Source organism: Dasypus novemcinctus, chromosome 3, assembly GCF_030445035.2.
Source record: "Dasypus novemcinctus isolate mDasNov1 chromosome 3, mDasNov1.1.hap2, whole genome shotgun sequence".
NCBI lineage: Eukaryota > Metazoa > Chordata > Mammalia > Cingulata > Dasypodidae > Dasypus > Dasypus novemcinctus.
In genome coordinates, this window is record NC_080675.1 from 143,787,024 (window position 1) to 143,900,507 (window position 113,484).

Sequence of the window (113,484 nt, forward strand, 5' to 3'; positions counted from 1 at the left end):
TTCCTGATTTTAGAGGAAAGGATTTTAGGATTTCTCCATTGTAAACAATGTTGGCTGTAGGTTTACATATATAGTCTTTATCATGTTCAAAAAATTTCCTTGTATTCCGATCTTTTGGAGTGTTTTTATCAAGAACAGGTGCTGTATTTTGTCAAATGCTTTTTCTGCATCTATAGAAATAATCATGTGATTTTTTCCCTTCAATCTGTTTATATGGTGTATTACATTGATTGATTTTCATGTGTTGAACCATCCTTGCATACCTGGAATGAATCCCACTTGGTCGTGGTGTATAATTCATTTAATGTGTTGTTGAATATGATTAGCAAGTATTTTGTCAAGTATTTTTGCGTCTAGGTTCATTAGAGAAATTGGTCTGTAATTTTCCTTTCTTGTGGTGTCTTTGTTTGGCTTTGGTCCTAGGGTAATGTTGGCATCATAGAAGGAGTTAGGCAATGTTCCTTCTGTTTCAATTTTTTGGAATAGTTTCAGCAGGATTGGTGTTAATTCTTTCTGGAATGTTTTGTAGAATTCACCTGTGAAGCCGTCTGGCCCTGGGCTCTTCTTAGTTGGGAGGTTTTTAATGACTGATTCTATCTCTTTACTTGTGATTGGTTTGTTGAGATCATCAATTTCTTCTTTTGTCAATATCAGCTGCTTATGTGTTTCTAGGAATTTGTCCATTTCCTCTGAATTGTCATTTTTGTTGGAATATAGTTTTTCAAAGTATCCTCTTATGATAGTCTTTATTTCTGTGGGGTCAGTGGTGATATCTCCTTTCTCATTTCTTACTTTGTGTATTTGCATCTTCTCTCTTTTTTTCTTTGTTAGTCTCACTAAAGGTTTGTCAATTTTGTTGATCTTCTCAAAAAACCAGCTCTTGGTCTTGTTTATCTTTTCAAGTGCTTTCTTATTTTCTATTTCATTTAGTTCTGCTCTTATCTTTGTTATTTCCTTCCTTCCTCTTCCTGTTGGATTACTTTGTTGTTTTTTTTCTAATTCCTCCAAATGTGCAGTTAGTTCTTCAATTTTTGCTCTTTCTTCTTTTTTGATGTATGAATTTATGGCTATAAATTTCCCTCTCAGTACTGCTTTTGCTGCATCCCATAAATTTTGGTATGTTGTGTTATCATTATCATTTGTTTCAAGGTAGTTATTGATTTCTTTTGAGATTTCCTCTTTGACCCACTGTTTTTCTAAGAGTGTGCTGTTTAATTTCCAAATCATGGTGTGAAATCTGGGCCTCTGGCCCTTGCAAATTTCCAGCTTCACTCCACTGTGGTCAGAGATATTATTTTGTATTATTTCGATCTTTCTGAATTCATTAAGCCTTTCTTTGTGGCCTAGCATATGGTCTATCTTGGAGAATGATCCATGTGCACTTGAGAAAAATATGTATCCTGCTGTGTTTGGGTGTAATGATCTATATATGTCTATTAGATCCAGCTCCTCTAATATACTGTTCAAATATTTTGTTTCTTTAGTGATTCTCTTTTGAGATGTTCTGTCCAGAGTTGGTAGTGGTGTATTAAAATCCCCCACTATAATTGTAGATGCATCTATTCTTTCACTTAATTTTCCCAGTGTTTGCCTCATGTATTTAGAGGTGCCCTTGTTAGGAGCATAAATATTTATGATTGTTAGATCTTCTTGACAGATTGTCCCTTTCACTAATATGTAGTGTCCTTCTTTGTCTCTCACAATTGTTTCACATTTAAAGTCTATTTTGTATGATATTAATATAGCTACTCCTACCTTTTTTTGGTTATTGTTTGCTTTTATGATTGTTTTCCAATCATTCATTTTCAGCCTCCATGAATCTCTGGGTCTAAGATGTGTCTCTTGTAGACAGCATATAGGTGGGTCATATTTCCTTATCCAATGTCCCAGTCTGAATCTTTTGATAGGTGAGTTTAATCCGTTGACATTCAGTGTTATTACTTTCAAGGAATTATTTGCGTTAGCCATATTTTGATTGGACTTGTGTTTGTCATATTTTGTTTGTTTGTTTGTTTTTTCCCTTCTCTTTTTGTCTTTTTTGTTGTTCTTCCACTCTCCTCCAACTCTGCCTGTCCTGTTTTTTCCTTTCTTCCTGCAGAACTCCCTTTAGAATTTCTTGAAGAGGAGGTTTCTTGTTGGCATATTCTTTCAGTTTCTGTTTATCTGTGAATATTTTGAACTCTCCATCATTTTTGAATGCTAGGTTAGCTGGATAGAGTATTCTTGGTTGGAAATTTTTTTCTTTTAGTACCTTGACTATATTATACCACTGCCTTCTTGCCTCCATGGTTTCAGATGAGAAATCAGCACTTAATTTTATGGAGCTTCCCTTGTATGTGATGGTTTTCTTTTCTCTTGCTGCTTTTAGAATTTTCTCTTTGTCTTGAGCGTTGGATAGTTTGACAAGTGTATGTCTTGCGGTGGGCCTGTTGGGGTTTATACGATTGGGGTGCGCTGTGCTTCTTGGATATGTACATCTGTCTCTTTCAGTAGATTTGGGAAGTTTTCAGCCATTATTTCCTGCAACACTCCGTCTGACCCCTTTCCCTTCTCTTCTCCTTCTGGGATGCCTATAATTCGTATGTTTGAGCATTTTGCATTGTCATTCAGGTCCCTAAGTCCTAGCTGGATTTTTTCTATCTTTTTATCGACCAATTCTACTATCTGTTTGATTTCCGATGTACTGTCTTCCACATCACTAATTCTCTGCTCTGCCTCTTCTAGTGTGCTGATATTTGCTGCAAGTGTATTTTTGATTTCTTGAACTGTGGTGTTCATTCCCATCATATCTGTTATCTTTTTGTGTATGTCTGCAATTTCCCCTCCAAGTGTTGTCTTCATATTGTTAACCTCTTCCTTTACTTCATTAAATTTGTCGGTAATAAATGTTCTGAGATCTTTAATTTCTTGTGTGAAGTTCTGCTCCTCTTCCTGGTTTTTAGTTTGTTCATTGGATTCAGCCATGTTTTTCTGATTGCTGGTTTGGTTTGTAGATTTTTGTTGCTGTCTGGTCATCATTTTATCTTGACAGGTTTAATCAGTTCCTTAGCTTCTTTGTCTAGTCTTGGGGATTAATTAGATCTTGTTTTTGCGTAAGTGTTATATCTTCTCTTTGTCACTTTGTTCTTCTTATTCTAATTTCTTATTGCTGGTTGAGTTCACTTTAAAGGAAAGTATTAGGGCCAGGGAAAGGGAAATGTGTAAGCAAGGTAAAAGTGTAAAGTAGTATTGGTGATAAATGTTAACAGAGCAACAATATGAGATCTGAGAGGATGGATATTAGATTCATGTAAGTTATGTAGAGTTATAGCAATAGGTAGAGTACCTATAATGAAGTAGTCGACTGAATATGGGAGGAATATAGTATGAATTAAAAAGCTATTGTTTTCGTGAGAGAGGGAAAGAGAAAAGAAAGGCAATAGTTTCAAGAGTGGATAAAAGACAGAAAACAAAACAAAGGTATTAGAAATTAAGAGTTAGACAATTTGGGGATCAAAGAAAGGGAGGTGGAATATAGGAGAGACAGTAGATGATGGGGGATATCAAGATGTAAGGGAAAGGGGATAGTGTAGGTAGCCAAAATCAATTCACACAGAAATGAGGCAGCGGAGGATGAGGAAACCCAGGAAATGTGAGGTGTTCCCTGCAGCACCTATTGTATAATTAAGATAAAATAAAATAAGAAGAAAATGAGGGACGAGAGAGAGAGAGAAAAAAAAGAAGAAAGGAAGAAAGAAAAAGGGGGTGGTAAAGGGAGGGGAACAAGTAGGGAAAAGAAGAAAAAGATATAGAACAATCACAACAGCAACAACAACAACAAAAAACCCTAAATAACTGAAAAAAAAAAAAGACTTTGGGGGATACCCTGGGAGAAAAGACTAGGAGATAATGCAATGTTAGCAATCAGGACATTAAAAAAAATAAAAATAAAAACAAAACAAAACAAAACAAAAAAGAAAAAACGCAAACGTTGAGGGCTAGGACATTCAAGGACCTCAGATGGACCTCAGGGCATGATGGATTCAGGGATGGAAAGTCTGAGATATTGAAGACTCAAGAGGTGTGAGTCTCTGGGTTGTGGGCCACCAGGGTTTAGGGGACTCAGACCTGGCAACCTCAAGTCCGGTTAACAGGGAGCCTGGGAGCACCACAGTGCAACACAGCCTTCAGGGATCCCTGCAGCTGGGTGCCAGCCCTAAGGGTGAGGTCACATCTGCAAACTCTATCCTATGTGTCTGAACCCCGCAATTCACTCACTCACTGGGGTCTATTCTGTGGATGTATCACCAGGTCGACTTTAGCACACCTCCCACCCTGTAAGCCCCGGAATGGCCACCTGGGGGCGCCTCTACACTGCAGCCAATTTAATGATGCAGATCAGTAGCCAGGCCTGGGGGTGGGGCTCCAGACGGAAATGCCGATAACGGAGTCCAAAACTGTAATTCCCATGCTTCGCAAAATATTCCCCTAATCGGCTTCCAGACGTCTCCCACCCTGCCAGACCCTGAGACAGCCTCCTGGTGGCGTCTCTTTATTGCTAGCAATTTAAGTCCACTGCAGATCGGCAGCTGGGCTTGGGGGGGTGGGGCTCTAGGCAGAAGCACTACTATTTGTGTCTGCAATCAAAAATTCCCCGCTTCACAATAAAACTCCCGTTTGTCTCCCTAAATCGGTCTGCAAAGGCCTCCTGTCCTGTTAACCCCCCAATAGCCCGCTCAGGGCTTATGAATTCTCCAGTACCGCAGAGCCTCCAGAAATTGCTGCCACAGCGCTGGTGCCACAGCTCCACCCACCCCAGTGGGGAGCCTCCCGCGTGCAGCTCTCACCTCTGTGTAACAGAGTCTCAATTATATCTTATAGACGAATTTTCTCTGTTACCTTCCCACCAAATCAATGTCCAGACACCTCCTGCCCCGCAAAAATCCTGAAACAGCCTGGTCCCGAAGAACCTCCAACGCTGCCCAGCCGCTTCTTTGCAGGAGATATTATCAGGAGCTCTCACTCAACCACCATCTTGCCCCGCCCCCCTGCATATATATTTTTATTTATTACATCTTTGTTTTGAATAGTTCCCTTTATCAGTATGGAATAATCATCTTTTTTCCTCATTGCTGTTTTTTACTTAGTCTATTTTATCTGATATTAGTATAACTACCCCAGTTCTCTTTTGGTCTACTTGCATGGGTATATATATTTTTTCCATTCTTTCACTGCCAACCTTCTTGTATTTTTCACATTAAGGTAAATCTCTTGCAGACAGCATATATTTGGGTCATGCTTTTTATCCATTTTGCCAGACTCTGTTTTTTGACTGGACAGTTTGATCCATTTACATTTAAAATCACTACTGATAATTCAGATCTTCTGCCATTTTGCTATTAAGCCTTTGTAAGTCATATATTTTTTGTCCCTAACTTCCATTAAAACTTACTTTTATATTTATATTCTATTTCTATCTGGATATATTTTTGTCTGTTTTCCTTGTTGTTACCATAGGGTTAATTTAACATTTAACATCCTAAATATATAACAGTTATATTTGGTCTGATACCAACTTAAATTCAATTGTATGCACAGATAGTTTTCCTATACCCCTTGGCTCCCCCACCATATTTTGTACTTGTTACCATTTATATCTTTATACAGGTATTTGCAAAAACTAGATTGATCATTACTTTTTATTCATTTGCATTTTGGCACCTATAGGAAGTAAGAAGTGTAGTTACATACCAAACAATACAAGACAATAATACTGGTATTGATAATTACCCAAATGATTACTTTACTACAGGTCTTTACTTCTTTATGCTGCTTCGAACCCTGTCTAGTGTCCTTTTATTTCAGTCTGAAGAACTCTCTTTAGCCCTGTATAGGCCAGGTCTAGTGGTGATGTACTCCCTCAGCTTTTGTTTATCTGAGAATGTCTTAATTGTGCCCTCATTTTTGAGAGTCTCACTAGATTTAAAATTCTTAGTTGGCAGGTGTTTTCCTTCAGCATTTTAAGTATTTGAACCATCTGCCTTCTTGCCACCATGGATTCTGATGAAAAAATGGCCACTCAATCTTTTTGGGATTCTCTTGTATGTAACCTGTTGCTTTTCTCTACAGCTTTTAGAACTCTCTCCTTGTCTTTTGCATTTGATAGTGTAATCAGTATATAAGAGGGTATGTTTTACTTTTTTTTTTTCTTCCATATAATAAACTTTATGTATAGGAAGTTTTAGATTACAGAAAAGTTACATCAAAAGTAAAAGGGGATGGCAGACTTGGCCCAGTGGTTAGGGCGTCTGCCTACCACATAGGAGGTCCACAGTTCAAACCCTGGGCCTCCTTGACCCGTATGGAGCTGGCCCACGCGCAGTGCTGATGCACGCAAGGAGTGCCATGCCACGCAGGGGTGTCCCGTGTAGGGAAGCCCCACACACAAGGAGTACGCCCTGCAAGGAGAGCTGCCCAGTGTGAAAGAAAGTGCAGCCTGCCCGGGAATGGTGCTGCACACACAGAGAGCAGACACAACAAAAAGAAACACAGATTCCCATGCCACTGACAACAACAGAAGCAGACAAAGAAGACGCAGCAAATAGACACAGAGAACAGACAACCAGGGTGGGGGGGGGGGAATAAATTATAGACCTTAGTTAGTAGGAAGGCTTCAATATATGTTCTTCAGGTGTAACAAATGTACCACAATGTTGTAAGATCTTATAAACGGGGAAAAGTGGGGCAGGAAAAGGTGGGATATATATGAATCCCTTTTACTTTTTTTTTTTTAAGATTTAATAAGTCTAATTGGTCCATGTTTGTATTCTCCCCTTATGTTTGTTCATTCCTCAGTCTTGAGGCTTTGGGATGGTGATGCCCACTCCACTTCAGACTGAGAAGAGGGTTCATATGGAGGGAATTGTTTTGCTTGCAGTTGCACATTTTATCAAATACAAAATGGTACAGGCAAAAGTGTAATGGTCTGTATCCATTATTGCAATATCATGCAGAATAATATCAATGCCCTATGTTCCACTTATTCTTTCCTTCCCCCTCCCCACAGAACCTCTAGTAACCACTGTCTTTATATCAATGTTACAAGTTCTTCCATTACAACAAAAATAATAAGTCTAATTGGTCCATGTTTGTATTCTCCCCTTATGTTTGTTCATTCCTCAGTCTTGAGGCTTTGGGATGGTGATGCCCACTCCACTTCAGATTGAGAAGAGGGTTCATATGGAGGGAATTGTTTTGCTTGCAGTTGCACATACTCTCTGGTTTGGGGGATGGGGTTAGTACATCGTCATCATTTTGTTACTTGTCCTGGGTGAGTCCAATGAACTGAAGGATAGGTGTTGGTTGCAACTCTACTGAGATTCAGGGCTCAACAGGCATGTGAACAGACCAAAGATTTAAGTCTCTGGGACATAAATGTAATGGGTATAGTACTAATTGTAGGCTCAAATAAAAGGGGTAGAAGAATTACGCATAGGGAAATTATAAGGGAGTCTAACTTTGTTATATTGGGGAAATAGATTATCATATATTCTAAGGTAAGTTCCTTGACTAGGTGCTGATTTCATGGGGTTCTGTGTTTTGCCCATAGTGTCTGAATGTCTCTAGAGCCCTTGGGAGCACCCCTGTTATGGTTTTGTTTACTGTGGCAGGTTATGAGAGGTGCTTGACATGTGCATAAGCATAACCTCTGAACTCTCCAGACTCATTTTGAAGTCTCTTAGCCCTAAAAACTTTTTTTGTATTAAGTGCTTCCTCCTTTTGGTCAAGGCCTTTTCCCAAATGCATCATTGGTTGGTATTTGGTATTATTCCCTCAATGCCAGGGAGGATCATCTCTGAGAGTCAAGTCCCACGCCAGGGGGAAGGTAGTGAATTTATTTGCTGAGCATGGCTTAGAGAGAAGCCAAATTTGAGTAACAAGGAAGTTTTCAGGAGTCAACTCTTAATCAATAGTTATGATCAGGCTAAGTTTCAATTTCACAAGAATAATGTTCAAAAGTACAAGTCTTAATATTGTAGGCTTGATATATTGGTCTGTTTTCCTTTTATTAAGTACTGACTATATACTCTAGAGATTCCTGCCACTCTGTTTGAGAACATAGCAGAACTCCCCAGGATGGGAATTTAATATTTTGTTGGTTATTGTATGAGTCCCCACTGAGATAACGAGGGTGTATTTTTCTTCATGTTTATCCTGTTTGGTGTTCTCAGACACTCTTGGATGTGCATATTCACATCTTTTGCTAAGTTTGAGAAGTTCTCTGTTGTTTATTACTTTGGCTACTCCTTCTTCACCTTTCTCTCTTCCTTTACCTTCTTGTACTCCCATAACATATATATTGTGTGCTTATTGGTGTCCCATAGCTCTCTAAGGCTATTTTCACTTTTACTACTTCTATTTTCTTTTTGCTACTCAGCTTGATTCATTTCAAGCGTTTTTTCTTCATGTTCACTGATTCTTCTGTCAGCTCCATTCTGCTCTTGAAACCCTCCTGGGCAGTTTTCATTTTTGAAAACCAGTAGTTGTGTTTGGTTCCTTTCTAAAATTTCTTTTGCTTAACTTATACTCTTATGTTGTTCATTCATTGCTTTCCTGATATCCTGTAGTTCTTTTTTTTTAAGATTTATTTTATTTCTCCCCACACCCTCATTTGCATTTGCTATGTCTGTTTGTTGTGCACTGGTCTTTTTTTTAGGAGGTACTGAAAACTGAACCCAGGACCTCCCATGTGGGAGGGAGGCACCTAATCACATGAGCCACCTCTGCTCCCTGCTTTTTTGTGTCTTTCATTATGTTTTCCCTTGTGTCTCTTGTTGCATCATCTTGTTGTGCCAACTTGCTGTGCCAGCCTGTCATGTCAGCTTGCTGCCTTGCTCGTCTTCTTTAGGAGGCACCAGGAACCAAACCCAGGACCTCCCATGTGGTAGGTGGGAGCTCAATCACTTGAGCCACATCCACTTCCCAGCTATAGTTCTTTCTCTGTACTTTCCTTCATCTCCTTAAGCATTTTTTAAAAGATTTTTATTTTATTTATTTCTCTCTCCCCCCCCCCCACAGTTGTCTGTTCTCTGTGTCCATTTGCTGCATGTTCTTCTTTTTGTCATCTTCTGTTGTTGTCAGCGGCATGGGAATCTGTGTCTCTTTTTGTTGCGTCATCTTGTTGTGTCAGCTCTCTGTGTGTGCGGCGCCATTCTCAGGCAGGCTGCACTTTCTTTCGCGCTGGGCGGCTCTCCTTATGGGGCACACTCCTTGTGTGGGGGGCTCCCCTACGTGGGGGACACCCCTGCGTGGCAGGGCACTCCTTGCACGCATCAGCACTGAGCATGGGCCAGCTCCACATGGGTCAAGGAGGCCCAGAGTTTGAACCATGGACCTCCCATGTGGTAGACGGATGCTCTAACCACTGGACCAAGTCTGCTTCCCTTAAGCATTTTTTAAAGATTATGTTTTAAAGACTTTGCTCAGTACATCCACAGTCTCATTTTTGCTTGTGTTTTCTGTATTTTTATTTTCTTCCTTTGGATGGGCCATCATTTCCTGTTACTTTGTCTTGTGTTCTTTTGTTGCACACTGCACATTTTAATATTTTAAAATGTTAACTCTGGGATTTACTCCCTGGGAAGCCTGTCTCCAGATGGTTGATAAGACATAGATTTTCTTGAGCTTCAGCCCTCCTATCAGGAAGGTCTGCCAAAGGCAAATGCGTATGTGCAGGGTTTTCCCTGTCTTCCTGGACCTCTGTCTTGTCCTGGGCTTTGCTGAGTTCCCCTGATTATAGGATTTTGGTTGTCCCACCCACATTTCCCAGGGGACAAACCTCCTTCCCTGGGTATCTGAAGCTGGGAGTTGTTTGTCCCAGACTGTCTGCCTCTATAGTTCTTTACACTCCTTTTGTTGTCTCATGCTGCTTTTACCGGGAGGGAAAAATCTGGTAGGAGGGACATCAATGGAGGACTTTCCCAATTTGGTCTTTCCCAGTCAATAGGTCCAGAGACCCATGAAAGGGATGCAGACAGGCTCCATAACCCCCTGTGGATGAGGTCAGGAAGGGTACCAAAATGTTCTCTAACGGTTCCCCAAAGCTGAACTTTCCTGGCCTGCCCAGCAAGTGCAATCTTTCAGCTAACTTTCCCCCACATCTCTGAGGAAACCCTGCCTGCATCTTTAAATCTGCACTGCCTCCAACCTTGTCCAGGAAACATTGAAACAATTGCTGCCACTTTTTTCCTGCACAGGGCTGAAACAATGCCCCATGTCTGTCCACAGCAGTTTGAAATAATATCTGCCCTCAGAGCTGGAACACAGCAATCCAAATTCCCTAATCAAAAACTGTGATTAGTGATTGGCTTTGCACCCCTCTGTTCTTGGGGAAAGAAGGTTTTAATGTCCTTTTCAGTCAGCAGTAGCTAACCAGGGACTGGTCTCCACAGTGCCCTGCTGCAAGAGTGGGAGATGAGCATTGGTAGCTCTTATGCCATGCACGTAAATTGCCAAAGGGTAATTTATATTTCTTCACTGTAGTTTATCAGCCTCTTCCTTCCACTCTTGCTTGATGCTGTACAGTGTTCTTCTGGCCCATGGAATTTCAAGGATAGTTGTTTCAGAGAGCTTCAAATCTGCTCTTTTATGAAGGTAGTATATTTTTAATCTCTACTAATGTGACTTTCATCCCCATATTTTCTATTATATTTATTTTTTATACTTTTAAATTCTTTCCACCCACACATAGACTTCTTAATATCCTTTTTATCTTTAGCCATATTTTCCTTCATTTTAGGAGATTTTTAAAAGTGACTTTGATTCGTTGTTCCAAATTCTGTGTCTCCTCTGAATTTTTTTTTCCCTTGAGATACCCAGTACTGGGAATTGAACCAGGGACCTCGTATGTGGGAAGTTAGTGCTGAACCGCCAAGCCACACTGGCGTCCCAAGGTAGTTTTCAGTTAGCTTGTTTGTTTGCTTGGCTGTTTTTCAGGAGGCACTGGAACCAAACCTGGGACCTTCCATGTGAGAGGTAGGCACTTAACTGCTTGAACCACATCCACTATCTCCTCTGAATTTTTAATTTCTTCTCATGACTGAGCCATATCATTCTGTTTCTTAGTACAGCTTGTAATTTTTTACTGTTGTCTAAGCTTCTGATTATATTAATAAATTAACCCTGAAGGTCTGTTTCTTTCTCGTCTAGTGTCTTATTGTTGATTGGATTTGTGTTAAAGCTCTTCTTTGACCCTTAGTCCAACTTATTCTAGACTGTTAAAATAGCCCATGTCAGCTTATCTCAGCTCTTCTTCATTTGTTTTTGTCCTGGATATAAGGAGCAATTTTTAAGATTGCTCTTTTTATGGAATTGTTTTACCTCCAGAGTAAACTTCCTTTATTCTGCTCCTTCTCTGGGAATCTTAAACTACTCTGTTTCTTTTTGTGCAGAATTTTCTCCACAACTCTTATGATTTAAATTCTCTCCCTCACCCAGCACCCATTTTCCTTACTCTTTTCAGTTCTGAAACCTACCTGTCTTACAGCAGTTCAGTTTAACCCCACTTTTTTGTCTGTGTGAGAATTAATTTTCTACCTCTTGTTTCTTCCCTGTTGGAGTATCTTGCCATGAGGAGCCACATGGGATCAATCCAGAAAGGTGGGTAACTCCCGAAAAGTCTGTTTTGCATTTAGGTGGTCCAGTCAACAGAAACTGGATTGAGTGAGCACAGCATTTTCCAAATTCCATAGGGCAAGCTGCAAACCAAGGGTTCTGATGAAGGTCCCTACTGAGTACCCAGGAGACACTGGCTGTCTTAAGTAGAAATGGGAATTCCCTCTCTGAATGCTGAAATCACTTACCTTTTTAAGACTTTCAACTGATTGGATGAGACACCACTCATTGCTGATGGCAATCTCCTTAGTTGATTATAGTTGTAACCAGCCATCTAGAAATCAACTCACTGATGATTAAAGTCCATGAAATGCCCTGTTTTACAATTAGACCAGTGCTTGCTTGACCAAACAACTGGGCACCATTACCTGTCCGAGTTGACACATTAACCTAACCATCACGGTCCACCTCTTGTCAACTTGTCAGCCATACACATCACCTTAAACCATTCATAATCTTTATTTTTTTTAAGATTTATTATTTATTTATTTCTCTCCCCTCCCCCCCCCACCCCAGTTGTCTACTTTCTGTGTTCATTTGCTGTGTGTTCTGTGTCCGCTTGTATTCTTGTCAGCAGCACCCGGAATCTGTGTCTCTTTTTGTTGCATCTTGATGCATCAGCTCTCCGTGTGTGTGGCACCATTCCTGGGTAGGCTGCACTTTTTTTGTGCTGGGCGGCTCTCCTTGCAGGGTGCACTCCTTGCGCATGGGGCTCCCCTACGTGGGGGACACCCCTGCATGGCATGGTACTCCTTGCATACATCAGTACTGCTCATGGGCCAGCTGTACACGGGTCAAGGAGGCCCTGGGTTTGAACCTTGGACTTCCCATGTGGTAGGCAGATTCCCTGTCCATTGGGCCAAATCCACTTCCCCGTAATCTTGAAATAAAACCAATAACAGATGAATATATATTTCTGCCTAACAATTTTCAACTATCCTACATAGAAATGGAAACACAGAAAACATTGACTCCAGAATCTCTGCTTCGTGGGCCCATATCAATAAGCTCAGCCTGACCCAAGCTTATATTCCTCCCACCATTATCCCATGCCCTTAATATCCATTCCCATACATATCCCCCTGATTCCTATCTATATAAATTGGAAAAATCATGCAGTTCTTTTAGAGTATAGCATACTTCCTTATGGGTCACACTTTGTACTTCACCGTTGGGGGCCTGTTGTGACTTTAGTCTAGTTATAGGTCTGGAAGAGAAGAGGGCTGGTGGGGATGGGTGTGGAGAAGAATTAGAATTGTTTTGCAAGCTAAGTATCACTTGCAGTTTCATCTGGTAAGACAGGATTCCTCTCTTCAGGTGGTGGTTGGATGGCAGACACCTCAGGGCAGGGTGGAGGTTGGTTGATAGTTTCTTTAGGGCAGGGAAGAGGTCTGGACTCCTTGGGGCAGATTGGTGGTTGAGTGATGCAAGTTTGACAAGCGTGGTCTCCACAGGGCAGACCATTACAGATTTATCTAGCAAAGTCTCAGCAGAATTTAGGGTTTCACTATCCTGACTGATATCATCATCAACCCAAATGTCTTCATCCCAATCCTCAGGGTTCCACTCCTTTCCAATCAGTGCCCTCACTTTGACAGGAGACACCATGCGAGGTTGAGATTTTAGTTTCCATTGTATCCATTGTATCTCTGCTACTCATACAATGAGACCTGGAGTCTGGTTTTTAAAGCTTTAAAGTCTGCAGCTGCATGAAAGAAGATTTTCTTTCAGAGCACACAGAAACTTTCAAATCATTCATGCAGTACTTAAGTTGCAAATATGAAGCCTTCATATAATCTCTTTCTTTTGTTACTGTATCCAGCATATTTAGAAAAGGCTGGCCAACATCACTGTAACTTTTATCTCCACAAAACTCTGTTAAGGTGTTAAAAACACTCTCATCCAGATCCTTGCTTCTTATAAGCATGGAAGTAGTCATATCCAGTGGTGATATTTTGCATATCTTTATTGCCAACTCATACCATGGACTGTCAGTAGCCTCTTAATTATTGGAAAGGGAGTCATTTGTGCTCTTGTCTAATTAGAGTAGAGAGCCAATTGCAAAAATCCCAGAACCTATTCAGAAATCCCATTTTTAAGATTTGTATTTCTCAAGAACCACTCTTGGTACCAAGCTGAATTAGTCAGGGTTCTTTAGGGAAACAGAACCAACAGGAGATATCTGTAAATAGTATGAGATTTTATAAAATTGCCTCATGCAGCTGTGGGGATGCACAAATTCTGTAGGACAGGCTACAAACTAGGGGCTCTGATGAAGGTCCTTGATGAGTTCCTAGGAAGCACTGACTGTGAAATAGAGATGGGAATTCTCTCTCTGAAAGCTGAAATCACTTCCCCTTTTAAGGTCTTCAACTGTTTGGATGAAACGTCACTCATTGCTGATGGCAGCCTCCTTAGTTGATTGTAGACATAACCAGTCATCTATGCAATTAACTCACTGATGATTAAAGTCCATGAAATACCCTTGTATTACAATTAGACCAGTGCTTGGCTGACCAAACAACTGGGCACCTTTACTTGGCTGAGTTGGGACATTAGCCTAACCATCACAATAGCAATCCTTATCTTTTTATTTTTGTAAGAATGGTAGTAATTACCATTCTTATATTCCTAATTATAGTAATTCAGATCCTCTCTTTTTCTTGGTCAATCAGGCTAAAGGTTTGTCCATTTTGTTCATCTTTTCACAGGACCAACTTTTAGTTCTGTTGATTTTCTTGATTGTTTTTCTTCTCTAAATAATTTTCTTTGCTATTTCATCTTTGGCCTATTAGTCATTTACGAGTACGTGGTTAATTTCCACATATTTGGAATTTCAAAAATTTCTTTTTGTTATGGATTTTTAATTTCATTCCATTGAATGAGAACATACTTTGCTTTAAATCTTGTTAATATTAACAAGATTTGTTTTATGGCCTAATATATGGTCTATCCTGGTCAATGTTCAAAGCGCACTTGTATATTCTACTGCTGTTGGGTGTAATATCCTATAGATATCTTTTTAGGCGTATTTGGTTTATAGTGTTGTTGAAGTCTTTTATTTCTATTACTTTTTTTTTAAAGATTTATTTATTTATTTCTCTCCCCTTCCTCCCCCCCCCACCCCGGTTGTCTTTTCTCTGTGTCTCCTTGCTGCGTCTTCTTTTTTGTCCGCTTCTGTTGTTGTCAGCGGCAGGGGAATCTGTTTCTTTTAGTTGCGTCATCTTGTTGTGTCAGCTCTCCGTGTGTGTGGCACCATTCTTAAGCAGGCTGCACTTTCTTTCGCGCTGGGCGGCTCTCCTTACGGGGTGCAATCCTTGCGCGTGGGGCTCCCCTATGCGGGGGACACCCCTGCGTGTCAGGGAACTCCTTGCGTGCATCAGCACTGTGCATGGGCCAGTTCCACACGGGTCGAGGAGGCCTGGTGTTTGAACCATGGACCTTCCATGTGGTAGATGGATGCCCTAACCACTGGGCCAAGTCCGCTGCCTATTTCTATTACTTTTATGTCTAGTTGTTCTACCTATTATTGCAAGTCAGGTATTAAAGGTAAACTATTATTTTTGAATCTTCTCTATCTACCTTCAATTCTGTCTGGTTTTGCTTTGTGTTTTTGGGAGCTCTATTGTTAGGTGTACATATATTTATAATTGTTATGTGTTCTTGGTGGGTACACTCTTTCGTTTTTATAAAATGTTCTTATTTGCCTCTAGGAACAATTTTTGTCTTAAACTCTAATTTTTCTGATATTGGTATAGTTGATCCAGCTCTCCTTTGGTTATGTTTGCATGGTGTATTGTTTTTATCCTTTTACTTTTAACCTATTTGTGTCTTCAGATCTGAATATGTCTCTTCATATTCTGAGTGTGTTTCAGCATATAGTTGGAGCATGTTATTTTGATCCATTCTGTCAATATTTGCCTTTGTACTGGAGTGGATAAGTCATTTATATTTAATTTAGTTACTGCTAAGGCATGCTTTGCATGTGGTATTTTTCTATTTTCTTTGTTTTATGTCTTTTGTTGCTCCTCTATTCTTTTACTACTGGTTTCTTTTGTGTTATATAGATATTTTCTGGTGTGCCATTTTAATTCCCCTATTTTTTTTTTTTTGCTACAGTTTTTAGTTATTTTATTAGAAGTTGCTTTGGAGATTATAATTAATATCTTGTAATAATGTAGTTCTAATTAATTCCAACTTAATTTCAAAAATATAGAAAAATTTTATTCCTACTTAGTTCTGCTTCCTCCTTTGTGCTATTAATGCTACATATTTAAGCCTATCAACACAGTTTTATATTTATTACTGTAAGGAATTGTCTTTTTTGTATTTTGCACATTTTTATATACAGTTGTCTTTTAATTCAGGTAAAGAAAAGTTTTGTAAACAAGAGTACTCTTATACTGACTTTTATATTTACATTGTAGGTATCTTACTGGTTCTCTTTATTTCTTGGATTTCTTGCTGTGAATTTCAGTCAGAAAGTGTCATTTCTCTCTCATAGTGTTCAAGAAGTTTTCTGTTTTCATTTTCAGAAGTTTAACTATAATGTGTCTTGGCTTGAATTTCTTTAGCCTAATTCTGTTTGGGGCATGCACAGCTTCTTGAATCTGTAGGTTTATGCTTTTGCCAAATATGGAAAATTTTGATCCCTTATGTCTCCAAGTACTTTTCTAACCCACCTTCTTTTTCCTTTCCTTTTATGACTGCAGTGATACAAGTGTTAGATTTTTCTTGGGTATTGACATTTATGCCTTTAATAAGGGTTGGGAAGTTTTGGGTCATTATTTCCTCAAATATTCTCTGTACTTTTCCATTCTCTTCCCCTTCCAGGACACTGATAAAGCCTATGTTTGGGGAAGCAGACTTGGCCCAGTGGTTAGGGCATCCGTCCACTACATGGGAGGTCTGCGGTTCAAACCCCAGGCCTCCTTGACCCATGTGGAGCTGGCCCATGTTCAGTGCTGATGCATGCAAGGAGTGCCCTGCCATGCAGGGATGTCCCCACATAAGGGAGCCCCATGCGCAAGGAGTGCGCCCCATAAGGAGAGCTGCCCAGCATGAAAGAAAGTGCAGCCTGCCTAAGAATGGGGCTGCCCACGCGGAGACCTGACACAAGATGATGCAACAAAAGAAACACAGATTCCCATGCCACTGACAACAACAGAAGGGGACAAAGAAGAAGATGCAGCAAATAAACACAGAGAACAGACAACTGGGGTGGGGGGGGTTGGAGGGGAGAGAAATAAATAAATCTTTAAAAAAAAAGCCTATGTTTGTATGTTTCACATTATCATTCAATTCCCTGAGACCCTGTTCCATATGTTTTCCATTCTTTTATCCTGTCTTTTCAAGTTCAGATGTTCTGTCCTCAGAATCATTAATTCTGTCTTCAATCAATTCAAATCACTCTTATGTGACTCCAATGTGTTTTTAATCTCATCCATTGTGTCTTTCTTTTCCATAAGCTCTGTTACTTTCCTTTGCAGGCTTTCACATTATTGTTTAGGCTCATCCAGTGTCTTCTTAATATCCTATATCTCTTTAGTTATAATTTCTTTCAATTCTTTGAATCAATTTAGAAGATTTATGTGATTATCATTGGTTAGTTGTCTTGTATTCTGTATCTCATCAGGGTATTTGGTTCATTCCTTTGGCTTGGCCATCTCTTCCTGTTTCCTTCTATGGCTTGTAATTTTTTGCTGATATCTAGGCATCTGAATATGTTGGTGAATTTACTCCAAAGGTCAATTTCTCTTTTAGTTTTTTTTTTTTTTTTTTCCATGGCTCTTCTTTGACTTTTGGTTCAACTTATTCTGGGTCTTTAAAATTGCACAGATTGAGTTATTAAAATTGGGCCAGGGACTCACTAATGTGGATCAGATTTTCTCCCAGGAGTTGGGGCAAAGAGAGACCTAAAAGTAGTTTTTCTGTTGCAGTTCCCTGGCTGGCCAGCAGATGGCACTTGTCATTGAACCTTTGCACAGAGGTGTTTCTTTCAACCTCCACTTGCCTGTGCTTCTGATTTGGCCAGATTCAAAGTGGGAGCTGATGGTGAAATTCACTGTAGAGAAACCACTCTCTTCCCTCCACCTCACTCTCCCCTTTCCAAGGGAGGAAGACATCTGTTCCCCAATCAGTTGCCTGCAGTGGGCTGTGGGTTTTATCCAGGCTGCTCACCTTGAAAATAGGGGATGGGTGCCCATCCAGGCCACCTCAGGGGTTTAGTAACTCACAGTTGTCATTTCAGGTTCTTTTTGTCTCTGTCCTTTTCCCTCCTGGGGATTGTAGAGCACTGTCCTGATTTGATAACCCACAAATCAGGTCACTCAGATAGCTTTTTGCCCCTTTTTCTATTGTTTTTATGAGAGAGCTGAACCCTACCTGCCTACTCTGATGCCATCTTCCCAGAATTTCATAAGATTTTTTATTAAAGTCTCTGAGACTGTGTTCTTTTTTTTTTTTTTTTTGGTCTATTTTTCAGATTGGCTCATTTATATTGCTTTATCTTCAAGTTCATTTATTCTTTCTTCTGCCCCATCCATTCTTCTGTTGATCCCATCCACTGAGCTTTTTTATTAAGTTAATGTATTTTTTAGCTCTCAATTTTCCTTTTGGTACTTTATTGTATCTTCTAATTCCTTGCTAAGTCTATTTCCTTGTGGAGATTTTCTATTTTTCATTTGTTTCAAGCATGTTTGTAATTGCTCATTGAAGCTTTTTATTTTTCTATTTTTTATTTTTTATTGATGGCTGCTTTAAAATCTTTGCCAGGTAATTCAACATCTCTATCATGTTGTTGTTAACATGTATGTATTGTCATTTTCACTGGTTAGTGATGAAAGTCCTGATGAAGAAAATCTTCACTCTAGTCAGGTGAGGGTAAGGAGGTGGCATCTCATTATTGCTAGATGAGGGTGGACATGCAGGCTCCACATGAGGTTTCTACTAACCTGAAGTGGGGGCTCAGTACTTCCCATCAGGGATAAAGATCCTGGCACCTTCCTTGGCCTTTTCTGACACCATGGGGAGGGGGGAGGAGAAGAGCATTAGGATTCAATAAATCTTCTAATCAACTAGAAGATATTCTAATTAGTTCAATTTGAGCTCTTGACATTTATAGCCTCTTGGTGTTTAAGAAAGTATCATCAATAGCATGCAGATCCTCTAACTGGATGTTCTATAGTCTTAGCAAAATAGAAATAAAGATTTTGCTTAGAGGCTAATATCCATTTTATTTGTGCTTTTTTATATATTTGCTCAGTCTATTTTCTAAATTTCACAATTAATCAAAGGACCTGACTAAAAATATCTTTTTTTTTCTTTGCAATGGTCCAGATCATTTGTAGAAATATAGTGTGTATTGGTGAATAGTCAGAGTTGGGTTTAAATTATGGTTCTGGGAGTGGATGTAGCTTCAGTGGTTAAGTGCCTGCTTCCCATGTACAAGGTTCCAGGTTTGATCCCTGGCACCTCCTAAAAGCAAAACAAAACAAAAAACAACTGTCATTAGGGAGCAGATGTAGCTCAGTGATTGAACACCTGCTTACCATGTATAAGGCCCTGAGTTCAATCCCCAGTACTTCCTAAAAAAAAAAGTTATGCTTCTGCCAGGGACTAATGTTATGACATTGAATAAGTTTGCCTTTCTGGTATCATCAATTCCCTTAACTGAAAAGTTGATATAATATTTTCCTGAGAAGGATGTTATTTCATTCATCCATTCATTCCTTCTTCCAATTGATATCCATTAAGCATCTATGTGTTGAGTGCTATTCTCATTGCTGGGCATATAGCGATAAAAAGAAGGAAATAATTCCTAGATCCACAGAGCTTAGCATTATTCTATGGAATATAGCCAATTGAATAAATAATGACAATAAATCTTGAAGTTCAGAGTTATCAGATATTCAGATATCAGTGGTATCTAATCTAGTTTATGGGTCAGGGAAGGCCTCACTGAGATAGATATTTAAGTGAAGGCCTATTTTAATTTGCCAAAGGTCTGCTGGTGCAAAGTACCAGAAATGGGTTGGCTTCTATAAAGGAAATTTATTTGGAGTAAAAGCTTACAGTTCTAAGGTCATGAATTATCCAAACCAAGGTACCAGCAGAGATGTTTTCTCACCAAAGTCAGCTACTGGTGATTCCATTGTTGGGCACATGGCAAAGCAAGATGGCCACCAATCTCTGCCCAGGTCTCAGCTTTCCTCTCTGGGCTCACTGTCTCCTCTTGATCTGTTCCATGGGCCCAACCTCTTGGGGGCTTCGTGCTTAAGCAATCCTCCAGCCTTCTCTCACAAGGCAGGATCAAACGGTGGTTTCCTTTTCCTGTTTTTGTGTCTGCCCATCTCTCTCTGTATTTTGGTTTATATCAGACCCAGCAAGGAGGTGGAGACTCAACCTGAGCCACACTTCACTGATGTAGTCCAATGAAAAGCTCTAAAGCAATCTTATCAAATATCTAATCAAAGGACCCTCAACCGAATTTAATGCACTCAAAGAGTATCATACCCACAGGAATAGTTTAAAAACATAATCTTTCTCTTTTTGACTTTCATAAAATAATCTCAAACTGCCGCAAGGCCTAAATGGGGAGTAGGAGTTAACCGAACAAAGAGAGGAGTAAAAGAGCAGTTTAAACAGAGGTAACTGCTTCTGTGAAAAAAGGTTTGACTGAAGATGAGAGAAAGCAGAAATAAAAGTGAAGTGATAGGCAGTGGCTAGATCTTGAAGTACTTTATAAGTTGTATTTAGGAGTTTGTATTTTATCCCAAGAATAACGAGAGAATTTTGAAAGATTTTAGGATTTGAGATTTAATTTATTTTGCAAACCACTCTGGCTAGCTGCTGTGTAGATAAAGGATAGGAGGGAACTAGAGAGGAAGAGGAAGCGAGCCAGGAAGACTTAGAGGAATTTGGTAAAAGACCATGATGTCCTGGACCTGGATGTAACCGAGGAGATGGAAATAAGTTGTTGAATCTGAGAGATATTTGGTAATTAAGAATCAATAGCATTTGGTGATTGATTTAGAGGTTGAAGATAAAAAGAGGAGTCAGGAATGTTTCTGACTTGAGCCACTGGACAGACGGTAGTGTTTCTGCCTTTTTCATAGCATGTATCACAATTATAATTTTATAAGTTATTTGTAAAATTATTTGTTTAATATTTATCTTCCCTCAGTAGGCTGTAAGTCTATGAGAGCAGGGGCCACAAGAGTTTTGTTCACTGCTGTAATCCCAGTACCTAGCAAAATGTCTGGTCTGTAATTATATGCTCAACAAATTAATTCATTATAGTATAATTTAAATGGAGAAGCATATTTGTGGTGAAGATGATTTTAGAAATGTAATTTTTGGATACATTAAATTTGAGGTTCCAATCAGACATGTCCTAATTAGATATATTAGTCTTGATCTTAACCGATAGTTGTAAAAAAAGATTTGAGAGATATCTGCATATAAATGGTAATCCAAGCCATTGAAGTAGAGTCTCTATAAAGTGTTGAGAGAAGAAAAGAAGGCCTAGAACAAAGACTTAAGGAACTCGAAATAAAAGGACAAATAAGGAAAAGGAACCTGTCAGAAGAAATTTAACGTGGAAGCACAGTGAGAGCATTTAGGGATGCGTGTACAATAATAATTCACTACTCAGTTTCATATACAGCTTTCTCCAAAACCTGAACATTTTTATTCCGTTGGCTCATTGTATTTAGAGCAATGTTACAAACTACTGGAAAACCAGTCTGTGTAGAACGGATAATTTTAAAGCTATATGCAGTGTATGTATCTTTTAATAGATAACTGTAGGCATCTGTGCATACACATTTGAACACAGAACTAAGGAACTAAGCTCCCCTGGGGAGCTGACTGGCAGCACTGCCTTTGCATTTGGCAAGGAATGTTCTGCTTTGAGCTTGACAAGTCAGATCATGACACAGGGCATGAAAACACTACACTGATCTCAGGGCAAACAGATACAACAGCTCTGTACCTTTGGCCATAAACTTACTTTAACTGCCCTGATTTTAAGCACCATTAAGTGGGTAGCTCTTCCCTCCTGTGTCTTTAATTTTCAGATGAAAAAAAAATAGCAGCAACTGAAGGAGTATGAACAATCATATATATATAATACATATAATTTTATTTTATTTATTTATTTAAAAGATTTATTTTGCTATGTCAACACTCCGTGTGTGCGGTGCCATTCTTGGGTGGGCTGCACTTTCTTTCGCACTGCGCGGCTCTATTTATGGGGTGCACTCCTTATGTGTGGGGCTCTCCTACGCGGGGACACCCCTGTGTGGCAGGGCACTCCTTGCGTGCATCAGCACTGCACATGAGCCAGCTCCACACGGGTCAAGGAGGCCTGGGGTTTGAACCGCAGACCTCCCACGTGGTAGGCAGATGCCCTATCCATTAGGCCAAGTCCACTTCCCTCTAGTGTAATTTTAACCAACTTGTTAATGATGTTATTAAAAGGCAAAATAATTGCAGTGTATTAGTAGCTAAGCACTACATTGAAGCTCAGACAAAATCCTGACAAGATAACAGGCCCCTTGGTTTTGATCATGTAGAAGCTTAGAAATACAGGTATATAAAAATGTAGCTGAAGATATTAATTCCAATTTTTAAGCCATGATTCTGTGATTTGTAATAAATGAAGCTGTGCAATTTAGTTTATGATAGCAGAACCTGAGCTGCTCCAAAAATATATATATCAACAGTAGTAAATACAGTAGCTTTATATATATATATCTGCAAAATATATATACACACACTGTTTTATGATGTCATCCATGACATTTTTTAATCTGTATATACTTTTTTATATGATTGCTTTCAACTGCTAAACATAATAAGTATATTTTGTTTTGTGTCTTTCATGTGCATTTTTTTCCCCTTAGAACAAAAGTGCTCTATCTCTTATGCTTCTCAGGCTAATTCTCTTCTGATTAAGTAAATACTGCCCAGTGTTCATCTACCTTATTTTAGAGTATATCACAAAGCTGTGTCACATGCTTTATTAATTTCCAGTAATACTATATTAAGAACTACATCCTCTTTCCTTGATTTTATTTAGTATGCCAGTGTTAATAGCAATATAGTATTATTTCCAGTCTTCCCCAGGATAAAATATTGCTCTTTTTTAAAAAAGAAAACTTAATTCAAAATTATTTTGCCACCACACAATTTTATTCTCCCAAACTTATCATTTAATAATCTACTGGTGAAATAATATTGGTAAAGTGGGACAAAATATGTTCATGAAACATATTGGGTAAGGATTTTAATGGTGTGAAGGTTGATTTTACTCTGTAACTGCATATACAAAGTATGAATATTTTGCCATTATTAAGTCTTTTCTTCCTGACAGTTTTAACACAATAAGCACTCTGGATAGAGTTTTAATTTTTTTAAAATTTAGTTTGAAAAGTTAAACTAGACTCTGTCTCACAAGAGTTTTTAAAGTTGGACTCTTTCAGGTGCTTATTTATTGGATGTTTTAAAAAAAAATTAGCAGCTTTTAAAGTTGGGTATGTTAAAATCAGATATTAAAGTAAAAAAAAGAATAAGGAGCTGAAATAAAAATAGAATTTTGATAGAGTTAAATGTAAAAATGATTAAACTCATACAAAAGGGCAGAGATTTTATCTCACAGAATTATATGTGAATGAAACCTGGGGTTTCAGGTAGCTAAAACATGAACCAGCTCCTAGGAAAACAAATGAGATTTAGACTGATTTTAACAAATCATAGGATCCATCCTGTGGAATAAAGTAGTCTCCTTGCTATCTGGGCAGATTGTTTGAAGAAATGGTTGGAAAAGTTTAACGTTTAAAAAAGATGACTTTGGGGAGATGGTGATATGTAATAGTTGTATTTATACCCTTGAAAGGCTATCCTCCAGAAAAGAGAATGCTCTTACTCTGTAATTCTCCAGAAGGAAGACTAAAAATCACATGATAAAAGATCGTAGATGACAGTTTGGTCCAATGTAAATTGTAAGAATTTAACTAAGATGACTATCTAACTGTTTTGCCATAAAGAGCTTTCTGTTATTGGAAATTTCAAGCAGAGAGTGGATAGCTCTCTATTACAGTCCTTTCCAAATCTAAAGTCCCATGCATTTTGTCCCAGAGTTAGTACAGGGCACATACTCCAGACTCATGCACTTCTCCTAGATGCAGTAGGACCTGCAGGTTCAGTGTGAAAAACAGACAGGCCAATACATAAGGACTTAAATTTTTTAAAAGTATTGATAATAAAGTGGGAGATCTGTAAGTAGGTAAGTTCTGAATTTGCAAGTATCCACTGACAAGTCTCTAACCCCACCACTCTTTTTGGCCCAGCTTATTTCCCAGTTCCTACAATCTTTGGTGCAACATCTTATCTTACTCCTAAGATGTGATCTACTCCCATCCCTCTCTCCAGAGACTAATTTGATGACTTTATTGAGCTTGACTGAGAGAGAAACAAGTAATTTCACCTCAGTGAAGAACTGGTGTTGGATGATGGTCAGTGGAGATCAGGAAGGTAGGCAAAATGAGGCCAGGGTCAGAGTAAGAGCAGAGAGAAGATAGAATAAGGTTATGAGGATATAAGACCCAAGTAAGGTGACCAAAGGGTAAAACAGCCATAAAAACAAAGGACTATAAATTGCAGGATGACTGAGACCAAGGTAGGAGTAAAATGAGGAGTATAATGAGGACAGAGTTAGGGAGGCTGCAAAATGAAGGCAACCAAACTGAAGTTGGATGGCATCATTCCCTTGCCCTTTCTTCAAGGCCATCATCCAGTGCTCAAGAGACCCACCAGCTTTGTCTCCCATCCTTGGGTGTCACAGATGATGCTGTGCTTCATAGATCTTGTTCTCACTCCATCCCAGGCTTACCCAACCATTGCCCTTTATTATTCACATTTTGCCCTCACTTTGGGTACATGCTCCACTCACCTGTGCTTTCTAGATCCTTAGTCTGCCATCAGTGGATTCTCCAGATCAAGTTCAGGTTCATCCACCCTCATTCTTACTTAGATTTACTCTTTATTTGCCTTTCATTTGTCCTCATTTTGTATTAATATTTCCTCCACTCTCCTTTACCTCCATTCAGCATCTTCCAGTCATGCCCAAATTCTGCCCTCGATTTGCCCACCAGCTTTACTTTCTTGGCACCCTGTCCTGATTTAAGATTGATGAAGCCATCACAGCCATCACTATAAGTGTTCTCAATTCATTCTAGTTCTCCCTTGCCTTCACCTTGAATAATATACCATGCCCTCACTCTCCCCTCACTTTGCCCAAGGCTTTCACTCAGTTCCTATGGATCAAAGTGTAGGAAGACAAAGAACCAAGGACAGGATCCCTGTAAACTCCAGATGACTAGGATCTTCCTTCACCTCACTCTGCCTGCCTTCTTCCCCGGAATTTAGCTCCCTCTCATTTATACATTTATTCTGCATTTACTCCAACTTCAGCCTCTGGTGAAAAGAACAAAACTGCGCAATCAACTCAGTCTGATTTCTGTCACTCTCTCTCATTCTATTGGAGTGCTGCTCTTCTGCCTCTTAGGGTTCAAACTTTTTTCTCTTCCCTCCCCAGTCATTAATCCCAGCTCCAAGTGTGTTGGGCTTAACCAGCTGCCCATCAGTCTCTCCCCGAGGTTTGTTGATAACTATGGAGTTGTTGTACTTTCCAGGAATATTTATATCTTAAAAAATGGTCTTTAGGGGGCTACCCCCATATTGGATCTCTCATGATATGGTTCCAAGATGTCTAAATGAGCAGGGGAGACCTTCCAAATAGATGGTGCAGGTCAGCCTATTGGGCTATGAGCAGTGTGGAAGAATGTGGAAAGTGAATTTGTAGATGCAAAGAGAAAATATCTAGCACATCCATTGCTTTTGTGCCTCAAGGTCCACTCTTTCCCTTCATTTGGGCGAAATATTTATGTATCCAACATAATGGACTTACAAAATCCCATTCCCTACCTCATAATGTGGTGATGTTAATTCTGTCATACTCTCACCTGAAAACTAAATTTAGCCACCAGTGTTATTTTTTTAAAGATTTATTTATTTTTATTTATTTCTCTCCCCTTTCCCCCCCAGTTGTCTGTTCTCTGTGTCCATTTGCTGTGTGTTCTTCTTTTTGTCCACTTCAGTTGTTGTCAGTGGCACCAGGAATCTGTGTTTCTTTTTGTTGTGTCATCTTGCTGTGTCAGCTTTCCATGTGTGCGGCACCATTCTTGGGCAGGCTGAACTTTCTTTCGTGCTGGGCAGCTCTTCTTACAGGGCACACTCCTTGCGCGTGGAGCTCCCCCACATGGGGGACACCCCTGCGTGGCATGGTACTCCTTGTGTGCATCAACACTGTGCATGGGCCAGCTCCACACGGGTCAAGGAGGCCCAGGGTTTGAACCGCGGACCTCCCATGTGGTAGGCGGATGCCCTATTCATTGGGCCAAGTCCACTTCCCACCAGTATTCTTCATACAAGATGGTAGGGAAAGGTGAGACAATTTAAAATATAGCTCCTGCAATACCCACTTCTGTAGCTGGTCACAAGGCCTAAAGTTAGTGATGGTGGCTGCCTTCTCCACCCCTATTCTACTATTCTATGTTTCCTTGTCCCCTGCCACATCTTTGTTTGTTTTTAAGTTTTTTTATTTTTTAAAGTTTAAAAATTATTTTCCATTTTTTAAAGAAACTTTAGACTACATAATCGTTAAATAAAAAATATAGGGAATTCCCATATACCACCCCCACACACACACACACACTTTCCTACATTGACAACATCTTTCATTAGTGTGGTACATCTGTTAAAATTGGTGGACACATATTGAAGCACTGTACTAACCAAGGACTATAGTTTACATTATAGTTTACACTTGCCCCGCACAATTTTATAGGTTTTGACAAAATGTATAATGGCCTGTATCCATCATTGCAGTGTCATGCAGGGCAATTCCAATGTCCCCAAAATGCCCCCATGTTGCACCCATTCTTCCCTCTCCCTCTCCTCAGAACCTCTGGTGGCCACTGCCTTTATATCAGTGATACAAGTTCTTCAATTGGTAGTATAATAATAAGTCTATTTTAGTCCACAGTTGCTTTCCCCCCTTATGTTGTTCATTCCTCAATCTTGAGGATTTTGGGATGGTGATGCCCACTCTGCCTCTGATTGAGAGGGGTCTTAGATCCCATGGGCAGATGGATGGAACTGTATTGCTTGCAGTTGCAGACACTCTCCACTTCCCAGGAGAGTTGTCCATCATCATCCTTTTTTTTTTTTTTTAAAGATTTATTTATTTATTTAATTCCGCCCCCCCCCAAGTTGTCTGTTCTCTGTGTCTATTTGCTGCATCTTGTTTCTTTGTCCGCTTCTGTTGTCGTCCTCGGCAAGGGAAGTGTGGGCGGTGCCATTCCTGGGCAGGCTGCACTTTCTTTCGTGCTGGGCGGCTCTCCTTATGGGTGCACTCCTTGCGTGTGGGGCTCCCCTATGCGGGGGACACCCCTGCGTGGTGCGGCATTCCTTGCGTGCATCAGCACTGTGCATGGGCCGGCTCCACACGGGTCAAGGAGGCCCGGGGTTTGAACCGTGGACCTCCCATGTGGTAGACAGACGCCCTAACCACTGGGCCAAGTCCATTTCCCTCATCATCCTTTTCTTAGTTGTTCTGGGTGAGTCCAATGAACTAGTGTTGCAACGATGCTGAGATTCCTGACTCCACTGCCAAATGAACAGACCAAACATTTAAGTCTCTGGGATGTATATTTAACATGCATAGTGCTAATTATAGGTTCAAATAAAAGGGGTATGAGAGCTATGTGTAGAGAAATTATGAATGACTCAAACTCAGTTACATTGGGATGCACATATTCCAAAGTAAGGCCCATTGACAGGGTGCCAAATTCCAGAGATTGTTTGTCCTGCTGTTAGGGTTTAGATGTGTCTGGAGCCCTCAGAGCCCTGCTGTTTAAGGCACTGTTCATTGTGGCAGTCAATGAGAGCCTGTTGAGATATGCATAATTATAACATCTGGAATATCCTCCTGACTTACTCTGAAATCTCTTAGCCATAAAAACTCATTTGTATTTCACATCTCACCCTTTTGGTCAAGGCCTTTTTCTAGATTCATCACTTGTCAGCTCTTTGTAATCATCCTTCAGTGCCAGGGAGGCTTATCCCTGGGAATCATGTTCCATGCTAGGGGAAAGGTAGTGTGTTTATATGCTGAGTTTGGCTTAGAGGCCTCACTTGAGCAACAAGAAGGCTTTCAGGAGTTAACTCTTAGGCAATATATAATATTAGACTAAGTTTGAATTTCACTAGAAAAGATTCATAAGTACAACCATTAATATCAGGGACCTGGTATAATGGTCTATCCATATACTTGGCAGATTCTTGCTGCTCTATTAGAGAATGTAGCAGAACTTAGCAGGATGGGAATTCAGTATTTTTTTGGTTACTGTGTAGGTCTCCACCACAGTGACAATGCCCAAGACCACTCAAACATATTCATATACCATAGGGGCATTCCCCAGGTGCACCCCACTCCACATATCCCCCCATCACTGACACCCTGTACTAATGGTCTTCCCCTGCCACAGTTGTGACCCTGCTGTGATCCAAAACCTCCCCCAAAACAAAACCAAAAATATAAACAAGTAAAATAATAAGAAAATAACATAATAATAAAAAATTACAAATAAAATACAAAAATAAAAAATAATAAAATTAAAAATTGTTTTCATTGTGTCTTTCATCACTGTGATCTGTTTTCTTTTATGTGCAGTGATAATTTCTTCTGTAAGTTTCCCAGTGTCTTTTTTTATTCCTTCTCTTCAAAGAAGCTTTATGTTACAGAAATGTCACATAGAAAATATAGGCGGGCCCCAAATACGCAAGTCCTTCTCACTTTCCCACTTTTCCTTATTAATAACATTTTACATCTGTATGGTACATCTGTTACAATTGATGCACAAATAATAACACATTGCTACTAAACATGGTCAGTGGTTTACATTATGGTTTACATTTTGCCCATAAACTTTTATAGGTTTTCACAAAAATTTTAATGGCCTGTATCCATCGTTGTGAGATCATGCAGAACAATTCCAATGCCCTATGTTCCATCTATTCTATTCTTTCTTTCCCTTCCCCTCAGAATCTCTGAGTTTCAATTTTTGAAGAATAAGGTTCATAGTTACATGCAGTAATATTGACAGCTGAGCATATTGGTCTGTTTTCTTTTATTAGGCACTGCCTATGTTCTCAAGAGATTCTTGCCCCCTAATTGAGAACATAGCAGGACTCCCCAGAATAGGAGTTTAGCATTTTCCTGTTTATTGTGTGGGTCTCCACTCACTGAGATAACACACGATGACAAGATGAGCACTTTCATATTCCACAGACCTCTGCCACTTCTTGACTCAATAGGATTCTTTACTTAGTAGCATGACCCAAACCTGCACTCTGTTGCTACAGTCCTCCACTGACCAAGACTACCAGACAAGAGAGTGGTAAGGGGTGCCCCAATGAATCTCTTTGGCCCAGACAGACTTAGGTCTGGTCAATGACCCCTTTTCTGCCAGTTGGGTTCCACAAGACAAGGAGCCAAATGGTCAAGTTGCTATTTCAGATTCAAATACACTGGGATCATAACTGTGTTCCCGGCTTAAACTGCTCCTCCCTTGGGCAATGCAGTCTATAAACCCATTGAACCCAGAATCATAGAGATAAGAAGCAAAAATTCTTTAGGTGAATTATAAAGAGGGGTTATTCCCACCACCACTAGTGCATTCTGGATATGAAGGAGACAGCACTTTATATTGGCTGCTGGTTTAAGGCATATATTTCATCCTGTAGTTCGGCAACCCAACTTTGCTGGGTTGTGTCTCTCAGTTGGCACCTGACTAACTGAGCCTTCAGCTTCGCTATGATGCTAACTGCTTTTGGGTAATATGGTCCTTAGGAAGATCAATAAATTCTATGGGTGTGAACCCATTTCTTTACTTCCTTTGCAAAAAAAATGTGTCCCCTGCTTGGAGGGGATGTTGTTTGACAATGCAAGACAAAGTACAGATAGGCACTGACGCCAGTTTGTAAACTGTTTATTGCCAGTCCTCATTAAGATAAGTACAGAAGCAAAGTATTTACAGATTTATAGTACTTTAACATTGTCATGACATTCAAGTGCATAATTATTTTCCTAACTATTTATTTTATTGTATTTTATAAAACTATTGATCCACAATGTATTGGGAATTAAAAAAAGACAACAAAAAAAACTGGTCCTTCCTCAGATAGTTTGAGAAGCACCAGGGCAATGGATCAGACATTCTTTTAGTCTATGAATGGAAATGTAGCAGAAACACTGCAGGTGAGGCAAATACATCCAGAATATATGTATTATCCCTGTAAGGTAAAATCTCTGCCCATTCTATGATGAGAGGAAAAATTTAAACCACCTGCCATTAGGTACCTGCTAGTCTTCCCAAGAAATAGTACTGTATCGAGGGTTCAACATTGGCCTGGTTGTTGGCAGTTGAGGCACTCAACAGTGATGGGAGCCAGAGTAGCCATGGTGAGGGGAAATCCATGTGGGGAGCCCAAGTATAATCTCCATTCCTGCCCCCAAGACACAGGGCCATGAGCAACCACCAGGGTAGCTGGGGCAAGGGCAGTTGACATCCAGATGACAGGTTATATCTACCTGTTGTTGTTTTTTTTAAAAAGAGATACCAGAAATTGAACCCAGGACCTCATCCATGGGAAGCAGGCATTCAACCAGTTGAGCCATGTCCACTCCCCCCACCTGATTATTGCAAGTTTCCTCTACAGCAGATGTCTCTGGTGGGAATTTATGTGAGACATAAATATCTTTACATTCTTGTCCTTTCCAAGAGGTCCATCTAAATACTTCTCTCCCAGATCTCCTCCTCACTAATTTTCCAAATCTGTTCTTGTCAATCCCTGAGTAGCCAACATATCTGATAGTCATTGCCCATGATTATGTATAGATCCAAATCTCAGACCATCTCTCCTTCTACATAAAGTGGGCAACCGGTGTACTGCCCAGAGTTCTGCCCACTGGGAGGATTTTCCCTCACTGCTACATTTCAGGACTATCCCAGAAAGGATATTCCAGAAAGGCTGCCTACTTCCAGCTAGTGGCAGCACACAATGCTGTAAAACAACCATGTTTTCCTTCTCTCACTAATGGATCTTAGAGAACACCCTGCCAGAGGTAGAAGCAGGTATGATGGGGGAGTCTGAACCACTTTCTTACGAAATGTACTTATGATTTCAGACCTGCTCAAGCTGGGACATCTGTAAATCATTTTCATTTTGTAATGGGGGCAGCTATGCTTGTCCAATTTTATGATTCTTGGATTATAACAATAAGTTCATGATAAATTCAGGTCATATAGTCACTTGGTGTCCTGGCATCACTCTCTACCAGGGCTCAGTTGCAAGCCAGGTGCTGCTTTCTCCACCGCCAGATGGCTCCCTCATCTGTTTGCTTGTTGTTTTTGCTCATTTTTTTATTTGCTCATTGTTTGCACTTGTCTGCTTGTTGGGCTTTTTTGCTCGTCTGCTTGCTGTCTGCTTGCTGTTTTTTGCTCATTGTCTGTTTGTTTTTTCTTGTAGGAGGCACTGGGAACCAAATGCAGGTCCTCCCATGTAGGAGGTGGGTGCTCAACTGCTTGGGCCACATCTGTTCCTTGCTTGTTTTTTTTTTTTTTAATTTATTGAAATATATCACTCATACATAAACAATAAGTGTATAATAGTTGTGAACTTACAAAACAAACATATATAGCATCAAACAAACATATATAACATCTCACCCTACCACCAAAAACTTGCATTGTTTTTAAACTAATGATTACAGAACATTGTCAAAATATTATTACTAAAAAAGTAGTTTTCCCCTAACCAATCCGATTGTTATTATCTTTATACCATTTATATATGAAAATACATGAACAATTAAGAGTATAGTAAAAGTTGTGAACTTACAAAGCAAACATGCATAACATCATACAGGAGTCCCATACATCAACTGTGCACCAACACCTTGCATTGTCACGAGATGTTTGTTACAAACTATGAAAGAAATTTGTCAAAATCTTACTACTAATCATAGTCCTTATCTTACATTTGGTGTATTTTTCCTCCAACCCACCCTATCATTATTTTTTAAATATTTTTTTTATGACAGAAGTTGTAAACTTATAAAACAATCATGCACATGTGGAGAATTCCCAAACATGCAGAACCCCTCCAGACGGAGGGGTGTTGTTTGGGAATTCTGCACATGTGCAACACAATGTGGTGTGTCATTTGCTACAGATAAATAATATCATCTGATTGTTACCATGTCCATAATGTATATTTGGCTCACATTTTCCATACTACCTCAGTATCAACACAGTATATCTTTTGCATAGATGCAAGAATATTATATTATTACTACTAACCATAGTCCATAGATCACTCCAACTGTATTTTCCCCATGCTTCTCCACATTCCAATCATCCTGCAGTAGTGATATACATTTGTTCTAGCTCACAAAGGACACTCTTGCATCTGTACCATCAACCACAATTCTCACCCACCTCTTGGTTTACTGTGCTATCCAGTTCCTAGATTATTCTCAAGCATTCTGTCAGTTGGCATTTACGTAACTAGACTACCATTTTCAGTCACATCCCCATTTATAAACTAGCTGTTACTCACTGTGTGTTACCATCCACTCTATACATTTCCACAATTTACAGTAAAGCTAATTAAAACTTCTACATACATTAAACATCAGTAGTCCACTTAGTCCTTCCTTTAATAATCCACCACCTAACACCAGGTCTTGAAGATATTTTCCAATAATTTCTTCTAGAAGTTTTATGGTTCTTGCTTTTATTTTTAGTTTTTTAATCCATTTTGAGTTAATTTTTGGATAAAGTGTGAGATAGGGGTCTTTTTTCCTTCTTTCAGCTATGGATGTCCAATCTTTTCAGCACCATTTGTTGAATGGATTTTTCTGCCTGAGCTGTGTGAGTTTGACAGACTAGTCAAAAATCACTTGACCATACCTGTGAGGGTCTGTTTCTGAATCATAGATTTGGTTCATTGGTCTATTGAGTCTGTCTTTAGGTCAGTACCATGTTGTTTTTACCACTATAGGTAGGTTTTATTATTTAAAGTCTGGAGAGGAGGGTTCACTTTTCCTCTTTATGATGTTTCTGGCTATTCAGGATGCCTTACCCTTCCAAATAAATTTAATGATCGTGTTTTCAATTTTTTCTTTAATGCTGGTGTTGTTTTTATCAGGATTGCATTAAATCTGTATATCAATTTGAGTAGAATTGACATCTTAATGATATCTAGTCTTCCAGTCCATGAGCATGGAGTGTTCTTCCAGTTGTTTAGGGGGTTAGGGTTTTTTGATTTGTTTTAACATTGAGTTGCAGATTTCTGAATACATGCGTTTTATGTCATTGGTTAAGTTTGTTCCTGACTATTTGAGTTTTTTCTGTCATATTTTATTTTCACTACTCTTTTGACACTTTTACTTACTTTTATTGATATAATCTTCATTTCTAGACTCTCTTCCAGGCCTCTCTCTTCTGACTTTTCTTTTCAGGCTCTAGTATTTCCTGAAATTCTGGTCTCTTGCTTAGAAATTCTCTCAGTTTCTGTTTACTGTGAATATTCTAATTTCACCCTCATTTTTGAAAGACAGTCTTGCTGGATATAAGAGTCTTGGCTGGAAGTTTTTCTTGTAACATCTTAAATATATCAGACCACTGTCTTCTTGTCTCCATGGTTTCTGGTGAGAAATCAGCACTTAATCTTATTGGGTATCCCTTATATGTTATGCATTGCTTTTCTCTTGCTGCTCTCAGAATTCTCTCTTTGTCTTTGGCCTTTGACATTCTGATGAATATGTGTCTTGGAGTTGGTCTATTTGGATTTTTTTAGATGGGAGTACATTATGCTTCTTGGACATGGATATCTATGTCCTTCAATAGGGCTGGGAAATTTTCTACCATTATTTCTTTAAATATTCCTTCTACCCCTTTTCCCATCTCTTCTCCTTCTGGGACACCCACAACATGTATGCTTGCATGCCTTTTGCTGTCATTTAGTTCCTTGATACCTTGTTCAATTTTTTCCATTCTTTTCTTCATCTCTTCTTTTGTATGTTTACTTTCAGAGGCCATTCTTCAAGCTCACCATCCTTTCTTCTGCCTCCTCAAATCTGCTATTATATGATTCCAATGTTTTTCAAATTTCATTTATTGCACCTTTCATTCCCATAAGATCTGCTATTTTTCTATGTATGCTTTCAGATTATTCTTTGTGCTCATCCAATATCTTCTTAATATCCTTAATCTCTTTAGCCATCTCATTGAATTTATTAAGGAGATTTGTTTGAACAGCTATAATTAGTTGTCTCAACTCTTTTATGTCATCTGGAGGCTTATCTTGTTCCTTTAACTGGGCCATAGCTTCCTGATTCTTGGTGTGGATTGTAAGTTTTGGTTGGTGTCTTCGCATCTGGCTTACTAGAGTATTTATTCTGGGTGCAGTTTTTCTCTTTAGTTTAGGGCTTTCTATAATTTCTCCCTTGCTGGTTGTACAGTAGGAGCCAAGCATGTAGTTGGTGCTGTAAGCTGTGGAGGTTCAAGCTGCCCTCATTGCACCAGGGACCAATGAAACTTCTTCCAACTTTACTCCTTTGCCAGCGGTAGGGACAGCGTCACAGCTATGTGGAATAATCCATGTGCAGGCCTAGACTGTAGTTGCCTAGAAAGACTGATGAAGCTTCACTTCCTTTTCTCCCCTGCCTGGGGCAGGGATGGAGCTGCAGGTGTGGGCAGTAATCTATGCAGTGCACATCCAAGATGACCACAGTTGCCCTGGTAGACTTCTGATTTTCAGTCTATGCAAGCCTAAGTTACCTTTAGTTCCCTGTATAGGCTGGTGCAGGGCTCCTCAGCCTCCTCCCTGCCAGAGGTGGGGCTGAAGCCTAGGCTAGGGCTGCAGGCTGATCTGCATGAAAGAAACCGGTTCCTGCAATACTGAGAGTTTCAGTCAGCCCGGCTTCCCCTCAGGCTGGGGGTGGAGTCAGAATGGCGGCTACTGGCCTCTTTCTGACTTGGGCTGGTTCACACTTCCCTGTTCCCAGGGTTATTTCTTAGCCAGCTAAGTCTACCAATCAGTAGCCGAAATCAGTAGCCAACGTCTCCTCCTTCCCTCTTTCTGGGAAATGGAGCTTCCAATTCCCATCACAGAACAGCTCCTGGGGTAGTTCGTGCCACCAGAGCAGGATAATCACTGGCCTCCGTGGCTTGGCCGGTAATTTCCCGGAGAGGCTGGCCCAGGTCCTGGCAGCTTCTTCCCTGCTGGAGGTGGCACTTGGGGCCTAGGCTAGACCTGCACTATGATCTGAATGGGAAGAAGCTGGTCCCCACCAGCACTGGGATTCTCAGTCCACCCCACTTCCCCTCGTGCCATACGCGGAGTTAAGATGGCAGCTCCCAGCCTCTTTCTGACTTGGACAGCCTCAAGCTTTAGCTGTTCCCAGGATTATACTGTAGCCCACTGAATTTCCTCATCAAGAGCTGAAACTGGTGCCCAATCGTCTCTTCTTTCCCCATTTTTGGGAAGTGGAGCTTCCGATTCCAGCCACAGAACAGCTCCCGAGTAGGCTTGTGCCTCCAGTGGAGGATGGGCACTGGCCTCCGGGGCGTGGAGCACTCTACTTACGAGTCTTCTCTGCAAACGGGAAGTCTCCTCCTTCCACTCCTTCAGAGATGTTCCAGGATGCTCTTCTGGCCTCCTGGAGCCCCCAAACAGGTGCTCCAGCTAACTCCAGAGATCTTTGGGTGTTTGTTAACTGCCCTATAGCAGGAGCTGACTCTAGGAGCTCCTTACTCCACCACCATCTTGCTGGTTCTGCTTGTTTGTTTTTGCTTATTGTTTGTTTGTTGTTTTGCTTATTGTCTGCTCATTGCTTTTTCTCGTAGTCTGCTCATTGTTCACTTGTCTTCTTTAGAAGGCACAAGGAACTGAACCCAGGACATCCCATGGGGAGGTGGGTGCTCAACTGCTTAAACCTCATTGCTCCCTGGGTGCTGCTTTTTAAATGGAGGATATTGTTGGCACAAGAGGACACAGTTAAAACTAGCAGCCTTAACTTTAAAAGTTTTTTAAAAAATAATTGTAGATTCACAGAAAGTTGCAAAGAAATGTATACAGAGTTCCCTTCAACCAACCTCCTGCAATGTTAACACTTTGCATAACTGTATCACAATATCAAAATATGAATTTGACACTGGTATAATCCATAGTTTGTAAATGACTGTATATGTATAGATAGCTCTATGCAATTTTATCGTACATGTAGCTTTGTGTAACCACAACCACCATCAAGTGACTTAATTGTACCATCACTGCAAGATTCCCTCAACCTACCCTTCAGAGCTACAACCACCTCCTGCCTTCACTCCATGTCTAATGCTTGGCAATCACTAGTCTGTTCTCCATCTGTAAAGTTTCTATTTTTTCATGAGTTCTATATAAATGGATCCAGAAGTATATATCCTTTTGAAGTTTGTTTGTTTGTTTTGCTTAGCATAATTTCCTTGAGATTCATCCAAGTTGTATATATCAATAGCTTGTGCCTTTCTGTTTTTGAGTATATGCCATGGTATGGATTTACCACAATTTGTTTAACCATTCACCCATTAAAGGACATTTGAGTAGTTTCCAGTTTCAGGTTACTATGACTAAAACTTCTATGAACATTTGTCTATAGCTTTTTGTGTGAGCATAAATATGTTTTCATTTCTCTGGGATAAATGCTCAAGGCTACAATTGCTGGGTTGTATGGTAATTGCATGTCGAATTTTGTAAGAAACTGTCAAACTTTTCCAATGTATGTGTAATCCAGTTCTTGTGCATCCTTGTCAGTATATTTGTTGTTGTCACTATTTTAGCCGTTCTGATAGGTTTGTAGTGATATCTCACTGTGGTTTTAATTTACTAATGGCTAATAATGTTGAACATCTTGTCATGTCATTTTACCCCTGTTTATCTTCTTTAGTGAAATATCTTGTTCATATCTTTCTTATTTCCAGTTGGATTATTTGTTTTTCAAATATTGAGTTTTGAGAGTTCCTTATATTTTCCAGATACAAGTCCTTTGTTGGATATGTAATTTTCAAATATTTTCTCCCAGTCTGTAATTGTCTTTCATTCTCTTAACAGGGCCTTCTGCAGAATAGGGTTTTTTGTTTGTTGGTTGGTTGGTTGGTTGGTTGGTTGGTTTTATGGAGTCCAATTTCTCTATTTTTCCTTTCATGCATCACACTTTTTGCGTCAAGTCTAAAATTCTTTGCCTAGCCCTAGGGCCGTGTAAGTCAAAACCTCTGTTTACCAGTCCATCCTTGTGCTTATTGTGATCATTGTGCCCACCTTGTCTCTGGTAGTTAAGCACTGACATGCTGTGCCCAAATTCTCCCTTGAACAATACATACATCAGGGATTACGTTTTTAGTTTAGGGATAAAGGGTGGAATAGTGTGGATGTGTGTAGTCTTTACAGATGAGATTGGAAAGTTCGGGCAACTTGGCCAATCACTTTCATGGTATGACATAAGATGAGGGAGTTGGACACAAGATGTCTGGGGTTGAGGGATTCTGTGGGCTGTGACCTCTCCAACGCTCCTGTCGACATTTGACTTCTCACGGAGGTTTCATCACTGCTGCTATGGTAGTGTTTCTCTTGCTATAATCTACAAAATGGGGCAACCACTGCCCCCTACATCACTGGGAGGCTGTGCGAGACATGTTTTTGGAGGTGTTTGTCAACTGGAAAGCTCAGTACCTGTGCAAAGCATTAGTCAGATGTGTGCCGTGATTCTCAAAAAACGTGGTTCTTGCCCCTCTGCTCAAGCCAGGCTGTGCATTCTTAACTTGCTTCTGAACCTCTCCCAGACCAAACTTCCTTATCTTTGTCCCATGCTTGCAAATTGTTAGCTGAGCCTTTAACTTTCCTGCAGAAATCCGAATCGCTCTAGCATTCCAGATCTCAATCTAGCAGTGCCAGTACTCTCTGGTAAATGTGACTCAACATTCCTGGGGCGGGGACCACTGCACTGATAGGCCAATGATCTTACCGGCCATCTGAAGATAGAATCTACTCCTGCATTCCTTTATTAAGAACACGCATGCACTCACTTCTGGAGCATCTGTCACATTTTTGTGTGTGTCAGGCCAAGATCTCGCCCTTCCAAAGAATCTCCTTTAATTTCATTTCATTTCTGACCACATGTAGTTTCCAGACATGGGACTGATTTTTCAGTCCCTTGGTGAGCTGTTGATATCTCCAGCTGGCAAGGATTTCACCCAAATTCCCAAGAAACTTGACCTGCTGCTGGTGCCAACAGCTAACACTCAGGAAGCTGCTAGTGTCTATGCAGGAAATATGCCTGGAGACCCCTCAGGAGGCCACAGGCAGGTCCTGCAGGAGGGCTCTGCTCCCTGCCATTCACACTCAGGAGCCCCAAAAAGGGCTAGAAGAGTGAGAGCTACCCGTGTCCAAGTAGGGTGACAACTGTCTTGGTTTGCCTGGGACTGAGGGGTTTCTGGAAAAGCAAGACTTTCAGTGCTAAAATGGAAACAGTCCTGGCAAACCAGGATGAGTTGGCCACCCTGTGCCTGGGGCAGCTCAGCCTCAAGAGCCCAAAAGGAAGCCCCTTTTCTTGCTGCTTGGCATCAAGGGCCCTCACACTGATTTTGCTTGATTGATGAGGGTGTAAGCAGTGGTTATGCCTGAGCCCAAGTGCTCTGTTCCTGTCCCAGAGTAAATGGTAGCAAGAGACAGACCCAGGCATGCCCATGCTTGCCCTCTGCAGACTGCCTGATGATGTGGGTAAGCAAGACTCGTGCACAGAGAGGACTCAGAGAACAGCCACTTCTCTTCTGGTGAAGGTGGCATGGCTCCATCTAGGTAAGAGGAGCCCTAGGAAGCAATGATAGAGTGGGTATGAAATAGATTTGCTGTTGACTAATGATTTCCAGGGGGTTGGGGATGCGGGGGGGGTGTCCTGAAGAAAGTAAAAACAGACCTTTTCTTCAGGAGGGCACAACAGGAGAAGGGTTTGGGAATGCCCTAGCACCTTCAACCCATCCTATCCATATCATAGGCCCTTAGCTGCACACATACATAGCCACTCTTTCCTTCCCCCTTACACAACCCTTGACCCTTGACCTTCAGCTCCTTGACCTCTGCTGCTCATCTCTCCCAGACCACAGCCCCTTCCAGGGTCCCAGATCCACAAAGGAGACCTGAGACTTTTGGTAAGTGGCTTCAGTCCTAACAGCCTCCCCTAGTGTTGGGGATCTCCTAAAATGGCCCTTCGTAAGTGATTGCTTACAGAGACATGCTGGTGTGGAGGGGGGACTGGGGAGCCGTTCAGATGGAAGAGCATAGAGCTACTTCAAACCAGAAGACCCGACAGAAAGCCAAGGGCAAGGCCAGCCTTCTGTGTAGACAGAACAAGGCTCTGTGAGTGCCCACCCCAGCCAGAGGGGTCCCACTAGGATCGGCATATGGTATAGTGCTTAGGAGCACACATTCAGGGGTCAGACAGGTTCAAATCCTGGCTCTGCCACTTGCTGTATTTGTGGCCTTGGGTAAATTGCTTAATCTCACTGAACTTCATCTGTGAAAAGGGCTGTTATCAGGAATGCATAAGATGAAAGGATGTGGGTGATGTCCCTTGGCCTGCTTTCGAAGGACTATTTCCAAGTGCTTGTTTTATTTATTAAATGTCTATCTGGGAAACATTTTTGTAAAGTTTAAGTAGACTGTATTATTTGCCATTGTTAACCATTTTATACTTTTGTTTTGGGCTGTCTGTGTGCCAGCTGGGTCCTGAATCTCAGTGGAGTTGCAGCACCTACCCTCCAATTACACTGGTTTCACCCAGGACAACTAACAAGGAGGTGATGATGGACAACCACCACACCAAGGAACTGAAAGAGTCTACAACTGCAAGCAAGAGAAGCCCATCCATTGGTCCTATGGGATTGAAGCCCTCTCTCAAGTAGAGGTGTAGGAAACATCACCATCCCAGAATCCTCAGGACTGGACAATGAACTATGGACTAAAATAGACTTACTGGTATTCTACTATAGACTCATTGTGATTCTAGCAATAGAAGTAATTATATCATTGATGTGGAGGCAGTGGCCACTGGAGGTTCTGAGGAGTGGGAGAGGGAAAAACATGCATAATAGGGGGGCATTTTTGGGAGCTGGGAATTGTCCTGAATGATGCAGCGACAGATACAGGCCATTATATATCTTACCATAACCTACAGAATTGGGTAGAATAGATTGTAAACTACAACATAAACTGTAATCCATGCTTAGTGGCAATGTTCCAGAATGTGTTCCTCAATTGCAATAAATGTACCACACTAATGAGGGATGTTGTTAGTGTGGGAAAGTGTGGGAGATGTGGGGAGTGGGGCATGTGGAAATTCCCTATATTTTTAATGTAACATTTATGTATTCTAAGTACCTTTAAAAAAAACAAAAAAGAATTGTGATCTCATGACTGGGTGAAGTATAGATATCTTGGTTATAAAGGATTGCTGTGAGGTTTAAGTGAGATAAATGAAAAGTTTCTAGCACACAACAAAAGTTTTAACACTTTTAAGTTAGGTATATTTTACTACAATTAAAAATAAATAATGAAAACACACACACAAAGAGATGCCATTTCATACTCACTAAAATGGCTACTATTTAAAAAGTAGAAAGCAGGTATTGAAGAAGATGTGGAGAAAAAGGAATACTCATTCTTTGTTGGTAGAATATAAAGTGGTGTAGTCACTGTGGGAAACAGTTTGGTAGTTCCTCAGAAAGTTTTAGCATAGAATCACCATATGACCCAGCAACCTCACTTCTGGGCATATGCTCAAAAGAACAGAGAGCAGGGACTCAAACAGATATTTGCACACTGATGTTCAAAGCAGCATTAGTCACAGTTGCCAAAAGACTGAACCGACCCAGGCATCAATCAAAGGATAAATGGATTAACAAAATGTGATATATACATACAATGGAATATTATTCAGCCATAAAAAGGAATGCAGTTCTGATATACGCAACAATGCAGATAAACCTTTAAGACATCATGTTGAGTGAAGAAGCCAAAAAAGGATAAATATTGTATGATCTCACTGAAATGAAATAATTAAATCAGCAAACCCATAGAGTCAGAAAAAAGAATGCTTAATTGGTACAGAATTTCTGTTTAAGATAATGGAAAAGTATAATAGTGGATGGTGGTGATGGTAACAGAACATTGTGAATGTAATTAACACCACTGAATTATATATTTGAATGTGGTAAAAGGGGGAAATTTTAGGTTACATATATGTTACTAGTATAGAATAAAAACTTTAAAAAACCAGGGAAGCGGACATGGCCCAGTGGTTAGGGTGTCCGTCTACCACATGGGAGGTCCACGGTTCAAACCCTGGGCTTCCTTGACCCATGTGGAGCTGGCCCACGCGCAGTGCTGATGCGCTCAAGGAGTACCGTGCCACGCAGGGGTAACCCCATGTAGGGGAGTCCCACGTGCAAGGAGTGCACCCCGTAAGGAGAGCCGCCCAGCGCGAAAGGAAGTGTAACCTGCCCAGGAATGGCGCCACCCACACGGAGAGCTGACACAACAAGATGGCACAACAAAAATAAACACAGATTCCCGTGCCGCTGACAACAACAGAAGGGGACAAAGAAAGAACACACACCAAACAGACACAGAGAACAGACAAGTGGGACGGGGGGGAAGGGGAGAGAAATAAATAAATCTTTAAAAAAAAAACATTAAAAAACCATACAATACAAATAATGAACCCCAATGTAAACAATAGACTATCTAATAGTGCTGTAGTTAACAGCACTACTATTATAATATTCCTTCATTAATTGTAAAAACAGCACCACACTAATGCAAGATGTTAATAATAGGGGTGTGTGTGCATATTCAGGAACTCTGTACTTTCTGCATGATTCTCCTGTAAACCTACAACTTCTCTAACAAAACGAACAAAGAATGAGGTGGCCCTTAGTGAGGTGATATAGAATGATCTTCAAAGTAGATGGTGAAAGGCAAGGGACTAGAGTAGAATCCTGTGTGTATAGGTGGCTTTGTACTCATATATGTTATAAATGTGTACATAAACAAAAAGAACTGCTAATGCTGTTACCTTTGGAAAGTGAGCCCAGGGACTAAGGAAGGAGGAGGACTCTCCTCCTTGTTATCTTTCTCGAGCTATTTCAATTTTCACTACGTGCTGGCTTGCTTTTATTAAAAGAAAACTAAACCCTGCCTGGGCCTTCCTTAAGCAAGCTTGATCACAGGTCCTGTGTCCGCATCTCGTGGTGTTCCCCTCTCCCCTGGGTTTGCCAAAGGCCTACAAGGGACCTTGCAAGACCCCCTCTGGAAAGGGTGTCTTGCAGCCTCTAGTGGCCATGGAGGCCACTGCGCCCGGTGGCCACACCCCAAAAGGCAGACCTTGCGCTCCCAGTACTGCGTGCGGGGGCTCAGGCCACACCAGGGAGACCAGCATCCCTGCCCCAAGCAGGGGTCCTGAGGGGTGCCTCGGAACCCCTGCCACCTCAGAGCACCAAGTCCCCATTCTCCTTCCCCAGGGTAATCTGGTTTAACTGTTTCAACTGGACCCTAAACACTAAGTCCTGTTTACAACTTGTCTTCGGGATAAGCCATTTATTCTCATGCCAGAGTCCCTTCTCACCTTCCTCCCTGAGGCTCAGAAACAGGACGAATTTATTGCTTCTTGGGGGATGGAGAACTCTTACTGACTAGGAAGAGAGTCAGGATATATACCAATGGGCATGAAATTGCCAAATGGACAAAAAGCTCCACCACTTCACTTGTGACACCAACATCCTGGGAACTGTTGCCCCTAAGTAAGGTCTTGCCATTTAGCCTATGATTCCTGTGGATCTAAACCAGATAAGGTTAAAAAAAAAAGGAAGGGGAAAGAAAGGGAAGGCAGGGCAGGGCAGGACAGAGCAGGGCAAGGGAAGGCAGGGCAGGGCAGGGGACGGGAGGGCAGGGAAGGGCAAGGTAAGGTGGGGAAAGCCTGGTTTGGTTGAAGAGCTCAGACCAGGACTCACAGGGGAACCAGAATCAGACATTCTCCAAGGTCTGGCATCTGAAACACACCCCTTCCTCTTGTTCTCCCCAAGGCCCAGTCATTCTTGGTAACTCTTAAAAACAAAAGGCAAGGATAATTTTTCTATTTTGTCAAACAAGAAGTCTGGGTTATACCTTGGCCTTGTTTGTAGGAGAACCTGTATGAACGCAGAGGTGAAAAGAAAGACACAACACAACGGGGTTTAGGGGACCATCAACTCTAAAGAAATGAGGCAATTTTTTCCTTATTAAACTGTCCTTTTATATCTTTTTTGCTGACCTACTTAATAAATTCTCCTTATCCAGCTCTGGCAATGATTGTCACTCCCACCTCCTCTCCCTCCTGCTCTTAGACACAGAACAGGAGTTAGGAGAATGCTGAGTTCCTCTTAATCTCAAGCACACCCGCTTTTATTCTCGGGATCATCACTCTTTGTGCCCTTTTCCCAGGTAATGACTGCGCCTTAACCCAGGCCACAGCATCTCACAGCCTTGTTCTAAGAACCAAGCCTTAGGAAATTAGATTCAGGCCTAATCTTATAGAGTTCCAGGATCAGCCCAGGCTTCTTTTCCCACTTCAGCCACAGCAGCTCCACCTTGTTTTCTTCTTCTTTTCAACTGAGACACAGGGCAGAATCCCTCGTTAGTGTAGAGAGTGGTGCAAAGCACCCTGAGGTGAGGGTCCTGGTCTCAGCACCAACTCCTGAGTTACCTGGAGGCGGCCACATCCACTCTGTGGGTTTCAGTCTCCCATCTGGGAATGAAAGGTTGCACTAGATTCTTCATCTGCAGAAAAAGATTGTAGACATGTTTGGAGGGGAACAATTAAAATTTTCATGTGGAAAACAGAGATGTCTTACCTTTGTAACTGAAAATTAATTTTAAGTGTTTGGAAGCCAACGGGATAAGCAATCTGCAAGGCTGTGCCCAGATTTGATTCTATAAGTTTCTAGACTCCTCCAAGCTCAAAAGTGGGGGCTTAGGGGGAGAGGAGGGAGGCTGAGAGGGATTTTCTGCCATGTGGTCCCCCAGCAACTTGCCCCCCTTCCTAGAGCACAGTGTCTCACATGTGGCAATAACTTTAGGGTGGGGCAGTAAAGGAGACTCTTGTGCTCCAGGAGGCAGGTGAAGAGGGTGGCGAGGGGAGTGAGGTGGCCACGGAGGAAAGGGCTCGCCCAGCTCTGCTCTCCCCCTCTGGAGGGCCAGTCCCTGCCCTCAGCAGTAGGACCTCTCCAGGGACGGCGGAGAAGGACAGGAGGACAGGAACCACCGAGTAATCCAGGGCCGAGGTCCTCCTGGCACATGCTGGGGCCCACCCTGGAGGTAATGGGTCTCACCACCGCCTGGGGTAGAGCTGAGCAGCTCCTGTTCCCACAGAGGAAGAAGGAGCACCAGGGAGAGGAAACACGCAGGCCTCAGCCACTGAGCGATTAACCCAAAGCGCCCTTCCGTGGGCGCGGTGGTGAGCTCCAGGATGATAGCCTGGGCGGGGCTCAGCCAGGGTCACGTGCACCAGGAACTCCAGCGGCCATTCTCTTTCTGGAAGCTGAGGAACAAAGGAGGTGGTTCAGAGTAAGGAAAACCAGCTTCTGAACCAGTGGGCCTGAGTGTTGTGGGCCAGGTGCTCTCTGCCGGGTGTTTCATGGACTCCTCTAACCACGTGAGCAGGTAGGCAAGGCCCGCGGGATCCCCATTCTACCAGGAACCCCGGCTTAGGGCGGTTCAGGGACCTGCCGGGTTCCCCAGCCAGGGAGGGGCAGAGATGGATTTGGGGCCACCCTTCTCTCTCGCCCACATGGGGTGCTCTAGCCACACCGGCTCACAGCTAAGGGCCCCGTGTGAGCTCTCTGAACATAGGCCCGTGTGCTAGTCGCGCTCTTTCCCAGTCTAGCCCTCCAGGCCCTGAGCGCAAGCGGATTCCAGGCCCCCGCGAAATATCTGAAGCCTCGCTGTGAACTCTTTTCTCTCCATCTCTTTTCTTTTTTCCACCTGTATGCTCCTTGTGTGTCACAAATGCTCCCGACGGCTGAGCAGGGAAAAAACCCCTCCCCTTTAGCAAGAAATCAAACCTCAGCGGGGCACTAGGAGCAGAGCACTGTGCGAGGAGTCCAGGACCGGCTCCACCGCAAGCGCTCCTGAGCCTCCCTTTCCCTGTCTGTGCGGTGAAGGGGTCCCTGGAGCCTGGAGGCCTCTCCAGCGCCTCAGGGCTCTGTCCCCCTTATGGGTGGGGCTCCTGTTCTAGTCCCAGAGCAGAGGCCTGAAGGAATTCCTTTCTGGGCTTCCCGGAGTTTGGAGTCGTTTGTGCTTTTCTACTTTAAAAAGTCCCTGCTGGGCTTTCACAATACCAACGGGACAGGCACTGCTGGGACTCGCTAGCCAGAGGCTGCGGCTGTTAACTTTTGCCTGCTGGTTACTGCTGAGTTATCCTGGGCCTGTGGGAATATAAAAGATCAAAAAGGATTATAGGGAAGCAGACTTGGCCCAGTGGATAGGGCATCCACCTACCACATGGGAGGTCCAGGGTTCAAACCCCGGGCCTTCCTGACCCGTGTGGAGCTGGCCCATGTGCAGTGCTGATGTGCGCAAGGAGTGCCGCGCCACGCAGGGTGCCCCCGCGTAGGGGAGCCCCACGCACAAGGAGTGCGCCCCATAAGGAGAGCCGCCCAGCGCGAAAGAAAGGGCAGCCTGCCCAGGAATGGCGCCGCACACACGGAAGAGCTGACACACAAGATGACTCAACAAGAAGAAACACAGAGTCCTGTGCCGCTGACAACAGAAGTGGACAAAGAAGAACACGCAGCAGATGGACACAGAGCAGACAATGGGGGGTTGGGAGGGAGGGGAGAGAAATAAATAAAAAATAAATCTTTAAAAAAAAAAAAAGGATTATAAGCTCCGTGAGGACAGGTACCTTATTTCCCTAGCTCAGTAGAGGCGTAGAATATTTCTTGAAGAGTGCATGAATGAACTAGTGAATGAGCGGAGATGGTTCTTGCCTAGAGCTGACAGGCTAGTGGGGGAGACAAAATGTACAGGCACAAAAAAGTTAAACAATGACCTAAGAAACAAGATACAAAGCGATGGTATGAGATGTTGCAAGGCAGCACACCATCTGGATCAAATATGTGATCCTGATGTAAAGGTTCTGGGAACAGAGAGCATGACTCAGGGCTGGGGGAGGCAGGAAAGGCCTCCAGGAGGAGGTGGCAGGGACTTGAGGCATGAGCAGAGAGCTCCCAGAGACTTTCCTGCAGAAAAGGCAGTTCCTGGAAATGAGCACTTTCAAGCTCACAGAGGTTGCATCCCTACCACAGAGAGAAGGTGCAACTAGGCAGATGCTTGTGGGCTCAGAAAATTCTGGTGCAGAGTCCGCCACTCACCTAACTCTGTGACCCAAGGACTGAGGGCTGACTCAACAACCTGCACTCAGTTCATCTGTCTGACAGAGGCTTGGAATTTGACACTACTGGTTCTGATTGGGGTTTCCTGGGATGTGTTTGCATAAGCGCTTTGCCATCTGAGTGATGTTCTGCAGAGGTTAATGCTCATCGTGATCCCAGGGCTTCCGGGGCAGCCTTGATGTTTGCCCTCAACAAGTTCTCCTTAAGTTGAGGGTCAGCGACCCGGCGTCTGGGGAGCGCACAAGAACCAACTCAGCAGCTTCTGGCGGTGCTGCTACATGTGTCAAACACGGCGAGGATACACCAAGGGGAAGACTTCCAGGACTTAAGCAGGAGATAAGACAAAGACAGTGGAAACTCAGCGGCCTCTGAAATTTTATATATAAGTTCAAAATGACAATACGGCTTGCTGGGAATGATGTTAGATGACCTTAACTACTCTGTTTTACATGAGAGGGCCATTTCAACCCCAGGAGAATGGGAGGGGACAGGTCATACTTAATCTCATTGGAATAACTCCGAGTTGCATCAGCAAGAACACAGAGCCTCTGCATATTTTTCCTGGCCCCAGGGGTGCCAAACAAGTGGGCAAGGCTTCATGGAAGAATTATGTTCATCAAATAGCCAGGAAACAGCTGCTCTGAAACTCTCTCCTAGACATGAACTACATAATGTAGATGAGAAAACTTTTTTGGTTATAAAAACAAATATCCCTGTGTTTGCTCTCACACTCTGTCCTGAGGCAGGGAGCACAGGGACAATCTTCTTCATTTAGGCAAATGAGGGGCTGAGTCCTGCAGAAAGGGGGTGACTTTTCCCAGGTCATACAGCGAAACCCCCTCTCTGGATTTCTGCCTGAGCTGGCTGGCCCTTGGCTCTGGTGACCTTCCTAAAACCAGAAAGGAGGATTATGAACGACTGATTGGTGGCGTTTGCCCACTTCCGTCATTCACTAAATCTTTATCATCTTTGAATAAAACAGACACAATTCTCCACCCTCATGGAGTTTACATTTTAGTGGAGGGAGGCCGACAGTAAAGAGAAATATAAATGAGTCAATTATATATATATTTAGTTAGTAGATGATACATGCTATGGAGGAAAAAAAAAGTACAGCAAGATCATGGGGATTAGTAGTTTGGGGTGGAAAAAGATGCAATTTTAAAACAATGTGCTCAGGGTCTACCTTATTGAGAAGGTGAAATTTGAGCAAAAGCTTGAAGGAGATGAGAGCCCTGGACGAGTGGATCGCTGAAGGAAGAGTGTTCCAGGTAGAGGGTGACAGTGTAAAGGTCCTGAGGCAGAAATGTGTACGGTGCATTTAAGAAAAATTGAGAAGGCCAGTGTAGGTAGGGCTGAGGTGGGGAAGGATGGGGCAGGAAATGAGGGCAGACTTGGGGCCATGTCACGGAGGGCTTGTAGGCCACGATAAGGACTTTGGGAGTGATTCTAAGTGGAATGAGAAACCATCCAAAGGTTTTAGGCCATTGTGGGAACTGCATCTGACTGACATTTGAAGGGGATCTCTGGGGCAGCTGTAGAGGATAGACTAGGGTGGAACAGGAAGGTAAGATAAAGGCTTTTGGAGCACTCGAGGTGATGGTATCCTCGGTGGTAGCTGGGGTAAGGGTGAGAAGAGGTCAGATTCTGGATCTGTTTCTAATATAGAAACAACAGGATTGGCTTGTTGATTGGATGTGGGGTATGTGGGGAAAACAATAATGAGTATTCCAAGGCTCTTAGTCTGATAAATTAAGTGGCAGGTACAGGGTGAGGTGGTCATTTACTGAGATGAAAACACTGGGAGGCTTAGGGTTAGGGACACCGGGAAGCCAGTTTTGGACAGGTTAGGTTTGGGATGCTTGTTAACATTCAGATGGAGAGAAGCAGGCAGCTGGATCTGTTAGATCACATTTTAGTGTAAGTTTGGGCTTGAAAATGTAATTTGGAAACATGATTTTGAAAATCATGGGACTAGATGAGCTTACCTAGGAAGTCAGGTTAGACAGAAGAAACAAAGAGGTCTGAGGACTGGGTCCTTAGGACACTACAACCTTTAGAGTTAAGAAAGAAAAACAAAGAATCTATCAAAAAGTAAGATACTAAGAAGGAGACAGTGAGGAGTTGGAAAAGAAACCAGGAGAGGGTGGAGTCCTGGAAGCCAAGTGAAGACAGTGGTTCAAGAAGGAAAGAGGATTCACCTTTGCCAGATGCTGGTGAGAGGTCAGGTTAGATGAGGCTCAAGAGTGACCATGAGGACTGAGTCTGGCCACGAGGAGATTATTGTTAATCTTGATAAGAGAGGTTTCTGTTTGGACAAAAAAAGTCTGATTGGAGGAAGGGGGGTGTGGAGGGGAGGAGAAATTAGGAAGTAGAGACTGAGTATAGGCAACTCTTTCAAGAAATTGAAATTCTCATAAATGGGATTGGCCAAAAGCTAGAGAAGAGGTAACACAGCAGAAAAGGGAGCAATGAAGGGAAACGGACTTGGCCCAGTGGTTAGGGCGTCCGTCTACCACATGGGAGGTCCACAGTTCAAACCCCTAGCCTCCTTGACCCGTGTGGAGCTGGCCCATGCGCAGTGCTGATGAGCGCAAGGAGTGCCCTGCCATGCAGGGGTGTCCCCTGTGTAGGGGAGCCCCACGCGCAAGGAGTGCGCCCGTAAGGAGAGCCACCCAGCGCGAAAGAAAGTGTGGCCTTCCCAGAATGTTGCTGCACACACGGAGAGCTGATACAACAAGATGACGCAACAAAAAGAAACACAGATTCCCGTGCTGCTGACAACAGAAGCGGACAAAGAAGAACACGCAGCAAAAAATAGACACAGAACTCAGAGAACAGACAACTGGGGGGAAGGGGAGAGAAATTTTTAAAAAAAAGGGAGCAATGATGTAGAAAGAGAGGATAATTGCAAGGGTTATATCCCTGAGGGAGCAAGAGGATGTGAGATCTGGGGCACAAATGGCAAGGTAAGCCTCAGGTAGGAGCACAGACACATCGTCCATTGCCTTCTGTGCCATTTGTCCACATCTGATCTACAGATCATCTGCCTTTCCTGATGCATCTTGACAGCTGGAGTTGACTGCAGTAGAGTCTCCACCCAAGAGCAAACAGGAAAAACAGGACTTGAAGCCAGGCCCAAGGATCAACAAATAATCAGGATAGAGAGAAAACATGCCATGCTGTTGAAAAAAGAAACAGAAATGAAGGACTTTATTCTAACAAGCAACCAACTAGGAGCACAGTTTTACAAAAGAAGCCTTTGTCCCCTCTCTAGCAAGATATAGATGAAAAGAGGATTTCAAGGAGATTTTTGTTTTTATAATGACGTTTCACTTCATTAGTGATCAGAGAAAGGCAAATAAAAACAGCAAGAGAGCTGTTTTGCCTAATGGATAACTTTTTAAAAAGTCCATTTGGTAAACATGCATTCTCTTAAAACATGGGTGGGAGTGAAAAATGCTTAAGATTTTTGGGAACCATTTTGGCTATTTGAGTGCATCAGAGGACTTGAAAAGTTGAAACTTCTTTGCTCAGTAATTCCCTTTTGGGAATCCATTCCACAGAAAGCACTGGAAACTTGGATAAAGATTTAATCACAGGATTTATTACAACCTCATTTATGGTAATTAATTAAATATAAGAGAATTCAGTGTCCAAATATAGAAGATTTATTTTCAACACTTTGACACGCTCAAATTTAATATATGGGGAAATGTATATAAGATATGTTGGTAAGCGAAAAAATTTACCAAGTTATTCCAGGTGATTTCTGCATTACTTACTTAGGGATCATACATTTTCTCTTCAACTATGTCTAGTCTATCGAATATCCTACTTATTGTGTTTTTTTCAAAAAATTTATGACCTTTCTTTTTCTACATAATTTCTAAATGGGGTTTCTTCACTTCAACTGGGGCTGGTATCATTTCTGCCCATTTTTGTTTTGTCTTTTTTTCTTTAATGGATGTTTTCTTCCTTTCTCTCTTTGAGAATTCTAAAATTATGTTAAGGTCTATTTTCATTTCATACAGAATGAATTCTTCCTATTTTTTTAGCTTTTAGTTTTGTCTGATATTAACATTGTGTAGTATTGACTTACATTTGTTCAGCTTCAGGGAAAAATGGTCTTATATATGCAGTTCTACCTATATTCATATTTCACATAATATATTTAGATCATAATAGGGCAATCATACAGTATTTTTCCTTTTGTGTCTGGCTTGCTTCACTCAATATAATGTCCCCCAGGTTCATCCAAGTTGTCATATGTTTCACAAATTCATTTCTTCTTACCGCTGCATAACATTCCATGTTTGTGTACTCCATAATTGGTTTATCCATTGATCAGTTGATGAACACCTGGGTTGTTTCCAACTTTTGGCTATTGTGAATAACCCTGCTGTGAACATCAGTGTGCAGATATCTATTTGTCACTGCTCTCATTTCTTTTGGGTATATACCTAGCAGTGGTATTGCGAGGTCACATGGCAAGTCTATATTCAACTTCATTAGGAATTGCCAAACAGTTGTCCACAGTGGCTGTACCATTCTACGTTCCCACCAACAGTGGGATCATACGTTCTTATCTCCCCACATCCTCTCCAACATTTACAGTTTTCCAACTTTTTAATAGCAGCCTGTCAAATAGGTGTGAAGTGATAGTTGATTGTAGTTTTGATTTGCATTTCCCTAATTGCTAGTGATGCTGAACATTTTTTCATATGTTTCTTTGCCATTTGTATTTCTTTTTTGGACAGTTGTCTTTTTCAAGTCTTTTGCCCATTTTTTAGTCAGATCATTTGTCTTTTTATTGTTGAATTGTATGGTCTCCTTCTATATCATGGATATTAAACCCTTACCAGATATGTGATTACCAAATATTTTCTCCCATTGAGTCAGCTGCCTTTTTACCCTTTTGACAAAGTCCTTTGAGGTGCAAAAGTGTTGAATTTTGAGGAGGTCCAATTTATCTATTTTTTTCTTTTATTATTCATGCTTTGAGTATAAGATTTAAGAAACTACCACCTACCACAGGATCTTGAAGATGTTTTCCTACATTTTCTTCTAGTAGTTTTATGATTGTAGTTTTTATATTTAAGTCCTTGGTCCATTTTGAGTTAATTTTTGTATAAGGTATGAGATAGGGGTCCTCTTTCTTTCTTTTGGATATGGCTATCCAATTCTCCCAGCACCATTTGTTGAATAGACTGTTTTGGCTTAGCTGGGTGGGCTTAACAGCCTTGTCAAAAATCACTTAATCATAGAGGTGAGGGTCAATTTCTGAGTTCTTTATTTGGTTCCATTGGTCAATCTGTCTGTCCTTATGCCAGTACCATGCTGTTTTTACCACTGTAGCTAAGTAATATGATTTAAAGTCAGGAAGTGACAGTCCTCCAACTTTGTTCTTCTTTTTTTAAGACATTTTTTGCTATAGAGTCCCTTACCCTTCCAAAGAAACTTGATTATTGGCTTTTTGCTTTCTGCAAAAAAAAGTTGTTAGGATTTTTAATGAGATTGTGTTGAATCTGTAAATCAGTTTTGGTAGAATTGACACCTTAATGATATTTAGTCTTCCAATCCATGAACATGGAATATCCTTCCATTTATTTAAGTATTCTTCAGTTTCTTTTAGCAATGTTTTGTAGTTTTCTGAGTACAGGTCCTTTATGTCCTTGGTTAAGTTTATTCCTAAATATTTGACTATTTTAGTCGCTATTATCAATGGAATTTTTTTCTGATTTCCTTCTCAGATTGCATATCAGTGCTGTATAGAACTGCTGTTGATTTTTGCATATTAACCTTGTATCATTGCTGAACTTTTTTTAAATTCTAGTAGCTTTGTTGTGGATTTTTCAGAACTTTCTAGATATAGGATCATGTTATCAGTGAATAGCGTAAGTTTTACTTCTTTCTTTCCTATTTGGTTGTCTTTATTTCTTTGGCTAGCCTAATTGCTCTAACTAGAACTTCTAGCACAATATTGAATAATAATGGTGACAGTGGGCATCCTTGTCTTGTTCCTGATCTCAGCAGGAAAGCTTTTAGTCTTTCACCATTGAGTGCAATGCTAGCTGTAGGTTTTTCATATATGAACATTACTTTATTGAGAAAGCTTCCCTTCTATTCCAAATTTTTGAGTATTTTTATCAAGAAAGGGTGCTGTGTTTTGTCAAAAGCCCTTTCTGCATCAATCCGATTTTTCTTCTTCAGTTTATTAAGGTGGTTTATTATGCTAACTGATTTTTTTGTGTTGAACCACGCTTGCATACCTGGGATAAAACCCACTTAATCATGGTGTAAAATTCTTTTTTTTTTTTTTTTACCATTTATCTTATTTATTTATCTCTTCCCACTCCCTCATTGATTGCACTTGCTATGTCTTCTTTGTTTCTTTAGGAGTTACCAGGAACTGAACCCAGGACCTCCAAAGTGGGAGATAGGCACCTAACCACATAAATCTCCATTCCCTGCTGTGTTGTGTCTCTCGTTATATTTTTCCTTGTTTCTCTTGTTGAATCAGCTTGTCACATCAGCTTGCCATACCTGCCTGTCATGCCAGGTTGACATCCTGCTCATCTTCTCTAGGAGGCACTGAGAACCTCTGCTCCCTGCTTTGCTCTGTCTCTTATTAAGTTTTTCTTCTTGTATCTCTTTTTGTGTCATCTTGTTGTGTCAGCTTGCCACACCTGTACCATCATACCAGCTTGCTGTCTTCTTTAGGAGGCACCAGAAACTGAACCACCAACCTCCCTTGTGGTAGGTGGAGGCCCAATTGCTTGAGCTACATCTGCTTCCCTATAATTCTGTTGATGTGCTTTTGGATTCTGTTTGCAAGTATTTTGTTGAGGATTTGTGTGTATATATTCATTAGAGATATTGGTCTGTAATTTTCTTTTTTTGTAGTATCTTTATCTGGTTTTGGTATTAGGATTATGTTGGCTTCATAGAATGAGTTTGGTAGCATTCTTTCCTGTTCAATTTTTTGGAAGAGCTTGAGCAAGATTGGTATTAGAACGTCTTTGAATGATTGGTTGAATTCACCTGTGAAACCATTTGGTCCTGGGCATTTCATCTTTGGGAGGTTTTTGATGACTATTTCAATCTCTTCACTTGTGATTGGTTTGTTGAGGTCTTTTATTTCTTCTCAAGTCAGTGTAGGTGATTCATGTGTTTTCCAGGAATGTGTCCATCTCGTCTACATTTTCTAGTTTTTTGGCATACGACTGTTCATAGTATCCTCTTATGGTCTCTTATATTTCTACGGAGTCAGAAGTGATGTCCCCCCTCTCATTTCTGATTTTATTTATTTCTCTCTTCTCTCTTTTTACTTTGTCAGTCTAGTTAAGTGTTTGTTGATTTTGTCGATCTTCTCAAAGAATCAACTTTGGGTTTTGTTGATTCTCTGTATTTTTGTTGTTGTTGATCTCAATTTCATTGATTTCTGCTCTGATCTTTACTGTTTCTTTCCTTTGGCTTGGTTTGGAATTAGTTTGCTGTTCTTCTAGTTCTTCCAGGTGTGCAGTTAGCTCTCCAATTTTAGCTCTTTCTTCTTTTTTAATGTAAGCATTGAGGGCTATAAATTTCCCTCTTAGCACTACCTTTGTGGAGTCCCATAGGTTTTGATATGCTGTGTTCTCATTTTCATTCATCTCCAGATAGTTCCTGAATTCTCTTGCAATTTCTTCTTTGATCCACTGGTTGTTTAGAGTGTGTTGTTTAATCTCCATATATTTATGAATTTTCCCTTTTTCTGTCCATTATTGATTTCTGGTTTCATTCTGTTATGGTCAGAGAAAGTGTTTTGTATAATTTCAATCTTTTAAAATTTATTGAGACTTGTCTTGTGACCCAACATATGGTCAATCTTGAAGAAGGATCCATGAGCACTTGAAAAAAATGTATATCCTGCTGTTTTGGGGTGCAGTGCTCTATAGATGTCTGTTAGGTCTAATTCATTTATCATATTATTCAAGGTCTCTGCTTCTTTATTTATTCTCTGTCCAGATGTTCTATCTAATACAGAAAGTAGTGTATTGAAGTCTCCAACTATTACTGTAGAGATGTCTATTTCTCCCTTCAGCTTTGCCAGTGTATGCCTCATGTATCTTGTGGCACTGAGGTCATGTGCATAAATACTTAGAAAAGTTATTTCTTCTTATTGAATTCACCCTTTTATTAATATATAATGACCTTCCTCATTCCTTATAACAGTTTTTCATTTAAAATCTATTTTGCCCGATATTAGTAATACTACTCCAGCTCTTTTTTGGTTACTATTTGCATGGAATATCTTTTTCCAACCTTTCACTTTTAACTCGTTGTGTCCTTAAATCTGAGGTGAGTCTCTTGTAGACAACATATAGATGGGTCATATTTTTAAATCCATTCTATCAGTCTGTGTCTTTTGTTTGGGGAGTTCAAGCCATTAACATTCAATGTTATAACTGTATAGGCATTACTTACTTCATCGATTTTGACCTCTAGCTTTCAGTTGTCATATCATACTATAGTCTGTTTTTTACCTTTTATAATATTCTTCATTTCTACACTCTTGTTCAAGTCTCTCACCCTTGTTTTTTTCCTTTCAGGCTGCAGCACTCCCTTTAGTATCTCTTGTAATCCTGGTCTTTTGGTAACATATTCTATCAGTTTTTGTTTGTTTGTGAAGACTTTGAACTCACCCTCATTTTTGAAGGACAGCTTTGCCAGATATGGAATTCTTGGCTGGCAGTTTTTCTCTTTCAATAACTTAAATACATCTTACCATTTTCTTTCTCTTCCAAGGTTTCTGATGAGAGGTCAGCACTTAATCTAATCGAGTTTCCCTTGTATGTGATGCTTTGCTTTTCTCTTGCTACTTTCAAAATCTTCTCTTTATCTCTGATATTTGTCATTCTGAATAATAGGTGTCTCAGGGTAGGTCTATTCATGTTTATTCTGTTTAGAGTGCATTGTCCTTCTTGGACATTGATATTTATGTCTTTTATAAGGGTAGGGAAGTTTTCAGTCATTATTTCCCCAAATATTCTTTTTGCCCCTTTTCCATTCTCTTCTCCTTCTAGGGCACTGACAATATGTATGTTTTTGCATTTCCTGTCTTCATTCAATTCCCTGAGACCCTGTTTCATTTTTTCCCCCATTCTCTTCTCTTTCTGTTCTGTCTTCCAGTTCAGACGTTCTGTCTTTAAAATCACTAATTCTGTCTTCAAGCATTTCAAATCTGCTTTTATGTGCCTCTGATGTATTTTTAATCTCATCCATTGTGTATTTCATCCCCATAAGGTCAGTTTCTTTGCAGATTTCAAATTGTCCTTTATGCTCATCCAGTGTCTTCTTAATATCCTTTATCTCTTTGGTCATATTTTCTTTCAATTCTTTAAAATGATTTTTGAGTGTTGTCTGATTATCATTGACTAATTGTCTCAAGTCTTGAATCTCTTCAGGATATTTAGTTTGTTCTTTTGTCTGGGCCATCTTTTCCTATCTCCTAGTATGGCTTGTAATTTTTTGCTGATGTCTAGGTACCTGATATGTTGGTGAATTTTCTCTGATGGTCAACTTCTCTCTCTTGCCTATTTTTTTTTTTCACACTTCTTTGATATTTGGTTCAACTTATTCTAAGTCTTCAAAATTGTCTAGCTTAGGGAAGCGGACTTGGCCCAATGGATAGGGCATCCGCCTACCACATGGGAGGTCCGCAGTTCAAACCCTGGGCCTCCTTGACCCGTGTGGAGCTGGCCCATGTGCAGTGCTGATGCGTGCAAGGAGTGCTGTGCCACGCAGGAGTGTCCCCCGCATAGGGGAGCCCCACATGCAAGGAGTGTGCCCCATAAGGAGAGCCACCCAGTGTGAAAGAAAGTGCAGCCTGCCCAAGAATGGCACTGCATACATGGAGAGCTGACACAGCAAGATGATGCAACAAAAAGAAATACAGATTCCCGGTGCCGCTGATAAGATAGAAGCAGTCACAGAACACACAGTGAATGGACACAGAGAGCAGACAACTTGGGGGGAGGGGAAGGGGAGAGAAATCAATAATTTAAAAAAAAATTGTCTAGCTTAAGTTACCAAAAACTGTGCACACTAATGGGGTCCAGACTTTCTCCCAGGGGGGTGGATAATGAGAGCTCTAAAAGCAGTTTTGTCCATGTAATTTCCAGACTGGCCAGCAGATGGCGCCTGTTGGTGCCTGTTTTTCTCTCTGTATTCCTTTGCTTCCATCTGGCCAAGGCTGAGATTCAAAGTGGGTTCTGCTGTCTAATTCACTGAAGGAAAGCACCCTAACTCCCCCTCCCTTCTCCCTTATAACTGCTGGCAGGGAGGAAGATGTCTGCTACCTCTCAGTCAGCTTCAGTGTGCCACAGGTTTTACCGTGCTGAATATCTCTGGGGTTGGGGAGAGGAGCCCTTCCCTGGGGCTGGGAGGTTTAGTAACTCACAGTTTGTTGTTTTGGCTTCTTCCTCTCTCTCTCCCTCAAGACCCTGGGTGTGAAGCGCTGTCCAGGACTGCTGACCCCCAAAGCAGGTCCCTTTGGCAGTTTTAGATCTTTCTTTGTTGTTTTTATGAAAGTGCTAGGCCTTATCTGCTAATCCAACACCATGTTGCCACAATTCTTTATATCTCCCTATTTTTAATTTGATTGTGTTGGAGAAAAGGGGGGCACTCACTGGGACATGGAGATTGATTGCAGGCAGAAAGTTTATTTGGAAGCTCTCCCAGTGGAGGAGGTCTGAAGAATAGACCAGCCCCCTCGCAGGCATGTTGGGGGTCTAAAGAGAGACTTCAGCCCCTTCTGGAAAGGGGGGATTTGAATTTATACAGTATATTCCCAGACCGGGAAATGATAGTCAGTGGGAGGGGGTCAAGGATCCGAGTGAGGTGCAGGGCCAATAGGAAGCCCTAGAGGTGAAAATTTTCCTTTGTGTGGCTAGAGGATAGTGAGTTAGGGAGTTTTGTTTTCTCGTAATGCTGGAGGAGCAGGTGTTGCTTTGATCTGCAGGAAGTGAAGGTCTCTATCTCCCTTTCCACTTTTCCACGTGGTTTCTTTGTTCAAACTTTGGGGAAGTGCCATGGTTTCAGACACGTAGGCTTATGAGGGGGGCTTGTCTTTCCTCAATGCATGCAGGGCAAACTGTGTCACAGCTTGTTAATTATTGCAAATTTAGTGAGAGGGAACCTCTAACAGATTTGCTGTCTTTTTTTTAGCATTCACTCTTGTTAAGTCTCTTGGAATATCAGCTTGCTGGCTCTTCTTCTTTTTTAAGATTTATTTATTTATACATCCCCTCCCCCCACTGTTTTGGGCTTACTGTCTACTCTCTGTGTCCATTTGCTGTGTGTTCTGTCAGCACTGGGAACTGATCCTGGAACCTTCCAGAGTAGGAGAGAAGCACTAATATCTTGCGCCACCTCAGCTCCCTGGTCTGCTGTGTCTCTTTTGTCTCTCTTCTCTTTCTCTTTTTGTTGCATCATCTTGCTGTGCCAGCTCTCCATGTGGGCTAGCACTCTGGACAGGACAGCATTCCGCAGGCCAGCTCATCGCACAGGCCAGCTTGCCTTCACCAGGAGGCCCTGGGAATTGAACCCTGGCCCTCCTATATGGTAGATGGGAGCCCAAACTCTTGAGCCACATCCGCTTCACTGCTGGCTCTTCTTGATTGGTAATTGTGTGTGTGCATGTTCAGCCCTCCTCTAACAGGGAGCTTCCCCTCAGCTTTCTGGGCTGCCCAGTCCAATCCTGGTCTTATATTGGTTGTCTGAGTCTCCTGCTCAATGGTGAGCCTGAGGATATATTATAGATGCAGTCCTAGAGGCAGCGGTTGGCTTGGCCCAGCTTTTGAGTTGGAGACTGTGTCAACTTCTCTTCTAGATACAAAATATAAGTCATAGTCCCAGGTCATGGTCAGTCATAACTTTTTCCAGCCCTCTCCCCTAAGAAGGGGTCCCACCCCAGCCAAGAGTTTCTCACTTCCCAGTAGCCAAACTCCTAGCAACCTCTGCTTGCTTCTGTACCCATTGCTGAGCAGGCTTCAGTTTTGCTCACCATTGTGTGTTTCTACTTTATCTGGTCCACTGAGAGGTCCATCTTATTTTTGAGAGCAGCTAGTCATTTAAAAATTTAATAGTACTTTGTCTATCATTGCTTTGTGTCTGGCAAGAACAGGTGCCTCAAAGGGTAAACTAAGCAACACTCTTTTATCCAGAAATCCCAGATTGTGACTTCTTACTTTATTGATTCGGGCTCATGGGTGTGAAGGAAGTTAGCATTATCCCCCTTTTGCTGACTGCAGGATCTCAACTTCCCTCACCCCACTCCCAGGTGCCCGCAGTTGTTTGTCGGGATAACTCAGCCGTGCTCACAAGCCAGATCTGCTCAGACCTGGCGCTCTGTTCCTGAGCTGTCTACCGCCTGGTAGCCCTCTGAGGACATCCCTTCCCCTATTCTTCCTACAGCTCTCCCTTGAGAAAGCACCTCCCAGTGCAGGGGCTATCTCTTGGGTCTCCAAAAATTCAAGAACCCCCAGAATGCAAACAGTACCAGAGCCGCCTTGAATTTCCTGCAAAAATGGGGAGAATATCCCCTCCTCTCTCGAAAGAGTTCAGGTCAGAGCTGGAAAACAGACCCATGCTCTCCTCTTCCCAGGGACCCACAGGCCCTCCACCTTACAACTTTCTCTTCATTGGGCCCTTCTCCCATGAGGCAAACCAACTCATGCAGAGTTCATCAGACTAAACCCCACTCTGAATCCCATGCTGAGTGACCCTCTGCATGTGACCAGAGAGAAACTCTCAGTTTCATACTCTGAAACTCTGCTCGGATTATTCACGTCCATTGGGAAGTTCTCCAGATGATCCCTTCTCTGTACTCCCTCTTGACCATGTACACACTTATGTATCCACATTTATCTGGATTACTTTGCTCATCTCTGTATATCCAGACCTAACACTGATAATTTCAGTGACAATGGGATACAGGCAGTTCTGTCTCAGCTGTTCTCATTGTTGCTTTTCCCCTCAACTGGCTATAACTTGAAAGCATAATTCATATTTATTGCAGGGTTTATTTCTTCAACAGAATTTTTCATTTCCTATATTCAGTTTTTAAAGTTTGAACTTTTCTATTTCTCTCTTCACTCTAGTATGGTGAAGTCTTTTGAAATAGTCAAAGTAGCTCCCAAAGTTGCCACTTCCCAAGAAAGGGAGGTTCCCATGATAGAGATGTACAAGTCAGGTCTGGTGACTACAGGCATGGTTGGAGAAGGGTGGAAGAGAGATTAATGCCTAAAAAAGACTGATGGAACTAGATGACCTTGGAGGTCTGTCCAAGCCTGATTCTAAGAAAAATAAATCAAACCTAAACCAAGACCATGAGACTGAACTTGTAACATGCTGTCATCTGCTCAATCCCTGGGCCAAGGGCCCTGGAGATAAAAACAGACCCTCTTCATCCCTTCCAATACTCTCTCTCAAACTGTTTTACCTAATAGATTGGATCTCTTGCCAAGTCAGATTGGGAGCATCTCCAGGGATCACCAGATCATCCCAGTGCTGCAGACTTTATCTTTGCCTTGGGATGGCCCAAATGAAAATCAGCTGGGTCTGCGGGGAAAGGAAGATGTGGGTGACAGCAGAGGGGCTTCTGGTGAGTCCCTGCTCGTTCAGGAGTCCTAACAGAGACCACTTGAGGACCCTTCAAAGTACTCCTACCATGGGTCTAATACTTGGGGAAATTTCTTCTACACATCTGTGTAAAATTTCCCTTATTTTGGAAATTAATCAGAGGCATCTAAAATCACCACTAGGCGTTCCCAATCTGCAACAGCTCTCCAGGGTTCTCCTCTTGCCAGGCTGCACAAAACTTAAAAAAGCACTTAGATTTTCGTTGCAGAATGGCCTTATCTAATTGTACAATATGTCTTAGGTTAAAAAGAAAAACTTTGTTAAGTGTTCCCCCCTTTTCCCCAAAACCCTGCTCTGCGTGTATCTGTTCCAATATATGTTTACGCTGAATATTGGGACTCAGTTTACCTCCATGGGCAGTTAAATGCATGTCTCTAGAGTCAGTCCAACAAGGGCTAAATTCCTGCAGTGCCAACTTCACATCTCTGAACTTCCCTTTCCTTACCTGCAGAATGTTGGTAGTAACCCCTACCAGGCAGGCTGTGCTATGTATTAAATTGAGTAATACATGTAAAGTTCTTAGCACAGTACATGGCTCAGAAGAAGTACTAAAACATTCCTGTCATTAGTTGACAGTATTGTTATCAATGAAGTCTCGCTGTCTGCAAATTCAGCCTCATTAGGCGCCCAGCACGGTCCGCCTCAAGCTGTGGGTGACTTTCTATGGAAGTCCTGGCTTCCGGGTAGTCTCCCTGAGGCAGGGAAGGTGGGAGGAAGAGAGCCAGCGTCCTCCCCAGTGAAAGCCTGGCCCCCACCCTGCTCCAGGCTTCCTCGTTGGAACTCCCCTGGATCGTGGAGTTAGCCAAGCTGACCGCTGGTCAGCACGTGGGCCATGACGGCACCGTGGGGCGTGAGCAGGTCTTTAAGAAAGTGAGCCAGGGAAGGAGCTGGGGAGAGGCCCATGGCAGGCGTCCTGGCACGGAGTGCTGGGCAGCAGCCTTGCGGGCGCCTGTGGTCTGGAGGCCAGGATAAGGGATGAGTCCACCAGCGGACCCAGCCCCACCGGACCCTGAGGGCCACAGAGGGTGAGTGGCTGGTGTGTCAGGCTTTCCGTGCCAGGGCCAAGGTTAAGGCAGGGGTTCTTTCCCTTTTGGGCATCTACAGAGGAGAGCTGAGCTCTACTCCTGCCCTGTTACTAGTAAGCTGTGCAATCCTGAGCAAGTCACCAGCTCTCTCTGGGCCTGTTTCCTCATCTGTAAAATAAGGAACTGAGCAAATCAGTCTAATAGCAATATCTAGCATTTGTACAGTGCTTTACAGTTGCACTTTCTCAAACAGTGTCTCATTCGGTCCCGGTGCTCATTTCCATTTTACAGATGAGGAAACTAAAATCTAGCAGGGCTAATTCAGCTAGAGCAAAGCAAGACTGGGCCTAAAATCCTGGCCTCCTGGCACAAACTCTGGCCTCTGCTGATCACCCCGTTCCCTCCAGCTCTGAAATCTAGCAGTTCCCAGGATCTCTGCCACCTTCAGTGCTACTTTCTTTTTCTCTTGTTCTCAGCCCTCTGTGTCCCTCTGGCTGTCCTGGTCTCTGCTCTTTCCAGAGTGACCTTTCTCATTCTGGCAGACCCACAGCACTAATTTTGTTTTCTGAGAAGAGATGAATACCGAATACCCCATCCCTCCCTTCCAGGGTTGGTACTTGACTGCTCCTTGTTTTCTAGAATTCTCTGTACTTCATAGAAGTCGTCCCATGGGGTCCCAAGAGGAGAAGTAAGGGGGTGGGGTGGGGGGGTTGCCTCAGAGCAGTATTTTTCCATGTGTGGGCTCAGACCACCCATGCAAACACCCAGGATGCTGGGTAAATTTGCAGATTCCTGACACCACTCCAAACACAATAGCAATGTACTACCTTTTGGAAACCTCTGCTCTTAAAGAGACAGCACCTTTGGGACATGGAGGGCTGCCTGGAAACTGCTGCAGGGAGGAGTGAGGAGCCCTGGGTGGCAGTGGTGAGGAGCTGCCTTCAGCTCTGGGGCACCAGGAAGCAGGCACTCCAGGCTTGGCTGCTGCGGAGACAGCGAGCACCTAGGCTGAGGCTATGGGGGAGGGGCAAAGGGGAGGAGGGGGCGCTGTTCTCTGGGGCTGGTGTGGAGTCACCTGGGAAGCTCAGGCAGCCATACCTTTAAAGAGGCTACCTGGCTGGTGGTGCTGAGAACCACTAGGGATGAGAAGGTAAATTTCCGATGTCCACCTTTACAAGCTCTGCAGCTTCGGGCTATATGGTGTAACAGGGATAACGAGGGTGGTGGTGATAACGCTTGCCTCATCGGATTGCCCCAGTGGAAAGGATTAAACTGGCTGGCACCTCAGAGGGCACGGGGGATGACCTGTGTTGGCGGGCGGCTGGACTCGGGGATGGTCAGCACCTGTACATCTCGCTGCAGGCATTCTGAGCCAGACACAGAGCCCCACTCGGCGCCTCGTGCTCTCCCGTCGCCTTTCCGCCCTGCGGCGGCTCCAGGCAGGGGAGGAGCGAGGTCCTGCAGAGAACCAGACGAGCCCCGAGCCCCGACTTAGGCTTGGTTCCACCCCGACAAAAGAAAAACTTTTCATGCAAATTAGAATCTCACGGCTTTATTGAGCAATTCCTGAGTCGGGCAGTACCCCATTCAGAATGTAGCAGGGAGCTCCCTGAGGGGGTGCAAAGGGGACGCTCAGGTGAGGGGAACGTGGGACAAGTGAGGAAATGCTCTGATTGACTGACGTTGTTTCCCTTTTACATACGGCGGCCTCCGAGTGGGGAGAAGACAGACGATATATCTGATAAGCTCTCTCTACTGGACCAAAACTAGTTTTATCACCAGGTCTTACCTATCAACCACGCCCTATCAACCACGCTGTCAGTGTGTTCCATTTTCTTGGGAAACCTCCTCAGGTCAATTGTTTTTTTTCCTCTGGAAAAACCTTCTCAGAAAGAGGTCCACTCCTGGAAAAGCCCAATGCAGTGACCATTTTACTTTACTTTGCCCCAAGGCACTGCAGGGTCAGACCCTGTCGGGGCATCTCCAGTCTGTGTGCCCTCTGGGAAATGGTTGTGATATTGTACCATAGTGTTCTTACAACTGCAAGTGAAGCTACAGTTTTCTCAAAATAAAGAGTTTTAAAAGATGTTATTTTGGGAGCAGATGTGGCTCAAGCAGGTGAGTGCCTGCTTTCCATGTGGGAGATTCCAGGTTTGGTTGCCGGTGCCTCCTGAAAACAAAGACAAACAACAAGCAGTCAAAAGAGAAGACCAACTCAGGGGGACCTATGTGGCTCAGGGGTTGAACACCAGCTTCCCACTTGCGAGGTCCTGGCCCCAGTACTTTAAAAAAAAAGAAGGAGATATTGTTCTAAAAATAGGGAATGCTGAGAGTAGTCATCTGGCCCGTAATAGTGAGGTGTAAAGCAGGATCAAGCTGAACCCTTTCCCCCCTCTAATTCCTTCTCTTTAAGACATAGTACTAACAGCATGGTAAATTTCCTTTCACACGTTACTACTGTATTTAATCAAACCTATGAACCATATAAGTGACTTGGTACAGTCTTTTTACTTTTTTTAAACAAAGATGTGTTCATACCATAAATATTACACTGCAATTTGCCTTATTCACTCAAGGATATAATGGACATCTTTCCAGGTTGGCACAAGGAACTAGCTAGTTCTTTTTAACAGCACAGGTTGGGTATTCTCAACGACTTTTCTTTTGATGGATCTTTAGGTTTTCATGCTTGTTTCAAATATCACTGTAATAAAGCCACTGGATGATAGATACTTGCCATTATGTAATTCTGATTTTATTTCTGTAGGATAGAGTCCTAGAAATGGCATTGCCTAAAAGATTGTACAATTTACATTCTCACCAGCACTCTATGTACTGGGTATTACAAAGCTTTTGAATTTTTGTCAGTATGATGCTTCCCCCACCAAGAAGTATAATTGCTATAATTTGCATTTCCCTGAGTCTAAGAAGTAAGTTGAACATTTTCACATATCATTTCTCTTTTATAAATTACCCTTTCATATCTTTTGCTATCTTTTTATTGCTGGTTTTTGTGTTTTTGTTTTCAAGTTATAGGATTTCTACGTTACAAAAGATAATATGAATAACTATTGTTCATCATTGGCACAGAGCCTGGAACTTATCCTATATGCAAAAGGCATTGATTTTGTTACAATAACATTCTATCATGTGTATTGCAAATATTTTTCTACAGCTCATTATCTTTTGAATTGTTTACAATGTCTTTTGCCATGCAGAAAATGTTAATTTTTATGAATGCAGATCTGTCCATCTTTTTCTTTAATGGTTTTGGGATTCCCATCTTTGCTATTCTCAAAGACTATACAAGTAATCTCCCATAATTTCTTTTAATTTTTAAGCTTTTATTTATTTTTACATTTATATCTTTATATTTAGATCAAGAAATGTAAATGAAGTTGTATATAGTAGATATCTAATTTTTTCCATTTAGACAGTCATTTTGTTGAAATATCCAAGTTTTTATAGCAATTATGAATCGGATTAAAAGAATTTTTAGAATTTTCATTTCTAACTGCTATGGCTAGTGAGGTAGATAGATAGTTATAGATGTATATAAAGATGGATATAGATATATATCTATATATCTATAGACAAAGATAATTATTTGGGTCTTTTATCTTGAATTCAGAAACTGGATATCACTATTATTTAAGATTTGGAGAATGGGACTAATGCAATAAACTAAGGAAACTAAATGAAGATTATGACTTATTTGTAAATAATCCATGTTATGTTTAGGTAACGTCTTTCAATTTTCCTAGAGTTTTAATTTAAAGTGGCTGCTGAAATTTATTAGATGATTGTTTCAGCATTTAGTGTCATAAAAAAATGATTTTTCTCCTTTAATTTGCTGATATGAAGAATCATGCTGATAGGCTTCTTAACACTGAACTATCCTTATATTACTGGACTTTGCAGGTAAAGGTAGATTATTATTTTTTAAAGTAAACTTGTGGATTCAACTTGGTTATATTTTGTTGAGAGTTTTGCATCTTAATTATTCAACTTGTCTAGCATTTTCTGTTTGGTATGTTATCTTCTTCAGATTTGGATAATGCTAACTTTGTAAAATTGGCAACCTAACCATTTTTTCTACAGTCTGAGATAGTTTGACATTGGACTTATTCATTGAAGATTAGATAGAAACCAGCTAGGCAAGCAATCTGGGGCTAACATTATTTTAAGTGGTTCATGTTTAACTCTCCTTCATTATTTAAGCTTGTTCAAGTATGTCACCTCTTTCTGAAATTAATTCATTTCTCTAAATTTCACACTTGCCAAACATTTGCACATGATAATCTTATATTTTGATAGCCCCTTCCTTTTCTAGGCTTCTGTTGCTTTTTTGTGTATAGTTTTGTTTTATTCTTTTCTTTTTTCCCTAATCATGCTTTTCACTTAGTCTTTTCAAAGAACTGACTTGTTTTTTTTTCCAGCTCTACTGAGATATAAAATTGATACACAATAAACTGCATATTTCAAATGAACAATTTGATGAGTCTTGATATATGTACATCTGTGAAGCCATCATCATATCAAAATGATTTATATTTTTATTTATTTTAGTTTTCCATTTCCTTAATTTCAGATTTTATTGTCTATCCTATTTTTATAGGTGCATATTTTATTCTTTTCTTAGTTCCATAGGTGGAAGTTAGCTCATTTATTTTTATTTATTTGTTTTATTCCCCCTCCCCTCCCCCCGCAGCTTTTTGCAGCCTGGCTGCTCTCTGTGTGCATTTGCTGTGCGTTCTTCTGTGTCTGTATTTATTTATTTCCCCTCCCCCCTTGTGGCTTGCCTGCTGTCTGCTCTCTGTGTCCATTCACTGCGGGCTCTTCTGTATTCTCCCTTGTCTCCCTTCTTTTTGTTGAAGTCACCGTGCTGAGTCGGCGCTCCGCAGCGTCTGCGGGCTGGACGGCGCTCCACAGCGTGTGGGTGAGCAGGGTTCACAAGGAGGCCTTGGAACGGGCACTGTGGGCCTCCCATATGATAGACGGGAGCTCATCTGATTGAGCCACAGCCGCTTCCCTAGTTAGATCATTTATTTTTAATCTTTATTTGTAAATAGCTAAATAATTTAACATTATATTAAACGTGGTGTTCAGTCAAAGTATATAAAATTTATAGCAACAAGACTCTAAGTCCTCACTCGTCTCAATTTTGTTTGCTGGGTCCCACTGCCAATAAAAAGTGGTGTCCTAATTTCATCACTGAAATTCCTGAACAGCACCTCTGTTCAGATCACAGTATAGACAGTCCGTCTGTGAAGATTTTAGGTAGCTGATCCCAGTGTGGCATAGCAGAACACACCCTGAGCCTGGAGAGCAACACTCGAGGTCCATCTCATGCTAGAATTGTTCAAGCAGGGATTGGAGGTTCTGGAGTATAATGGAGAAAGCGCTGGACGTGATTGAGCTCTAACCAGCTGAATAAATTTAGCTAAGTTATTCAACTGCTCTGAGCCTATTTCTTTACCTGTAGGAGAGTGAGGCCCACCAGGTTGTCACAGAAATCAAGTGCCATAGTGGATCGAAAGGATTTGGAAAAAAGCAAAAGGGTGTGTAGACATGAGGTGGGAAAATCCTGCCATCACGATAAGCACGCTAACGGAGCATGCCACTCTCTGACCATGTCCCGCTACTTGCCGTGCATCCCGCTGCAGCCCTGTCATCTCAGAACCGAGCGAGACCAGAGACGCTAGATTAAAGGATGAGACCAGGATTTACAGAGTGAAGAGGAGCAGCCGTGGGGAGGAGCCACGTCCCCCACGCCACCTTGGGAGCCCTGGGCCCCCCACACTCGTCAGCCTGTCTCCTTTGCTCCCCAGCACCATGAGTGTGGAGGAGGACGCCAAGTGGCTTCGGTGGGTGACGCACCAGTTCGAGATCATTGCAGGAGAAGACCGGGAGATCAACCTGCAAGAATTCAAGGCAGCCCTGAAAGTGAAAGAGGCAAGTGTCTACCCCAGCAGGAGGGGCTCTGCATTTGCATTTTATAGAGAAAGAGCAAGCTGGCCCTCAGACCACAGTGCCTTACAAGAAGGGGAAAGGGAAACTCCCCGGGGTTCCTTGAGGCTTGAGGCCCCACTTTTATCAGGGCTGGGAAGATGTTTCTGTTTCGCCCGCTGGGTCCTTCCCATCCCCTTTCCTAGCAATGGCCCCCTGGGGGCTCAGAACAACACATGAAGTTGGAAATCAGTAGCTTATTCCATCTTAAGAAACACTGTGCTCACAATTTCCACTAGTGGGCATTGCAGATGCTGTGACAATCTTCCTTCCTAGGAATGCACTTTCCAAGGGATTGTATCCTTTAATGGAAAGGATGAGCTCTGTGTGCACTGCCGCACCATTCCCTGTCCTTTCTCAGATTCCTAGGTCCCCCGCCCATCCCTGTAACAGCCTGTGCAGCCTGGCAATCAGGGGAGGCATTAGCAGAGCAGTGGGAAGAGGGAGCCTGCAGAGCCAACCTCTCCCCAAATTATCCTCTGGGCTGGCATCAGGGCAGCCTGTGTCATTGATAGGGGCTAGATGATGAGCACTGGAGTACCCCTATTTGCACGAATACTGTGCAGAACTCTAAATGCCACACCTCTTGCCATAGCAAATACAGGGAAAGGGAAAAAAGGCCCATTCTGTCTAATGATATATTCCTATAAAAACAGGAGGCTATAAGACATTTTAAGGCAAAGGCTACTTAGGATGCTAAAGAGTGATAAAGGCATTATCTCAGGGAACCAGGGGAAGAAATGTGCAGCCAAGGCAGGGCTCACTGTCCACTGAGGACTTCTGTCCCCACCTCATCCTTGGGACTCCTCAGGCTTTCATTAAATCAGGCACTAAAGGCCTGCAAGCTCCTCCCCCTGCCTCCAGGGGAACAGCCCAGGGCTCCTCAGGCCTGTCTGGTCTGTCTGGTTAATTTCTGCTTCCAGCGCCTAATACCTAGCCTGGCAAAGAGGGACTGCATAGGACATAAGTTTTGAATGATGACTGAATGAATGAGTGAACGAATGAGTGAGTGAAATGGCACTTAAGAAAAAGCCTTAAATATAGACTACAGGCAGCCTAGGAAGGAAAACTGGCATATCCTACGTAAGTCCTTCCTAGATTCACTTTCCCCTTGGGATGACCCTGGACATAGCCTGCAGGAGACCCTCTGTCTGACCCTTCCCGCATGTTGAGTAAGGGGCCACCAGAGTGTTGGACTGCAAGGCAGATAAGGTGGTGGTATGTGGGGGCAAATTGCCAGGCCCAGGGGGCTAAAAGGGAACTGGGGCCCACGCATAGATCCATCCTTGCTGAGGGACCTGAGCATTTCTCTCTCTGGAGCCCAGACTTGCTCTCCACCAGGCCTGATGGGTGGGGACACTGCCCCACACTGTGGCCTCGTGGGTAGGTCACTCTCTGTGTTCAGGCACCTGGATACCGAATTCCACCGCCTCTCAGTCCCCACCCCACCCCACACGTGTGGAGACAGTGAATGAAATCAAAGCCGAGGCCCTGTGGCCACCCTTGTGAGTGTCTCCTGCCCTTCTCTGGCCAGTCCTTCTTTGCTGAGCGATTCTTTGCCCTGTTTGACTCCGACGGAAGCGGCACCATCACCCTCCAGGAGCTGCAGGAGGCGCTGACCCTGCTCACCCACGGCAGCCCCATGGACAAACTCAAATTCCTCTTCCAGGTGTACGATGTTGATGGTAGGGGCTGGTCCTGGCCATGGGCTGGGGGAGGGAGGGATGGGATTCATGAGCAGGTGACAGAGAGAACAGGCCTGTCCCGGTCAAGTGCTGCCCTGACCCTCCGAGGTCCAGCCCAGGACTGTCCTCTCAAGGCGATGATCCCTACCCACCTGCTGGGGGGGGGGGCGTCCCCTCTGGGGCTTCTGGCCCAGGAGACAAATGCCCTTGACTCAACCCACCATAAGCCAGAGTTTTCTTCCGTTCTTTTCTATTTTAGGAAAAAACAAATTGCGTTATTGCTTTCTCCTTATTATAATAATATTATAAACTCATTGTGAACATTTTCAACAATGCAGAGTGGTAGAAAGAAGAAAGGACAAAACCCCCAGAACATTTTGCTATACTATCTTCTAATGTCACATACACACACACCATACACACATTTTTCAAAAAACAAAAATAGAATTATACTATACACACTGTTTTTTTTTCACTAAACAATATAAACATTTTTTTCCATATCAATTTATAGCATCATTTTTAGCAGCTGCCTCATATTCCACTCTAGGTATGTGATCATATGTGCTCTACCCCATAGCCTAAGAAGGAGCCCAGACTCTGAGGACAGGCTACCTAGGTTCATATCTCAGCTCCACCACTTACTAAATGCGTGACCTTGGGCAAATTACTTAATTTTTCTGTCCCTCAATTTCTTTATCTATAAAATGGGAAAGATAATAATAGTACCTGCTCTAAGGTTGAAATGAGGATTAGATGAGTTCACTGGTAGAAAGTCCTCAGAATAGTGCCTAAGACGGGATGTACCCTTTGTGTCAGCCATTAAGACTATTTTCCTAAAGTCTAGCTTTTGGAGAAATCCATTGTTTCCCAAGGGTGGGAAGAGGTCCTGTCAGTGAGCAGGAGAGTGACATGAGAAAATTGCCAGGTAATTTTCACAGCAGGCCTTGCAGTCATTGGGGATCAAAACTTATGGATCTTTTGGGTACTTTTTTTTTCCCCCAGCAAGGCTCATTTAGTTGCTGTGGTTCAGGAAGGGAAAAAACAGGTATTTGGTTTCACCCACAGACTGGATATTTTTTAGGTCAGTGGGAGAGAAGGACAGAAGGACAAGGAAAGAGAACGTGTGCATTCGAGTGATTGTGAAGGAGAACTACAGACTGAAATTGGCCAAGGAGAGAAGAAAGCTGTTTGGAGGAGAGGGAGTGAAGGAGGCGGGGGATGGGTATTCTGGATGAGGTCGGAAACCTGCTGCCCAACAGCACAGGAAGTGTGGCCAGAGAGTGCTGTGTTAGACTCTGACTTTCGCATGGGCCCAATGACGATCATAAAACTAATAACATCTATTCATGCAGTCACCTCCTTCCAGATACTATGTTAAGAGTTTTACAATGATTTATAATCCTTGAACTAGTTCTGAAAGGGAAGAATTACGATCTTCATTTTACAGATGAACAAAGTGAAGGTACTACCCTAAGGGACTTACCCCAATATCCCACTGTAAGGGACAGAGGCAGGGGTGCCACCTCAGGTGTGTCTATATCCAATAAGCATCCGTGTTCAACTAGGTTACATGGCTGAGCTCAGCGCCCAGGTGTGGCCCTTCTCTGGACAACATCCGTGAGCAAACAGTCTGATATAAGTTGGGAAACAACAGGAAAGGCCTGTCACCCCCACCCCATATACAATTTGCCTCTGAATAATTCAGGCTCTAGGAACACAGCTCCCTATAGATTAAGCAAGCAATTTCCTGGGCAAATGGTTTTGGAGGTTGGGTGTACTTAAAAGACACGGCTGGAGACTCTGAGATGTTCGTCTTTGATGACCTAGGCAGTAGGGAGCCATGGAAGGTTTTTGAGCTGAGGGTGACATTTTTTCCTTTGGTCGCTTGTGGTGTACCCCAAAGTGGAGTTGATTGGCAAATAGCTGGGGGGAGATGAACAGGAACATCTCTCATCCCACCTCACCCTATGCGAAGTGTGTGCAGGGCAGAGAGAGTCTGCAGGTACAGAGGTGGGTGCTGGGGCCGATGCCGACCCCACCCAGCTCCGTGCACCCCGGGCAGGCAGCGGCTCTATCGACGCGGACGAGCTGCGCACTGTACTGCAGTCGTGCCTGCGCGAAAGCGCCATCTCGCTGCCGGAGGAGAAGCTGGACCAGCTGACGCTGGCGCTCTTCGAGTCGGCCGACAAGGATGGCAGCGGCGCCATCACCTTCGACGAGCTCCGCGACGAGCTGGAGCGCTGCCCCGGCGTCGTGGAGAACCTGACCATCAGGTACGGCCGGGTCGCGGGCACAGTCATTGCTGGCCGCCCAGGACCCCTCGGCACCGGTGTCACGGTAACACTGCAGGCCGGAAGGTGACCGGCCCGCGCCCGCGGTCCCTCCTGGCAAGGTCTCGCGCCCGCCCATCCCCGCCCGTTCCAGCCCCAGCGCCGCGCAGCCTTTCACGGCCCATCCTCACCCCGTCCGACCCTGCCCCGTCCAGCCACCGCAGTCCCGCGCAGCGCAGGTCCACCCGGCCCAGTCCCACCTCTCTTCTCGTAAGGGGCAAAGGTCTGTCTTGCAGGGCAGCTTTCTCATGCCTCTATTTTCTGCAATTTTGCTTCTTCGGAATTAAAGCACAGTATCAAGTACCTACTACATTCTGGGCACTTTAACATATACCCGTGCATTTATGCAACACCAGATTTACAAAAGGAAATTGAAGCTGGGAGGTGAAGTAACTTGCCAAGGACCACACAATAATTAGCAAAGGCAGTTATTCATTCAACAAATATTGGTCGAGCAGATGCTGTATGCCGAGCACTGTTCTGAGCCGTGGCCTCGGCCTCTTCACTGGGACTGCACTCCAGGCAGAGAGGCGAAACTTACACCAGCCAACCAAGATATAAACTAGAGCAATACACAATCAACAAGGGTTATGGAGAAAATAAGTAAGGTGTGACAACACACCCAAGCAAGTCTGACTCCAAGCTCTGAATTATGTCAGGTTTGTAGTTGATTTTTTGTTTGTTCTTGAGGGACCGGGGACCCGAAATTGAACCCGGGAACTCATGTATGGAAAGCCAATGCTCAACCATTGAGTTGGTTTTTTCAGTGCTCAACCACTGAAGCTCAACCACTAAGTTGGTTTTTTCATTTGTTTTGCTTGTTAGTTTTACTTATTTATTTTTTAGGAGACACGGTGGACCTAATCGGAAGCAGACGCTCAACTGCTTGAGCCACATCTGCTCCTTGTTCATTCTTTTTATTCGGTAATTTTCTTGTGAATTATTTGCCACTACACATCTCAGCTTCCTTGATCCTTTTTGAGTGTGCCTTTTTAAAGAGAAGTAAGGAGAGAATGAAAATAGCCATGGCCGAGGCGTCAGACAGACCAGTGTCAATCCCAGCTCCACACTTTACTGTGTGACTGTGAGCAAGTTCCTAAACTTCTCTGTTTTCTAGAGTAAAAGAAAGCCGGTCTCTTTGCCATAAGCCTCCAAAGACTTGGTTGGGTGCTGCAGGAGATAGGACTCTTAGTTGGGGCTGCGGTGGTCCCCACGCCCCGCGCGGATTCCTCCCCTCCCCGGCCCGCCTCCTGCCAATGTCGCTAAGCGGAGCCCGCCTCTCTCGCAGCGCCGCCCACTGGCTGACGCCCCCCGCCGCCCGGCCGCGCCCGCGCCGCCCGCGCCCGCTGACCGCTGCTTACTGGCACAACCACCGCAGCCAGCTGCTCTGCCTGGCCGCCTTCGTGGGCCTCCACGTGCTGCTCTTCGCGCTGGCGGCCAGCGCGCACCGGGCCCTCGGCGCCAGCGTCATGGTGGCCAAGGGCTGTGGCCAGTGCCTCAACTTCGACTGCAGCTTCATCGCGGTAGGGCTCCGGGGGCTTGATACGTGGGAGGGGACAAGGGGGAGGGTGGGGCCCCTCGCAGGCTAAGGGAGCCCCACTGGCATGCCAGGGCAGGATGCCAGCGGAGAGATCAGCTGAGCGGGCCGACACTCGGAGGGGGTGGCCGAGGCCCATGCACACACAGCCAGTGGCAAAAAAGAACACCGCTGGCGTTTATTGACCACATTTGTTGTGCTGGACGGAGTGCTGAGCATTTTTCACTTGATCCTCACAATAACCTAGGGCAGGCAGAAACCGGAGAGGGAACACTTCCAGAAGCCTCGAATGCCAGGCTGCGCAGCTGGAATGTGAGCCTCTGGGCCAGGGAGTAGTCTCCAAGCTTTTTTTTTTTTTTTTAAATCAATTTTATTGATCTATATTAATAAGGCCTAAATCCATTCAAAGTGTATAGTCAATGGTATTCGATGTAATCACATATTAGTGCATTCATCACTTCAGTCATTCTTAATGCACTTCCATTATTCCAATAATAATAATAATTAGAAACAAAAAATAAAACCTATCACCTCTCAACCTACGCATGCTTCTCCTGCTGTACATAGATGCAATTCTTTTTCCTTCTCTCTAGTATATTTGTATTTATATTTTATAAAAACAGCCTTATTCAGTCCCATGTTACAGTTTTTAGCTTCCCTTCTAGTTACACATAACCTTAGATTTTTCCTTTCAACCGCTGTCATACCATACTAGTTACAAGCATCATGATACGCTTTCTACATTCCCACCTACAATGATTGTGTTCCTATCTCTCCACATTCTCTCCAGCATTTACAGTTTTCCAACTTTTTAACAGCAGCCAAATAAGTTTGAAATGATATCTCATTGTAGTTTTGATTGGCGTTTCCCTAACTGCTAGTGATGTTGAACATTTTTTCTTGTGTTTCTTTGCCATTTGTATTTCTTCTTTGTACAATTGTCTTTTCAAGTCTTTTGCCCTTTTTGAAATGGGCTTGTTTGTCTTTTTATTATTGAGTTTTGTGATCTCTTTGTATATCACAGATATTATACCCTTATTGGATATGTGATTTCCAAATATTTTCTCCCATTGAGTCAGCTGCCTTTTCACCCTTTTGAAAAAGTTCTTAGAGTGCAAAAGTATTTAATTTTGAGGAGGTCCCATTTACCTATTTTTTCTTTTGTTGCTTGTGCTTTGACTTTAAAGTTTAAGAGACTACCACCTATCACAAGATCTTGAAGATGTTTTCCTACATTTTCTTCCAGGAGTTTTATGGTTGTTGCTTTTATATTTAGGCTCTTGATCCATTTTCAGTTAATTTTTGTATAAGGTGTGAGATAGGGGTCCTCTTTCTTTCTTTTGGATATGGCTATCCAGTTCTCCCAGCACCAGTTGCTGAATAGACTGTTCTGGCCCAGCTGGGAGGACTTGACAGCCTTATAAAAAATCACTTGACCGTAGATGTGAGGGTCAATTTCTGAGTTCTTGATTCAGTTGCATTGGTCAATGTGTCTGTCTTTATGCTAGTACCATGCTGTTTTTACCACTGTAGCTAAGTAATATGCTTTAAAGCCCAGAAGTGAGAATCCTCCAACTTCATTCTTCTTTTTTAAGACCTTTTTGGCTATTCAGGGCCCCTGTATTAGCCAAATACAAAGTACCAGAAATCTATTGGCTTTTATAAAGGGTATTTATTTGGGGTAGAAGTTTACAGTCACAAGGCCATAAAGCGTAAGTTACTTCCCTCACCAAAGTCCAATGCCACATGTTGGAGTGAGATGGCTGCCCCTGTCTGCAAGGGTCCAGCCTTCCTCTTCCTCTCAAGACCCCATGGTCCCAGCTTCTTCCAATACCAGCTGTAGGCTGGGATAAGTCTCGTCTCTATCCCAGGACTCGTTTCTCTCTAGGCTCAGCTGCTGTTCTCTCCACAAGGCCAGCTGTAAACTATCAGGCAAATGACTTGTCTCTCTTCCTGGGGCCTCTGCCATGTCTAATGGAGCTTCTCTCTTTCCTCATGTATCTGCTTCTCTGTGTGTTTACTTCCTGGGGCTCTAGTATTAAACTCTACAACTGTCATCTCTGCCCTGTCATTTTCTTTGTGAGTCCCTGCTCACCAAAGGGGTGCCGTCCTACTGATGTGGCCCAATCAAAACCTTAATCATAATTTAATCAGGTAAGAGTGAAACCTCTGAATCCAATGCAATCTACTATACCCAGAGGAACAGACTAATTTACAAACATAATCTAACATCTATTTTTGGAATTCATAAATAATAAAACTGCTACAGCCCCTTACCCTTCCAAAATTTTTGATAATTAGTTTTTCCATCTCTACAAAAAAAGGCTATTGAGATTGCATTGAATCTTTAAATCAGTTTTGGTAGAATTGACATCTCAATAATATTTAGTCTTCCAATCCATGAACATGGAATGTCCTTCCATTTATTTAAGTCTTCTTCAGTTTCTTTTAGCAATGTTTTGTAGTTTTCTGAATACAAGTCCTTTAAGTCTTTGGTTAAGTTTATTCCTAGATATTTGATTGTTTTTAGTTGTTATTATAAATGGAATTTTCTTCTGATTTCCTCCTCAGATTGCATATCAGTAGTACATAGACACGCTACTGATTTTTGTGTATTAATCTTGTGTCCTGCCACATCATCTATTATGTCAGGTATCCCACCACATCATCTATTACATCAGGAACCTTTGTTGTTTTTCAGGAGATTCTAAATATAGTATCATATCGTCAACAAATAGTGAAAGTTTTGCTTCCTATTTGGGTGCCTCTTATTTCTTTATCTAGCCTAATTGCTCTAGCTAGAACCTCTAGCACAATATTTAATAACAATGGTAACTGTAGGCATCCTTGTCTTGTTCCTGATCTTAGCAGGAAAGGTTTCATTCTTTCACTGTTGAGTACAATGCTAGCTGTAGGCTTTTCACATATGCACATTACCATATTGAGAAAGCTTCCTTCTATTCCTATATTTTGGAGTGTTTTTATCAAGAAAGGGTGCTGTGTTTTCTCAAATGCCTTTTCTGCATCAATCGAGAGGATGATGTGATTTTTCTTCTTCAATTTATGAATATGGCTTATTACACTAATTATTTTCTTGTGTTGAACTACACTTGCATACCTGGGATAAAACCTACTTGATCATGGTGTATAATTTTTTTTATGTGCTTTTGGGTTCTTTTGCAAAGTATTTTGTTAAAGATTTTTGCATCTATATTCATTAGAGATTTTGTAATTTTCTTTTTTTGGAGTATCTTTATCTAGTTTTGGTATTAGGGTGATATTCTCTTCATAAAATGAGTTTGGTGGTATTCTTTCCTGTTCAATTTTTTGGAAGAGCTTGAGCAAGATTGGTATTAGATCATCTTTGAATGATTGGTAGAATTTGCCTGTGAAGCCATCTGGTCCTGGGCTTTTCATTTCTGGGATTTTTTGGTGACTGTTTCAATCTCTTCACTTGTGATTGGTTTGTTGAGGTCTTTTATTTCTTCTAAAGTCAGTGTAGGTAGTTCATGTGCTTCTAGGAATTTGTCCATCTCCTTTACATTGTTTAGTTTTTGTCATACAGATGTTAATAGTATCCTCTTATGATCTCTCTTATTACTGTGAAGGTCAGTGGTAATGTCCTCTCATTTCTTCTGATCTCATTTATGTACATCTTCTCTCTTTTTTTTGTCATTCTAGCTAAAAGTTTGTGAATTTTGTTGATCTCAAAGAACCAACTTTGGGTTTTTTTGATTCTTTTAATTACTTTTTTGTTCTCAATTTCATTTATTTCTGTTCTGATCTTTACTATTTCTTTCCTTCATCTTGATTTGGGATTAGCTTGCTGCTCTTTTTCTAGTTTTCCAGATGTCCAGTTAGCTCTTCAATTTTAGTTCTTTCTTCTTTTTTAATGTAAGCATTGAGGGCTATAAATTTCCCTCTCAGTACAGCCTGTGTGGTGTCCCATAGGTTTTGCTATGTTATGTTTTCATTTTCATTCATCTCAAGATACTTTCTGAATTCTCTTGCAATTTCTTCTTTGAACTACTGATTGTTTAAGATGTGTTGTTTAATCTCCATATAGTTATAAATTTTCCCTTTTTTTTTTTAAAGATTTATTTATTTATTTATTTATTTCTCTCCCCTCCCACCCCGGTAGTCTGTTCTCTGTGTCTATTTGCTGCATCTTCTTTGTCCGCTTCTGTTGTCGTCAGCGGCACGGGAATCTGTGTGTTTCTTTTCGTTTCGTCGTCTTGTTGTGTCAGCTCTCCGTATGGGTGGTGCCATTCCTGGGCAAGCTGCACTTTCTTTCGCTCTGGGCGGCTTTCCTTACAGGGCACACTCTTGAGTGTGGGGCTCCCCTACACGGCTCGGCACTCTCTGCGCGCATCAGCACTGAGCATGGGCCAGCTCTACACGGGTCAAGGAGGCCCGGGGTTTGAACCGCAGACCTCCCATGTGGTAGACGAATGCCCTAACCACTGGGCCAAGTCCGCCGCCTAAATTTTCCCTTTTTTGTCCATTATTGATTTCCAGCTTCATTCAGTTATGATCAGACAAAGTGTTTTGTATAACTTCAATCTTTTAAAATTTATTGAATCTTATCTTGTGACCCAGCATATGGTCTACCCTGGAGAAAGATCCATGAGCACCTGAAAAGAATGTTTCTCTTGCTGTTTTGGGGTGCAATACTCTATAAAACTCTAGATCATTTATTACATTATTCAAGCTCTTTGTTTCTTTCTTTATCCTGTGTCCAGATGTTCAATCCAATACTGAAAGTGGTGTATTGAAGTCTCCAACTATTATTTTAGAGACATTAATTTCTCCTTTCAGTTTTGCCAGTGTGTGCATCATGTATCTTGGGGCACTCAGGTTAGGTGCATAAATATTTAGAAAAGTTATTTCCTCTTGCTGAATTGCCCCTTTTTAAATATGTAATGACTTTCTTTATCCCTCATAACATTTTTACATTTAAAAAATATTTTGTTGATATTAGTATTGCTACTCCAGCTCTTTTTTGGATACTATTTGCATGGACTACCTTTTTCCAACCTTTCACTTTTAACCTGGTAGTGTCCTTAAGTCTAAGGTAAGTCTCTTGCAGACGATATATAGATGGTTCATAGTTCTTTATCCATTCGATCTATGTCTTTTGATTGGGAAGTTCAAACCATTAACATAATGTTGTTACTGTAAAGACATTACTTACTTCATCCATTAATCCTTTGGCTTTCTGTTGTCATATCTTACTATTGTCTTTTTTTTCACCCTTTGAGTTACACTTCTTAATAATCTTCATTTCTGCATTCTTCTACAAATTTCTTGCCCTTTCCTTTTCTTTATGGGCTGCAGCACTTTCTTTATTATCTCTTGTAATTCTGGTCTTTTGGTAATGTATTCTATCAGTTTGTTTATCAATGAAACCTTTGAACTCACCCTCATTTTTGAAGGACAGTTTTGCCAGATACAAAATTCTTGGCTGGCAGTTTTTTAATCTTTAAGTACCTTAAATACATCATACCACTTTCTTCTTGCCTGCATGGTTTTTGATGAGAGGTTGGCACTTTATCTTATTAAGGTTCCCTTGTATGTGATGCTTTGCTGCTTTCAGAATTCCCTCTTTATCTGATATGTGTCATTCTGAATAGTAGGTGTCTCAGGGCAGGTCTTTTTGGATTTATTCTGTTTGGGGTGCCTTGTCCTTTTTGGGTATTGATATTTATGTCTTTCATAAGGGTTGGGAAGTTTTCAGTCATATTTCTTCAAATATTCTTTCTGTCCCTTTTCCATTCTCTTCTCCTTCTGGGACACTGATATGTGAATGTTTGTGCATTTCCCATTGTCATTCAATTCCCTGAGACCCTTTCAATTCTCTTCTTTTTTTGTTCTCTTGTCTTTCCCAGTTGAGATGTTCTATCTTTGAAATCACTAATTCTGTCTTCAAACAATTTAAATCTGTGCTTATATGCTTCTAATGTATTTTTAATCTCATCCTTCATGTCTTTCATTCCCATAAGGTCTATTACTTATCTTTGCAGGCTTTCAAATAGTTCTTTATGCTCACCCAGTGTCTTCTTAATAAATATCCTTTATTTCATTAGTCATATTTTCTTTAAATTCTTTGAATTGATTTAGGAGAGTTATGTGATTACCACTGATTAATTGTCCTAAATCCTGTATCTCTTCAGGATATTTGCTTCGTTCCTTTGGCTAGGCCATCTCTTTCTGTCTCCTAGTTTAGCTTGTAATTTTTTGCTGATGTCTAGGCATCTGAATATGTTGGTGAATTTACTCTGCTGGCCAATTTCTCTCTTTTGCCTATTTTTTTCCACAGAGTTCTTTGATATTTGGTTCAGCTTACTCTAAGTCTTCAAAATTGCCCAGCTTAAGTTATCAAAATCAGGTCAGGGACTCACTAATAGGACACCAATTTTTCCCCAGGGGTTAGGATACAGAGAGAAACACAGTTTTTGTCCACACAATTTTCAGATTGGCCAGCAGTTGGCATTCATCAGTGCACCTTTCATGCAGGTGTTTCAGTCTTGGCTTTCCTGTGTTACTGTGTTGAATCTCCAGAGTAGAGGTTCAAAGCAGACTCTGCTGGCTGAATTCACTAAAGAAAAGCCCACCTACTCCCCCTCCCTTTTCCCTTGAAACAGCTGTCAGGGAGGAGGATGTTTGTTCCCCTCTCAGTCAGCTGCAGTGAGCCAGAGGGTCTACCCCAGCTTAATATCTTGAGCATGAGGGAGGGAAGCCCCTCCTGACCACCACAGGGGCTTGGTAACTCATGTTTATTATTTCAGGTTCTTTGTCTTTCTGTCCCTCACCCTCCTAGGAGTTGTGTAGCAGTGTCCTGGTCTGCTGACCCTCAAACCAGATCCTTCAGGCAGCTTTTGGCTCTTTCTCCATTGTTTTTGTGAGATCACTGAGCCCTACCTATTAGCCTGACACCATCATCTCCAAGCTTTTTTGATCACACACTTCTATAATTAAAAACAAAAACAGAACACTTCAAGAACCATTCAACATGCCCATCTGACATATGAACAACAAACAAACCCTCCCACTATTCCAATATATGTTTGTTTATTTATAATTATATACATGCCCTATTATCATTAGCTAATAAAATTGGGACACAATATAAGTATAAAGTGAGAATCATCATTAAGGATAAAGGATGTACTACATCTGTGGTTCAAATACTCTTCTTGATAATATCAGCTTCTTGTCTGAGGTGCTTGTATTGTTAACCTCATAACTGGCTTATAAAGTGATCATGAGTGGTAGACATGTCACTTATTTTTTTGATCCCTTGCTTTTGCATTCTTAACACTATCTTCCATGTGCAATTTCTCTGCAGGGAATCTTTTAATACTACTTATCCTTTAATAGTGATGGGTAGTTGGCTAAGTTTTAAAAACTAGATAATGTAATCCGCAAGCTCCCATATCTGGGCACACATAAGTACGTTGAAAGCATATGAGTAAGTGAGAGAGCCCCCATCAACTGCCGTGTGTATTGGAAAGCCCAGTCTTCCCCAGAACACTTCAAGAACCACACAAGACACACATGCCCATCTGACATATGAAATAATGAGGTACTATGTCAGTGCACATATTAAATATTAGTAAAAGCATATGTTTTTCTTATGTGTTAAGATAAGTAATACAAGCAGACATTTTGTAATATTTCTTCTACCCACCCCAGTGGATTCTGGGGACCCCACTTTGGAGACCCCCAGAGCAAAGCAAAGTCTTGGAGGAGGAGCTCATGAAGATGGGGCCACTTCAGGAAGCACAGCCAGCCCAGGAGGAGACAGGGGAGGGGAGGACAGGGTGAATGGGTATCTCTGCCACTTTGCCCGGCCAGGTGCTGATGCTCAGGCGCTGCCTCACGTGGCTGCGGTCCACGTGCGTGGCCCAGGTCCTGCCGCTGGACCAGAACATCCAGTTCCACCAGCTCATGGGCTACATGGTGGTCGGGCTGTCCCTTGTGCACACTATGGCCCATGTTGTGAACTTTGGTGAGTGACTGGGGTAGGGAGATGTACCTGGGCCTTCTCACTAACCACTCAGTTATCCGCTCCCCAGCCCAAGACTCGGGCCACAGCCCCTCTGGGTCCTGCCCACCTAAAGGGCAGAGACGGGGTGCCCTGGGTATGCTGGCCCTCTGGCCAAAAGCCCCTGCTGGTGCTGGTGCCCAGTAGAGAGGGTTGGGGACTCATGGGGAGGAGGCAGAGTGGGAAGAGCTTGGCTTGTGCTTGTCTCCAGCACTCCAGGCACAATCCGAAGCCAGCGCCTTCCGGTTCTGGGAACTGCTGCTCACCATGAGGCCTGGTATCGGCTGGGTCTATGGCTCGGCCTCCCCAACGGGTGTCGCTCTGCTGCTACTGCTTCTGCTCCTGTTCGCCTGCTCCAGCTCCTGTGTGCGCAGGAGCGGCCACTTTGAGGTGCTGCAGCCCCTGCCCCCTAGTCTCTCCCCATCCCGGGCTCCCACAGTCAGTTCTAGCTGCATTCCCCCTGACTCACTCCAGTGCCACGGCCCAGGAAGGTCCCAGCTGGTCTGCATATTATTTTTAAGTGATTTGAATTCCACCACTTCATCTGCAGTTCAAGTGAAAATATCTTGCCTGAAGATTCCCCTTGCCCCAACTAGATGAAGCTGGGCTCAAGACAGCACTGGGAGAGGAAGGAACCCAGGCTCAGCAGGGTTCAAATCCCCCTTCCCACTACTTACTGGTCATTCAACCTTTCTAAGCCTCGGTTTTCTCATCTGTAACAAGGGGGATGAAGTTCTCTACCTTTTGAATTTATTTTGAGAAGTAAATGAGGTAATATATTTAAGCCACTAACTATATACCTGGACATAGGTGCTTAGAAAATATTAGTTCCACCTTCCCCTTCTTCTCTCTGGCCTCTGTGGTCTATAGAGGCACAAACACCGGTGATCACAGAGGACTTGTTTGGAGAGCCTATCTCCTGGACTGGCCTGGCCACACTAGAAATAGATGTATACTGACACCTACTCTGGGGCCAGCAACAATCCTTTGAAGCAGGAATCAGTGTCCTTTGACTGATGAGGAATCTAATGCTCAGAAGTTAATTGCTCACCTAATTTTCCATAGCTAGTTGGTAGTAGAACAAATATTAAAATTCAGTCTTCCAATCAAATCCCCTGCTCTTGCTTCCTAGGAAGCCATTGTTGTCCTTTGTTTTTTCCCCCTGAGAAAGAGTCAGTGGGATGGGGACGGTGCTACCCCTTCTTCTCCTGGCACGTGCTCAGAGCATCCCCAGGAGACGGCCCAGATGTTTGCCTTTGGCATCAGGAATGTTCCTTACAGTCTCCCTCAGCCTAGCCTCCAGAACAGAGCAGCAGCCTGACCCGTCCCCAGCAGAGGGTGGGTATGGCAAGGTTGTGCGTGCCACCCTGGCTTTGGGGATGGCCCTGGGCCCCACCCCCAGGCCTCGCGGCTGGCTGTTTACTACTCCCCTACAGGTGTTCTATTGGACCCACCTCTCCTACCTCCTCATGTGGCTCCTGCTTGTTGTGCATGGGCCCAACTTCTGGAAGTGGCTGCTGGTGCCTGGCCTCTTGTTCGTCCTGGAGAAGGCCATCGGTCTGACAGCGTCCCGCATGGCGGCCCGGTACATCATGGAAGTCAACCTCCTCCCCTCCAAGGTGCAAGGCGGGCCCTTCCCCATCCCACCCTGAGAGGCTAAGGGGAGTCGCAGGTGGCAGTGGACAGCTGGGTACCTGTTAGACTCCCGAAAGAAACAGTGTTATCTGAAGCTCGAGTACTGTGGAGGAGACAAGCAAAGTGTAAGCCCTGGTCCAGCCCCCCAGGAATGAATGACATCTTAGGCAGAGAAGTGGCAGGGGCAGGCAGGATACCACTGAAGGCCAGGTCTGAGTAGGACACTGTCCTCAGCAAGCGAGTTAGTGCCTAAGAGGTGCTGGGCCCTGCTCGAGCTGCCAGAAACTCAGAGCAGCCTCAGGAGCTGACCTGCTCCTGAAGTAGTAGGGATTCGGCCCTCTTGTTACAATGCAGGCCTGTGTAGGTACGAGAAGCAGGAGAGCATCCGGAGTTACTCAATCCCTCGTCTTTGCGAGGTCAGAGAAGGCATCAGATGAGGGAGGAGATACCACCCGAGGGTTTTGAAAGATAAATAAGGAGTTTGTTACATAGACCAGACGGGGAAGTGTATTCCTGGGAGAAGGAACAGCAAGAGCAAAGGCACAGAGATATGGAAGACTATGTTATGTTTGGGGACCACAGGTCGTCTGGCACAGCTGGAGCCAAGTTGCCAGGGAGAAACTGGAGGGGCAGGTGGGGGCTGATCATGAAGACCCTTGTAAGCCAAGCTGGGAGTCCTGCCCTGCAGCCAGGGGCCGCCACTGAGCAGGCAGGGGGCCGAGGTGGTGGGATTAAGGTGGGACAAATATGACCAGTTTATAGTCTAGTTAGGTTCCCTTCGATGTTCTGTGGGAGATAATCTGGTGAGGACCAGTTACAGCTGCAGGGATGGGGGCCCGTGAGCCCTGCGGCCCAGGCAGTGGCCCTGGGATGAAGAGGGAATGCCCAGCAGAGAAACACTCAGGGGGTAACTGGCTGCATTTTTGGATGAGAGGGAGAGGTCTAGGCTGCATCCCAGTGTCTGAGTGACAGGTGCCATCTATGGAGAAAGAGGAGGCAGCTAGGGGTGGGCTCAGCTCTGGACAACTTGAACTCGAGGGCCTAGGAGGCTGCGGTTTATGTCTTGGCTCTGGCATCCTAGCTGATAGCCTTGGCAAGTCATTTAACCTCTCGGGGCCTCCGCTTCTCTCTGTAAAGTGCAGAAAGACAGACATCGATCTCAGTATTGCAGTGAGGACTAGAGATAACACTTAAAGGGCGCCACGCAGCGCAGAGGAAGCGCTCCATCGACTGAAGCTATTGTCCAGGAGGAGACTGCGATCCCCAGCGAGATGCCGCTTAGGCCGTTGGGGTGCTGGCCGAGTACTGGCCGGAAGTGCTGCAGCAGTGTCCACAAAGGGGCTAGAGCAGTTGGAAGGCTTCGCAGAGGAGGGGTCCACTCAGAAACAGTGTTTATACCCTAAGAAGTGGGATAAAAACCCAATCCCCGCTTCAGGCACAGCCTGCCGCTCCCCTCCTCTGCTCGCCACTCCTCTGCCCTTCCCAGTTGGTCACATGACCCCCGCCCCCTGAGAGCGATTGGCCATATGGAAGGAGCGTTGCCTGAGAGCTGCCCTGCTGGTTGGGAGCCGGGCTGCAGGGTGAGCCCCCACTCAAAAGCACCCAAGGGTCTCACGGCTCAGGGCCTGCCAGCTGTATGGTGGAGGAGGACGGCTCAGCCTCTGCCCCCTTGCCCTAGGGCCTTTGGCAGCTTTGGACCTGCAGGGAGCGCCCCGATCTCTGCCCTCTCTCCCCAGGTCACTCACCTTGTCATCAAGCGGCCCTCGCTTTTCCACTATAGACCTGGTGACTACGTGTACCTGAACATCCCCACCATCGCACGCTATGAGTGGCACCCCTTCACCATCAGCAGTGCCCCGGAACAGAAAGGTGTGTCCACTGCGCCCAGTCGTTCTACAAATCCTTACTGAGTTTCTACTATGCGCCAGGAACTCAGTGGGAATCAAGGCAAGGGAAGCAAAGTCTGCTTCTGAAAAGGGAGGCAGACGTGCAAACGCTTCTTAAATATGATGGCGAGGGCTGTACAAGCTGTGGTGAAAAGCTACAGGAGAGCGCCTGGCACGGCGGCATGCGGAAAGAAGGCTTCCCGTGGACATGGTGGCATTTCAGCCTAACGTTGAAAGGTTATTAGGAGGCATTTAACAGAGAGTAAAGGAGCTGGAGGAGGAGGCAGAGGGAAAAGCATAAGCACAGAAGGCTGGCAGACTCAGGTAGAGCTAGGGTGAGACTGAGGCAGACTTTGAATGCAGAATTGGAATCTGGACGGACCATGCAGGCAGTTGGGAACCATGGATGGTTCTTAAGAGGAGTAGCCAGCTCAGAGTGCGGGTTCCAGGGCATTCCCAGGAGAGCTGAGATGGGAGGCCAGGCCTCCCCACTCCCACCTGTGCACGAGCCCTTGTGGAGTCCCCAAGGCAGCAGAATCCCTCACACCCATCGGCCCCATCCTGGAACCATTCCCATTTCTCTCTTGGGTCCCCAGCACCCATTGAACGGCTCAGCTGACTCTTTCTTTGCCCAGGCATGCTCTGACTCTCACTCATGCATGTGGCTTCTTTCTGGTCCTGGGCTATTGTTGGACCTGGCTTCTGGACCTCTACCCTCCTGGTCAGGTCAGAGTGTGGCCTTCTCACCACAAGGGGTGCCTCCAGCATGGCCAGAGGGGCTTGCTCAGGGGCCTCTGACAGCCCTTGGGTGACCTATTATGGCAAGATCCTTGCTCAATTTAATGGTTCCTGGGCGCCAGTGGCCTCTCAGTCTCATCCCCATTAAAAACTTGAGCTCCACGCAGGATGCCTCCCAGCCCTGCAGCTCAGGGTGCGGGCCCAAGCAAGCCCTCCCACGTGAGGCTGCACACCACATGTCCTTGAATAATTTGGATTCCTACAGGGGGTCCGTGAGCTTGAAATGAAAAAAATCAACTTATCTTTATTTTCTCTGGCCTCTAACTGAAATCTAGCATTTCCTTCACTGCTGAATGTATGCGATAAACAAATTACAGTAGTATTCATTTCACCTGGCTGGCAAAGGGGTCCATGGAACTAAAAAGGTTAAGAACCCCTGTGCTTGAGGTAGTTTCTGGGACCCCACTCCAGACTCAATGAATGAGTCTCTGGGGGCCAGTCTGGGCATCTGCATGTTAGCAAACCTCCCCAGGTGATTCTGAGGGACATGGAATCCCTGATTTACAGCTCTTGGTCTCCTTTGGCTGGACTACAAAAGTAAGCTTCTGTTCACTCTGCTATCTTCCTTTGCCTCTCCCCTTTCCACCCTCTGCCCTCCTTTTCTGTCACTCAGCAGCACATAGACATAGCCACTGAACAGAGCTTGACCTGCAAGCAACTGTGGCCTGGATGTGCAATGGAGCAAAGTGGATGAGACGGGTTGGAAAGGGTGGGTTATTTCCTCCTATTTTACTTTTCTTTCTTTTTTTCTGTCTTGTAAAGAATGTATATGCTCTTGGAAAATTCAGACAATATCGAAATAAGTGCAGAAGAAAATAAAATTCCCCCAAATCACTTCAGCCAGAGAAAACCACTGTCAATTTTTTGGTGAAACACCCTTCCAGATCTTTTTATATATATACCTACATGGTTAATCAGATGTAGAGGTAATTTTGCATACATATGATCACACTGTGCACACTCTTTTGCAGCCCTCTTTTCTTTTCCTCAAACTGTATGTCATGAAGATCTGGGCAAGTCAGTGAATAGAGAAGTAGGTTATCCTTTTCATGGCCACGTCATATCTGAGCATATGTATACTAATATGATGATAAGAACTATATTTACGATATGGATGTGTCATGTATCTAACTGATTCCAAAAGAGGTTTCTTAAGGACCTCAACTTGGAATCTGCCTATGTTTGTTTCTCGGGCTTTGAGTCTTCTGCAGTGAACTGAGCGAATCCATGTGGGGACTGGTAAATGCTTGTCTTTGTTTAGAATGTTTGCTTATTGGAAGTCAGGAGCAGGGCTGATTGTAAGCAGCTGAACTGAATGAATTCATCTGACATTTAGGGAGGCCTCCTGGCCTGAGTCACAGTGGGCGGCCTTTCAGGGCACATTTATGAGGATGACACAGAGCCCAGCTCTCCCGGAACCTCAGGAGGCAGATGGAGCAGCGCTCAGAGGACCTGAGCTCTAGCCCTGACTTTTCAGTTCAGTCCTCACCAGCTGGGAGAACACAGCCATACCTCTCTAGGCCTCTGTAAAGCACAGGGTTGAACTAGGTCACGGGTTCGTAACCCTGAATTCTAATCATGAACTTGGATGGGGACAAAAAATGACATCTTTCTTATTAACCTCTAGCATTTTCTTCTATTATGAATGTAAAACCACAGGGTCAGTAATGGGACCTGTGATTTGCTAAACAAAAACTATAGATTGTTTCCTATCACATAACAGTTGCGGGTGACACCTCAGAATATCATTTATACTCCTCTCCTTTGAAAGTTCAGTGGTCATTGGCCTCCTGCTAGAGCTTGTTATTTAATATGTTAGCAAAGAAGCACATCTAGTCTTAGATGACAAATTTTTAAAAATATTTTGATAACTCATTAAAATTGGTTTTATATGTAATTCTATGTATTTTTAAAATGTATTTAAAAATGTTTTTCTGAGGAGTCTATCCATTGGCATCACCAGTCTGCAAAAAGGCTGCAAGGTTTTGTAAAAAACAGAAACAGGGTAAGGGCCCCTCGACCGGGGACGCTGTCAGGGACCTCCTCACTGGAATGCTGTGCGATGTTTGGGAGTAGAGAAGTGAGGCAGAAACAAGCAGAGTTCTGTGCTGTTAATCAGGGGGAACTTCCTGAAGGAAAATGGACTTTTTAAAACCAGGGAAAGCATAGCAAGCTGAGGCATTGGTGGGTAGACCCATTGTGGCATCTCTTTGGTATCTTTGTGGTTCTTTTTGGTGTCCTCCATCAGAGGGGTAGTGCCACTCCACACCACCTTCCCACCAGTTATTCAACAGAGCCCCCTCTGTAGGTTGAGCACCTACTGTGTACAGAGCCCTTCCAGGCACTTGGACAGTTACCATTGAATATTAGAAAGGTGAGATGCTGACCTGATGGAGGAGGAAGGGTCTCCACCCTTATACAGCTCTGGCCCCCTTCCTTGGGAGAGGAAGCTAAGCCTTATCTTGTAAGCTTGAATGGACTTCAAAAAAGACTAAGAGGTCTGCACCAGAAAGATCAGTTCCCTGAGTTGCACAGTTGTGGCTACCAGTTTCATGCTGAAGATTTTCATACTAGGACTTCAGCAGTTGATGCTCCAGCAAATTCTTCCAGTGAGACAAGGTCTGCTCCCTTCTGGAGGCCAGTGCTGATCCTCTTGTCCTTTTTGGCCCTGTCTCTTGCATAGACACCATCTGGCTACACATCCGGTCTGAAGGCCAGTGGACTAACAAGCTGTATGAGTCTTTCAAGGCATCAGACTTGGTGGGCTCTGGTTCCAAGAGGCTGTCGAGGAGTTTGAGAATGAGGAGGTGTCAGAGTAGGCCCCAGGTAAGTGGGCGCCATTATGGCACACCCATGGGGACCAAGTCAACTTCTTGGTCAGTGGGTGTATAAGTTTCCTATCGCTGCCATAACAAAGTACCATAAAATGGTGGCTTAAACAATAGAAATGTATTCTCTCACAGTTTTGGAGGCTAGAAATCCAGAATCAAGGTGTCAGAAGGGTTGGTTCCTTCTGGAGGCTCTGAGGAAGAGTTTATCCCATACCTCTTTCTAACTTCTGGAAACTGCCAGCAACTTTTGGTATGCTTAGCTTAACATCATTCTCTGCTTCCATCTTCATTTTGTCTTCTCCCCCTTTGTGTCTCAAATCTTCACTTCTCACTTATGAGGATTCCTGTTGTTTGATTTAGGGTCTACCCTAAATCCAAGATGAGCTCATCTCTAGATTCTAACTTAATTATATCTGCAGAGACCCGATTTCCAAATAAGGTTACATTCATAGGTATGGGGAATTAAGGATTTAGACTTTTTTGGGGGTGGGGTGGGGAGGTCACAATTCAGACCTCTCCGGTGAGCATCAACCATTGAGCAACTGCTTCGTGTGGTCTTCTTCAAATCCTGAAGACCCCAGGTTCTCCCCAGTTTGATGATAGCATTCTTCTATTAGATGATACAACGGAAAAGGGGAACTCAAGATCAGAATAACCCACCTCCAAGACTCTACTCCAACACTGTCTAATTGTACGGCCCTGGGCATGTGATTAACCTTGCTGGGCCTCAGTTTCTTCTTCTATAAATGGGGGTAGTACCATCCTTGGCTTCCCTTTTATCACATGGATCTTTAAGAACCAACTGGATGAGTTTGTGTAAAGTATTCAGTGAACTGGGCAGTTCACTTCATCAGCATCATCTTCATGAGTGTTATCCTTGAGCCCTGATGAAATCTATAAGGCTGAACTGTCACTGGTGCCATGGAGTGAATACAGGGTCTGGGAGGTTTGATAGGTGAGTGGAGGGAGATCAGAGGAGCTCCTGAAGGAGGAGGATAGATGATGTGACTGAACACAAATCTAGCAGGCTGTACCTCTTGGCTGGGAAACAGGTCAGTATAGGGAACCCTGCTGAATGTTAGAAGAGAAGCCCCAGGCCTAGCTCAGGCCTGCCTTGCCCTTGGGGAGTTTAAAACCAAAGGAGAAAGCCAGGTGGATGCCTGCTGGCCAGACCAAAGGACCCTTCCAGATCCAGGACAAGAGCAAAGCTTTGGCATATAGATGGGATAGGTAGAAACAAGCAGTGTTCTCAGCTGTTGCTAGGGAAAACTCCCAAGGAGAAAGCTGACTTTCAAAAGCTGGAATTCATAGCATGCTAGAGCATTAGTGGATAGACACATTGAAAGCTGTGTTTCCTTGGATCCCAAGTACCACTCCAGAGAATAAATTGGCATAATCTCTCTTGAGGGCAGTTTGGCCATATGTGTCAACATATTAAATATATATACCACTGCCCAGCAATTTTATTTTTAGGGATTTATCCTTAAAAGCTAATGTGTATAAGATGTATGTTAATTATTTTTCATTAAGTCATTTATTAAATATTTTTTGAGCAAAGCTCTTAACTGTTTGCCAGGTACGGTTTTGGTGCTGGAGATAAAGCAATAGGCAAAATAGACACAATCCCTGCTTATGTTCTGGTGAGAGAGAAAGACAATAAACACACAAACAAAATTCATTTATAATATGTTAGGTGATAATAAATGCTATTTACCCTCAGCACAGGGTAAAGGGATAGAGACAGGAAAGGTGCTATTTTATTTAGGGTAGTTGTTCACAATAATGAGAAAATAAAAATAATCAAAACACCCAATAATAGAGAATAGCTAAATAAATTAGGGATCGCCCTTACAATGGAAAAGTAAGTCACCTAAAAAGATCATATAAATTTATATTTATTAACCCAGAAAGCCATTCAAGGTATTTTAAGGGGAAAAAAACAGATTACAAAGCAGGTGTTCCTTTTCTGTAAAAGAAATGTGTATGTGTCAGAAAAAAAGTCTGAAACAGCATAGAGAAAATTATAAGAGCAGTTATGTCTGATTCATGGTGCTTTTTCACTTTGTTCTTCAAACATTTCTGCAATATCTGAATTTTTTAAAACTAGCATGTATCAATTTTGTGATTTAAATAATAAAGTAATTTCCCTTTTGAATTAACCGGTATGTGCAGCCCCAGCCCATCCCCTCATGTGCCTCGTCACAGAGCGTACTGGCCTCCGATAAGGACTTCACCGTGGACCTGACGACCTATGGGCCCCGGGAGTCTCCGTGGCAGGGAGGCGAAGGGCTCGTGTACCTGGGAACAAAGAAAGGAAGGGCGCAGTGGGGAGCCGCCGCCCAGGACCACGGTCTGGTAAGGCTGAGGAAGCGGCGGCTGGAGGGGCCCTGGAGGCAGGGCTGTCAGCTGGTTTGTTTTCCCAAGGACAAGGATGGAGGGTCCTTGGAACACGGGAGAGAAGGCAGGACCAAGACTCCACCAGTGTTTCTGCGGCGAATCATTTGTGTACCACCATACTGTCGCCCCACTGGTAGTTTCCTGAAAACGTAATATTTCTCTTTACATTCCAACATCACTTTACACTTAATTGTATTATGAAAGGACTTTTTATATTGTTATCTTTAATGGAAATCCAGTACCATGTGCCATCAACAAGATAGCTCTAGAAGGAAACATGGAAAACCAATGTAATGGAATTCTTGCTGGTATTTCTGCCTGAGGCTGCGCTCCACAGCTCTTTCCCTGTCTCCTTATTAAAGTGAAAGAGAGAGAGAGGTGGGATTAGCAAGTGTTTTAGGTATCAAAGATAGAGTAACCATAATCTAAGGCTTTCTGCTTGCAATTGGAAGGACTAAAGAAAATGGGAAGGGGATTAGCTCTCGCACGGGGCACCTTCTAACATCACAGGTAGTTGGCGCTCAGCGTGGGAAACGCAGCACGCGCCGGGCCCAGACGCAAGCAACACCGTGTGAGGTGGGGGCAGGATCTAGCCGAGCTTGTGGGAAGTGGGGACAAGTCACCTCCACTCTCCGACTCGGAGCCTCTTCTGTGAAATGAGGGGGTGGCCAGGAGGACTGTGAAGGGCGCGCCTCACTCTGCCCTCTGTCTCCGAGGCCTGCTCCGAGGCGGGCTCCCTTCACCCGCGGAAAGGAAGCGTGCCCGGGCCCGGGGGCTGGAGAGGGCGAGTGCGGCGGGCGCGGCGAGTGCGCCCCGGCCTCGGGCAGCGCCCACTCCCGGGCGCAGAGCCGAGGCCCCAGGGCGGGGGTGGAACTGGAGCCCCGGCGGCGCGGACTTTGCTGCGGGGACACCCGGCAGGGCTGGGGGAGGAGGAGCGGGACACTGAGGGCCGATCAGGAAGCCTCCGGCTGGGGAAAGGAAAGGGGGTTTTAGTCAGAGGGGAAAGAATGTTCAAGGACTGCAAGTGTGTCTAGAGATGGGAAAGTTATTGACCGTGGGCTGGAGACCGAGCTGAAGATGTGGGGGTGAATTTCTCCATCCCTGGAGCCGGGGAGAGCCATTGGTTAAATTGCCAGGGATTTTTCCATCCTGGTGTTAAATAGTCTTAGGGTGTAGCTGTGATCCCCAGAAATCAACAGATGCTGCAAAACTGGGTTTTTTGTTTGTTAGTTCTTTTTTTTTTGTTTTCTTCTGGAGCGTCAAATTACCAGCACACTGAAGTTCTCCCTCAAGAGGGCTCCAGGTCCACTGGAATGGTTTGGGCAGGAAAAACAACTCCCCTCTTATAAAGTTGTTCAGACTGGCAAGGGCTTAGGCTCCTCTGGGTGCCCTTCCCAGAGACCCATAACTTTCTACTCCCACAGGCCCCTGAGGTGCCCTCCGAGAACCACCAGTTCTGTAACATCAAGGTAAGAGGCTCCAGGGAGCGGAATGCCCAAGAGCCCCCTGCCTCAACCAGAGGAAGCGAAGGCTTTGCCGGGGGAGGGGTCCCCAAGCTCCTCGGATTGTGTCCAAATAACTTCACCAAACCCTGCCTCCTGCTTTTTATAACTGCAGATGCCCAGCCTCATCCCTTGCCTGCCTCTTCTCCAGGAGCAGGAATGGGGCATACAGAGCCACGTGCATGCTTCCCAGTCTCCCCGGCAGTCAGGGCACATACTTGACTGGGACTGGTGCACATGAGGGACTCTGGCTGGGTCCTTCTCACCAGCTCAGCATTCTGAGCCCGCCCTCGACAGGCTAGTGCACTCCCAGACTTGTGCTAAGAGCACCCATGTGGAAAGACCACTGGGCTAGGAGTCACTTAGACCTAGTGTTCTAGCCCAGGAGATGACTGCCTGCATATAAAGGTGGTTCCCAAAGGCTTGGGGGACATTCCCCAGTAGGAGGGGATCCAGCTATCACCCCCCCCCCTTTCCTCCAACCCCCTCCTGTGCTCAGTGCTACATCGACGGGCCTTACGGAAGCCCCACCCGCAGGATCTTCGCCTCTGAGCACGCTGTTCTCATTGGGGCAGGCATCGGCATCACCCCCTTTGCTTCCATCCTGCAGAGTATCATGTACAGGTGGGTGGAGAGTGTGACCCCTGCCCGTCCTCCTGCTCCAGTCCTGAGAGATGCCCTCACCGCCTCCTCTCCTGCCCCCTGTCCTGTTTTCTCCCTTTTCACCTGTCTCTTCTCCTTCCCTCCTTTCTTTTTTTCTTTCTTTCCTCTCTTCCACCCCTTTTTTCATGTCTCATCCCTCCTTCCTCATTGGATTGGCTCTGCTACTCCATCTTCCATCGCTGTCCCGTGCACTGTGCTCTGGGATCCTGAAAAGTTTGCTCCAAATTTGAAACCCCCTCCTCTCGCCTCCTCTCAGGCACCAAAAGAGAAAGCGCCTTTGCCCCAACTGCCAGCACTCCTGGACGGAGGGTGTCCAGGATGAGGAGATGAAGCTCTGCAAGGTGAGTGCTGCCCCCTGCAGGCAGGGCTCTCCCCAGGCACCCTCAAGAACAGATGGGGGAAGTGGATGTGACTCAAGCAGTTGAGTGCCCACTTCCCACATGGGAGCTTCCAGGTTTGGTCCCCAGTGCCTTCTAAAAACAAAAGCAAACAAACGAAAAAAAAAAAAACATGTGCCAGGAAAGGAATAAGATGACCTCTCACCTGTGGGGGCCCTCTTGCTCCCTACGCCCTACCCTCGCTCCTTCCCCCAGTGCCCAGTGTTCTCCTGATGCCTCCTCAGTGCCCAGGCCTCCTCTGCCAACAGTCCCATCACCGCCAAGAGATGTTCTTACCTCCGAAGACAAGCATCTTGCAAGGCTGTGTACCTTGAAAGTCAGGCAACCTGGATTTCCTTACAGCCATGAGGCTTACTATCCGTGACCCCCAAAATGAAAACGTTTGCCATTTGAAAATTCATCATTCTGTATAGGCCACGTAGGAGAGTTTCAAAAATAACAAAATGCTTTTTTTCTGGCTACTCTAAGCGGATATCTCAGAATACTGCTTGTTCTAAACAATATATTGGTAGAGAAAGTCCTGATCTGGGCGTCAGGAACCCGGGCTCTGGTCCTGTGCTGCTGTGTGGCCTGGGCAAGGCGCCTCACCTCCATGAGCCTCAGTGTTCTCCTCCATTCAGTGGGTATGATAGCATGTGCCTTGCTAACACCAGGGTGGACGTTCTAGGGCCCTGGGGTCGTAGATGGGAGCATGCTGTGAATAGCCTAAACCCTGCCTCTGAACCGAAGGGCCCCTCTGCCTAGGTGGACTTCATCTGGATCAACCGAGACCAGCGCTCTTTTGAATGGTTTGTGAGCCTGCTGACCAAACTGGAGATGGACCAAGCCAAGGAGAACCAAGGCGGTAGGAGGGGGCCAGGGCCTGGGGAGCGAGGGAGTGGGGCAGGTGGAATTCAGGCTCTTTCCAGGAAGATGTTCGGATTATTCCGTTTCTTTAAAAAATGGATGGGGGTGTCCCCTTAAAATGTATCATTTCTTAAAGTTTAAAAATCATACAAAATCCCACCTAGCAATCCAGACTGTTCTAGGCATCTTTAAATTTTCCTTCCAAAATCATTTTCTTATGCTTTAACATGAAAATGTATATCCTTCATTTTTCTAATTTCTATTTTCTATGCCATTTATTTCAATTCAGGATGGGGCACTTGTTTAAAATTAGATTCGCAGGTCTCATCCCAGACCTTCCAAATCAGATTCTCTGAGAGTAGAGCCCAGGAATGTACCTTTTAGCCCACTTGAAAGATGATGATTCTCTTCACACTGATTTTTTTTTCAGTTTTATTGTGGTGTAATTTATACCTAATAAGATCCACATATTTTAAATGTACAATGAATACAATGGTTTTTTGACAAATGTGTACAGTTGTGTAACCACCACTGCAACCAAAATATAGAACATTTCCTTTATACCAAAAAGTTCCCTCATCCCCCTTTGCAGTCAACACCTCACCCAATTTATAGTCCTTTTTTTTTTAAAGATTTATTTATTTATTTTCTCTCCCCTCCCCCCTACCCCGCCCCAGTTGTCTTTTCTCTGTCTATTTGCTCCGTGTTCTTCCCTGTCCGCCCCTGTTGTTGTCAGCAGCTTGGGAATCTGTGTTTCTTTTTGTTGCATCATCTTGTCAGCTCTCTGTGTGTGCGGCGCCATTCTTGGGCAGGCTGCATTTTCTTTTGTGCTGGGCGGCTCTCCCTACGGGGAGCACTCCTTGTGCGTGGGGCTCCCCAGCGCAGGGACGCCCCTGCGTGGCAGGGCACTGCCTGCATACATCAGCACTCCCTGCGCGCATCAGCACTGCGCATGGGCCAGCTCCACACGGGTCAAGGAGGCCTGGGATTTGAACCATGGACCTCCCACGTGGTACATGGACGCCCTAACCACTGGGCCAAGTCCACTTCCCAATTTTTATAGTCCTTGACAGCACCTGCTCTGCATTCTAGTGTATGGATATACCATAATTAGTTTTTCCATTCACTTTTTTTTTCTTTTTCTTTCTTTGTTTTCTTTTAAATGTTACATTAAAAAACTTGAGGTCCCCATATAACTCCCACCCCACCCACGCCCCCCCCATCTGAGCTATTTCCACTTTTTAGCAATTTTGAATGAAGCTGCTATGAATATTTGCATAAAGGTCTTTGGGTGAACATGTATTTCCATTCCTCTTGGATCAGTACTTAGGAGTTAGATTGCTAGGTAGTATGGTAAGTGTTGTTTTACTTTATAGAACTGCCAAACTGTTTTTCCAAAGTGACTCTACTATTTTGCATTTCCATCAGTGATGTGCAAGAGTCCCAATTGCTCATAATCCTCATCAAAGTTTGAAATCGGCAGTCTCTTTAGTCAGCTTAGTAGGTATGTAGTAGTATCTTAATGTGCTCCTAATTTGCCTTTCCTTAATGACAAGTGGGCGTTGAATATCTTTTCCTGTGTTTACTTGGTGTTTTTACATCTTCACTGTGAAGTGTCTGTTCACATATTTTGCCCACTTTTTAAATCAGGATGTTTGTCTTCTTTATATTAAGCTGCAAGTGTTCCTTACATATTCTCTAAACAAGTCTATTATCAGGTATGTGTTTTGCAAATACTTTCTCCTAGTCTGTGTTTTGACTTTTCATTTTCTTGAACTGTCCTTTGAAGAAGAAAAGTGTTAAATTTTAAATGATGTCCACTTAAAATCCCACTTTTTCTTATATTCTTCATGTTCCTTTGTACTAAATTTTTGCCTTACCCAAACTCATGAATATTTTCTCCAATGTTTTCTTCTAGAAGTTTTGTAGTTTTAGCTCTTCATGAGATCAGTTCTTAATCTGGGTGCTATTGACATTTGGGGCCCAATGATTCTGTGCTTTGGGGCTGTCCTGTGCATCCTGGTAGGTTTAGCAGCACTCCTGACCTCCACCCAATCAGGAGATGCCAGTAAGTACCCTCGCCCCAGCCGTGGTAATAAAAATGTCTCCCGATATTGCCAAATGTCCCCTGGGAGGCAAAATTGCCCCCTTTCAAGAGCCACTGATTTATAGTAATGATGGGTTTCATGATAAATTTTGTATATGGTGAGAAGCAAGGGTCAAAGTTCATTGTAGCGTATGCATATGGATACCCAATTGTTCCTGCACCATTTGTGGAAAAAATACTTTCCTCATTGGAAAAACTTGGAACCATTATCAAAATCAAATGTTTTTATTTTATTTTATTTTATTTTATTTGGGTCTATTTCTAGACTGTTCTATCCTGTTCCATTGATCTATCCTAATGTCAATACCACACAGTCTTGATTACTATAGCTTTATGAGTATGTCTTGGAATTAGGTAGTGTAAATTCTCCAACTTTGTTCTTCTTTTATTTTCCATATAAACTATTTAACTAGTTTGTCAATTTACAAACATTTTGGATTCTTATTGAGGTTGCATTAAATCTATGGGTCAATTTGGAGAAAGCTGCCATCTTAATACTGAGTCTTCCAATCCATAAACCTGATATATCTCTGTATCATTTAAGGTCCAATCAAGAAACAGAAGCCATTCAGTAATTTGAACAGGGCAAGTTTAATTAAAAAAAAAAAAAAAAGAACTAAGGGAGCTGATGTAGCTCACACTGTTCAGTGCCTGCTTCCCACATGGGAGGTCCCAGGTTTAGTTCCCAGTGCCTCCTAAAAACGAACAACAAGCAAACAAGTGATAAAACCAACTCAGGGGAGCCATTATGGCTTAGTAGTTGAGTGCCAGCTTCCCACATACCAAATCCCAGGTTCAATCCCTGGACCCTGGTGCCTAAAAAAAAAAAAACAACTAAAACAGGAAGGTATAAAGAGAAGTTCAAAACAAACCCTAGGGATGAGGGAGAGTACCCAAGAAAAGAACAAACTTGGAAGGGGGCCTTCTCCCCAAGGCTGGGACTCAGAGTTGTTGGAGACTGTGTGCTGGCAGCCCACCAGATGGCAGAGAAGTTTGCTGGGTTGCTCAGATCAGAGCTGGTCCACAGTCACCGGTGTCAGGTGAAACAAGGTAGGCAGGTCGGGAATCAGGAGCCTCCTCACCAGCAAGGCAGCATGAGGCCTGGGGCACCCAGCATCTGCCTCGGGTGGGTCATGGCAAGGTGACCACCAGGCTGGGGTCGGGGCTGCGAGCTCACCAAAGGCCTGCACACTGGTGCACAGCTGGGCAGAGCACCGCTAGATCTCCCCCCACACAGGCGCCACTGGTAACTTTGCAGTAGGAGCAAGAAGAAACAGAACAGACGTACACTGGAACCAGGAAAAGAATGCCCTCCCTCCTGCAATATCCTTCCTCTGCCCTCTGTTGACAAAGCTCAACATCACACGCACTGTGAAGGAGAAGCACTAAAAGAACCCATCTCCGTTATCTCAGAGCAGGGAGCAAAGAGTGGTGTTTTAATGTCCTCAGCCACTCAAACAAATAGCATGAAGTGAGTTGACTTAAACAATGAGAATTTATCAGGTTATGGTTTTGAAGGTAAGAGAACGTCCACATCAAGGCACCCTCAAGGCAATCCTTTCTTGCTGAAGACTGTGCCGTTCTGGGCCTGGCTGCTGGCATTCCTTGGCTCCTCTGTCATATGGCAAGGCACGTGGTGGATTTTCCTGGTCTCTCCCTTCTCTTTCGGGTTCCATTGATGTAGCTTCTTGCTTCCTGTGACTTTCTTTTCCTCTGCCTGAATTTCATTCTGCTTATAAAGGACTCCAGTAATAGGATTAAGAACCATCTTGATTGAGATGAGCCACACCGTAACTGAAGCAACTTCATCAAAAGTCCTACTTAAAATGGGTTGACATGCACAGGGACGGGTTAAATTTAAGAATATGTTTTTCTGGGGTACATACAACTCCAACCCACCACGGATGGATTTAGAACCCAGAGGCAATACACTGATAACTATGAAATTGTTGTTGTTTTTCTCATTAAATGTTTGGGGAGTTTATCAGTGAAACTATCTGGGCCTGGTGTTTTCTTGCTGGAAAGATTCTTAACCAAAGCTCAATTCTTTCCATAGATATAGGGCTATTCAAGTTATCAATTTCCTTTCTCTTTTTTAAAATAGATTTTTGGAGATTTGATTCACATACCATATAATTCACCCATTTAAACCATGCAAGTCATTGGCATTAGTATAGTCAAAGAGTTGTACATCCATAACCACAATTTTAGAACATCATCAGTATTCCAAAAAGAAACCCCAATCTCTTTAGTCATTGCTGCCTTCAGCCCCTCCAAGACCCCCAAGCCCTAGGCAACCACTAATCGAATTCTTTTATTTTTTAAAGATTTATTTTTTATTTATTTCTCTCCCCTCCCCCCCCACACCTGTTGTCTGCTCTGTGTCCATTTGCTGTGTGTTCTTCTTTGTCTGCTTCTGTTGTTGTCAGCTGCACGGGAATCTATGTTTCTTTTTGTTGTGTCATCTTATGTGTCAGCTCTGTGTGTGTGTGGCACCATTCCTGGGCAGGCTGAACTTTCTTTTGCACTGGGAGGCTCTCCCCACCAGGTGCACTCCTTGTGCGTGGGGCTCCCCTATGCGGGGGACACCCCTGTGTGGCAGGTCACTCCTTGCGTGCATCAGCACTGCACATGGGCCAGCTCCACACAGGTCAAGGAGGCCCGGGGTTTGAACCGTGGACGTCCCATGTGGTAGACGGATGCCCTATCCACTGGGCCAAGTCCGCTTCTCTAATCTACTTCTGTCTTTATAGATTTGCCTTTTCTATACATTTCTTATAAATGGAATCATACAATATGTGATCCTTTGTGACTGGCTTCTTTCACTTAGCATAATATTTTCAAGGTCCATCCGTGTTGTAACATGTATCAGAATTTCATTCCTTTTATTGCCAGATAATATGCTATGTTATGTATATACTTCAATTTATTTATTCATTCATTCATTAATGGACATTTGGTTTGTTTCCACCTTTTGACTATTGTGACCATTGCTGCTGTGAATATTCATTTGCAAGTATTTATGTGGATGTATGTTTTCGTTTTCTTAGGTATATACCTAGGAGTAGAATTGCTGTATTATATGGTAACTGTTAAGTTTAACCTTTTGAGGAACTTCCAAACTTTTTCCAGAGTGGTGTTCCATTTTACATTCCCATCAGCAATGTATGACGGTTCCAGTTCCTCTGCATCGTCACCAATAAGTGTTACTGTCTTTCTTTCTGATTCTAGTTTTGGTCTGTAAAATATTTCTTTATGATTTTTATTTGCATCTCTCTGATCGCTTATGGTATTGAACATCTTTTCATGTGCTTATTGGCCATTTGTATATCTTCTTTGGATAAATATCTATTAGACCCCATATCCATTTTTTAATTGGGTTATTTATCTTTTAACTATTGCATTGTAATAGTTCTTCATACATTCTAGATACAAGTCTCTTGTCAGATATATATGATTTGAAAAATTTTCTCTCATTCTATAGATCTCTTTCTTCGCAAGTGTGCTTTGGTAGTTTGTATCTTTTAATAAGGGTGCATTTCTTTCAGATTATCAAATTTATGGTACAAAGTTATTCATAATATTCTCTTATTATCCTTTTAATGTCTGTAGGACCTATAGTGATAACCCCTCTCCTCTTTCATTCCTGATATTGGTAATTTATGTATTTGTTCTTTCTTTCCTGATCAGTCTGGCTATATGTTTGTCAATTTTTTTTACCTTTTCAAAGATCAAGGTTTTTTTCCCCTTTGTGCCTTTATTGTTTAACTTCTGTATGAGATTGTAAACCCCATGATAAATTATTATTATTGCTTTAAATATTCATTTATCTTTCTTTTAAAAATAAATTTAAAATGAGAACAACACATCTTTTATATTTATACACATATTTAACATTTTGGTGCTTTCCATTTTTTTTACATGTAAATCCACGTTTCCATCTGGCATAATTTTCCCTTTGCCTGAAGAACTTCCTTTATTATTTCTTGTTGTGCAGGTTTGCTGGTGCTAAATTCTTTTACCTTTTATTCATATGCAAAAATATTTTTTCACCTTGAATTTTAAAAAATATTGGCAGCAGTTGAATTTTTTCCTTTTGATACTTTAAAAGTTTCTCTCCATTGTCTTCTTGCTTGCATAGTTTCTAACAGGAGCCCTCTTGTATTACCTTTGTTCCTCTGAATAATGTATCTTTTTTCTTTTCTCATGGCTTTTAAGATTTTTTTCACAATTTTTCAATAATTTTATGATGTGCCTTGGTGTGGTTTTCTTTGTGTTTCTTGAGCTTGGTGTTCATAAAGCTTCTTGGAAAATTTTCAGTCATTCTCTCTTTACATTTTTTTTCTGTCTCCCCTTTCCCTTTTGTCACTTCATTTGCATATATGCCAGATTGTTTGATGTTATCCCACATTTTTTTTTTCCTTTCAATTTTTAAAATTCTTTCTCAAGCTGTGCTTTATTTGGATAGTTTCTACTGGTCTTTCCTCAAGTTCTCTGATCTGATCTTCTGCAGTATCTTATCTGCTTTTATTCCCATCCTAATCAAAAACCTAGCTGTTTTTAAAAAGTAAATATTGACAAGCTGACTCCAAAATGTATATGAAAAATCAAAGGACCTATAATAGTTGTTAATCCTATCCAATGTATTTTTCACTTCAGTTTTATATTTTTCTTCTCTAGAAGTTCCACTTAGGTTTCTTTGTCTTCTATTTCTCTCTTCCTCATGTTCTGTTTTGGGCTTTTTGTTTGTTTTTTAATATTCTTGATCATATTTATAATAGTTATTTTAAAATTTGTCTACTAAGTCCATCATCAGTCTCATTTCTGGGTCTGTTTCTAATGACTGATTTTCTCCTGGTTAGGTCATATTCACCTGCATCTTTGCATGCCTGGTAATTCTTGACTGGAAGTCAGACATTGTGAATTTTATGTTGTTGAGTTCTAGAATTTTTTTATTTCTTTAAATAGGGTTATGCTTTGTTCTGGTGCAGTTTAGTTTTAAGGACCTGTTGGATTCTTTCAAGGCTTGTTTTAAAAATTTGCTGAAGTGGAGCCAGACAAGCCCTCAAGGTAGACGAATTTAACCCCAATACTAAGGTGATAGACTTCTGAGGACTTTCTATCACAAGATGTCTCCACCTCACTCTGGCTGATGGGAACACAAACTACTCCCTTTCCTTTTCTCTCTGCAGCTGCATTTTTCCAGTACTGTGCCTGGAAATTTTAGCCTCCTTGTTCTCCCTGAACTCCAATCATTATGTCTTCCACCTGGTGAGACTGGCACCAGGTAGTAAGCTGGGGCAATTGTAGGTCTGCCCTTGTTTGTTTCCTTTCATGAATAAAGTCAAATTCCTGTAATAAACACAGTTTTCTACAAGGAACATTCAAACAGATGCAGTTTATTTTAACTACCATTCAAAGCCTTAAAGTACAAGTCAACAATCTTTGGAAGATTGCTATTAAACTTAGAATATCACAGGAAAGCTCCTTGCCCTTTCTTGTAAATAGCATTTCTAGCAAATATTTATATAACATTGACTTTGTTCTAAGTTCATTAGAAGCTCAATTTTATGATGACAAGGTAGAGGAAAAGTTTAGATTTAATTTAAATTTTCTAGTTCCTGGTATATAAATATTTGCTGTTTGCGTCTTCCTAATCTGTGTAAACAAAGGATAGCAGCTAACACAGTGCTTTATATTCTCAAAGCCACTTGAGTCAACAACTTTATTATAAGTTTCTTTGAAGGTTTCTCACTAACTGCAGCTGAAACTTGTGGCCTCTGATTTCAATTTTAATTATGCATCAGGGTTTGAATTCAAGAATTGTGACTTTTAATTTTTATTTTCTACAACTTGAGCTTCAATCATTGTTTGAGTTTGAATCTTTATCCCTAATAGTTATAGAACCTCAGGCACATTGCTTAACTACTTTGCCTCAGTTTCCTCACCTGAAAAATATGGGTACTAATAGTACCCACGTCATAGGATTGTTATGAGAATTAAATGAGATATTGCCCACAGAGCACTCAGAATAATGCCTGCGGCATTGCAACGGCTCAATAAATTTAGTAGCAGTCGTGATTGTCACCATCACATCATATTTAATGACTGAGGAATGATACAGTTAGTGATTATGCCATAAATTATTTAACCAAGTTCCTATTATTAAACAGTTTATTTATTCCAGATTGTCCACTATTATAAATAAGGCCACAATGAATATGTTTGTGCATAGGTTTTTCCCCTTCTTCCAGGCAATTTCCTTAGGAAACTGTCCCAGAAATGAGATGACTGTCTCAATCACAACCGCCATCCTCTGGTACTCCTTCTCTCCCCCCACGCCTCCAGGGTGCCTCCTTCTCTCTTCTTTCCTCTCCCTGGGGTGTGGTGACTTTGAGGGAGGGGTGAGAAAGGCCAGGGCCCTCTCAGGTGGGCATCCCTTACAGTGCAGCGCCCTCCTTCCCACACCACACTACTGAGAGGGAAGTGCTTTGTGAGATAAAATATGTTAGCCCTCCTGGGGCCTTTGCATTTTAACAGTGGCTGAGGCTTTATGTCAAAGGGAAAATAGGCTAATAGTAGCATAAGAAGCAATAGAGAGCGAGTTGGGATGGCATAAATTCTTTAGTTGTGGGGGAGAAGGGGCAGGAGAAGAGAAGGATGCAGTAGGCATCACCTCATGAATGCTCCTTCCAAGAGCCTAGATCGGGTCCCAGCATCTCTGACCTGGGTCGATGCACAAAGCTGAAGCAGCACTCTCCAATCTTTTTTCCATCATGGCACATGTGGAAAATGATAATATTTCTATGCCACACCCAGGTAAAGGGAGGAAGCTACGTGAACACACACTGGGAGCTCCAGTTGCCCTGAAGGCTCAGTACTGTGTGTGCTCTGGCCTGATGGGTCTGTGTGGTCCAGTCTCTTCCCCTGCCACCTCAGTCCTAAGGCACTGTTTTTATTGTGCCATGCCCCTGCTCAAACACTTTTTTCTTACTACATTATGTAACCCCCGAAGCTGGGCATTTGGGCATTTCAGTCCCATCTCCTATTACTCCTGTGCATGGCTTCTCTGTTCCAGCTGGGCAGTTGCATCATGTCCCCAAACATCATGTTTGATCCAGCCTCTCGTCCTTTACGCATGCTAGTTCCGCATCTTGGGATATCTTCCTTTCGCCAGCCCTTTGAATCTTGCCCCTTTCCAAGATCTAACCCAATCTCCACTCTTTCCAAGAAGCAGCTCTGTAAGCCCTTCCCTGTGTATTAGTAGCATATAACATCTGATCCTTCACTCATCTCCTCATCCTTTGGTCTAAGTTACCTTTTCATGGACACATGGCTTGTGTGTCCATCCAGACAGGGAAGACACTGCGAGGAATGGAAAAGCATGAACTTTGGTGCCAGAGATCACCAAGTTGCTCTTTTACCCTTCTATAAAGAGAAGGTCTGGGAGCAGGTGTGGCTCAAGTGGTTGAGCAGCTACTACACATGGGAGTCCTGAGTTCAGTCCCCGGTACCTCCTAAAAACAAAACAAAACAAAACAAGCAAACAAATGAAAAATCTAACTCAGGGGAGCTGATGTGACTCAGTGTTTGAGTGTCGGCTTCCCACATACAAGGTCCCAGTTTCAATCCCTGGCCCCAATACCTCAAAAAATAAAAATAAAAAAAGAAAGGCTAACTCGGGGAGTGGTTGCAAGGGTCATGTGAATGTAAAGAGGCTCACATGGCATGCATGTAGCAGGCCCAGCTCAAGCAATGCCACCTTTCCTCCCTACAGCATTGATCACTTGGCAGTCCTGGGTGACCACAGGTGGCTGAAGGTGTGAGTTCCAAGACCTGTTGGTCTCCCTGCAAGTCCGAGGAAGAGGTGGCTACATCCTGCCTTGCCCCAAATCACGGGTACTGGCCCCTCAGTACTTCCCTCTTCCCCTGCCCCACAGGCTGCTTCCTGGAATTGCACTTGTACATGACCTCTGCGCTGGGCAAGAATGACATGAAGGCCATTGGGCTGCAGATGGCCCTCGATCTGCTGGCCAAGAAGGAGAAGAAGGACTCCATCACCGGGCTCCAAACGCGGACTCAGCCTGGGCGTCCTGACTGGAGCAAGGTAATGGCCAGCTGGAGCCCCCCCAGCCTGCAGGGACCGCTGGGGACTGAGGGCCTGAGGCAGGGGAGATTAGGGCCAGCAGCCAGGAGCAAAGTGCAAGGCCAGCACCCTGGTCCATCCAGCCAGGGATCTCAAGATGGAATGGGAGGTAGGGAGCCTCGTTCTGAATCCATCACTAGTTCACTTTGTTCCATCATTTGCCTCAGTTTTCCCATCTGTATAGAGAGGAAGTTAGTTAGAATGGCTTTCAAGGCTTTTCCCAGCCCTGACTCCCTGTGAACCAATTGGAAGGCCCACATGGATGGAGTCTTGGGCAAGCATCAAGTCTTATCCGCTCCTGTTATAGATGGGAGGAGGCCCAGAGATCCTAAAGAGTGTGCAGTCTTTCTACCCTATTTCTCAGCCTGATTTTATTATTAATTTTCCGTCCCCATGCTCTTACCAATTGGGGTATAGAGTTTGCATGGTATCCCCAAAGGTACTGCTTTTGAAACTGCTGTGGCTAATCCATGCCCAGGTGGTGAGAGTTGAAGCGGGACGTCATGGTATTTGGCCATCGATGAGGACTCCCAGAAAAAGGCAATATTTAAGGAGAGTTTGAGGTGGAGAAGAGTCCTTCCTGGGGAGGAAAAAGACTGAATTCAGGAAAGAGACCATTCAGTTGAGGGCCCTGGCCAGCCCCGAGGACTTATGGGTGGTCTGCAGTCTAGACTAAATACGGCCTCTGTGCTCCTGGCACACCCTGTGCACATCTCACTCTCCACCCGTTTAGTGTGTTTCTCCATAACAACCCAGCTACTTGAGTGGAGGGCCTGGGTCTTACTTGTCTTGGGCACCAGCCCCCTTTGAAGGGCACTGGAGTGTATTATGGGTTGAAGAAAGGACTTCTGTATGAATGGCTGAGTGTCGGAATCTCTGCTCTAAAGTCAGCGGTGCCGTGGAGTTCCTCAGTGTCCTTCATACAATGCAGGGAGCCATCCCTACCGTCTCTGCTGTTTCGGGGATCCCCATTGTGTTGTTGACTCCAGCTGGGCATGTCACTAGGCGGGTCAGCAGCCCCACCTCTCCTCCCTCTCTTCTTTCCCCTCACCCCATGTACTCCAGGTGTTCCAGAAGGTGGCTGCTGAGAAGAAGGGCAAGGTGCAGGTCTTCTTCTGTGGCTCCCCAGCTCTGGCCAAGGTACTTAAGGGCCATTGCGAGCAGCTCAACTTCAGATTCTTCCAAGAGAACTTCTAGCCCCACCTCTGCAAGCTCTGACTCAAACCCACACTGCCCATCCGCTTGGGAAGTCTTGGAGATCATCAAATGACGATTCCTGTAATGATGGTAAAATGCCCTCACAAGACCAGGCTCAGACGACCCACCCACAGGACCCACCAGGAAACATCTGATCCTGGTCCACATATTAGAAAGGGGGGCTCATCTCCTTCAGAACCCAAGGGGAAGAAAAGGGCCTTGCTCGGTGCTGCTGTGCGTTCTGAGTCTTTGAATGTGGCCTCGAGTGGTTGTGAAGCTGATAAGACCAAAAGCCGGTGGCTGGAGGATGGGGGGTGGAAGGGAAGCGGGTGGGTGCCAGGGGCATCTCAGGGATTCCAAAAGTCTTCTGGAGGGAGCCTGCTCCCTGCAACAGTGGGACCAGAGCTGCCTAATCATCACAATCATTTGGGAACTTTTATTCTCAGCATTTTTAAAAAATTTATTTTTGTTTGTCTTTTAGGGGGATTTTGATTTTGATTTTTAATTTTTTTTAGTCTTTAAAAAATTTTTATTCTCAACATTTTATTATGACATTTTCCAAACATTTAGAAGGTTAAAAAGAATTGTACAGTGAACAGTTACCCACCTCCTCTATTCCTCGATTAGCATTTTCATATATTTGCATTGTTGTATATCATCCATCTTTCCCTCCTTCTATCAATATCTTCTTTTTCTGATATATTTCAAAGTAAGGCACAGATGTCAACAAACTTCACCATTTGGGGGCACTTTTTTTGAATGCGCATTCTGTGTTGTCCCGCTCGCAAATTCTGATTCCAAAGATCTGGAAATGAGACCCAGAATGTATATTTTCTCCAAAGTCCACTTCCATCGGGAGAGACAAACAGCATATTTTCCTCTCCTCTCTTTGTCTTCCCATCTCTTTTTATCTGTGACACCTCTTATCCAAAGATGGGGATCTTGGGTGGAGGCGGGGCTGCGCAGATGAGAGAAGCAATAAGCAGAGGGTGAGAGGAGTGGACCAGTGGATGAGAAGGCAACAACGCTGGTGGGAAAAGTTGTCTTCCTAGAGAAGCAGTGAGAAAAAGGGATGAGGACACTGAAGTGGGCCATGGGGGAGCAGGCGCGCCCCTCAGTGAGAGCTGGGAGGGACAAAGGTGGGAGAAAGGGCAGTACCTAAGAGGCCCTGAGGAAGAGGAGGGGGAGGACAGGAGGAAGAGCAGGCCCCACCCCTCAGCCCTGTGGTGCAGGAAGTCGCCACCTTCAGCACGGGTGGCAGAGGGAAGAGCCTTGCTGGGAGTGGGCCTGTCTGGGAGCCTCGTGCTGGAGCCTTCTTGCAACCGTGCTTAGTTTCCACCATGCCCCACGTGGAGAAACTCAGGCTTAGTGAAGTGGGGTAACCAGCCGAGGCCAGGCAGTCCTGCCGCCTGTTTCCTGCTGTGTTTTTCCCTCTTCATCAGGCATGGAGAGGCTTGGAAAACCCTGTCAATATATGAAACTAAAGAGGGTGTCCTGACTTACTGCTGGAGTATGTAGAAGGAGGTACTAAGATGATCTGAAGACCTGGCAGAGCAGGGTCTGCCTAGCACAGATTTAACACACACAGACACACACACCATCATCATCATCATTTTACATTTTTGTCCAGCTTCTGTCCATGCTGCCCTAACACATCGGGACCTCTTGTCCTCAGTCCCTTGGCCCTCTCCTAGCACATTCCCACCACTCTTCCACTCCTATGTAGAAACAACCACTGTTCCTTTAGAATTTTCTGTTGCACAGTGGGAGGAAACATGTGGAAGAATTTGAGTGTAAGATTCTAAAATCCATTAACTTAGGACCATGTCAATGTCACAGGTTTTCTCTCTAGGTGTATCTAAGTTACTCACAAGAGGGCGCCGCAGACTCGGAGATCTCAGGAAGGTCTGGTTCGGTTTGGTTTCTGGGAAGCAGCTGGTTCCGGAGTGGCAGTGAATCAAAGGGATGGGCGCAGGAGACCACACCCCCCTCCAAAGCGCCCCGCCCAGGGAAACCCCTCCAGGCTCAGTCCTGGCAGAACAGTGCAGGCAGTAGAGTTCATTTTCAAGACGAGCGTTTCTTTAGCTGCCAGCCCCTCGCGCTGCACAAAGGTGCGTGCACACACACGTCCTTCTCCTTCCTGATAGCCAGGGTCCAGGCCCTGGGCTTCCCTCCTTCCTCCTAGCAGAATGCCCTTTTCAAGGCCCAGTGGAGCTCACCAGGCCAGGCTGGGGGAGAGGCCCAGGGGTCTTGGCTCTCCCTCAGTGGACATCTCATCTTAGGTGGCAGGATCAAATAGGACAGTGTGCAGAAGGCTGGTCAGTCCATCTGCATGCTTCCCAGGTAAGCAGATGGGCACCATCCCACCACCAACAAGAAACAAAGGCATCCCTCTGTCAGTCTGACTTTCCTGCTTTTCACTAGATGTTGGAGTGCTGTAGACACATCTACAGATAAGGCCAGTGCATGCTAAAAGAGCAGAGAGGAACCCAGGCTGACCATGGGTAAAAGGCGGGTTAGCAGTGTGAGCACCTGTCTTCCTGCCAGGCTGTTAGCTCCCCCAGGTCAGGTCTGTGGCCCCAGAGTCAAGCACAGAAAGAGGGGTGTGGGCCTAACTTTCTTTTGTCTGTTTGCTCTTGGAAGTGGGAATGGAGGGACAAAAAGGAATAGGGAATTTTTACTTTTTATTTTCCACCCTTCTATAAGTTTTTGTTTTTTTTTAAAATATCCCTCCCTTGTGGCTTTTTGCGTGCTGTCTGCTCTCTGTCCATTCGCTGTGCGTTCTTCTGTATCTGTATTTATTTATTTCCCCCTCCCCCCTTGCAGCTTGCTTGCTGTCTGCTCTCTCTGTCCATTTGTTGGGTTCTCTTCTGTGTTTTTGCTTGTCTCCCATTTTTGTTGCATCACCTTGCTGAGTCAGCTCTCTGCGGCGCTTGCGGGCCAGGCAGCACTCTGCACCATGCGGGCGAGCCGCCTTCACAAGGAGGCCCCGGGATGCGAATCCAGGGCCTCTCATGTGGTAGACGGGAGCCCAACTGATTGAGCCACAGCTGCTTCCCCCTTCTATAAGTTTTTATGACAAACATATTACTTTTATAGTTTCATTTTTTTTAAAAACTTCAAATAGAATATTAGATAAGAGAAAAAAGAACAAGTACCAATTTTTCCTATTATATAACAAAAAAATAAATGATGTACATGTATAGTGTGGGAATAAATAGATAGAAATGCTCAGAAAGCGTATTAAAAGGATATGCACCAAATTGTTGACAGTGATTGTGGAGAAGGTAAAGGAAGACTTTAACATTTTCCTCTGATCTAGTCCACATATTCATGTATATCTGTGTGATGTTATATAGTATATAATTTGTATGCCATGCACATCATATATTACTGGTGGGATGTTTTACTCCATGTGCGTGTGTATGTATGTACTCATGTATGGTCTGTATAATTTTTTTGAAAAGCAGGGAGATTGTCTGAGATGATGTCTAAGATTCATATATTGATTTGTTTTCAAGTAAAAAGTGTTTCAGACATTACTGTGGCCGTGGGACTGGCCCTTCCAGCTGGGGGGAGGGGGGGGTGTGTCACTCCCCTTGACCCCTTTGAAAAGTGAGGCTGCTGTAGTGCCCATGTTCAAACTGCAAAGCTGCCAGGCCTAGATGATCTAAGCATTAAAATGAAAGGAACCTTCATGACCAGAGGCTCATCCAGAGGGGCTGCAGAGGCCACAGGCAAACAGGTGAAATTGTGTGCACAGGGCTGGGCCAGCAGCTGTCCAGTTTCAAAGTCCAGCTGCCTCGGGCACATTCTCTTCTAAACAAATATTCCTATTAAGCAGGTTTCCTGACAGATTGATCCATCTTTTTATGACCTGCCTTTACCATATGATAACTCTCCTTTGAAAAATAAGATTGATTCAGGCAAGACATTTATTTAATGGGGAACTCTATCCCAAGGGGGAAAATACTCAAACTGAATGGCAGAGATGGCTGGATGTAGACTCAGTTCTCAAAGGAAGCTTTCAGCCTCCCAACCTTAGCCCTTCTCCCCTGGCTCCAAACAAGCCGCCCTGATCCCACCCAGGGACAAATGAGGATCATCTTTAGTCAGCCTAGTTGTGTGAGTTTAACCTGCTAGAGGAAGAATATATAATTAGTGTGATGGGGAAGAAAAGCATGCATTAAACTTTTTTAATTCTTTGTTTTGAAATAATTTTAAACTTATGAGACAGTTGCAAAAGTAATATAAACGCTATACAGGGGAGCAGATGTAGTTGAAGTGGTTGAGCACCTGCTTCCCATGTACAAGGTCCCAGATTCTATCCCAGGTACCTCCTAAAAACAAAACAAACAGGGAAGCTGATGTGGCTCAAGCGGTTGAGCACCTGCTTCCCACATGGGAGGTCCCAGATTCAGTTCCCAGTGCCTCCAAAAACAAGAACAAACAAGCAAACAAATGAAAAAGCCAACTCAGGGGAGCCAATGTGGCTCAGTAGTTGAGCGCTATATCTGAGGTCAAGGATTCAATCCCTGGCCCTGATACCTCAAAAAACAAACAAACTGGGAAGCAGATTTGTCTCAGTTGGTAGAGTGTCCACCTACCACATGGGTAGAGTTCAAACCCAGGGCCTTCCAACCCATGTGGTAAGCTGGCCCATGTGCAGTGCTGATTCATGCAAAGAGTGCCATGCCATGCAGGGTAGCCCCATGTGCAAGGAGTGCGCCCCTCTAAGGAGAGCTACCCCACCCAAAAAAAGTGCAGCCTGGCCAGGAGTGGCGTTGCACAGATGGAGAACTGACACAGCAAGATGATGCACAAAAAGAGACACAGATTCCCGGTGCCGCTGACAAGAATGCAAGTGGACACTGCATTGCAAGCAGACAACTGGAGGGCGGGGGGAATGGGGAGAGAAATAAATAAAAAATGGAAAAAAAAATCTTAAAGAGAAAAACAAAAAAACAAGCAAACCACACAAAAACCAACGTGTGGGAGCTGGTATGGCTCAGTGGTTAAACACTGGCTTCCCACATAAAAAGTCCCAAGTTTTATCCCCAGCTCTAATAACAAAAAGGAAAAAAAGAAAGAAAAAAAATCCCTATAAAGAAAATGCCAACATACCCCCACCCCTCCAGACACCCAGATCCACCAATTTTAATTTTTTGCCACCTTTGCCATTCCTTTCTTCCTCTCTTTTTTTTCTTTCCTTCCTTCTTCTCTCCCTCCCTTCCTTCTACCTACTTACCTTCCTACCTACCTACTTACCTATTTTCTGAACATTTAAGAGCAGATTGCACACATCATACCCCTTAAATACATGGAAATTTCCTACAAACAGGGATATTATGTAATCACATTAAGTGCATGTTTCAAGTTCAAGAAATTTAACATTGATGTAAAGTTCACATTGTACATTCCACTTTTTTCTTATGCCCCAACAATGTCCTTTTTAAAAAAAAAATATTTACTTTTTATTTCTCTTCCCTTCACCCTACCCCCCACCCACCATTGTCTGCTCTCTGTGTCCAGTTGCTGTGTGTTCTTCTGTGTCTGCTTGCATTCTTGTCAGCAGCACCAGCTCTTTTCATTGGGTCATCTTGCCTCATCAGCTCTCTGTGTGTGCGGCACCACTCCTGGGCAGGCTGTGCTTTTGTTGCATGGGGCAGCTCTCCTTGCAGGGGTTCATTCCTTGTGCATGGGGCTTCCCTATGTGGGGGACACCCCTGCATGGCATGCACTCCTTGAGCGCATCAGCACTGCGCATGGGCCAACTCACCACAGGGGTCAGGAGGCCCTGGACCTCCCATATGGTAGGCAGATGCTCTATCAGTTGAGCCAAATCTGCTTCCCCCAACAATGTCCTTTGAGCCTTTTCTCCTCCATTCATAGATCCCAACCAGTATCATGTATTTCATTCGATTATTATTGATTTAGTTTCTTTCTTCTTTGAAGTGTGGAAACATATGCAACATAAATTCTTCCATCCCAACCCCTCCCACGCATACCATCCAGCAGTATTTTTTTAAAAAATCACATTCACAATGTAGCCATACCCTCCCCATCATCCATTACTAGAACTTGCCCTTCATCTCAAACAGAAACCCTATACTCATTTTGCGTTAACTCCCCATTATCCCTGTCCCCCACCCCTGGTAATCTGTACTCTCCTTTCTGTCTCTATGAGTTTGTATATTCTCTGAAGTTTTCTTTGTGGTTACCATGGGGCTTAAGTTGAACATACTAAATGTACAATCTTGTCTGCTTTGATACCAACGTAACTTCAATAGCATACGTAAACTATGTTCCTACACCCTCTACCCCCACCTCTATATAGCTCTTGTCATAAATTTGTCATAAATTGCATCTTTATGTATTATGAATCCAAAACCATTGCTTTATCATTACATTTTATGCATTTGCCTTTTAGATCCTGTAGGAAGCAATAAGTGGAGTTACAAATCAAAAATACAACAGTACTTGTATTTATATTTACCCACGTCATTATCTTTACTGAAGATCTTTATTCATGTGGCTTCAGCCAATTGTCTGGTGTCCTTTCCTTTCAAACTTCCTTAACCATTTCTTGTAAGTCCAGTCTAGTGGTGATGAACTCCCTCAGCTTTTGTTTATCTGGGAATGTCTTAATTCCTCCCTCATTTTTGAAAGGCAGTTTTGCCAGATATAGAATTCTTGGTTGGCAAGTTTTTGCTTTCGGTATTTTAAATATTTCTTCCCACTGTCTTCTTTTCTCTAGGGTTTCCAAAGAACTGTCAGCACTTTCGTCTTATCCAAGTTCCTTTGTATATGACACGTTGCTTCTCTCTTGTGGCTTTCAGAATTCTCTCTTTATCTTTGGCATTTGACTGATTATAAAATGGTGTGGTATGGGTCTATTTGGGTTTATCTTTTTGGTGTTCATTGAGCATCTGGGATGAGTATATTCATGTCTTTCATTAAATTTGGGAGTTTTCAGCCATTATTTCTTTGATTATTCTCTCTGCCTCTTTCTCTCTTTCTTCTCCTTCTGGGACTCCCACAATGCATATATTGGTATGCTAGATGGTGTCCCACAGGTTCCTCAGGCTCTATTCACTTCTCTTCATTCTTTCTTCTTTCTGTTCTTCAGACTGGATGATTTCAATGATCTTATCTTCAAGTTCACTGAATCTTTCTTCTGCCAGCTCCAATATGCTATTGAATCCCCTCTAGGGAATTTTTTATTTCTGTTGCCATGGTCTTCAGCTCTGTTTGGTTCCTTTTTATAATTTCCATCTCTCTACTGATAATTCTTTTTGTGTTCATCTGTCATTTTCCTAATTTCCTTTAGTTCTTTGCAAGTTTTTTTTTAGCTCTTTCCCCATGTTGCCTTTTAGCTCTTTGAGTATATTTAGGAGCATTCTTTAAGAGTTCCTATGGAATGTCCTAGGTCTGATCCTTCTCATTGATGGCTTTTAATGTTTTAATATTCTCCTTTGCCTGGGCTATCACTTTCTGTTTCTTTGTATGTTTTGTAATATTTGGTTAAAACCTGGGTATTTTGATATTATAATGTGTATCATTGCTGGAATTTAGGCTCAGGGGAGTCTGTTCCTTAAGCTTTATCCAGCTAGCATTATGGCAGAGCTTTTCTTGAATGCCAGAAGCCTAAAGAAGGAGGAGGATAACATGGAGAAGGAGGAGAAGGAGGAGAAGGCAGAGGAGGAGGAGGAGGAGGAGAAGGAGGGAGAGGAAAGAAAATACCTTTCCCAGTCTTTGCACATAGACCTGTACAAATGATCTTCAGAGCTTATATCTATACAGTGAGTTTGGAAAATACATCCAGGCCAAAGTATAGGGGCCTACCTGATCCTTTCTTTGAATATCTTTTATCTTGGGCATGTGCATGTGGCCCTAGGAGCTCCCCCCATTTACACTGATATGAATGTCCCCTCTTCCCTAGGAAACAGTTTCCTCACAGTCCCAGACACTGCAGTGGATGTCCTACAGTCAGTAAGCCCTGGCCTCAGGCAGCATGACTTGTCTGACCTCCCCTGGTGTTCTTTAGGAGAGCTCAGTGAACAGCCTTCTACATGCAGGGCAAGTTCTGGGACAGCGCATCCCCCAGGCATCACCAGACGGATGGGGCTAGATACCCACGCTCCCAGGATGAGCACAAGGGTTCCTCTGCTCCCTCTCGAATAGGGACCAGGGGTCAAAGCATACATTTTTGGGTAAAAATAAAATTCTGAGATCCACCCAAAGTTGGTCAAATATGAGTTTATACATACAGATTAAACTTGCTTTTAAAGAACCCTGAAGAACATTCAAGGGAAATGAATGCTTTATTTCTACATCCCCAGGTCTGGAATGGCACTACCACCTAGTAGAGAGTGTCTCATGAATGATTCTGCTGCTACCATTCCTGTTTCAGTTGGTGGCACCAGAAGATATCCTTAATACCTCCATCTAC

At 43.3% G+C, this 113,484-nt stretch overlaps 1 protein-coding gene and 1 long non-coding RNA gene across 2 annotated transcripts; both read left to right on the plus strand.

The window, feature by feature from the left end:
- Positions 1-38,588: 38,588 nt before the first annotated feature.
- Positions 38,589-40,200, plus strand: LOC139438042 (uncharacterized). The gene is made up of 3 exons (XR_011647910.1): positions 38,589-38,679; positions 38,978-39,029; positions 39,600-40,200. It is a non-coding gene; the product is annotated as an uncharacterized lncRNA (long non-coding RNA).
- A 4,237-nt stretch (positions 40,201-44,437) lies between these two features.
- On the plus strand, positions 44,438-108,574 carry NOX5 (NADPH oxidase 5). Its single transcript, XM_023586738.2, has 17 exons — positions 44,438-44,574; positions 66,847-66,970; positions 68,559-68,709; positions 70,775-70,985; positions 72,331-72,565; positions 80,437-80,590; positions 80,838-81,016; positions 82,063-82,245; positions 83,998-84,130; positions 87,629-87,771; positions 89,982-90,131; positions 91,598-91,642; positions 92,175-92,299; positions 92,595-92,679; positions 93,481-93,580; positions 103,630-103,796; positions 104,901-108,574. Exons 1-17 carry the CDS (start codon positions 44,549-44,551, stop codon positions 105,030-105,032), a joined length of 2,343 nt encoding a protein of 780 aa, XP_023442506.2. The 5' UTR covers positions 44,438-44,548; the 3' UTR covers positions 105,033-108,574.
- The last annotated feature ends 4,910 nt before the right edge of the window (positions 108,575-113,484 follow it).

Bases quoted from the DNA above. Each gene is read 5' to 3' on its own strand.
- NOX5 (XM_023586738.2), top strand. From the start codon at position 44,549: ATGGACTCCTCTAACCACGTGAGCAG. The intron at 44,575-66,846 runs GTAGGCAAGGCC...TTTGCTCCCCAG, and splicing joins TCCTCTAACCACGTGAGCAG to CACCATGAGTGTGGAGGAGG. The intron at 68,710-70,774 runs GTAGGGGCTGGT...CACCCCGGGCAG, and splicing joins CCAGGTGTACGATGTTGATG to GCAGCGGCTCTATCGACGCG.